Raw genomic sequence first — 144,179 nt, forward strand, 5'->3', positions numbered from 1 at the left:
TTACATAAATGGTTAACCTTTTTATAAATCTATCGTCTTTAATAGAAAAAAAGGCAGGGATTTTTGTTTTGTTTTGGTGTACGTGTTGACGAAATATAGAACTTTTTTAATTAACACATCGCCCACACATTAAAATTAATGAAAACTTTCGCTGTTTCCTGTTGACGCTTATAATTCAGAAGTTTTCTTTCTTCTTTTTGATAACAGGTCATCCTCGTTAATTAAAGCAATAACCCAATAAATCCCCACAGTCTTACGATGGATCATAGAATTATTAACTGGGTAGTAGGGTTTGATGTTTTCGGTTAAAGTCATTTCAAAGGCCTTAAGGTCTTAATATCTAACTTATGTTTTAATTCCTTCATCAATTATTCATTTGATAGGCGTGACATTGTCCAATATCATATAATGATTAACTTCGAGAAATAATTGTATAATATTCTCGAATATAGTGCTACAATACTAAAAGCGATACAGTTAGAGTTGACGTTACATTTTTATGCACATTCAACGTCGCAGAGGTCGCAAACACAAGCCTGGAAAATTGTTACTCAAAATAAACATGTAAGATACAAAAGCTGATTTGGAGTTTAGATGCACGGTAGTGAGGGACGTTAGTGAGCGTATGTATGTATGATGGGTAAAAACGGGGTGAACGTCTTTGAGAGAGCAACTAACGGTCATCTACACTTCAGGGATCGTGTATTAGTTTGATTCGAGTTATCAACACATTCGATATCTACATTCGAATGTACACTTTACTTGTACGCTTCATATTGGTGTAAACGTCTTTTTTAATTGATAATTGTCTTGTGTATTGTCGATCAGTTTTGTTCTAGTATGCCTTTATTGTATGTCAATTAAATCAAGTTGAAGTAGATTGTTTCCTGTGTAAATATGTAATGATTATTTCTAATTTTTTCTAGATTGGGAAATTCGAGAGTCCGTCGGCAGTTAACAACTTAAAAGTGTTACAACCATAACAAGTGGTCCCAAGGTGACCTGAATTGTAAACTGGAAATTGGATACAACTTTGTGGTCGAAGAATGTCAGAATAGCTTCTAATGGCATTGACGGATATACTGTTTTCAATTAAGATACAATTTTAATAAGCAGTAAAACAAAACTAATTGTGCTCCTTTCGGAATAGTTGATATATTCGGAAAACACAGCGATTAACCATTCATATACTTTCAATGAGTATCACTGGATGTAACTCATGTAGAGAACCCAACATACAGTCATAGAACTTTCAGTGAAACGAGACATTTACAATTGTTACAGTATACAATAGAAATGAAACCCTGAACAAAACAATCGTTGGCAATCTTATCATATCTCTTTAAAATATTATATGAGTTTAAAAGAAAATGGCTGATAATTCTACACTGTCTATGAAAGATTATACAAATTATCTTGCATCTGTCAATATCTGGAAATATTTGTCACCATGCCTAATTATTGTTGGAACATTTGCAAATATTCTGTCTATCATTGTTCTACTACGGAAGTCCATGCGGAACTCTACAACTATGTTCTATCTAACTATTCTTGCGTTCGGAGACCTTTCTGTGTTATACACTGGACTTTTACGACAATGGCTCCGTCATGCTTTTGACATTGATTTGAGATCTTATTCGAATTTCGGATGTAAATTGCATGTATTTCTTGTATATTTTACTTTAGATTTTAGCACGTGGATATTGGTTGCTGTGACAATTGATCGATGTATATCGGTTTGTCTGCCATTCAAAAGCAGAGACTATTGTACCATGAAGCATGCTAAAATAGCTGTTATATCAATTTGCGTTCTATTATGTGCTTTAAACGGCCATTTATTTGGAACAGTTGCTTTAGATGGAAACCAGGGATGCTATGGGATATCAAGTTTTATTCTCTCAGTTTGGCCATGGATTGACTTGTGTGCTTTTTGTATTGGCCCATTTGCAGTTATGATGGTATGTAATATTTTTATTATTCGCCAAATTGTGATGTCAAACAAACGTATTGAAAGCCATAAAGATCCTGGAGGTAGGAACCTAAAAATAGAGCTGCCAATCCCTTCTACTTCTAGTGCATATCGAAATGGGCATGCTCCCAAGACACATGGACGTCACAGTAAAAATAAACGGCGTTTAAGGAAAATTTCTCACGTGACAATCATGCTTTTAACTGTAAATATTGTGTATTTTACATGTACTTTGCCGATAGCTATTTATTTGATTGGATACAAATTTTGGGTTCCAGGAGCAACCGCTGAAAGACGTGCAGCTTTAGACCTTGTTTGGGCGATTTCGAATTTCTTACAATACACAAACAATACCATTCATTTCTTTATGTATTGTTTGACAAGTCCAAAGTTCAGGAAAGAATTATTTAGCTTATTTGATATGAAGCACACGCATGTGGAGTTCGAACATTCAGCAGCTTATAAACAGGACACAGCAAATGTTACAAAGTTCTGATGATAGAGAAGGACAAAATTGAGTAATATTACAATTCATGTGATGTAAAATGTTTTGACAGGAACAAACATAATACCTCATTCATTGTTGTTTCTTTTGTGATATTAATAAATCTTTTAAATAATAAATAATAACAAAGCACAATTATGAGTATATTCTGTGTTAATTACCGGGTTCATCGGTATGCGTTTTAAGAGTTTTAAACAATAACAAAATGCGTTATTTACCATTCTCACAGGCACTGAACGCAACAATTATTATCTTTTCATGTTATATAAAATAAGCAGATGTGCTATCATTGCATATGAGACAACTTATTAATTAGGTACTACCAGAGAATTTAAATATACTATTTATTACGGTCTTCAACAATGAAGAAAGCCCTTACCGCATAGTTAGATATATATAGGCCGCAAATGACAAATGAAAAGCAATTCAAACAGAAAAACTTACGACCTGAAATGTATAAAAACAAGCAAAAACAACGAATAACAAGTATGATTCGGAACTAAACACATTTATTCTAAAAGCAGTTGTTGGCATGACACGGGTTATGTTCTTCTCATATATGTTATAATGGAATGATACTAAACCCCTAATGGGAAGGATTGTGCCTGATGTTCATATGATGAAATCATAATCTTTCAGTCAGTTTAATTAAAGTCTGGAGCTGGCATGTCAGTTAACTGCTAGTAGTCTGTTGTTATTTATGTATTTTTGTCATTTTGTTTATTTCCTTTGGTTACATCTTCTGACATTAGACTCGGACTTCTCTTGAACTGAATTTTAATGTGCGTATTGTTATGCGTTTACTTTTCTACATTGGTTTGAGGTATAGGGGAAGGGTTGAGATCTCACAAACATGTTTAACCCCGCCGCATTTTTGCGCCTGTCCCAAGTCAGGAGCCTCTGGCCTTTGTTAGTCTTGTATTATTTTAATTTTAGTTTCTTGTGTACAATTTGGAAATTAGTATGGCGTTCATTATCACTGAACTAGTATATATTTGTTTAGGGGCCTGCTGAAGGACGCCTCCTGGTGCGGGAATTTCTCGCTACATTTAAGACCTGTTGGTGACCTTCTGCTGTTGTTTTTTTATTTGGTCGGGTTGTTGTCTCTTTGACACATTCCCCATTTCCATTCTCAATTTATGATGTACAGCTAAAGACGACTAATGAATTACAGGCTCCTGACACTATACAGAATGTAGCGGGTTAAAAATATTTACTGATTCCAAGCGCCGTATTCCTAATCTGGGACAGTGGTGTACCAGTTCCAACTTAAAAAAACACCTATATTAAATCCACTTCCTTGGAACTTAAGTGTATAGTTGTCTCATTGGCAATCATGTCACATTTTATTATTTATAACAATTAGTTAAAAAAAGCTCACCTCATCAGATCAATACAAAGCACAAATTAACACAACTAACAGTGCAAAAATAAAGCTGCGCGATTGGTGCCCAGATGAGTCGTATATAACCGGTCGAGAAGAAATTATTTCTGAAATGTACATACATGTTGCCAAAGAGATTATGAACAGCTTTTATCGTCTCATCACACCTCCAGTAAATATTTAATCAACTTTATTTACTTTTCTCTTTAAAAAAAGAAGGCTTTAAATAGCGTTAGTATCATGATTTTTTATTAGTAATTATTAGCTTAGAGTTGTCTCATTGGCACTCGTACACTATCTATTACATATATATTAACCCCGCCACATTCTTCGTATGCCTGTCCAAAGTAAGCAGGAGCCATAGATTTATTGTTTGTTGTTATGTCTTGTTTGTTATATTTGTTTTTAATATTTGTTTTTATAAAAATATAATGTCTTTAGTATTTTAATTTTAAATTGTTTCATATTTGTCATGTCGGCACCTTTTATAGCCGACCATTGGGTATTGGTTTTTCTAATTGTCGAAGACCGTACTGTTGTTTAAAATTGCTAACATCCAATTTACTGAAACTGTGTTTGATAGTTGTCTCATTGGCAAGCATATCACATCTCCTTTTTATATCTAATTTATGAGTTGCAACATATAAAGCAATCAAACGACCATATAATCAATTAGGACATTTTGTGGTTAAAACGGTTATGTGGAAGTGTTGTGCAAACAATTGTTGTGCAAATAGTTTTAAATAAAATCTTAACCGAATTAAAAGATCCATCAAAAGCACGTGATTTAAATAAAGCATCACAAGACTGTTCTTCACTTCAAAAAAGGTTAACTTCACTTTTTTCATATGTGTTACCACAAAGTTGATGATAAGATCTTTGATACGAATTAAGGAACAAAAGCAGAGAAAGATTATTTAAAAAAAACAGTTACCAGAGGCCGATATGAAACGAAAGTTTCTTGGTTTTTGTGTAGTTTATGTAACCAAAACAATATAGGGACATTCGAATGTACACCTGAGTTCTGTTCTATGCATTTTAGGACTCTTTGAGGGGTCCGTATGTGGTCTATTGAAAGCCAGAACTTCTCTGTTCCTATCAAACCTATAACCCTCTATTCTAACAGCAGTTTATATTCTGCTCCTTCGTCCTGTTTAATCCACGAGAGACCTTACCTGTGGGATCATGTGGTCTATTGAAAGCCAGCACTACTGTTCCTATCCAACCTATCACCCTCTATTCTAGCAGCAGTTTATATTCTGCTCCTTCGTCCTGTTTAATCCACGAGAGACCTTACCTGTGGGATCATGTGGTCTATTGATAGCCAGCACTACTGTTCCTATCAAACCTATCACCCTCTATTCTAACAGCAGTTTATATTCTGCTCCTTCGTCCTGTTTAATCCACGAGAGACCTTACCTGTGGGATCATGTGACCTATTGAAAGCCAGCACTACTGTTCCTATCAAACCTATTACCCTCTATTCTAGCAGCAGTTTATATTCTGCTCCTTCGTCCTGTTTAATCCACGAGAGACCTTACCTGTGGGATCATGTGGTCTATTGATAGCCAGCACTACTGTTCCTATCAAACCTATCACCCTCTATTCTAGCAGCAGTTTATATTCTGCTCCTTCGTCCTGTTTAATCCACGAGAGACCTTACCTGTGGGATCATGTGGTCTATTGAAAGCCAGCACTACTGTTCCTATCAAACCTATCACCCTCTATTCTAGCAGCAGTTTATATTCTGCTCCTTCGTCCTGTTTAATCCACGAGAGACCTTACCTGTGGGATCATGTGGTCTATTGAAAGCCAGCACTACTGTTCCTATCAAACCTATCACCCTCTATTCTAGCAGCAGTTTATATTCTGCTCCTTCGTCCTGTTTAATCCACGAGAGACCTTACCTGTGGGATCATGTGGTCTATTGAAAGCCAGCACTACTGTTCCTATCAAACCTATCACCCTCTATTCTAGCAGCAGTCTATATCCTGCTCCTTCGTCCTGTTTAATCCTCAAGAGACCTTACCTGTGGGATCATGTGGTCTATTGAAAGCCAGCACTACTGTTCCTATCAAACCTATCACCCTCTATTCTAGCAGCAGTCTATATCCTGCTCCTTCGTCCTGTTTAATCCTCAAGAGACCTTACCTGTGGGATCATGTGGTCTATTGAAAGCCAGCACTACTGTTCCTATCAAACCTATCACCCTCTATTCTAACAGCAGTCTATATCCTGCTCCTTCGTCCTGTTTAATCCTCAAGAGACCTTACCTGTGGGATCATGTGGTCTATTGAAAGCCAGCACTACTGTTCCTATCAAACCTATCACCCTCTATTCTAACAGCAGTTTATATTCTGCTCCTTCGTCCTGTTTAATCCACGAGAGACCTTACCTGTGGGATCATGTGGTCTATTGAAAGCCAGCACTACTGTTCCTATCAAACCTATTACCCTCTATTCTAGCAACAGTTTATATTCTGCTCCTTCGTCCTGTTTAATCCACGTGAGACCTTACCTGTGGGATCATGTGGTCTATTGAAAGCCAGCACTACTGTTCCTATCAAACCTATCACCCTCTATTCTAGCAGCAGTCTATATTCTGCTCCTTCGTCCTGTTTAATCCACGAGAGACCTTACCTGTGGGATCATGTGGTATATTGAAAGCCAGCACTACTGTTCCTATCAAACCTATCACCCTCTATTCTAGCAGCAGTCTATATCCTGCTCCTTCGTCTTGTTTAATCCACGAGAGACCTTACCTGTGGGATCATGTGGTCTATTGATAGCCAGCACTACTGTTCCTATCAAACCCAGTACCCTCTATTCTAGCAGCAGTTTATATTCTGCTCCTTCGTCCTGTTTAATCCACGAGACCTTACCTGTGGGATCATGTGGTCTATTGAAAGCCAGCACTTCTGTTCCTATCAAACCTATCACCCTCTATTCTAACAGCAGTTTATATTCTGCTCCTTCGTCCTGTTTAATCCACGTGAGACCTTACCTGTGGGATCATGTGGTCTATTGATAGCCAGCACTACTGTTCCTATCAAACCTATCACCCTCTATTCTAGCAGCAGTTTATATTCTGCTCCTTCGTCCTGTTTAATCCACGAGAGACCTTACCTGTGGGATCATGTGGTCTATTGAAAGCCAGAACTTCTCTGTTCCTATCAAACCTATCACCCTCTATTCTAACAGCAGTTTATATTCTGCTCCTTCGTCCTGTTTAATCCACGAGAGACCTTACCTGTGGGATCATGTGGTCTATTGAAAGCCAGCACTACTGTTCCTATCAAACCTATCACCCTCTATTCTAACAGCAGTTTATATTCTGCTCCTTCGTCCTGTTTAATCCACGAGAGACCTTACCTGTGGGATCATGTGGTCTATTGAAAGCCAGCACTACTGTTCCTATCAAACCTATCACCCTATATTCTAACAGCAGTTTATATTCTGCTCCTTCGTCCTGTTTAATCCACGAGAGACCTTACCTGTGGGATCATGTGGTCTATTGAAAGCCAGACCTTCTCTGTTCCTATCAAACCTATAACCCTCTATTCTAGCAGCAGTTTATATTCTGCTCCTTCGTCCTGTTTAATCCACGAGAGACCTTACCTGTGGGATCATGTGGTCTATTGAAAGCCAGCACTACTGTTCCTATCAAACCTATCACCCTCTATTCTAGCAGCAGTTTATATTCTGCTCCTTCGTCCTGTTTAATCCACGAGAGACCTTACCTGTGGGATCATGTGGTCTATTGAAAGCCATCACTACTGTTCCTATCAAACCTACCACCCTCTATTCTAACAGCAGTTTATATTCTGCTCCTTCGTCCTGTTTAATCCACGAGAGACCTTACCTGTGGGATCATGTGGTCTATTGATAGCCAGCACTACTGTTCCTATCAAACCTATCACCCTCTATTCTAACAGCAGTTTATATTCTGCTCCTTCGTCCTGTTTAATCCACGTGAGACCTTACCTGTGGGATCATGTGGTCTATTGATAGCCAGCACTACTGTTCCTATCAAACCTATCACCCTCTATTCTAGCAGCAGTTTATATTCTGCTCCTTCGTCCTGTTTAATCCACGTGAGACCTTACCTGTGGGATCATGTGGTCTATTGATAGCCAGCACTACTGTTCCTATCAAACCTATTACCCTCTATTCTAGCAGCAGTCTATATTCTGCTCCTTCGTCCTGTTTAATCCACGAGAGACCTTACCTGTGGGATCATGTGGTCTATTGAAAGCCAGCACTACTGTTCCTATCAAACCTATCACCCTCTATTCTAACAGCAGTTTATATTCTGCTCCTTCGTCCTGTTTAATCCACGAGAGACCTTACCTGTGGGATCATGTGGTCTATTGAAAGCCAGCACTACTGTTCCTATCAAACCTATCACCCTCTATTCTAGCAGCAGTTTATATTCTGCTCCTTCGTCCTGTTTAATCCACGAGAGACCTTACCTGTGGGATCATGTGGTCTATTGAAAGCCATCACTACTGTTCCTATCAAACCTATCACCCTCTATTCTAGCAGCAGTTTATATTCTGCTCCTTCGTCCTGTTTAATCCACGAGAGACCTACCTGTGGGATCATGTGGTCTATTGATTGCCAGCACTTCTGTTCCTATCAAACCTATCACCCTCTATTCTAGCAGCAGTTTATATTCTGCTCCTTCGTCCTGTTTAATCCACGAGAGACCTTACCTGTGGGATCATGTGGTCTATTGAAAGCCAGACCTTCTCTGTTCCTATCAAACCTATTACCCTCTATTCTAGCAGCAGTCTATATTCTGCTCCTTCGTCATGTTTAATCCACGAGAGACCTTACCTGTGGGATCATGTGGTCTATTGATAGCCAGCACTTCTCTGTTCCTATCAAACCTATCACCCTCTATTCTAGCAGCAGTTTATATTCTGCTCCTTCGTCCTGTTTAATCCACGAGAGACCTTACCTGTGGGATCATGTGGTATATTGATAGCCAGCACTTCTCTGTTCCTATCAAACCTATCACCCTCTATTCTAGCAGCAGTTTATATTCTGCTCCTTCGTCCTGTTTAATCCACGAGAGACCTTACCTGTGGGATCATGTGACCTATTGAAAGCCAGCACTACTGTTCCTATCAAACCTATCACCCTCTATTCTAGCAGCAGTTTATATTCTGCTCCTTCGTCCTGTTTAATCCACGAGAGACCTTACCTGTGGGATCATGTGACCTATTGAAAAGCCAGCACTACTGTTCCTATCAAACCTATCACCCTCTATTCTAACAGCAGTTTATATTCTGCTCCTTCGTCCTGTTTAATCCACGAGAGACCTTACCTGTGGGATCATGTGGTCTATTGATAGCCAGCACTTCTCTGTTCCTATCAAACCTATTACCCTCTATTCTAACAGCAGTTTATATTCTGCTCCTTCGTCCTGTTTAATCCACGAGAGACCTTACCTGTGGGATCATGTGGTCTATTGATAGCCAGCACTACTGTTCCTATCAAACCTATCACCCTCTATTCTAGCAGCAGTTTATATCCTGCTCCTTCGTCCTGTTTAATCCACGAGAGACCTTACCTGTGGGATCATGTGGTATATTGAAAGCCAGCACTACTGTTCCTATCAAACCTATTACCCTCTATTCTAGCAGCAGTCTATATTCTGCTCCTTCGTCCTGTTTAATCCACGAGAGACCTTACCTGTGGGATCATGTGGTCTATTGATAGCCAGCACTTCTCTGTTCCTATCAAACCTATCACCCTCTATTCTAGCAGCAGTTTATATTCTGCTCCTTCGTCCTGTTTAATCCACGAGAGACCTACCTGTGGGATCATGTGGTCTATTGATAGCCAGCACTTCTCTGTTCCTATCAAACCTATCACCCTCTATTCTAACAGCTGTTTATATTCTGCTCCTTCGTCCTGTTTAATCCACGAGAGACCTTACCTGTGGGATCATGTGGTCTATTGAAAGCCGGCACTACTGTTCCTATCAAACCTATCACCCTCTATTCTAACAGCAGTTTATATTCTGCTCCTTCGTCCTGTTTAATCCACGAGAGACCTTACCTGTGGGATCATGTGGTCTATTGAAAGCCAGACCTTCTCTGTTCCTATCAAACCTATAACCCTCTATTCTAGCAGCAGTTTATATTCTGCTCCTTCGTCCTGTTTAATCCACGAGAGACCTTACCTGTGGGATCATGTGGTCTACTGATAGCCAGCACTACTGTTCCTATCAAACCTATCACCCTCTATTCTAACAGCAGTCTATATCCTGCTCCTTCGTCTTGTTTAATCCACGAGAGACCTTACCTGTGGGATCATGTGGTCTATTGAAAGCCAGCACTACTGTTCCTATCAAACCTATCACCCTCTATTCTAACAGCAGTTTATATTCTGCTCCTTCGTCCTGTTTAATCCACGAGAGACCTTACCTGTGGGATCATGTGGTCTATTGATAGCCAGCACTTCTCTGTTCCTATCAAACCTATCACCCTCTATTCTAGCAGCAGTTTATATTCTGCTCCTTCGTCTTGTTTAATCCACGAGAGACCTTACCTGTGGGATCATGTGGTCTATTGAAAGCCAGCACTACTGTTCCTATCAAACCTATTACCCTCTATTCTAGCAGCAGTTTATATTCTGCTCCTTCGTCCTGTTTAATCCACGAGAGACCTTACCTGTGGGATCATGTGGTCTATTGATAGCCAGCACTTCTGTTCCTATCAAACCTATCACCCTCTATTCTAGCAGCAGTTTATATTCTGCTCCTTCGTCCTGTTTAATCCACGAGAGACCTTACCTGTGGGATCATGTGGTCTATTGAAAGCCAGCACTACTGTTCCTATCAAACCTATCACCCTCTATTCTAACAGCAGTTTATATTCTGCTCCTTCGTCCTGTTTAATCCACGAGAGACCTTACCTGTGGGATCATGTGGTCTATTGAAAGCCAGCACTACTGTTCCTATCAAACCTATCACCCTCTATTCTAACAGCAGTTTATATTCTGCTCCTTCGTCCTGTTTAAGCCACGAGAGACCTTACCTGTGGGATCATGTGGTCTATTGAAAGCCAGCACTACTGTTCCTATCAAACCTATCACCCTCTATTCTAACAGCAGTTTATATTCTGCTCCTTCGTCCTGTTTAATCCACGAGAGACCTTACCTGTGGGATCATGTGGTCTATTGAAAGCCAGCACTACTGTTCCTATCAAACCTATCACCCTCTATTCTAACAGCAGTTTATATTCTGCTCCTTCGTCCTGTTTAAGCCACGAGAGACCTTACCTGTGGGATCATGTGGTCTATTGAAAGCCAGCACTACTGTTCCTATCAAACCTATCACCCTCTATTCTAGCAGCAGTTTATATCCTGCTCCTTCGTCCTGTTTAATCCACGAGAGACCTTACCTGTGGGATCATGTGGTATATTGAAAGCCAGCACTACTGTTCCTATCAAACCTATTACCCTCTATTCTAGCAGCAGTCTATATTCTGCTCCTTCGTCCTGTTTAATCCACGAGAGACCTTACCTGTGGGATCATGTGGTCTATTGATAGCCAGCACTTCTCTGTTCCTATCAAACCTATCACCCTCTATTCTAGCAGCAGTTTATATTCTGCTCCTTCGTCCTGTTGAATCCACGAGAGACCTACCTGTGGGATCATGTGGTCTATTGATAGCCAGCACTTCTCTGTTCCTATCAAACCTATTACCCTCTATTCTAACAGCAGCCTATATTCTGCTCCTTCGTCCTGTTTAATCCACGAGAGACCTTACCTGTGGGATCATGTGGTCTATTGAAAGCCAGCACTACTGTTCCTATCAAACCTATCACCCTCTATTCTAACAGCAGTTTATATTCTGCTCCTTCGTCCTGTTTAATCCACGAGAGACCTTACCTGTGGGATCATGTGGTCTATTGAAAGCCAGCACTACTGTTCCTATCAAACCTATCACCCTCTATTCTAACAGCAGTTTATATTCTGCTCCTTCGTCCTGTTTAATCCACGAGAGACCTTACCTGTGGGATCATGTGGTCTATTGATAGCCAGCACTACTGTTCCTATCAAACCTATTACCCTCTATTCTAACAGCAGTTTATATTCTGCTCCTTCGTCCTGTTTAATCCACGAGAGACCTTACCTGTGGGATCATGTGGTCTATTGATTGCCAGCACTTCTGTTCCTATCAAACCTATCACCCTCTATTCTAGCAGCAGTTTATATTCTGCTCCTTCGTCCTGTTTAATCCACGAGAGACCTTACCTGTGGGATCATGTGGTCTATTGATAGCCAGCACTACTGTTCCTATCAAACCTATTACCCTCTATTCTAACAGCAGTTTATATTCTGCTCCTTCGTCCTGTTTAATCCACGAGAGACCTTACCTGTGGGATCATGTGGTCTATTGAAAGCCAGCACTACTGTTCCTATCAAACCTATCACCCTCTATTCTAGCAGCAGTTTATATTCTGCTCCTTCGTCCTGTTTAATCCACGAGAGACCTTACCTGGTGGATCATGTGGTCTATTGAAAGCCAGACCTTCTCTGTTCCTATCAAACCTATTACCCTCTATTCTAGCAGCAGTCTATATTCTGCTCCTTCGTCATGTTTAATCCACGAGAGACCTTACCTGTGGGATCATGTGGTCTATTGATTGCCAGCACTTCTGTTCCTATCAAACCTATCACCCTCTATTCTAGCAGCAGTTTATATTCTGCTCCTTCGTCCTGTTTAATCCACGAGAGACCTTACCTGTGGGATCATGTGGTCTATTGATTGCCAGCACTTCTCTGTTCCTATCAAACCTATCACCCTCTATTCTAGCAGCAGTTTATATTCTGCTCCTTCGTCCTGTTTAATCCACGAGAGACCTTACCTGTGGGATCATGTGACCTATTGAAAGCCAGCACTACTGTTCCTATCAAACCTATCACCCTCTATTCTAACAGCAGTTTATATTCTGCTCCTTCGTCCTGTTTAATCCACGAGAGACCTTACCTGTGGGATCATGTGACCTATTGAAAAGCCAGCACTACTGTTCCTATCAAACCTATCACCCTCTATTCTAGCAGCAGTTTATATCCTGCTCCTTCGTCCTGTTTAATCCACGAGAGACCTTACCTGTGGGATCATGTGGTCTATTGAAAGCCAGCACTTCTCTGTTCCTATCAAACCTATTACCCTCTATTCTAGCAACAGTTTATATTCTACTCCTTCGTCCTGTTTAATCCACGAGAGACCTTACCTGTGGGATCATGTGACCTATTGATAGCCAGCACTTCTCTGTTCCTATCAAACCTATCACCCTCTATTCTAGCAGCAGTTTATATTCTGCTCCTTCGTCCTGTTTAATCCACGAGAGACCTTACCTGTGGGATCATGTGGTATATTGAAAGCCAGCACTTCTCTGTTCCTATCAAACCTATCACCCTCTATTCTAGCAGCAGTTTATATTCTGCTCCTTCGTCCTGTTTAATCCACGAGAGACCTTACCTGTGGGATCATGTGGTCTATTGATAGCCAGCACTTCTGTTCCTATCAAACCTATCACCCTCTATTCTAGCAGCAGTCTATATTCTGCTCCTTCGTCCTGTTTAATCCACGACAGACCTTACCTGTGGGATCATGTGACCTATTGAAAAGCCAGCACTACTGTTCCTATCAAACCTATCACCCTCTATTCTAACAGCAGTTTATATTCTGCTCCTTCGTCCTGTTTAATCCACGAGAGACCTTACCTGTGGGATCATGTGACCTATTGAAAGCCAGCACTACTGTTCCTATCAAACCTATCACCCTCTATTCTAGCAGCAGTTTATATTCTGCTCCTTCGTCCTGTTTAATCCACGAGAGACATTACCTGTGGGATCATGTGACCTATTGAAAGCCAGCACTACTGTTCCTATCAAACCTATCACCCTCTATTCTAGCAGCAGTTTATATTCTGCTCCTTCGTCCTGTTTAATCCACGAGAGACCTTACCTGTGGGATCATGTGGTCTATTGATAGCCAGCACTTCTCTGTTCCTATCAAACCTATCACCCTCTATTCTAGCAGCAGTTTATATTCTGCTCCTTCGTCCTGTTTAATCCACGAGAGACCTTACCTGTGGGATCATGTGGTCTATTGAAAGCCAGCACTTCTCTGTTCCTATCAAACCTATTACCCTCTATTCTAGCAGCAGTTTATATTCTACTCCTTCGTCCTGTTTAATCCACGAGAGACCTTACCTGTGGGATCATGTGGTATATTGAAAGCCAGCACTTCTCTGTTCCTATCAAACCTATCACCCTCTATTCTAGCAGCAGTCTATATTCTGCTCCTTCGTCCTGTTTAATCCACGAGAGACCTTACCTGTGGGATCATGTGGTCTATTGATAGCCAGCACTTCTGTTCCTATCAAACCTATCACCCTCTATTCTAGCAGCAGTCTATATTCTGCTCCTTCGTCCTGTTTAATCCACGAGAGACCTTACCTGTGGGATCATGTGGTCTATTGAAAGCCGGCACTACTGTTCCTATCAAACCTATCACCCTCTATTCTAACAGCAGTTTATATTCTGCTCCTTCGTCCTGTTTAATCCACGAGAGACCTTACCTGTGGGATCATGTGACCTATTGAAAGCCAGCACTACTGTTCCTATCAAACCTATCACCCTCTATTCTAGCAGCAGTTTATATTCTGCTCCTTCGTCCTGTTTAATCCACGTGAGACCTTACCTGTGGGATCATGTGGTCTATTGATAGCCAGCACTTCTGTTCCTATCAAACCTATCACCCTCTATTCTAGCAGCAGTTTATATTCTGCTCCTTCGTCCTGTTTAATCCACGAGAGACCTTACCTGTGGGATCATGTGGTCTATTGAAAGCCAGCACTTCTCTGTTCCTATCAAACCTATCACCCTCTATTCTAGCAGCAGTTTATATTCTGCTCCTTCGTCCTGTTTAATCCACGAGAGACCTTACCTGTGGGATCATGTGGTCTATTGAAAGCCAGCACTTCTCTGTTCCTATCAAACCTATCACCCTCTATTCTAGCAGCAGTTTATATTCTGCTCCTTCGTCCTGTTTAATCCACGAGAGACCTTACCTGTGGGATCATGTGGTCTATTGATAGCCAGCACTTCTCTGTTCCTATCAAACCTATCACCCTCTATTCTAGCAGCAGTCTATATTCTGCTCCTTCGTCCTGTTTAATCCACGAGAGACCTTACCTGTGGGATCATGTGGTCTATTGAAAGCCAGCACTTCTCTGTTCCTATCAAACCTATCACCCTCTATTCTAGCAGCAGTCTATATCCTGCTCCTTCGTCCTGTTTAATCCACGAGAGACCTTACCTGTGGGATCATGTGGTCTACTGATAGCCAGCACTTCTCTGTTCCTATCAAACCTATTACCCTCTATTCTAACAGCAGTTTATATCCTGCTCCTTCGTCCTGTTTAATCCACGAGAGACCTTACCTGTGGGATCATGTGGTCTATTGATAGCCAGCACTTCTGTTCCTATCAAACCTATTACCCTCTAGTCTAGCAGCAGTTTATATCCTGCTCCTTCGTCCTGTTTAATCCACGAGAGACCTTACCTGTGGGATCATGTGGTCTACTGATAGCCAGCACTTCTCTGTTCCTATCAAACCTATTACCCTCTATTCTAGCAGCAGTCTATATCCTGCTCCTTCGTCCTGTTTAATCCACGAGAGACCTTACCTGTGGGATCATGTGGTCTATTGATAGCCAGAACTTCTCTGTTCCTATCAAACCTATTACCCTCTAGTCTAGCAGCAGTTTATATTCTACTCCTTCGTCCTGTTTAATCCACGAGAGACCTTACCTGTGGGATCATGTGGTCTACTGATAGCCAGCACTTCTCTGTTCCTATCAAACCTATTACCCTCTATTCTAGCAGCAGTTTATATTCTACTCCTTCGTCCTGTTTAATCCACGAGAGACCTTACCTGTGGGATCATGTGGTCTACTGATAGCCAGCACTTCTCTGTTCCTATCAAACCTATTACCCTCTATTCTAGCAGCAGTTTATATCCTGCTCCTTCGTCCTGTTTAATCCACGAGAGACCTTACCTGTGGGATCATGTGGTCTATTGAAAGCCAGCACTACTGTTCCTATCAAACCTATTACCCTCTATTCTAGCAACAGTTTATATTCTACTCCTTCGTCCTGTTTAATCCACGAGAGACCTTACCTGTGGGATCATGTGGTCTACTGATAGCCAGCACTTCTGTTCCTATCAAACCTATCACCCTCTAGTCTAGCAGCAGTTTATATTCTGCTCCTTCGTCCTGTTTAATCCACGAGAGACCTTACCTGTGGGATCATGTGGTCTACTGATAGCCAGCACTTCTCTGTTCCTATCAAACCTATTACCCTCTATTCTAGCAACAGTTTATATTCTACTCCTTCGTCCTGTTTAATCCACGAGAGACCTTACCTGTGGGATCATGTGGTCTATTGATAGCCAGCACTTCTCTGTTCCTATCAAACCTATTACCCTCTATTCTAGCAACAGTTTATATCCTGCTCCTTCGTCCTGTTTAATCCACGAGAGACCTTACCTGTGGGATCATGTGGTCTACTGATAGCCAGCACTTCTCTGTTCCTATCAAACATATTACCTTCTATTCTAGCAGCAGTCTATATTCTGCTCCTTCGTCCTGTGTAATCCACGAGAGACCTTACCTGTGGGATCATGTGGTCTATTGATAGCCAGCACTTCTGTTCCTATCAAACATATTACCCTCTATTCTAGCAGCAGTCTATATTCTGCTCCTTCGTCCTGTGTAATCCACGAGAGACCTTACCTGTGGGATCATGTGGTCTATTGAAAGCCAGCACTTCTGTTCCTATCAAACCTATTACCCTCTATTCTAGCAGCAGTCTATATTCTGCTCCGTCGTCCTGTTTAATCCACGAGAGACCTTACCTGTGGGATCATGTGGTCTATTGATAGCCAGCACTTCTCTGTTCCTATCAAACCTATTACCCTCTAGTCTAGCAGCAGTTTATATTCTGCTCATTCGTCCTGTTTAATCCACGAGAGACCTTACCTGTGGGATCATGTGGTCTACTGATAGCCAGCACTTCTCTGTTCCTATCAAACCTATTACCCTCTATTCTAGCAGCAGTCTATATCCTGCTCCTTCGTCCTGTTTAATCCACGAGAGACCTTACCTGTGGGATCATGTGGTCTATTGATAGCCAGCACTTCTCTGTTCCTATCAAACCTATTACCCTCTATTCTAACAGCAGTCTATATCCTGCTCCTTCGTCCTGTTTAATCCACGAGAGACCTTACCTGTGGGATCATGTGGTCTATTGATAGCCAGCACTTCTCTGTTCCTATCAAACCTATTACCCTCTATTCTAACAGCAGTTTATATTCTGCTCCTTCGTCTTGTTTAATCCACGAGAGACCTCAAACCACGAGAGACCTTACCTGTGGGATCATGTGGTCTACTGATAGCCAGCACTTCTCTGCATGTTCCTATCAAACCTATCACCCTCTATTCTAACAGCTGTTTATATTCTGCTCATTCGTCCTGTTTAATCCACGAGAGACCTTACCTGTGGGATCATGTGGTCTATTGAAAGCCATCACTACTGTTCCTATCAAACCTATTACCCTCTATTCTAGCAGCAGTTTATATTCTGCTCCTTCGTCTTGTTTAATCCACGAGAGACCTTACCTGTGGGATCATGTGGTCTATTGATAGCCAGCACTACTGTTCCTATCAAACCTATCACCCTCTATTCTAGCAGCAGTTTATATTCTGCTCCTTCGTCCTGTTTAATCCACGAGAGACCTTACCTGTGGGATCATGTGGTCTATTGATAGCCAGCACTTCTCTGTTCCTATCAAACCTATTACCCTCTATTCTAGCAGCAGTTTATATTCTGCTCATTCGTCTTGTTTAATCCACAAGAGACCTTACCTGTGGGATCTATTATTAATTTGCTGTTATATATAAAATTAATATTACAATATATATTAAATTTATATTAAGATTCATTTGTTACATCTGGTGATCAATTTAAATTTGGAAATCGCAAATAGCAGGCATCAGGGTTCAAGAACTTGCATTGTTCGACCTGTTACTGAGTGAAATGCGCTTTGATAAAATATACTTTTTCTCTCTTTTGGTCTTTTGGAAAATGTTGTTAGTGCTGTATTTAAACCCCTTTATCAAGAAATTTGTATTACATGCAAATGTATAAAAGTTGCGGTTTTTATCCAACGGCAATTATATGTTCGAGCGTACAAGTGTAAAATAAAAACAGCGTTCAAACCTATGATTGCCGTTGGATTATAGGGAAAACGGTACTACTTATTCTGCCATAGACGACAATATTAACATTTTCTAAATTTACCACTTTTTATAATGAAAACCTGGATAAAACAGTTATGTGTGGTTTAAGTACTTTATTATTCTATTTTAAAAATTGAAGCCAAACAGTATCATGACCAATTTCAAACGGAGCTGGTTTATGTTATCCATGCCCACCGTCATTTTACACCAAATTTATGAAATTTTGGAACCCTTTTCGAATAATTCTCTAGAAAATATTTCAAAAGGTTTTAAATTTTTTCTTGTAAATTTACACACTGCAGTTATTCATAGATACATAAAAAATATATTGTACCCTTACTTCCAATCACAACGCTCTTAAGTTGACTTCTTACGCCCTGTGTCCATAAATTATAGGTATATTGATCCAATATCCACCCGTTTATAGTATGGATCACATTTCCGACCTTACATTGATTACGTGCTAGGTTTTAGTGTAACTGTCTAATTAATTTCTATTGGCATACATTGATTTATTTCAAGTGTTTCTTGACGATTTCCCCAATGTTCCTGTTTCTTTTGAATGCTATTGTAGGTTTTTTATCAAAGATATTTTTGAACTGTGGGTTGTCTTGAATTAAATGCCAATGTTTTCTTATATAAATAATGGTTTGTAAAGGAGTCCTCGGTAAGGACCGATTTTGGCCTCAAATTTCAGTTTCATCTGACGAAAGATTTTGACCACTTTTTAAACACTTAAGTGTCTATTTCATATGATTCAATTAATTTATGTGAAAGATTTTAACTTATTTAGTCATTAAAACGATCCGATTCAAGCTCAAATATGAAAAATCTACCAAATATGCGAAAAAATGTCACTTTTCAGATGGTTTTTGTCAAAAACGAAAGTGGCCGCATCCGTGTTCATCCTCAATCTTTATATATGTTATGTATTATCATCAAATACAACTTCCATTTCAATATTTTGGATGAACACGAATGCGGCCACTTTCGTTTTACACGGAAACCGTCTAAAATTTAACTAAAATGCTGGAATTGTGAAGATTTCAGTAATTTAGCATGACTTATTGGTGCTAGTTCCCAATATATGTGCATTGTATTGTCAAAAACAGCCCATATTTATGTAGCAGAACCATTCTACTATTTAATAAATTACTAAAAGTTTACATTTTAACAATTTTGTAAAACTGCTATATTTTGGGGCCGAAAAGGGGTCTTACTGGACCTACTCCTTTTCCGCATTAGCGTGGTATTGTGTTATGAAAGATATATTATAGTTATCTGTGTTTTTGTTCATGCTTGTTTCTTTGTTTGTTAATTTGTTTAATCTTTCTGTATGGGAAATATTTCTTAATATTTTATTTACAAAGGCGATTTTGTAACCTCTTTGTATTAATTTTTCTGTAAATAAGTTTATTCTTTCATTAAAATTGGCAGGATCAGAGGTATTACTAAGAATTCTTATTCCTTCACCTTTAATAAAGGATTTAAAACAGCTTTTAGCGTGGTTAGAATTTTGGTGTAGATATTGGAATTTTTCAGTTGGTTTTGTGAAACATTTAATATCTAAGATATTTTCTTTTTGAAATCTCTGTCCTTTATACGTTTCTAAGTCTAGAAATTTCAAACTTTGTCTGTCAATTTCATAAGTAAATTGCAGTAGGTTGTGGTTTGTGTTTGCTATTTCGAAAAGAAGTTTAACTTCTTCCGTAGTACCTTGAAATAAAATATATCCATCATCTTTCATACGTTTATGAAATAATATTTTGTTTTTGTGTGGAAAGATATTTATAATTTTATTTATATGTTGGTATATAGCTATATCTGAGATTTGAGGACTTGCTACATGGCCTTGGCTAGCTCCTATAATTTGCCTATAACATTTTTTGTAAATCTGGGTAAGTTCACTTGAATGAATTTAGCTCTATCTGGTGTACCAGAATTTTTTCATATAGTACCGGTTGTAAATTGAGAACATATAAACTTTTTAAACATACTTATAACACTGAGCAATATTTGCTACAAAAAATGCCACAGCGCCATCGTAGTGCTTTTTCAAAGTTTAGATGTGGTGTAGCACCATTAAAAATTGAAACTGGTCGATATGAAAGAAAAAATCTAGACGAAAGAGTCTGTTTTAACTGCAATATTTTAGAGGATGAAACACATGTACTTTTAAATTGTCCCTTGTATGAAGATCTAAGACATGCTCTTTTTATTGATATATTGTGTCATAATGATATGTTTTTAAACTTGTCTGATGAAGAAAAATTTATATATATGTTTAAAAATACCAATATTTGTAATATTGTTGCCAAAACCTGCAATAACATTTTAATAAGGAGAAACAGTATTTTATATCATTAACTACTGTATTTGTAGTATTTTATAAAATGAATAATTATTAGTTGTATTTTAATAGTCTCTAATAATTCTTTTAAGAATGGGCTTTGGCACATACATGTATTTATTTGTTTTAACTATGTTTACTGTATGATTAATTTTATAATTGTATCTTGTTTTAATCATGTTGTATGTGGTGAGACTTTAATAAACTATTGAATCTGAATCTGAATCTATCATCTCTTTAACTATACAGAAAATTTCAACGAAATCTTAATTAACACATCATGGGCTTCAAAAGGGTGTTTCAGATTGTCTCTATGGTATTCCATTCTCTCATAAATCTCTAATTAGTGTAAACATCCTAACCACATAAAGGAAGATAACGTTTAATTAGGTGTAAAATTTGTTCTATACATTCTATCTAAAATCTGAGACAACCTTTTGTAGATAATGGCCATAGGAACAACATATAATAAAATCAACCCTCTAGGGATACCTATGCAGAAGCTAATTTCATTTGAAAGTGGAAATTTGGTGAAAAATATTTTAGACACAGTTAACATTATAATTGGTTACATAATTGTTGCATCATACTAACATTGTACTGATTTGAAAGAGTAATCTGTTAGCTATCCAAAACTACCACTTTTATAAATTTTCAAGCATTATTAAGAAAGTTACGGCATTTTAAAACTTGGTCGTTGGAGTTATAAAATCTTTGTATTGTGCTACCTTAAGGAGAATTATTTGTAGTAAATAGTCAAAGCTGGGTTTTATTATGTTATATTCTAGGTTTTCATAATTGGTAAACCTGTCATGGAATATAAGTTTCTTTATAATTAATTTAGACCACTTTCGAGTTCATTCGTCACCGGAAAAAACTCGTCAATTATACGCGCCTTTATCACCGTCATTTGTGCGTTTAGGGGCGTCGTCACTTCCATTCCAATGTTGAGCGAGTGGTTGGAAAACTATAATTCTATATTGTACGAATTATTCGGCAAATTGAATTCTCAAAATTGACAACCAGCACTGCTGTCATTAGGGAATTGTCATTAAGTACCTACAGAACAACCATTATTTCTAGTTTATCCTACACAGTGACGATCACTAAGACGCTTGATGAACGTAAATAGTGCAGGGATACAGGCGAGCCCCTCGATCTGGTAAATGACGTCATAAAGGCGTGTATAATTGACGAGTTTTTTCCGGTGACGGATGAACTCGAAAGTGGTCTATAAGAAAAATTCTGAAAACTCTTTTCTCTCTAGAAATATTATAGACATGGTTCCTTGTGTAGTAAATGGTTTATAAAATACGTAACAAAGTTTCCAGAGGAAAATATATAAATGATATTCATAAACACACACCTTTCATGCCTTTTCGATATATATATAATTCTCATATCAAATAATTGGCAGTCACAATCTTCACTGAAAAATACATGCGTAAAAAAAACGCCCGATTATCTAGTTTTTTTTAAATCAAAAGTACACAGTAGCTGAATTTGAGAGAGTGAATTGGTAAAATATCCTATCCAATCGACACCGACAATGACTTTATCACCTTACTACTTTACCTTTGTAAACATCACACACGTGGATCATGGCTAATTTCATTGTCAGACTGGCAAAATCAGGCGATTGCGAACAGATTGCAGACCTTATAAAGGTAAGATAAATAAAATGCTAGAAAGCACTTATCAGCTCTTCATTATTACTAAACTTTCCTATGCCAAGGTTTGCTTTATTTCCACCTCTTGTGTAATTTAGTTACTTCCCTTTTTAAATTATTATCCAATAAAATTGAAAGTTTATTTGCCGCGGAATTTTAATTTTTGTTTTAATATAGTTATGAACCGTATGAACTGTAAAAAGGGGAGCATAATACAAATGCATGTAGTTCTAATTTACTAGTATTTATTCAACAATAAAAACATTTTAAGGAAGATTTACATTCTGTATGGGATTGTGCAATATCAGTATACAATTGGTCTACTTCTTTGCCTTAATCTGCAAATTTTGATACATGGACTTGCAATTTATGTGTATTAAGATGTTTATTTTTATAAAATGAAAACAAGTAATTTATTTATTACCTTTCAAAATTGTATCTCAAAGATTTCTTTCACAAAAGTTATTTTTTATGATAAGTCATGATGGAAATAAAGACATGAATGCTATTGGTTTGCAGGAACTTGCTGTATACGAAAAAATGGAGGAACAAGTGAAGATCACTGCAGATGGTGTGTAATTGTATTTTAACTATTTTATACCTGTTCGGGGAAAATGTCCCAACATTTGGTGTTACTTAGGTGCACTTAGAAATTTATTTTCTCAGCATATTCGTTCTTGACAAGAAAGTAATTTCTTCTGGTGAATATCTGGTTACACGGTTTACTACACAATCATGCTCCTGTTGCTGTGTTTATATATAAAAAAAATCAGTTGGCATTACACCACAATTTATTTGATATTAAGCAACACTGAGATGTAAGGATAACTGAAGCCAATATCTCGTAAGACAAAAATATACACGGATAGCCTGTGAATACTGTTCTGTTCTCGCTGCTGATGAATAATTGATTCTGATATAACCATCTACGATGTAGGCAGTGCTCCCGGGCTTATCTTGATTTATAATTCACTTTTGATCAATTGTTAATTCATGCATATTTTTTTCTCCAATTTTTAACGACAAAAATATGCATTCTTCTCTTCAAGCTAATTTTGCTTAAACGATTTTATAAGAGTCTGTTCAGACAAATTTTGTTATCCCCTCTTCCATACATTTATCTTTGTCTTCATATACCTTTCTTTCTGTGGAAAAAAAATAGTCAGTGTCGTTCAAGGTTGAACAGTTATAGTAGAACGGAATATTTTTATTAATGATTTATTATCCTTCATTTTAATTTTCTGTTGCTATCTTTCTTCAATGCATCTACATTCAAGATCCAAACTTAACCATCCCTATCAAATCATTACATGGGTAGGCTTTATATTTATATTTGTAAATAATTTACACTGAGCGTAGTCGGTCTGATCTTTTCGGCATTTAACTTGGAGGTCTTGGAGGTTGGGGTGACGGTTGTCTTCATCTTATGTTTTATTTCTAATTTTATGGTTTTTTTTCCAACAATCGGTTCTGCACTCCCTGCATCTACTTGTTTGGTATTTTTTATTAGGCCCATTTAAAACCTTCGGGTACGTGTACTAGTCCCTTTTTATTTATTTTTATTTTACACAAGGTATTTAGAAGTTTATTGTTGTGAAAAATTGGTGCGACGCCGGCGTTAATTTTTAATATTTTTTTTACTGTTATTAATGAATTAATATTTCAGCAAGCGATGTCTAGATTTTATGAGATAAAGCATTTTATTTAATTTTATCCAGGAAATGATAATTTTATCCTAATATCACTGTGGTTTTCTGAGAATTATGGATCTTGCAGTGTCATTTTCTTTAGAGTTACCTTACATGTAATATACAAAATTATAGTAAATGAATAAAAAAAAATACACTTTATTGACATCAATACAGTTTTATTGACATCAATACAGTTTTATTGACATCAATACAGTTTTATTGACATCAATACAGTTTTATTGACATCAATACAGTTTTATTGACATCAATACAGTTTTATTGACATCAATACAGTTTTATTGACATCAATACAGTTTTATTGACATTAATACAGTTTTATTGACATTAATACAGTTTTATTGACATTAATACAGTTTTATTGTAGTTTTGCGAACTGATGGATTTGGTGAAGAAAAGTTTTATCATTGTTTTGTAGCTGAACTCAAAGGTAAGTCAATGGACATTTTGACAATTAAAGATATTACTGGTTTGATACCTAAACATTTTTTTTTTAATTAGGATTGAAATAAATTGCATACAAAATTTCGACGCAGATGTAGTCCTTTTTTAAATATTTGAAATCCATAACGCATTAAAATCTAAAGAGCTTTATATAACCCAAAATATACAATACGTGTAGCAAAGACTGACAAAGAGTCATGATAGCTTAAGCATGAGAAAGATGTAATTACATCCACTCACAGGCACTTGTCTCAGAAAAAAACATATCCTATATACCTTAATATAACACGTTATATTAAGGTATATAGGATTTTTTTTCTGAGACAAGTGCCTGTGCATCCACTCTAACATATGTGACACTTCAGTAAAAACCCTTCAAACATACATGTATGTGCTAATTCAGATCAACCACTACAAATAATTATGTGATATTTCAGATAAACCACCTCAAACAATTATGTGAAATTTCAGATAAACCACTACTAGTCGGGTATGCTTTGTATTATTACTCCTACTCTACGTGGGAGGGTAGGAGTATTTACATGGAAGATTTGTATGTAAAACCAGAACTGAGAGGGAAAGGAATCGGAACACAACTTTGGAAATCGGTTACAAAGGTAATCCTGTGATTCTCAAAATGAGCGGAACAATATCCTAAATGAAATAGGATTTGAAAATTATTTAAGATATATAGTGTAAGAATATTATATACTGACAGTTCTTCGCCATGTTTCCAGATTTTTTGAATACAACAGAGTTTAAACTTTGAAAATGAAAAAAAAACACATTTATATAGTGAAATATTGTTTTATAAATTATATCCTTTATTCACAGGAATATATCGTATGATGGGTAAACGTCACACGAAAAGCATCTTTTAAGCAACACAAAGTAAAAAGAAACACCATTAAACGACACCAATAACAACAATATACAATATGTTTAGTTCATATTAGCCTCAAGAACAATTAATACAATTAAACAGAGACTCAAAAATCTAACCAGTCTTTGTTCATCTTACCTCACACTAAGTTATCTAACCAGCTTTTGTCTATTTTATCTCAGAAACTCAATGATATGACTGATATATAACCAGAATTCGTCCATCTTATCACAGAATTTTAAAGATTTAACCAGCATTTGTCCGCCTTGTTTCGGAATTACAATGATCGTTTTTGATGCGTTTTGTTTTTTGATTTTGCCATGTGATTATGGACTCCCCAAATTGATTTTCCTCTGAGTTCAGTATTTTTGTGATTTTACTTCTAACCAGCCTTCGTTCATCTGATCTCAGATTCTAAGTGATGAAATAAAATGTACAACGCCGTAATACTTGAAACCGGTATAATATAGATGCAACTAATTATCATATAGAAAATGCTAGCGGTCTCTGTAAACAAGCTCAATGGGCTCATAATAACGTCTAATATCATGCATTCAGCATTTACACATATAGCAAATTGTGTTTTACGCATTTAATACAAAATAAGCGTTAACACGTTAAGAAATTCTAGATATTTTTATAAATGTAGTTAAATCGAAAGAAACCATTCCTTTTTTTAAATTTCAGGTAGGAATCGAGAAGCAATGTTCAAGGCTTGATTTTATCGTGTTAAATTGGAATGTTAATTCGATAGAGTACTACAAACAGAAAGGTGCTTTTGATTTGACCGGAACAGAAAAATGGCATTTATTTCGTATGAAAGAGAGTGAGATGAAAGCGTTTATAGCTCCATAACTCTAACATGTTTAAGTTACATTTGTAAATAAACATACTGACATCATTATAGCGGACATTATTTAAAGGGTATGCCCAGTCCCTGTTTTTCAAGAGATGTGGCGAAAAGACGTGACTGATTTGTACGTCAACCTTTAATTATGAATCTATTCTCGCATTTTGTGTTTCTTTGTTACATATGACGTGGCTCTGTACTTATACATCCCGTCATTGTGTGCTTGTGCCATGGTAAATGGCTGTTTACATACACATGTATTTGGTTGTTTTTATAGTGATTAAGATGATAACATAATGTTCACTGTTGTACCCCTATTTTAGACATTTTTTACATTTTATATCCGTTTGTTCTGTTCACACATCGTTGTAAAAATAATGGAATTTTATACGACTGTCGGCAAGTATTAGGTTAGGCTAGGTATACAACCAGGGTTAATCCACCATTTCTACTTATGAAAATGCCTGTTCAAAGTCGGGATTACTTAGTATGACCGTTGTTGTCCGTTCGTTTAATGTGTTTGAGCTTTAGATTTTTCATTTAATTAGAAACTTTCTGGTTTGGATTTTTCTAAAGTTCAACAATTTTGTAATTTTACTTTTTAGATGACCTATAAAACTTGATTAGGTTTTGTTTACGAATTAATGAAGATTTGGAGGGTACAGGATGGAAATAATAGGGGAAAATGGGCCTTCCAAAAAAATAGGTTTTTTTCAGTCTAAAATAATGCTATAATGAATTTGTCTGATTTGTTTATAAATAATTCATAATCTAACTGGAGCAGTTTCCACTATAATCTTTAATTATTTTTATCACGGTGTTTTGGTAGGTACACGGAAGTTAAATACTTAATTTAAAAATAAACTTCAGAATGTATTCTTCATTGTATTACCGATTGCACAATTGAATGAAATAAGACATGAGGAAGAATACAATATAAATCAACAGCCTGGGTAAAGAAAATGGAAGCTAATGAGTATACTGTTCGACCAGCAAACTATGAGGATTGTGAAGCTATTATGTCTCTTGTTATGGTAAGGTATAACATCATATCAAATAACGTGAACAGGTTTCTGAGCAATTTTATAAAAATTGTTATAGGGGATAATGCATTTGTAATAGGAGAATGAATGAAAGCACACAGGTCAGAAAGGGAAAAATGATCGCCATTTTGGTTGAACACGTTAATATTTTAGCAACGTTGAGATGACGTTGTATGATTACCAAAAAGATATCTATTCACAAGATTTCAAATTAGTATAAGTCCTTTTGCGGTCTTCAATAATTAAAATACCAATACCATATAGTCTGTTATGAGATAATAAAAGGCTCCGACATGGAAACATGCAATCAATAAATCAAACGTCCTAACTTATAACAATGTTATTTAAAAAAGAAAAAAATAGAACCGACACGTACCAACAACATGTTATGCTCACCTGATCCAAAACATTTGATGAAAGACTACAATGGTTGTCTATCAAATGTTAAAAACTTAAAAAACAAAAATGTTTAGATGGCCGTCGAAACCATAAATATTAAGTATTACCCTTGTCCGTCATTCCTTCATTATTCACCAAACAGAAATTCGTACCTATTTTCTTAAAGTCTTTACGTATTGAGCTGATTTTTAGTATGCTTGTCTACTATGATGTGTTACAGATCGAGTTTACTTTTGGTAACTTCCTCCGATATTTTCAGAAATTCAGGCTTTTGAATTTCGTCTTCCAAAATGGCATTTTTGGGGTGTTTTTTTTTGTTGCGACCGGGTTCGTTCGTGTCGTCCGGACACATGAAGTTTTCTCTAATCATATGGTTGTTTTCTGTTATAAATTTTTAGAAATAAAATCACTCGAGTTGCTATGAAGCAGTATTAAAATTGACAATGCTCACTCGTTTATTAGCTCACCTGGCCCGAAGGGCCAAGTGAGCTTATGCCATCACTTGGCGTCCGTCGTCGTCCGTCGTCTGTCGTCTGTCGTCGTAAACTATTTCAAGAATCTTCTCCTCTGAAACTACTGGGCCAAATACTTCCAAACTTTAACTGAATGTTCCTTAGGGTATCTAGTTTATAAATTGTATCCGAAGTTTTGATCTATCAACAAACATGGTCGCCATTGCTAAAAATAGAACATAGGGGTCAAATGCAGTTTTTGGCTTATAACTCAAAAACCAAAGCATTTAGAGCAAATCTGAAAGGGGTAAAATTGTTTATCAGGTCAAGATCTATCTGCCCTGAAATTTTCAGATAAATCAGACAACCCGTTGTTGGGTTGCTGCCCCTGAATTGGTAATTTTAAGGAAATTTTGCTGTTTTTGGTTATTATCTTGAATATTATTATAGATAGAGATAAACTGTAAACAGCAATAATGTTCAGCAAAGTAAGATCTACAAATAAGTCAACATGACCGAAATGGTCAGTTGACCCATTTAGGAGTAATTGCCCTTTATAGTCAATCTTTAACCATTTTTCGTAAATCTTAGTTATCTTTTACAAAAATCTTCTCCTCTGAAACTACTGGGCCAAATACTTCCAAACTTTAACTGAATGTCCCTTAGGGTATCTAGTTTATAAATTGTATCTGAAGTTTTGATCTATCAACAAACATGGTCGCCATTACTAAAAATAGAACATAGGGGTCAAATGCAGTTTTTGGCTTATAACTCAAAAACCAAAGCATTTAGAGCAAATCTGACATGGGGGTTATATTGTGAATCAGGTCAACATCTATCTGCCCTGAAATTTTCAGATGAATCAGACAACCCGTTGTTGGGTTGCTGCCCCTGAATTGGTAATTTTAAGGAAATTTTGCTGTTTTTGGTTATTATCTTGAATATTATTATAGATAGAGATAAACTGTAAACAGCAATAATGTTCAGCAAAGTAAGATCTACAAATAAGTCAACATGACCGAAATGGTCAGTTGACCCATTTAGGAGTTATTGCCCTTTATAGTCAATTTTTAACCATTTTTCGTAAATCTTAGTTATCTTTTACAAAAATCTTCTCCTCTGAAACTACTGGGCCAAATACTTCCAAACTTTAACTGAATGTTCCTTAGGGTATCTAGTTTATAAATTGTATCTGAAGTTTTGATCTATCAACAAACATGGTCGCCATTACTAAAAATAGAACATAGGGGTCAAATGCAGTTTTTGGCTTATAACTCAAAAACCAAAGCATTTAGAGCAAATCTGACATGGGGGTTATATTGTTAATCAGGTCAACATCTATCTGCCCTGAAATTGTCAGATGAATCAGACAACCCGTTGTTGGGTTGCTGCCCCTGAATTGATAATTTTAAGGAAATTTTGCTGTTTTTGGTTATTATCTTGAATATTATTATAGATAGAGATAAACTGTAAACAGCAATAATGTTCAGCAAAGTAAGATCTACAAATAAGTCAACATGACCGAAATTGTCAATTGACCCCTTAAGGAGTTATTGCCCTTTAAAGACTTTTTTCACAATTTGTTCATCATGTTGACTTACTTTGAAAAATCTTCTCCTTTGAAACTGCTTTATCAATTTCAGCCAAACTTAGGCTAAATGAGTTTCAGAGTATCTAGTATATATTTTATATTTTATTTCCTTGTATGTCAAGAAACATAGCTCCTATGGCTAAAATAGAACATAGGAGAATTTTTTTTTTTTTTTTTGCTTTTGAAGAAAATAGGACGATTCAATGAACATTTAGATAAATTGAAAAGCCAAAATAATCATTGATGAGAGATTTAACCAAAAGAATTAAGGTGAGCGATTCAGGCTCTTGAGAGCCTCTTGTATAATATGCAACCTTTTATAATAGTGGATAGCCAAACCTTCATTGATTCAAACAATGCTGCTATTATGTTGTATTGGGTTGCTGTCTCATTGACGTATTCCACGCCTCTCCTTTATTCATATTGAATACAAGCTTCTTCTTACTCCGTGCATTAACAACCTAGTATTATCTATCGGCGTGCTTTTCACATGTATCGAACTTTTTGTCGGGAAGGGAAATCAATAATAAACACATTTATTGTATCTTAAACAGGCAAATTGAATTTCATATTCTGTTTTTATATTGTAGGAGCTAGCCTCACATGTAAAGTGTGAACATGAAGTGAAAATCAAAGCCGACAGTAAGAATATTATTATATTTGAGTCCCGAAATAGATGATGGTAGTGGGTTTTATGAAGTTATAACTGCCGCAAGTACACGAGAAGTTTCTTTGGCAGGGTTTTAAATCTATCTGATAATTTTTTTTCTAGTGGCAAATCAGTAAAACTTACAAGTACAGTTATATGTAAAGTATGTTATCATAGAAATAAAAGAGACAGGATATCAATCCATGATATATAAAATCCGTACATGCACAGCAAGAAACTCAAAAAGCTGAAGGAAAGCGCTCTAATTGCTGTTCTTCGTCTCAAAGTTATATTGAGGCCTACAACACGATGCAAAATCAAAATTAATGACGGCCCCAAGCACCGATTTTAGCGAAATGCTTTGCAAACTGATTATTCCTAACTTATCACACCGAAGCATGTAAAATCAATAAAAACATGAAGAAAACCACGGAGCACATCGAGATACATGTCAGAAAATAACGTATGCATGGACCAAATAATTCAAGTAGACTTATTTGCATTATTAATCTTTGGTGGGTGACATAGAATAATGTTACTTTATTTCATACTACATATCACGACATACGGGGCGCCGAATGGGACTCTTGTGGTTTTGTACAAAATTCAATTCTGTCATAACAAAATCATCTTTGTCTTACAAAACTATGTGATACAGACTTGTTTTATGAGAACTTCAATTTTGTGATGAAAAAATTCATTTTTGAGGACAAAATTCATTTTTGTAGACAAACTTCGGTTTTGTCATGACAAAATTCATTTTTGTAGACAAAATTCATTTTTGTCTTGACTAAAGTCAATTTTTGTCTTGACTAAAGTCAATTTTGTCAAAAAGGTATGCAAATATAAACTTATTTGCATACACAATTGACTTTTGTTACATGTACCTAATATGGAAATTGACTTTTGTGAGACAAAATTGACTTTAGTGAGACAAAATTGACTTTTGCGAGACCAAATTCAATTTTGTGAGTTGTCAATTTTGTCTCACAGAAGTCGATTTTGTGAAGACAAAATTCAATTTTGTGACAAAGGGGTTTCTTTATAATGACGAGATAGAAAATCTGTAACTCTTGCATTTACCTTTAAAGTATACTTTTATATTTATAATTGTTATATTTATGATCAAACTCGTTTTTATTTGCAATGATCAGCACGAGAACATCTCTAGTGGAGCATGAGCTGTTTATTCCTTGTATTGGGAGCCCCGTTCCGCTCACCTCCTTGTTGAAGAGATTTCAGCTGTAAATTCAGTGCAGTTATCGTTAGACATAAAAACGAATGTTACGCCTTCTCGAGAGAAATTGTATTTATTAACACTTTCACTTATATTGATGCGGGTCAATCATTGAGAGCTTATTCTTCACCAATAAAAGTCTCGATACCATCAACTTGGGCAACATCCTTCATCATAAATCAGTTCAATCGAAATAATATAAAGTCTTTACCTATCATTTCTTAAACTGTCTACACTAGCCCAATTGCAACTTAAATTTTCAATAACAATTTTAAGTCTAAACATCTGATTGCACCTGTTGTAGTTTTTCATTCATATATAATCCGGCTGACCATGTTATAACTGGTGACCTAAACATTTCTCCGTGAAATGGGTTATTCAAAGGGCCAAACTATAGTGAGCTTAAATCCATCAATTGAAAACACGACTTCGAAATAATGATGGCTCCACTTGAGGATTATGCCAGGCAATGGATCTAACGCGCGAAAGAAAACGTATAGAGATACTCTTACGGAATGGATTAATGCTGTGATACATGTCGTTAATACAAATCAGAAATTAAAAAAAATCGAAATGGGGTTTTAAACCAATGCTACATCAATATTAAAAGACTGAAACGTTGCAAAACATCTGTCCTTCTTCCATAAAAAAATATGTTGTTATCCCCGCAGATAAAACTCAAAGCAACATCGTTTTGTGTTAATCACATTATTTGAACTGTTTGATAAATGAATTAAGTATTGTCAGTTCACTCGGCAACTTAACACAAACTCCCATGCCACCTACCCAGGAGGAATCCTGTATATATAATCATAGGTCTGTTCTATGATCCTTTGGAATTTTAACTAAGGATAAGAACGATCTTCCTTCTCTTCATTGGATACCTACATTACACGAGTGTCCTTCCAAACAGCGTAATATTGCTGTGTATTCTAAGAGCTCCAAGAAACCTCTTTCTGAATTATTACATCTATTTCATCATCAATCATAGCCAGGCCTCAATATATTGTGAAACTACATATTTTAGAGGTGACGTGAATTAGATGTGAATACAAAAAAGATCCAACGATCCTTAATACCGCAGTCCCAATAGGCCACTATCGCACTACCATCTGTAAAATAAACGAAAATTTTGATGATCGTGGTACGATCGTGTAGATCGCAGTAAGGTCGTATCACGGTCGTGATGAGGTCTTCAAGATCGTGATGAGCGTGGCCAACTTTGAACATGTTCAAAACAATCGTGGTGCGATCGTGGCGAAATCAGGTCGTAGTAGAAGCGCAGTGAGAGCGCACTAAGGTCGTAGTAATATCGCAAAGGTCGCTGTACCATCGTAGTGAGAGCGTAGCGAAAGCGTAATTCTATTCGGAGAGACTGCGCAACGATCACACAGACGCTTCACACGCTAACGCATCATGTAAATGTAACGGAATTTGATGAGACTGTTATTAAAGTGAGAGGGTTAGCGCTATAGAACCAGGTTTAATCCACCATTTTCTACATTTGAAAATGCCTGTACCAAGTCAGGAATATGACAGTTCTTGTCCATTCGTTTTTGATGCGTTTTGTTTTTTTGATTTTGCCATGTGATTATGGACTTTCCAAATTGATTTTCCTCTGAGTTCAGTATTTTTGTGATTTTACTTTTTTCCACCCCGACTATACCACGCTTGCACGTTGGTTTTCCCGTTTGAATGATTTACTCTTTATGCCCTTTATAGCTTGCTGTTTGGCGTGAGCCAAGGCTCCGTGTTGAAGGCCATACCTTGGCCTATAATGGTTTACGTTTATAAATTGTCACTTTGATGGAGAGTTGTCTCATTGGCACTCATACCACATCTTCTAATATCTATTGACACATCTTTGTCATATCTGCTATCATTCATTAAAATATCATCATTTGAGCTGTGTGGACCAGCAATAGGTTGTAATTAAAGTTGGATAAGTCGGTCCGACATCTCTACTTGATCAGGATCCGTTACTTCCAGAGCTCCCCCTGCCTCTACATCAACCCCTACCACTAAGATCGCAGTATGAACGTTGTATAATCGTCGTAAGAACGTGCTATAATCGCTATAAAAAAGCGGGGTAAGATCGTGTTGCAATCGGATAACTAATGGTAGGGTTGTAGTGAGAACGTGATGAGCGTAGACAGATCTTGATAAGCGTAGTGAGGTCGCAGAATAAGTGCGAGGGGAACGTGGTATAATCGTAGCGATATCGTTGTAGAAGCGTAACGAGGACGTAGTAGCATCGTGAAAGCAACGGAAACTTACATTCTCATGCCGTTGATACCGCGACCTCACCACGATCTGAATGTAATTGAGATCGCGGTGATCGTGGTCTAGTGGGACTGGGGCTTGGTACATACAATCTAAAGCTGGGGTCACACATTCACGATTTTTACTACCGTTCTTGACAGGACCGTTCCCGATTAAAATTTATTAAAAGTCTGATCAAGATCCTGTGAATCGTGGATGGAAATTCAAACTTTAATTAAAATTTGTAAAAAAAATAATTTCATCACGACAACAATCAGATAGTGTTCAGGAAGCACCGATATTCAACCGTTTCTAAGCGAATAAGTCCCGATAATCCCGTTCTGAATCCTCTTTTAATCGGATTTGTATTTTTCGCCAGGTAAAATTCGACCGAGTCTGTCACGACTGCGTCCCGACTCTACCGAATGTAATCCGACTGAGATCAGACAGTGACCAGACAGTGAACCGACGCTGACGGAAGTTATTTGTTCGAAAACTGTCGGCATATTCGGGATGATCAGGTACTGTCGGAACGTAATCCTATCACGGTCCGCTCTATCGCATTGCAAACGGCTTTGTCTGGTCTCAGTCGTATTGTATTATGTAGTTGTGGGGACTCTGACGTGGGTATCGTTGACGAATTTCGTATTAATAACGGGACTGTTTCGGAACGGTTTCGACAAAAAACGGTTCGCAATCGACAAGATCTGGATGCAATCTGGACTCAATCGGCAGAAAAACAGCTATGAAAAATTACTCCGGATCATTCCCGTTCCACAGGACACCGTCCAGAATACATCAGACATTGTTCGGAATTCGATCCGATACAGCAGAATCTGTCACGACATAGCCACGATTGTAATCCGACTAGACAAAATCGGCTGAGTTGCCCCGAATGTCAAGGAACGCACCTAACTGATCTCAAACGGGAGCAATAATCGGCAATGTGTGAACCCCGCATTAGCTCGTTCATCATGGCTCGCAACATTATTTAAACATTGGACTTTTCTACACTTTACATAAGAATTACTAATTCTAAACTAAAATACAAATTGAAAGAGTTAGTCATGCTTTGGTTAAAAGAATAAAGAATGACTTACATATATACATAAATATTTTCGTCTTTAATTGACAACATATATATTACGTTTGGAGGACGTGTTTTCAACAAACAATTAGTATACCCATGGAAACTTACTGTGCTCTTCTTCTTCTCGGTTTGTTTCTTTATACACATCAGGCTGACCTCAAGCAGGAACTTCTTTGTAAGAAAGACAAGAAGTATATATTATCGTCTTGATCTGCTTTTTAGATTAACCACTGGATACTATACATAAGTTCGTCAACAAACCAGGAAAGGGTGAGTGAACGTCTCTCACTTTATATTTCTTTTTTACAAAATATGAAAGGGAATTATTTTTATTTTTCGTAATAGTGTTCATTACTTAATTTGATTTGCTATATTTTTTTAAGCACTCCAAAGAGACGGGTTTGGTAAAAACAGTCTATTTCATTGTCTTGTTGCTGAAGTGAATAAAGGTATTTTTGATTTAAAACATTCAAATAAGTAGCAATTGCATTTAAAGTGTATGCTGAAGGACAACAAAACTATTTTAAGTAAGGATTACATAGATATATACACATAGAAATAAGAAGATGTGGTATAATTGCCAATGAGACAACCCTCCACATGGACCAAATGACATAAAAGTGAACAACAGAAGGTCACCGTACGAACTTCAACAATGAACCAAATGTATACATACAATGTACGTACCATTGTTTTTTATATACAATATGTAAAGCTCAAAATCAAATAGAAAAACATGAATAATTTTAACTGCCACTTCTTAAGATTAACAATCAACAATAAAATCTCAAAAAATCACAAAACAGTCAGACTTCTGGAAGCCACAAATGTCTTACGTCTAATTATTTGAATTTAGAGATTAGAATGCTTACAGTGATGCAATTTTTCATATCTTTCAGACATAGTTGGGTATTTGTTATATTATTACACTTATTCCCCTTGGGTTGGTAAAACAGTTTATATGGAGGACTTCTATGTAAAACCTGAACATAGAAATAAAGGAATAGGTACTAAGTTATTAAAGACTGCTGTCAAGGTAATACGCTTTGTCAACTATAACAATTTTACAATTATTTATCTGTGGCAAGTATTAAAAACATAATATTTACTTTGAGAAAGACGGACCTAAAGATAGGGCATTATAGTGGTCAACATGGTTCTTCTGAAATTTTTTTTTTTTATCAAAATTAAATGTTGTGTATGTGTATTTGGAAAAGGAGTTTACTATTTGTAATAACACCCTCACATTATCACTGGGCAAACAAAATCTCACCGGATACTTTTAAAAGTTGAAAGACTTATAACTATTAAAAATTCAACTGCTAATATTTCCTAGGTATATATAAATCTACATAATATGTCCTAATTATCTACAAATTATGATCAAATTGTGTTCTGTGGATTCAAAAGAGTTACAATGACAAATTGTTGCAATAGCTATACTCAAAAGTATAGTTCAAAAGGGCATAACTCCTATACAAAAAAATCTAAATTTCCTGCCGATATGCACATCTACAAAGTGTGTTATTTATTATCTACAAGTTATCTTAACAATTTAGTGTGTAATTTCAGAGAAGTTGAGAGGACAAACACATTACTGACGGACGGACGGACATAGGGGTCAAAACTTGTACCTTTTAATTAGGATATCTTAACTTAATGATAAACACAAGCTTTAACCTAAAACAAACTATGTATGGGTAAATGGAATTTGCAGGTCAAATACATCTTACTCAATAAAATCATGTATTTGAAATCATAGTGACATTAAAAGTAACCTTTTTGCATTAAAGTTATCAGATTACATCAGCTTGACATGTCTATTTGTTCATTTATTAGAATAACATTAATTTGAAAAACTTGAATAAAGGAAATTTTAGGGACGAAATTCCTGATAATTGCTTTTATCGCAATCCTCCATTATAACTGATGCAAAAAATAATAGAACAATAATTTCACCAACCACTGACAAAAGAAAATGATGTCGTTATGCACAGATATTTGATTCCAGGTATTACAGTTGTATATGTGTTTTTTTTAATTTTTATTTAAGGTATTTTTGGAAACTCACTGCAGTTGTATGGAATGGGCAGTACCATGCTGGAATAAAGTGGCTGTCGATTATTACAAACAAAAAGGAGCTATTAATCTGACTGAAACTGAACAACTACATATTTATAGACTTACAGAAGAAGCTATGCAGAATTTGTTGACTAAATAAGCAACAAAAAGGAATTACTTCAATATAGACAACAGGCTTATTCAACAAAATTTCCAAATGTCAACTGCAGTGTTTAAAATCACGCAGAAAGTAATTTGTTCCCCAAATTATGGTCTTTTTTATCATCAAGTGGTTTATATTTCATGCTATAGTTACCTACCGAATAAATTGGACATTATATTTGTAGGCAATTGCATATGAGGAATACTTGATTATTAAAACTATGTAGTAAAGTCAAATAAAAGACTCCGTCTTGTGTCAAAGTACATACACAAAATTAAAGAGTCCGTACATCTCGAAATCAGTAAAACCAATAATAAGTTGAAGAGAGATTTTAAGATCTCACCAGTCTCCGGCCATTGCCTATCTTATCTCAGAGACCCATATCTCACCAGCCTTCGTCCACTGCCTATCTTATCTCAGAGACCAAAAAACCTTACCAATATTCATCCACCTTATTTCGTTTCTCTTCAAAGGTTCAGTGAAAGGATAAAACTACTTTAAAAAAAATGAAAAAAATAAATAAATAAAGCTCAGACAAACACATTATAACATAGACACAACTAGACATAGAAAATACTCACATATTCTGTAAACATTCTCACTCTTCCAACTTGACGTTTAATATCATGCAAACATTTTTGTGTAAACATAACACGAATTATGAAGAATAACTATGGTATTATTATAAACTGACAAAACTTTCCTTTTTGTGAAAAAACTGAGGAATAGATTTGTCTAAGCTTTCAAAGTTTGGGTTCTCAATGCCCAATTTCAAATAGGAATAGAGATGTACAGTGTTTACGACTAGATTTTGTTGTGTTAATTCGATAGAGAACTACAAACAGATGGGTGTTTTTCGGTGACTTTCACTGACGGTTATGCTTCAGTGATTCCCTATATAACCAACCCAATTTTTGTTTCACAAAAGGGAGAAGGGCCGGGCTCCCTGTTCCCTGGTTTCGCCTCTGCTTTAAATTTAAAGGAGAAGGTCCGGTAAGGACCGATTTTGGTCTCAAATTTCAGGTTTATCTGACGAAAGATTTTTGACCACTTTTCAAACACTTAAGTGTCTATTTCTAACCGGATTTTTGTGACAAAAATGTCGGTTATTGATTTGGGGATGCTCGGCGGGTGGCCGGATGGGCAGTCGGGCGGGCGGGCGGCAATCAAATGTTGTCCGTGCATTAACTCATGAACTGTTCAACCAAAACTTTGAATATGTTGTTACTGACAACTAAATGAAGGTCAAGTTCAATAATGGCGATTTTGACTTTTACCGTTCAAGAGTTATGGTTCTTGAAAGATTGAAAAATGGCGTTTCCAGTCCTGTCCGTGCATTTACGCATTCACTGTTCTACCAAAGCTTCCCAAATTTTAATATGTTGTTACCGGTGACAAAATGGAGGTCAAGTTCAATAATGACGATTTTGACTTTTACCGTTCAGTAGTTATGGTTCTTGAAAGATCGTAAAATTGCGTTTCCAGTCGTGTCCGTGCATTTACGGCACGCATGAACTGTTCCACCAAAGCCTCCCAAATTTTAATATGTTGTTACTGATGACTAAATGGAGGTCAAGTTAAATAATGACGATTTTGACTTTTACCGTTCAGGAGTTATGGTTCTTGAAAGATTGAAAAATAGTGTTTCCAGTCGTGTCCGTGCATTTGCTCATGAACCATTCAACCAAAGCTTTTCAAATTTTAGTATGTTGTTACTGATGACAAAATAGAGGTCAAGATCAATAATGACGATTTTGACTTTTACCGTTCAGGAGTAATGGTTCTTGAAAGATCGTAAAATGGTGTTTCCATTCACGTTGTTGCATTTACTCACGAACCATTCAATCTAAGCTTTTCAAATTTTAATATGTTAATACTGATGACAAAATAGAGGTCAAATTTGATATTGACGATTTTCACTTTCACCAATCATCAGTAATGGTTCTTGTGATATTGCCAGGACACAAATAAATGTTAATAAATCCGGTTTGCTGTCGTTGTGACAGCCTCTTGTATTTGATTCTATTAGTTTATGTTAAAGATTTTAACTGAGTTTGTCATTAAAACGATCCGATTCCAGCTCAAATATAAAAAATCTACAAAATATGCCGAAAAATGTCACTTTTCAGATGGTTTTTGTCAAAAATGAAAATGGCCGCATCCGTGTTCATCCTCAACCTTTATATATGTTATGTATTATCATCAAATACAACTTACATTTAAATATTAAGGATGAACACGAATGCGGCCACTTTCGTTTTACATGAAAACCGTCTAAAATTTAACTAAAATGCTAGAATTGTGAAGATTTCAGTGATTTAGCTTGACTTAATGGTGCTAGTACCCGATATATGTGCACTGTAATGTCAAAAACAGCCCATATTTATGTAGCAGAAGCATTATACTGTCCAATAAATAACTAAAAGTTTACTGGTTAACAATTTTGTAAAACTGCTTTATTTTGGGGCCAAAAAGGGGTATTACCGGACCTACTCCTTTGACCGGAAGAGAAAATGACATCTATTTCGTAGGTGAATGGAGTGAAAGCATTTGTAGCTTGTTTTTAAAAGATATATAGATATAGCCGATATCATAAAAGAGGACATCTTTTAAGGACATACGTAACCCAGCCCATGTTTTACAAGAGATGAAGTTGTTAATAAAGAAATGATTTTAACAGGCACACAATGTTAATAGTGACGTAATGCTGCTGACTCATTCACCCCTATGTCGAATTCAGTTCATTCTGAGGAACATAATTGGCTATAACTGAAGGTCTAGATACATTTACTGTTGTCTTGACAACAGAGAATAATATACAAAAAAGAAAAGAAAAAAAAGTCATCAAACTATAGAGAATAGAGAATTTTGCGATTAAAAAATATAAAGAATATATAGAGAAAAAATATCAAAATATATAAAGAATAGAGATCAATAAAGAATATCGGCTACGAAATAACATAAGGAATAAAGAAAAGCGGGGTGTTAAAAAATTGCCCGAGTATAAAGAATTACAGATAATAATGAGTTCTTTAACTAGTCTAAGAGTTAGAATTAGTACATATCAACCTAATCATTTGTTTTAAATCATGCTACAATGCATTTAATTTTTTTGTTCGTTAAAAAAAATACATTGGAAAAATGTCTTTTAAAATCTTCAATTACTTTGGATCGTTATTTCTCTAACTCTATGGGAATTTATCCCTTTCCGAACCCATTGTATAAAAAAATTTAATCAACGTGTGGTTGCTGGTGATCTCAAAAGATCATTGGATGATTTTAAGGGTCATGACCTTTTTAGCTAACTGAATGAATCAAAATATGCTAACAGGTGTTAATGAAATTGACAACTTCGTGCAATGTAAAAGGCACTCGAAGGGGATTTTCGGTTAACAAAAAAATAAAATGTCTTTTTAATCATTAGAGAAACAGATTCTTACATAGTAACTCGTGGATTATCGGATTTATCCAATCTCGATAGTTAAATTATAAATTTTAAAGTCCTCGCCGAGGCGGCTCGGACTTTAAAATTGATAATTTAACTATCTCGATTGGATAAATCCGATAATCCACTGGTATCAATGTAAGAATCTATATTTATACATCTTATACGACAGTTTTATGACTAAGATTACTATAGCAATGTAATATCAGGTTCCGATAACTAGGTACGCGCGCGGAATTATAATACCTAACTTAAAATAAACTGAACGTGCGATTGTATGTATAATATATGTCATGTATATGTATTGAAAAGAAAGAAAATTATACTGTGAATCAACGAACTAGATAAAGATGGAAGAAAATAAGTATTCTGTTCGTTCAGCAAACTCCGAGGATTGTGAAGCTATAATGTCTTTAGTTATGGTAAGGGGATAGCAATAGATAAACCCACCATCTTCACTAGCGAATGATATAGTACACCAGAGACATATAAATACATGTACAACCATCTTGACAACCATGCTAACCGTTGCTTACATTAGAGGTTAAACGTTACATAATTTGACTCCGTCAAAAGACCAATAAAATGTATTAAATTTGATTTTAGGATAATATCAACTTATTTTAAAGGTATAATTCAAATTTCGTCCGATGTGCAAAATATGCGTTAATTTGGAGGGTCTTTTCTAAATGCGTTACGAAGTTATTGCCTATTCCAATTGGCTATTTTGTTTTTTGTTACAAAGATGTCTCAACGAAGTGTCGGTCATCCCCTTTTCCCTCTTTTTTTTGTTTTTTGTTTGCCTTAAATCATTTGTAAATCATTTCATTTATTCCACTAAGAATGCTTAGCTAACTCTTCCAAACTTTATGAATACCATATATTTCTAATAACTTATAAATGGTATTGGTATATACATGTCTCAAGGTACTTACATAACGGATGATCAGCTGCCTACACACTTAATATATTAGTAATATATATTAAGTAATTAACACTGTAACTATCTATCTGTTTTATGAGTGTTTATAAGTAGCATGCATTTTCCACTTTTGTTATATTTCAGTAACTATATTATTAGACACAGTTATACTTATGTAGGATTTTGGAAATCGTTTTGACACACTGAAAATTAAATGCTACCTAAAATTACTGGCAATGCCATGGCTAAAAGAGAAAAAAAATACCAAATAGAATACAGTACTCAAAACACAACATTGTAAACCAAAGACTGCGCATCATGAACCAAAACAAAACTGGGAGATACCTCAGTTGCTCCTGAAAAGTAAACAAAGCTTGCGTCACGTCTGGAACTCTTCGTGATGATCATGTTAGTACAAACACGGTAATAAGTTTATTTCGGTAGTTTATATTCGGGGAGGAACTCTTCGTGATGATCATGTTAGTACAAACACGGTAATAAGTCTATTTCGGTAGTTTATATTCGGGGAGGAACTCTTCGTGATGATCATGTTAGTACAAACACGGTAATAAGTCTATTTCGGTAGTTTATATTCGGGGAGGAACTCTTCGTGATGATCATGTTAGTGCAAACACGGTAATAAGTCTATTTCGGTAGTTTATATTCGGGGAGGAACTCTTCGTGATGATCATGTTAGTGTAAACACGGTAATAAGTCTATTTCGGTAGTTTATATTCGGGGAGGAACTCTTCGTGATGATCATGTTAGTACAAACACGGTAATAAGTCTATTTCGGTAGTTTATATTCGGGGAGGAACTCTTCGTGATGATCATGTTAGTACAAACATGGTAATAAGTCTATTTCGGTAGTTTATATTCGGGGAGGAACTCTTCGTGATGATCATTTTAGTACAAACACGGTAATAAGTCTATTTCGGTAGTTTATATATTCGGGGAGGAACTCTTCGTGATGATCATGTTAGTACAAACACGGTAATAAGTCTATTTCGGTAGTTTATATTCGGGGAGGAACTCTTCGTGATGATCATGTTAGTACAAACACGGTAATAAGTCTATTTCGGTAGGTAATATTCGGGGAAAGAGAGGTGAAAGATACAAAGGTGCATTCAAACTCCTTAGTAAAAAAATAAACTGGCAACGTCATTGCTAAAAAAGAAAAAGACAACAACTGCATAATGCATAATATAGATAACTGAAGATTGAACAGCACGAACCCCTCCAAGAACTTTCCTATCATTTTGTATTGAGAAAATAAATAATGGCGACAATATGTGTATGTTTACTAGCAGGCCACAGACCACAATTAATTCCTCTATTAGTTCTTTATAACTTTTTGTCTCATTAAAAAAATTGCACCGATTCTTTTTGTCCAATTTTTTGTGTGTGTCATATATAGTACTAGTCCAAAAATATATCCAAAATTCAGAAAGATTGCTTTCACCCAACATACAAATTTAGCCAATACACATCCATACCCCTATAGGCAAGTCAAGAGATGTTCCGAAAAGTGTAAATATAACCTTTTTGCACCTGGCCTAATCACTCTTTCCTTGTTAAAATCAGTTAAAATAAAACATCCAAAAGTTTATTTCAGCTCTCTTCTTTCATTTCCACCCCAGAAAAGCTAAGAAATGAATGAGAAAGGGAAAGAAAAAAGATAAAGAAAAAATACACTATAATTAAGGGGAACTATATTGTGGTCTTGGGCCAGCAGCAATTTGCAGGATAGAATTATCGCCCTTTAACCAAGGTCTAATGGTGAATAGCTCTGATGAAAAAATCATAAAAAGTGTATATTTATAGAAGAGTAAGTCTTTAAAACAATGTCTAACAATCAAACAATGACACCAGAACAGCAAATTGAGAACAACAAGCAAGATTTAGATAGTAAACAACCAGAAATTGACATATCTTCGTCCGGTGGTAGTGAAAACATTTCGGCGCCATCTTTCTCCAATGTTGTCAAATATCATAGTGCAAATTATCAGGCCTACAGTGATCCTAAACCAAAGCTTACAGGAGTCAAACCAATCTTCATTAAAGAATCCGACTTCTTTAGTAACAAATCTCCACCAAAAGAACTTTGGATAACACATGTTGAAATCTACAAAGCACTTGAACACAAGATTAAACCGCAATTTGTAAGAGGCATACAAAGAATAAAACAAATGTGGAGAATATATTTAGACAATGAAGAAGACAGAATGTTGCTGCTAACAGAAGGTATCACCCTAAGAAACAAGACGATACCCCTGCATTCTCAAAACCCTTACTATCAAAAGGATGAGTTATTAACAACAACAATAAGAGTAAAAAACATCCCACTATCAGCAGATGACGGTTAAATTGACAGAGAATTAAGACAAAAAAACATAGAAGTCATGAGTATAAACAGAGAAAGACTCAGAGTTGACAACTTGGTTACCCAATGCTGGACAGGTGACAGATTAGTGGTATGCAAAAAGTTTGACACACCACTGGCAAGGTTCCTTACAATAGGAAAATACACAGCAAGAGTATATCACTTTGGTCAACTGAAAGATACAGACATGTTCTTATGTAACAAATGCCAACTGAAAGGACATAATATACATAACTGTCCAAATGAATGGAAATGCAGATTATGCAATCAAAATGGCCATAAAATGCTTGAGTGCCCTATCTTTATAAAAAAGAAAAGTGGAAACCAACCTGAACCCCAAGAAGGAGAGCAGCAGGAAACAACAATAGATATTGATGAAGTAAATTCAAAGTATGAAGAAAGTCAACAAAATGAAACTCCCATAGAAAATGACAAAATAGAAGAAACTGATGAACAATCTGAATTAACAGAAGGAGATGATGATGATAGTCTGGCTCATTCTATGTCACTGAACAAAGAAATAACACCAGGAAATAACAAAAAAAAAGAAAAACAAGAAAAGCTGCTAACAAGTCTGCAAAAAAGGAAGAAAAAAAGTGTGACTCTTCTAAACACCAGGCATCAAAATCAGCAGATAATACTGAAGTGAATAAAAATTCTTCATCAACTCAACCTGACATTTCGAAATTTTTAACCCCAAACAATAAAACAAAAACAGCGAAGGAGAGAACCCCACCTACTCCAAATCAACCAGATGGGAAAAGACAATCCGTACATCTGTAAATTATAGAACATTTTATATATAACAAGAAAAAAAAAAACAAAAAAAAAACCCATGTATGTCTATTTGTCTTGTCTATTGTATTTATGTGTGTGTGTATTAAGTAATTATATGAAGATATTTGAATGGAAGAAAGATTCAAAAACAAATGTTACAAGAGTAAATATAAAAAAAAGAAAAGTGAAACTTTACAAACATTGTATTATAACATACATAATATTCATGTCAATGTTACTACTGACAGAAGTATCTTTGATAATACCAAAAACAAAAAATGATACATATAAAAACAATCTTATTAGAAAAGTTAAACTGTATGATTTCTATTTAAAACCTTTTAGGATTAGAACTTCTATCTATAGTAGAAGTACTCAAAAATATCAAATCAAAAGAAAAGATTTACCTACCATATTAACATCTCTTCTTAGAACATCTGAACACCGTAAATCATATAAGGTAACTGAAAATAGAAAAAAGGAAAATATTAAGAAAAAATTAAATAAACACTGTCAAAATGTTACGGAAAACAAAACATAAAAAAAAAGCAGTACTTTACTAGAATATCATAGATTTGACATAATTTACACATTACGAAATTGGAAAACTAGAAAGAGATTATCATTTTTTCACTGTCAAAACCATACATTTGTTCTAGTTTGTAATCAGCAAAACATGTATTATTTTGTAATTTCAGTTATTATAGTTTTGTATACATTGTGTTTTATATATTTCATATATATAGTAATTGTGTATGAGTATGTTTTATATGCTGTTTCAAAATTAACATCTAAATATCGGTCAAAACACAATATTGAAACAGACTATAACAATATTGTTATAATCCAATTACAAAAAAGAAAATTGGTTAACATAATTATTTTCACAGGTAACTCCCACGTTAAAAAAATACGATCAAAACTAGGAGAAATAAAGTTTACCTTAAAAATGCCAATAAAACGTGATGTACGTTCACTAAGTAAAGGTATTAAACAAATCGAACAACTTTTAATCAAAATATGCTAAATAACCTACACATTTGTACAGCAAATGTTAAAGGACTTCGAGATAAACAAAAGAGATTGAGATTTTATCAATGGATAAAAAATCAGAAATGTAAAATAACTTTTATTCAAGAAACTCATTTCAATACATCCCTAGAAAATGCTCTTACAATAGAATCAGATCATTCTTGTTACTATAGTCACGGAACGACTTCCAGCAGAGGAGTCGCAATATTAATTAATAACAAACTAGACTATAAATTAATAGACGAGCATAAAGATTTAGAAGGTCGAATAATTATGATAAATATTGAATTTGAAAATATAATATATTCTCTTATAAACATATATGCCCCAAATATAGAATCTGAACGAAATAGCTTCTATAAAAAATTAAATGACTTTTTAAACAAAAACGCAATAGGTACAATAATTTTAGGAGGAGACATGAACGATGCCCTTAAAAATGAAGATAGGAAAAGCTCAAATATTCGTAAAAAAGTAAGTAAACCAGTTAATAGCCTAAAAAATTTAATTAAATCAAATGATCTCATAGATATATGGAGATACGTTAACCCTCAAAAGATCCAATATACATGGAGACGTAAAAATCCAGTCCAGTCTAGTAGAATTGACATGTTCCTTGTTAAAAAAGACTTTGTGTTAAACGTAAAGTCATGTGATATTAGGCCTATTCTTATTAAAAGTACTGATCACCAAGCAGTATCAATACAATTACAATCTGTATCATCTGAAACAAGAGGCCCGGGATACTGGAAAATTAACAACGGTATTCTCGACGAGCAAGAATACGAAGACAAAATAAATCAAATTATACAAAAACAAAGTAATGAGATACGAAAAAATGAAATAGATCCTAGACTTCTGTGGGACTCCCTCAAGTTGGAAATAAAGGAATACAGTATTCAGTATAGTAAAAGTAAAGCTAAACTAAGAAAAAATGTAACGCGTAATTTAGAACTACAATTAAAAATATTATATGAAAAATCTAATAATGAAGATAATGATTTTATTAAAGAAAAAATATCCACTTTAGAGAAAGAGCTAGAAAATCAATATGAATACAAAGCAAAAGGAGCTCAAATAAGATCAAGACAAGAGTGGGTAGAAAAGGGAGAAAAAAATAATGCATATTTCCTAGGTCTTGAAAAATCTAAACAAACGAAAAAGACAATACTTAAACTAAAAAACGATAAGGGTGTAATAGTAACAGATCAAGATGAAATATTAAAGCTTGAAAGAGATTTTTATGCTAATCTATACGACACTAAACAAAAACCGGATATAGATGTTAAAAAATACATTTCTGAAACAAAGCGTAATTATAAACTGTCAGAAGAAGAAAGTAAGTCTTGTGATGGAAATGTAACTCTAGAAGAATTAACCATTGCAGTCAATAATCTAAAGATAAACAAAAGTCCTGGTATGGACGGAATAAGTATAAACTTTTATAAAAAGTTTTGGGAACTTCTCGGACCGATGCTTGTACAAATTTTTAATTTTAGCTTTGAAAATAAACATCTGCCATTTACGCAAAGACAAAGTTTACTGAATCTAATTTATAAAAAAAATGATCCTTTAGAACTTGCAAATTATAGACCAATATCATTATTAAATAGTGATTACAAAATACTTTCATACACTCTAGCTTTAAGAATAAAAAAAATCTTAAATTTAATCATTAATGCAGATCAAACCGGTTACATAAAGAACCGATTTATAGGTTTTAATTTACGCCAAATACAAGATGTTATAGATTACGCAGATAAGTTTAATATAGAAGGAGCAATTTTATTCATAGATTTTTCGAAAGCTTTCGACACATTAGAATGGAATTTTATGTATCATACTTTAGAATATTTTGGTTTTAATAAACCCTTCATAAACTGGATAAAAACCTTGTATACAAATATAGATAGTTCTATATTTAATAACGGTTGGATATCTGCCCCCTTTAGACCCCTAAGAGGTATCCGACAGGGATGCCCGTGCTCTTCTATACTTTTCGTAATGTCAGTAGAAATAATGGCTAACCAACTAAGGCAAAACAAAAATATAAGAGGCATAGAATTAAAAATTGATAGTAAAACACATTGCTTAAAAATCACGCAAGTGGCTGATGATACAACTCTTTTCCTAAAATCTAAAGAAGAAATCCGAACAGCATTAAATATAATCGAAATTTTTGGAACTTTTTCTGGATTACAACTAAACAAAAATAAAACGGAAGGAATTTGGATTGGTAAACTAAAGCATTGTAGAGATAAAGTAGATGAAATTAAATTCACGGACAAACCTGTAAAAGTGCTAGGTATATATTTCGGCATTAATAAAAAAGATTGTGAAAAATTAAATTGGGATACTAGATTTGAAAAGAGTCGAAACCTGATAACATCGTGGAAAAAAAGAAACTTAACCATTTTAGGCAAAATTCTAATAGTTAAAACTCTCATTATACCACAATTTACTTTTTTAGCAAATGTTACAGCTTTAAGTAACTCAAAAATAGTTGATATAGAAAGAGAAATTTTTGGTTTCATATGGAACAATAAGAAAGACAAAGTTAAAAGACATACTTTGGTAGCAGATTATAACCAGGGAGGGCTTAAAATGACCGACATAAAAAGCAATTTCTCCTCTCTTCAAATAAGATGGGTCTCTAGATTGCTACAGGCAAAACAAGAAAATTGGACATTGATACCAAAATTATTTTAAGGAAATTAGGTTCTAATTTCCTCATTTTTAGAATGAATTTAAACAACCAAACTTTAAAAAAACTAGATTACATAACTAAGGACATTCCAGAATTTTACTTAGAAATAATAAAAAGTTGGATTTTATTTCATGAAACGAACATCACAGAATTGAAAAACTTTGTCGAAATAAGAAAGCAAGTTATCTGGGGTAATAAATTTATAAAATTTCAAAACAAGCCGCTTATTATGCATAACTGGATACACAGTGATTTTATTTACATTAACGATATTATTGACGATAATGGAAAAATTGCCCAAGATAAAATATTTAGAAAACTGCGAAACACTAAAAATTGGATAGCAGAAATTTCAAAAGTAAAAAACTCAATTCCAACCTCATGGCTAAAAATTTTAGCTACAGAAGAATCCATCAAATCAAAAGTAAATTTTAACAGATTATTTATCAATATAAACAAAGAAAACATTAACATTGAAAATTTAAGCAACAAAAACGTGTATCAATTGCTCGTTCAAAAAAAAAATTCTCCAAACATTGGCATAAATAAATGGAAAAATGAATTAGAAATAAATTATGACTTTACCAAATATATGTTTAAGTTTATACACCAACATTTAAAACTTAATAAACTTAAAATGTTTAGATGGAAACTAATAACTTGCATTTTACCGAATAGAGAAAATCTCTATAAATGGAAAATCGTAACTAGTCCGTTTTGTCAACTTTGTCAACTCAAAGACACGTATCAACACTTTTTTATCGAATGTAAATTTCTAAAAGAATTTTGGGAAATCATTAATAAAATCTTATCTCAAATGAATTTTAACAAAAACATTAACTTAAAAGACATTGTAATAGGCTACAAAATAACAGATAATGAGTATATCGGATTCAATATAATTCTGACACTTATAGGATTTGCTATCTACAAATCATACTATGTATCCGATCAAAGAAATAAATCTACTAATGTATTCAATCTGTTTAAATTTGAACTGGACGAATACTTAAGATCCTACAATCTACAAGAATATACTACAGTCCAAGTGCTTCAAACTTTAATTTCTCCAAAATAAAACACTCTTAAAGAAGATATTTCTAAAACACTTTAACTAAATAAATAAAAATAAAGAAAAGACTCACCTAAATGTTTAAAATCCAAATAAAAAAGAAGTAAAGTAGCCTAATTCAACATAAATCCATTAAAAAGCATGCTCTCTCTCACCTTTAAACAAGGCAGGAAAATCGATGTCACACACTCTTTAATCATGTAATTTTTAAACGAGATAATTGACACCAAACTTTCAATTTCGGATAAGAGTATTAAATAGGCGTTATTTAATTTGATTACATGTATAGAAGGAAAATATATCATTTATTTCAGATCAGGGTACTGAATTGTATTACATTATTATTGAACATTGTATTTAATTTTAATATACTAATATAAAATTTAAGAAAAAAAATACGTTTCTATATGAAACCCTGTTCTTATAGATACTAACTATGTCAGGGTACCTTACAGTTAAAGCTGTAGCGGTAAGGTTATTGTTAACAGCTTTAGTGCAATAAATTTATATTCAAGTGTTAAAAAAAAAAAAAAAAGCAATTTGCAGGATAATGTCTATATCCGTGATGTTTTTCAGTGCGTGCACGGATATAGATAGACTATAAGAGATAGCACATTAGATCACAACATGTAAATAAATTGTATCTGTTAATTACGTCCCTATGATTATATAAAACCTATGAAACGTCGCACGATACTGGTGTCACCTAACGTTACACACTCAAAGACGTAAGACAAAATAAAAATATTGGAATGCATGTTGTTCAGATGGCTTTTTACAATAAATTTTAAAGGATTGATTTTTTTTCCTAAGAAGGAACTTTATTCTTAGATAAAAGATGTTAACCTTTAGTTTTATTAACAAATTAAAAATAAAAAAGTAAGTTGAATTAAAACCATTTAATTATATACATTTTAATTATACGGGCAATCGATTTCTGTTTTTATGGATAAACTTTGCACTGCAAATGCATTCATTTTTGCACTACAGAATGTCAAGGCAAAGGGACTGCGGCATATCTAGCATGGCAGTTCTGCACAACTTGAATATATGCAAGGGAATTAGCGGGAACGATTATTATAGCTGTTTTTTCTATTAATTTGTATTCTAGCGGATCCGACATTATTGTCCGGAAAACACTTCAGTTCCACGAGGAAATCTCCGAGTCTCCCCACCCGGCCTTCTTTGTGAATCGGTAGAGCTTCAAAATAAAAAGTTAATTTTAAAGTTTTCTTATTAAGCAACAAAATAAAATAGTCGTATTCCAAATCGTCTGTGAAAACTGCAATCATGACAATTAGACGGAACGTTGGAGGCATATTTGATTAAAAATAACGTCAAAATCGTATGTGGGGACATTGTATCGGACATTTTAGTTTTATCTGATATTTTGTATATTAGATTTAATTTATGGGAATTTAATACTAAAATAGAGATAAATGTTTGTACTTTTATCCATTATAAAAAAAAAATGTGTAGCGTATGGCACTGTATTAAATAAACATCATGAAAACACAGAAAACGCAACCCTACGTTTAATTTGGTTTGAAGGGGACAAAATGTCGGACATTGCTAATCAACTCGAATAAAAAGAATTTGTTTTAAAATTTCCTGATTATTGCATGAGGTGAAAGTGTGATCTTTGTACAAATTACTAGTATAAGAATTATTTACTTTCGACATGGGGATTGCTCTGGAATTCCCTTTTTAGGACAATTTTTGAAAAATTACGGCAACCTTTTTTGCATGGGACACATAATTTGTATCATCTTGATCCCTTTTTCTTATATTTCCGTCCTTTCGAGAGAGAAAAATCGACAGTACGTCATCGCCCACTTATAAATTGCTTGTTCTAGACAAACTTTTATATCGATTGGTAAAAAAGATTATATGTTTTTTACGGTATTCAGAATTTCACAAAACTAAAAGTGTAACGCGGGACAAGGAAATCATATTGCAAAATAAAGGTTTTATTGAGTTTTTATGAATGAAAATGGTCTGTTACATATACAAAATTGTGATATCATGAAAGAAGAGTTTAAAAGCTTTAAAATGATATACAACACTTCATAATATCATTGTTTATGTTTAAAAATTAACAAGATGAATGTGTCTTGTCCGCGATTTCACCAAAGTAACACCAGTAGCGTGCGACGTTTCTATAGATAAGAGACATATTGGTTGCCAAATTACTGTAATAGTAAAACAATGCATATGCTGCCACGTATTTATTTTCATTGGGAATGTTGGGTTGCTGTCTCATTGACGAATGACCTGCATCTTCTTGTATCCGTATTACTAGATAGTATATCTTTTAACCCGAAACGAATCTGATGTACAGTAGTTGTCTGTTTTTGTAGTTCATGCGTGTTTCTCGTTTCAGGTTTTTATATAGATTAGACCCTGGGTTTCCCGTTTGAATACTTTTACACTAGTAATGTTGAGACCCTTTATAGCTTGCTGTTCGGTGTGAGCCAAGGCTCCGTGTTGAAGGCCGTACCTTGATCGAAATGTCGTTTACTTTATGAATTGTTACTTGGATGGAGAGGTGTCTCATAGGCACTCATACGGCGTCTATCTATATCTATATAAACGAGCCTTTGGATGGAGAGGTGTCTCATAGGCACTCATACTGCATCTATCTATATCTATATAAAAGAGCCTTTAGATGGAGAGGTGTCTCATTGGCACTCATATCGCATCTATCTATATCTATATAAAAGAGCCTTTGGATGGAAAGGTGTCTCATTGGCACTCATACCGCATCTATCTATATCTATATAAAAGAGCCTTTGGATGGAGAGGTGTCTCATTGGCACTCATATCGCATCTATCTATATCTATATAAAAGAGCCTCACTTTAGTTTTATATATTGTAGGAACTAGCTGTCCATGTTAAGCGTGAAGATGAAGTGAAAATCAAAGCTGACAGTAAGTATGCTTTTATATTCAAGTTGTTAGCGTGTTGGTTGTGCATGTGGTTTTCTTACGTCTTTCTTACTGAAAAATATATGGAAATTCATTGTTTTATCAGTCAAAGATTCAATATCAGGCCAAAAGCTGAAGGCTCGAGGGATGGTATTTAATTAGGACTGATAATACATGATATGAAAAATGACAGTCATGTTATATTCTTATTATCATATGCTTCAACAATGGAGAAAAATAAGTCTAAAATATTGATCCTTTTAAGTGGTTCTCAAGTAGTTCAAAAAGTGAAGGTTTTGTAAAGTGTAGTATATCGGATTTGAAATTCTTTGTAAATTCGATATGTCCAAGTTTTGGTACGAGATTCTTTCTCTCAAACACGTGTATTGCTTCATTTGAATTGGTGTATTTTTTTTCAAGCTCTCCGAAGAGACGGGTTTGGTAAACACAGTTTATTTCATTGTCTGGTTGCTGAAGTGAATAAAGGTATGTACAGTGTTATGCAATTATTATGTATTTGTTTTTTTTTCTCTCTCCAAATGTGATTATGTAAAATATATGCTTACAAAGTATTTAGTTGAAATACATCGCAAAAAGGAATAAAAGTGATGTTTATATGAAATTGGGAATATCTAACAAAATACATAAACCTGTGGTGGGGGGGGGGGGGGGGGGAGTAAAATCACAAAAATACTGAACTCCCAGGAAAATTAAAAACGGAAAATCTCTAAACAAATTATAAAACAAATCAAACGAATGAACAACAACTGTCATATTACTGACTTGGTGCAGGCATTTTCAAATGTTGAAAATGGTGGATTGAACCTGGTTTTATAGCGCTAAACCTCTCACTTGTATGACAGTTACATCAAATTCCATTATATTGTTACCGATGCGTGAACAAAACAGACACAATTGACAGTATGAAAAATATTACTCGATTAGGACCAGAAATAACCTCGCAATATAAAAGAACAAGTTTTATATGAAAAACATAGCAAAAAAAAAATAAATGGAGAATAGTTAAATTGTAGTACACTACAATTATAAATCGTGATGCATTTCTCATTTCAGACATGGTTGGATATTTGTTATATTACTTTACGTATTCCCCTTGGGTCGGTAAAAAGGCGTTTATGGAGGACTTTTATGTGAAACCTGAACATAGAAATAAAGGAATAGGTACTGAGTTATTAAAGTCTGCTGCCAAGGTAATTCGACATGTCAACTTAGATATGTTTTTACAATATTCGTAGCTAGAATTCCAATTTCGCAACCTCAATCCCGACCTCTTTTCCTCTAATGAGACGGATAATTGAATCTTTTCTTACATCACAGAACAACACAACGGGTGTCCCATGTGCATGCAGGTTCTGTGTACTCTTTCTGAGATTACCCCTGGTTTTGGTTAAAAGGGATTCGTGTTGCTCTTGCTCATATTACCAATGGTGTACCTTGTCCTTTTAAATTTTCGGTAACAGTCTTGTCCATTCGGTCTTGACAAAAGTGTTTCAATAAAAAAAAATCACATTTAATCTCTGGGTTTTTTGAGCTAGACAATGTTCATGATGTTTTACGAATTTGATAGTGACGATCTCTGTAAAGCATGATCACATGCAGACTGACAACTAATGTAAGAAATCTCTCATTTGTAGATCCAAAGAACGGACTGGTTGAGGTAAAACAGCATACCTTCTCCTTTTGAGTGAGCAGATTATTTTGGATCCGCACTTCTTATAAGTCTTATAACCACAAAACACAATTCAAGTTTGATTTTTGGTTGTTTCACTTTTACCATTTCAGAGTAATGCCCCATTACAAATCGAAAATCGTTTCCGTTCTTTAACTTAAGTTTGCCATCACCAAATGTTATGAAACTTATATACAATGCTTATTACCACAAAACGCAGACAAAGACACACATTTGGGTAGTGTTACTTTTACAGGTCCGTAGTTACAGTGCCTTTATGATGTTATTTGCAAACAGGGTCGTCATTTGTGTCCCATGAACACATTCCCCATTTATTTTCATCAACGATGCAAATATTTTGTTATATTTTTATTTAAGGTATTTTTAGATACTCACTGTAATAGCATGGAATGGGCAGTAAGATGGTGGAACAAAGTGGCTGTCGATTTTTACAAACAAAAAGGAGCTATTAATCTGACTGAAACTGAACAATTTCATATTTTAAGACTTACAGAGGAATCTATGCAAAATTTATTGACTAAATGAACTGAAAAGATGGTTAACTCAAATAGAGACAACGAACATATATAAGAAGAGATTCAAATGTAAACTGAAAAGTTTGGCTAGCCTGTAAAAGGAAATAGTGTTTATTTGTCATCAAATTGTAAAGTCTGTTTATAGTTTATATTAATGGATGAGTTTGTATAATAAAGCAAAGTCAACTTTTTAGGTAAAACAGTACTTATAAATAATGACTCCAAATTTAAGATGAGAGATCACAATATCCTCACGTATTTCCAGTTGCATTTTTCACAGTGAAATAAAGTGAAAATAATTCTGAATTTACAGCAATAATTTGTGCAATAATTATTTTTAATTGTTATAAAGAGAAATTATCAAGATGGAATTTTGTATTTATTTGTTTGTTCTTTTTATGTCAAATAGTTTTTTTTAATTGTTTCGGTTCTAATACATCCTTTGCTTTCAAATATTCCCCTTTTCCTGATGAAGTTAAATGCAGATAGAATCACAGAGTTCTGATGTCTCCCCCATTTGCACATATAATATTTTTCTCTATCTACAATAATATTCAAGATAACAAAGAAATTGCTTCACTTAGTGCAGCTGTATACGACTGCAGAGATCCAATCCTGAACAGTTGGGACAAAAAAGGACATATTAGTACTTGAAACAGGTCTGAATTTGGATTGTAATTAAATATCTGACACAAAGTAGGTTTTAACACAAAATAACTGTAGTCAAAGAACTTAGAACTAGTTGTATGAATTCAAGTTATTTTCAATTCTGTGCATTAATACAATACATTATGCTGTTGCAAGTTGCACCCCCCCCTTTTTTTGCCAAAAAAACAAATATTTGAAGAAATTTTATTTTTACTTTCTGAAATCTGAAATGAGAAAAAATTGTTCTCTCCATGAATTTCTTATTCCCCCCCCCCCTCTCCCCCCTTTTCCCCAAAAAAATCTTTTCCTCAAAATATGCTCATGGAGCTTGCAACCCTAATTACCAATTTAAATACATTATTTTTAAATGTGATTGGATTACCTCCCTTACACTGCTTTAAAATTCTCTTAATTGTTCATTTACCGAAAAATCCGGACCATCCCTTTGTGATATGGAAACTTGTGGTATAATTTTATAGAGATTCATACACTGTCTGGAAACTACTAAAATGCTTATTTGGGCACCCTTACTCCTAATCTGTAAAGAGCATAACCCCAAAAATCAGTCCCAACCTTCCTTAAGTTTTACTCTTTAACTTGTGTATACATTACATAGATTTCTTTTACTTATTTATTGTACTGAAGTTATTGTCTTAGGACAATGCAATCGACAACAAAAGTTTTGTGGTCGTATAAAAACTGCAAAATTTCGTTAATATTACCAATTCAGGGGCAGCAACCCAACAATGGGTTAGTCGATTCATCTGAAAAATCTCAGGGCAGATAGATCTTAACCAGATGACCATTTTAACCCAAGTTGGATTTGCTCTAAATGCTTTAGTTTCAGAGATATAAGCCAATAAAATGCTTTGCTGAGCACAGTCTGATACGACTGCAGAGATATAACCCTGAACAGTTGGGGCAAATAAAACCTTCTTAAAACATTTCACAGAGATCCATTCACTTTAACAAAATTATTGTCTGGAAACCAATCAAGTCTTCGGATGACATCATACCATTTATACACGATCCCAAAAATGTTTTGGTGGTTGTATTTGAACTGTATTATACCCCATTTGTTCTATTTTTAGCCATTCCAACCATTTTGGTGCGGGGTTATCAAACACATTTTTAAACTAGATACCCTAGTGATGACTGGGTAGTTTCAGAGAAAATTTTTGACGACTGAGGACAAGTGATGAGATGGCCAGGTGAGCTAAAAATGATTTGTTAAAGCAGGTACAATTCACTATAATTTTGGGATAAATCTTACGAATTTTAAATTACAGGTGTTCTGTACTTATACACATTAAAAGAAGAAAAAGAAAATAATTCAAAGACATTCTATCAGGACAGAACTTGAGTTAACAAATAATGATTGTGTATGGTACATGATTATGCTATATGAATTCCATAAAATGAAAATTCAACCATTTGGTCTATCATCACTTAAGATACACTGGTCAAATTTTGCATTGCAAATGTTTAAATCATCAAATACACAACTTGAAATATGTTTTTTTGTTCTCTTCCTTGTCTCAATAACTTCCATCATATCATCAGTGACAGGTAGAAACGATCCTCTTTCATAGTCAGAGAGAACCTCAATAGTTTTAAGTAATAATGATACACCATGGGAATCATCGTCAGGCACAGATATATCTCCCAGGTGAGCATACTTTGCTGTTATAGGTGTAGAGTGACTCTGGTGATTAAATCCTAGTTCCTTTGTAACATTACTTCCACAAATCATCATCATTTGATGCATTGTAACTGGCCAATCTATCTTCCCAACATACACCTGTAACAACAAATATAATGTAAGCGTATATACAGTTGTATATTATGGCCAATCTATCTTCCCAACATACACCTGTAACAACAAATATAATGTAAGCGTATATACAGTTGTATATTATGGCCAATCTATCCTCCCAACATACACCTGAAACAACAAAACATACATGCATATATATACAATGTAAGTGTATAATGTAGGTGTTTATATATTATGGCCAATCTATCTTCCCAACATACACCTGTAACAACAAATATAATATAAGCGTATATACAGTTGTATATTATGGCCAATCTATCTTCCCAACATACACCTGAAACAACAAAACATACATGCATATATATACAATGTAAGTGTATAATGTAGGTGTTTATATATTATGGCCAATCTATCTTCCCAACATACACCTCAAACAACAAAACATATATACATGTATGCACAATGTAAGTGTATATATATATATATCGTGTCAAAGTAAAAAGCTAGATGAGCTTTGAAATACTGGCAATAAAAATAAGAATAACATCTCCTTAATAGGACTAATCCTTTAAATTTACACCAGGTATTCAGGAGTTTCCAAAGTAAAGCTTTCTCTCTTCTCCAAAATGGGAGGCAGCGTAAAATGTATGCATGTTAAAAACAAATCTCAATAACCTGATCAAAGACATGAAGTGATTATACTCATACTTTTACCAAAAGGCGATGAAAAAACAGACAACAATGTATATAGAATATACTATACTCAGATTGACATCCAATCTTTAGTCTAATTGGCTGCCCTTTCTCAAATCAACATTAAATCTGAAGTACCATTCAAATAATTCTCAAATCAAAGTCTTATATATTTTAACATCTAATTGATGTCCTATGTGACATGTATTACCAAAAAGATTTCCCAATGTTACCCTGCATTTTTTTTTATCATGATGAAATATTATTACCTCTCATATTGACTTTCACTTACCTGAAAAAATTCTCTAGGAGCTACCCTAATAATATAACAATGTGATGTTGATCTTCTTCCACTCAGTGTATTAAACATTGTTTCATGTATGCTATCTTCAAGGTCAGGTTTTGAACCCTGCAAAAAATGTTTTACAATCAAACAAAAAATCACAGATCAATATACGTGATATATATATATAGAAAGCGATCCGTTTTTTTTTGTGGTATATATAATTACGTCACTTTGTGTAGGAATGTTGATGCAATCTAGGAAAACTTACAGGTTACTATGTATAGTGATAGAATCCAGACAATGCTGTCTAGTCTAACATAGGTGTACTAAATTGTTAAAATGGCCTAATTCTGTGACCTATTTATGCATTGGTTCTTTATCAGTAAATATCATTCTCATATACTTATGTTATCCAGGGATTTGTTAGCCATCTTTTGTTTGTTTTTTTTATTTTCAGTAATTCTGTGTTTCCTGGTTGTGGTATAAAAGGGGACAATGTGCTGTATGGCTGTTCTAAGTTATTCTTGGTTTAAAAATATTACAGCAATGATTATAGTTGAGTTTCAGTATCTAATGATTATGAATCATAGGTTATATATCTTTACTTTTAATTGAGCAAAGAATTTTAGTCACCTGTGTATATAATGTTGATATTTTTTCAAACTTAAAATAGAGTTCTTTACTTTACTTGCAATTTTTTTTTTAGTTTAATCAATTGAACAAATAGAAGTTAATCATAAATCATAGCAGGGTACTCACCACTTCAATGATATTAAAATATATGCTGGAATCATCATGATTATAGCTAGGATCATCCAAACAAATGTCCACCAATGGTTTATACTTGACGTATCTGCATGGGGCAGTATATATCTCAAATGGTTTTATAGGTACTTTTTGCTGAGCAATAAAATGACCATCAAAATGTTTCATCAGCAAACAGTGTACAAGATTTCTACCAAGAGACCTGGTACAGTTGCGTCCATAGGATTTAAATCTGTTACGACACTGCTTTATCCTAAAAATAAATCAAAATCCTGAAATGAATGGAGAATAATGAACTTTATTTCGGGATCAGTACCTTCAGAATATTTTATGAATGGCTAGTATTTATTTTGAATTTATTGAACCATAAAATCAATTTTTGACTCTTCACATCATGCACATTGAATAATCCATGAAGCAGATTATGTAAAGTGTGAAGAGTAAAAAGATTAATTTATGGTTCAATAAATTAAAAATAAATTATTGTCATTCTTTATAAAATAAATTTCTATCAAAAATAAGACTCCAAGAATTTTTTATATTATTTATATTAACAATAACAACATACATACATTTTACATGTTGGCATATGAATACACAATTAGAGTGGGCGTGTCGCCATAAAAAATTACATTTAAAATAAAAGTAAAACTTTTAACCAATCAGAGGACAGCAAATACATCAAATTTATTTGATTTGGAACGGTTATAAGAGTTGCAGTACATAAAGAATAACAATACATTGTCTCGAAATATAAATTTTATTTGTACTTGGCTCCAAACAGGTCAGTCAGGGGGTACTACTTGTACAAGTAGTTTTTATTTACTTGAAGAAGTCAAAAAAATGTACACATAAATATTTTAAAACATTCTTATATTTACATTCTAAATAGTGTGTTAAAATTACATTGTTAGGCAATCTATAAGTAAATTACACAATGTATAATGTTTGAATAATCTCCCCTTAATTTTCTAAAAAACACTTGTATAATTAAATTTTTCTTACAATCCCACAAAATGTCTCAAGTTTTGCAATATAATATCATATGAAAATCATGCCTTAAATGATTAGCTCATATTTTTTTTTTATTAGAGTTCAATGTTTCTTCCCATCAATTCAATAAAGAAACTAATTAATAAATAAAAATGATTTGTAAAGACATCTGTAAAGGGCAGACAATTTGAAATTCTATTAGAGCAAAGAAATCCTAAGAAATCAAGAAAAGAAGATAGGATGACTTTTTTACTTATACAAGTAAAAAATTCTGAATGTTTAAGGGACATAACTAAGCCAATATTTTGTTTACCTATATATACATGTATATACAAGTAAATAAAATAAACTTGTATACATATCCTACAAATTAACTTATACATGTATGTGTATATGTATGTGTATATTTTTTATTATTTCTTTATTGGATAAAATTTACTTTTATAAGTAGAAATGCTTGACACTGCAGCCTTTCTTTCTACCTGTTTCTCATCCTTGCACAAAAATATTTTATCTTTCAAGACAATGTATTGTTATTTGAAAGTACATGTATATGACAAAGCCAGTTTATCCATATGTAAAACTGTGCTTTAATGGTAGTGTACTCGTCTGTTAGCATATTGGATTAATTATATGTAAATATTTACAGCAAGAGATTTTTTTCACTTCTATCATGTCTATATCTGAGTTCTTACCTGACAATTTTGATTTTCTTCGCTGCATTTATGCTTAGTTAACAGCTACATGTAATTTAGGGAGCAGGGAGGTGCTGTGTATTCCCTTTCACATTGTACAAGTACTTTTAATATTAACCAACTATGCAGAGGGGGTGTCATCCCAAATTTTCCAAAAAAAAAAATTTTTCTTTCTTGGATTCAAAAAATTAATCATTAATTCCAGAGTCCTAATAAACATGATAAATGTAAATCCTGAATTTTGGCAAATATAAAGATCTAACAATAAATTCTCTCAAAACAACACCATCCAATCCTTTATACATTTTAATGTCTCAAAAAAGGTTCTTCTAACTTCTTTACCCCCCTTTATAATGTACATGTATATATGAAGTACATGATAGAAAGAATATATGCAAGACTATGATGACTGCTATAATTCAAGTTGGTCTTGTTATTTAATCTACTTACTGTGTTGAGTTCCATGTTTCGGTGCAATCTCTTGTTCCAGTATGAGACACAATTTGTTCCCAAATTCCCTGGCCTAAAACCTCTTCACATGATTCCACTTGCTTTATATCACAAAATCTAAATGGCCACCTAGCAGCTGATATTTCTGAGGGTGAAACATTTGACCTGCAAGAAATATTATTAGTATTTACATGTTGGAAAGTACTTTTATATAATTGGATACCATATTTCAGTGAATTTAAAAGTGGTCATAATGAAAACATGCTAACAGACTTAATGTTTTGAGATCTAGAGTTCTTCAAAATTCCGGTGATTTTGTGCATGCCTTCCAAAAATGATTTGAATAAAGGAAAGATTTTATACTCATCACTACTATGAAATATATATTGTTGAATTTGAACCAAACACATTACCAAGTAAAATGAATGCAGAGCAAAATTAATTTCAGCATGTTCAATCTAGAACAGTGGCGGATCCATAACTTTTCCTAAGGGGGACCCCCTGACTGACCTAAGGGGGGCCCTCTCCAGTCATGCTTCAGTGATTCCCTATATAATCAACCAAATATTCCCGAGAAAGGGGGGCCTGGGCCTCCTCTGGATCTGCCTATGTAGAATATAGATCAAAGTCATCCTATCTGATGATCATGATGATGTATTTTTTAATGGAAACTGGCTAAATACATGGTAAATCATAGAATAGCAGTTAAATGTACACTATGTATAAAATGAACTCTTGAAATGATCAATTCTATTCTTTTCTGTCCTTGTTGGAAGACTAAAACAATTATGATTTTATTTGTGTCACATTGCAGATATTATGAAAGCAGCTAATGCATGATACATGTATCACCAGCAGGGGGGAATCCAGGGACACCACTGTACATTACTAGAAAACATACAAGATTAGAGCATCCACTATTCATTTTATACAAGTGCTTCCCATACAAAGATAAAATTGAGAATGGAAATGGGGAATGTGTCAAAGAGACAACAACCCGACCATAGAAAAAACAACAGCAGAATGGCAGAAGGTCTTCAACAGGTCTTCAATTTACTTTAGCCAAAAATTCCCTCACCCAGAGGCGTCCTTCAGCTGGCCCCTAAACAAATCTATACTAGTTCAGTGATATTGAAGGCCATACTAATTTCCAAATTGTACACAAGAAACTAAAATTAAAATAATACATGACTAACAAAGGCCAGAGGCTCCTGACTTGGGACAGGCGCAAAAATGCAGCAGGGTTAAACATGTTCATGATGTTTATGAAATCTCAACCCTCCCCCTATACCTCTAGCCAATGTAGAAAAGTAAACGCATAACAATACGCACATTTAAAATTCAGTTCAAGAGAAGTCTGAGTCTGATGTCAGAAGATGAAACCAAAGAAAATAAACAATATGACAATAATACATAAATAACAACAGACTACTAGAAGTTAACTGACAGTTTACTGTTATACTGTTATACTAGCAGTTTACTGTTATACAACTGCCCCAGGTTAGGGGGAGGGTTTCAATCCCACTAACATCTTCAACCCTGCCACATTATATATGTATGTGCCTATCCCAAGTCAGGAGCCTGTAAATTCAGCGATTGTCGTTTGTTTATGTGCTACATATTTGTTTTGTTCATTTTTTTACATAAATAAGGCTGTTAGTTTTTCTCGTTTGAATTGTTTTACATTGTCTTATCTGGGCCTTTTATAGCTGACTATACGGCATGGGCTTTGCTCATTGTTGAAGGCTGTACGGTGACCTGTAGGTGTTAATGTCTGTGTCATTTTGGTCTTTTGTGGACAGTTGTCTCATTGGCAATCATACAACATCTTCTTTTTTATATATGCCAGCTCCAGCTGACTTCAATTAAACTGATTGAAAGATTATGATTTCATCAGATGAATTTCAGGCACAATCCTTCCCGTTAGGGGTTTAGTATCATACCATCATAACATATATGAGAAGAACATAAACTGTGTCATGCCATCAACTGGTTTTTGAATAAATTTGTTTAGTTCTGATCTGCAAAGACCCTGATGCAAGTGAATCAATATTAAAGCCAAAATACATGAAATACATTGTATGTCGTCTTAAACATGTTAATTGACCTGACAACATAATCTATACTCTGTTTAAAGTTTGGTTAGCTTTTGAAGTGAATGCCTACATTTTTGTGCTTCAAACGAATATTACCATTAAGGCCTAAAATAAAATATTGTTTGTTTCCCCAATCCCCACCGACCCTGCAAAAAGGGCTAAGTACTCATAAAATTTTATTGTCTGACAAAACTAAGTCGAAAATTACTTTTTTCATTTCAGATTTTCAGGCTTGCAGAGTTGTCCAATACTATGATACTATTCAGGCTTTTTGGAAAAAATAAAATTATTTCCCTACCTACCTACCCACACCTTGCTTGGCAGGGTCGGGATTGGGGAAACAAACAATATATTAATTTAGGCCTAATAGATTGGATGATAAACACCTGAATGTTAATTCTTTATTTAGTATTGTTTAATCAAGGACATACATGTACATGTGTATAACCAGGCGCGTAGCTCCCTATACGCTAACACGCAGTTGCATGCACATTGATTCGGCATGCCAAAAAAAAATAATTATGGCAAAACAAAAATTTATAAATTGAATGTTAAAGGAAACACCTACATGTATGTTGTCACTTTTTAATTGATGAAATATCATTAAATAACGGCATTTGGTTTAAAAGTCAAAGTTTTATTGGAGATGATGGCAAAATCGTAACAGTAACTTGTATCTTTTACAAGATTTGAAATTGTAATACTCAGTCTAAGACATGTAGTTTTGGAGCACATTTTACAGTGTAGGGTTCATCAGTTTGGAATGAGATGTACCAATCAGCATTAGATTTATCAGAACCCTACGATATCATTGAAAAATATGCCGAGGAGATGTGGTCGGCAGACTACCGGAGCCAATCACCCTGCAAACACGCCAAAACAGTATTGGAAAGTCTCATTATTTTTTGGGTTCATAGACCATATGATATGAGAACCATTGTAACTGGTGAGTGGAGTCGCGTCTAGTATTATCAGAAAATCGCTTCTTTGTGCTGTTTCTGCTTCATTGTGTTGTAGGAAATATAACAGACGAACAAATCTCAACATTGTCATGATTGTCTGAGAAAAACGAAACTGACTTGGCATGTAATTTTGACAAATTTAATTGGGAGATCGCTCGATGCCGAACATGTACCATGGAGATCTATCAGTTTACTACAAAATGTACGTATGTTAAAAAAAATGTACGATCAACAATGAACAACAACATGCAAGAACTAGAATTACTGCATATTCAACGGGATTTCGTTGTGAATATATATTGTACAAAATAATAGAGACGATTGTTTCTGCCTAGATCTGAAGAGCAGATTTTTTACGATTTTGAGTAAATTCTGTATCACAAATGTGTTGTTTAAGTATTACTAGTACTCTATTCAGAAGATTTATAAATAGTTTTACAATCATAATTTTTTTATAAGTCCTGACTATATATAGCGCCTCTTTTAAGTTAACCGTCCTATGACGGAAACAAAAAAAAATAACATTTTTCTGCATTAAAGGGTCCCAAAATTTGTTGCTGGCACGTCGACTTTTTCTAGCTACGCCACTGATGACTGTTAGTTAAACTCCTTGGTTTTATTCAATTTTTATCATGTTTATTAGAATTTATCTAGTCCAAATAATTTGATGTCTTTGAAGTCTATTTTAAATCGATGTACAAAAGAAGGCATCGATGAAAAAAAATAACAAGATCATGAATAGATGTCATCAGTGGCTTATCAAGAATTTTTCATAAGTCATGTAAGTGGGGACCCACTGTTTGCCTAAGAAGAGGGCTGATCCGGTCATGCTTTAATGATTCCCTATATAATTTACAATTTTTTTAACTATTGACTTTAAACAGGTGCAGATTTTACTTTTTCTATAGGTGTCGATTTGAACGAGCATTGATTTTAATTGAACTGTTTGTCTGTTTTAGTGTTTCTAAAAAGTGATCCAACATGCTTTTTGATTTTCTGTAAAAGCACAATATAGTAGGTGATCGAACCAACGACCTCCGATATTCGAGATACGTGAATGTTGAAAATCTAGTTATAGTTAAATCGGTATTTCATAATGGACCAAAAGAGAAACATGGAGAAGGCAAGTACCAATTTTTTTCTTTCACTCCAGCTGCCATTGGGGACAAGGTAAAATCCGCACCGTTTCCGAAGGTGAACTGAAATGATTCCGTAATCTTATACTTTTTTGAATAATCGAGCATGCCGATGAGAGCGGACGTGAACATTTTTGCAGAGACAATCCTTCAACATCATTGAAATTGTTTTGTCAAATTGATTTCATGGATAAATAGTATTATCCTTACATCGTATATTTTATGATTTGGATTACATTTTTTTGTTGAGAAAGGTTTCTGCAGATATTTTCATGTTTGTTTGAGACATGTAGTCAGAAGGGATCCATTAGTACTGTAGTTTCCATGTGGGAAACTATCAGACCAATCTATTTGATGTCTGAGGGTTTTAGCTGTTCCCCTAATGGATCGGTAGTTTCTTTTCGAGGTCCTTTATATAGGATTTTCGACTTTGCTCTACCAGGAATACAGCTGGGCATTTAGCGGTATCGGTTTGGATTCCAAGTATGTCCTCTCCGGTTTCCCGTTAGTTGTCTAGGTATTTGTGCGGCATCCGGGGTGACCTTATCCTCTATTTTGTATATAATGTTTTTTATATTATGCATATTTTAAATTTTGAGGATGTGCGAGTCAGGTGAGTGGGTGTGTTCGTATGCTTTATTACATTGTACTTATTGTTTTGGGGAAGGTTAACTTTCTGGTAGTAAGACCCGTCACGGCCAGGCTGTGAGACTGGATTGGCAAATGCTCACATTAAATCTGTACCGATACGGTGTGTTAAATGTCTTCCTTTTTACACCATAACCCATGGTGGTGCTCCTACTAAAGGAGGAAGATACAGAACATACAACTGATCAATGAATATATGATAGCGATTTATATTATAAATAGGGAATAAATTCCACAACGGCTTGGCAAGTTGTTCGATACATAAATATCACCTATGATTATGTACTGTTCTGAAATTGGGGTGTTAACTCATCATTAAGGGACTCTGAACCCTTTGAAAATTTACGCATTAAATTTATCAAAGAAGCACTTGGTGTTCATTGCAAGGCTTCAAATGATCACGGCTTGTCGTGCTGAGCTTGATAGAATACCACTCAAAAATAAAATTGTTTTTTCAAGTATAATTTTTTTTAGAGCATATACTTTCATCAGAAAATATACTTGTAAATCAAATTTTCTGTGCAGTGACAAGATTTTCAAACCCCTGGATCCTAAAAACTCAGTGCATTTTACAAAAATTAGGATATTCATATCTTGTTGAAAAAAGTTGTCTAACAAAGCATCACTTGGGACAAGTAAAACAGAGAATTTATGATTATTGCTTTCAAAATCAAAATGCAAACATACAGGAGTCTTCTGCCTTCAGTTTCTTTCGTCAAGTCTAAACTTTGCTTAGGGTGTACAGGCGCTTGGGTACATGATACAATTTTTATTTATTTATTTTTTTTATTATTAAAATATTCAATTTTCTATATTTATAATGCATATCCAATACTTCTGTGCATGTCTCACCTAGTTTCGAGTGATGTTTCTTAGTATGGATAGTAAAATTTGGTATTTTCACTAAATCGTTTAAATCACTCGGAACTAGGTGAGACATGCACAGAAGTGATGGATATCGCGGCATTATAAATATCGAAAATTGAATATTTTAATAATAATAATAAAAAAAAAATTGTATCATATACTCGAGCGCCTGTGGTGTCTACTACATGCCAGAATCTTTATTTATACCAAAATATGTGGACGTAGGCCAAACAAATATTTAATCGACCCTAGCTGCAATTTGGATAGCCAGACGCAAATATTGACCATACCAACCCCGGATATTTTCACCCTATGGACCACTTGAATTTGGATAGCCAGACGCCAATTTTGACCCTACCTAGGCTACCCCCGGATCTTTTCACCCTAGGGATCAAACTGAGCATATCATTGGTCTATTCAAGGTGTCATTCTCACCGTGAAGGCCTTGGGTAACTTTAAGATGTGTTTTCCAACATAAGTAGGTGCCTCAATAAGCGTAAAACACAACAAACCATGAAAAAGCCTAGCATATTACCATTGTAAAAACCAGATCAATCGTATTATACGTCTCTATTGGAATATATACAATAACTTTTTTTTACACAAGTTAAAGTTTATATCGATTCATTGCCTTTAAATATTGAATTAAAAAATAAATAACAATAAAATCATATGAAATATTTCCTTGAAATACTTATAGAAACATATAAATATTTGAATGTTTTTTAAGCAAAAAATATTTTTTTAAAGAAATTTTCATTATATTCATATTTTCCTAAAGTTTATAATGAAACATACTTCTTCTGATTTGACACGAGAAAGAAAAAACTTTTGTATATCACAAAATTTAAACTCTGGTAATACATTTATGCACAGGATGTTAAATGTCACATGTTTGCTTTTGGTTTGCACGTCTACCTGACAATATAGTATGATGAAACATTATAACCTAATAGATTTCACCTGTTCGGTCAAGGAATGAAATTTTAAGGGTATAGAATATTTATCTATTATAATTAGGCATTGTTTTATTTTCTCTCTTAGAATAAACACATTTTTTTGTTCTAAAAGGAATGTATAAATATATTTCTAAAGAAAGATAAAATATACAGGAAACAGGAAAAACACCTTTGAAAAAAGAAAAGTAAAGTTTTTATTATAGATATTGTAAACTATTTTCTGGTAACAGTATCTCCTGGATGAATATTTGTAAAAATAAATGTTCCCGTGTCACACTAAAAAAAATTTTGTTTATTTAGAAATTTTGAATTCAATGATATCGAAATATAACTAAAAGAAAATAACAGAAACATCAGAGATTTTTTATGAAAAATTAAATATAACCTTGGAAAGTCTTACTGTAGAAATCATCGATTTAATGCAACATTTCCATATAATTACATTAGATGTTAGTTTCATTATAATACGTTATTCTGATTGGCTAACTGCACATCACATGTTATTCCGTAAACAATTGCATTAGACAATAAAAATTATCATGCATGATGACACGAGGTCCCACATTAAAGTGCACAGGTGAATTAAATAAAACTGGATAAAAATCGTGTTTTCATGATCCTAGCTACAAAATGTAATTATAAGTATTGAATGCTTCTTTTTGTAACTTTATAGGGTTGTAAAAGCGTTGACCGTGCGTACATTTTTAGAATGAAGCGCTTCCGCGCTTCATACAAAATGTATTTCGGTCAGCGCTTTTACACCCCAATAAATTTACAAAAAGAAGCATTCAATTCTTAAATGATACATCAGCCGCCATTTTGAAAAATCCCGGAAAATTCCCTTTTAAATCGATGTTTGACCGGAGTTACCTTGAAATTAAACTGTTTTAAGTAGTATTCTTCGCAAGCTTTATGTTTGAATATACTTAATCGATTTGCAAAGTTTGATTTTTATTTACAGAATTTCTTTATTTGTTGTACAAGTAGACATGGGTATCGGTAATTTAGCATTGAGTTAACGGAGAAAAAGTGCATGTTTTACAATTCAGATATGTTTGAATATTAAGGATTGATTTGCAAAAGTAGGAAAAGAGGATCAGGTTTATGAGAAAATTAAACTTTTATAAAGCATATATGCATTTTATATGGGGAAATATAATACAAAATGGCGGCTTTTATACGTCACAAAAGTCACGTGATGTCTAACTTAGTTGGATATAGTCGGAAAACCAACATAAAGGCAACTACCCATTAAAGTGAAAATCTTCCCCCAGCACCGCCCAGGCATGCCATTGTAATATATGATAGCTCAAACTAATGCTTAGGGTGTGTTCTACATGCCTGAATCTTTATTTATACCAAAATATGTGGACGTATGACAAAAAATATTTAATCGACCCCTACCCCAAATTTGGATAGCCAGACACCAATTTTGACCATACCAACCCCGGATTTTTCACCCTAGGGACCGAACTGAGCATATCAATAATCTATACAAGGTGGCATTTTCACCGTAAAGGCCTTGGCTAACTTTAAGATGTGTTTTCCATTATAAATAGGTGCCTCAATAAGCGGAAAACAAGATAAACCATAAAAAAGTCAAGAAAACCAACATAAAGGCAACTACCCATCAAAGTGAAAATCTTCCCCAAGCACCGCCCAGGCATGCCATTGTAATATATGATAGCTCAAACTAATGCTTAGGGTGTCTACTACATGCCTGAATCTCCATTTATACCAAGATATGTGGACATAGGCCACAACAGTATTTAATCCCCTACCCCTAATTTGGATAGCCAGACACCAATATTGATCATACATACCCCGGATCTTTTTACCATAGGGACCAAACTGAGCATATCATTGGTCTATACAAGGTGTCATTTTAACCGTAAAGGCCTTGGCTAACTTTAAGATGTGTTTTCTATACTCGATTTGTCAAAGACACTTATGTACGATTTCCATTATAACTACATGAAGGAAAAATATGGATCTAGAGCAACACTCTTGTTTTCGGATACCGACTAAACAGCATCAAAACTGATGATATATATATCAAGGTATGATGGAGGACAAACACTTGTTTGATACGTCAGAGTATAACCTGAACATCGGCTTTATAGCACTTTAAATAATACAAAACACGATCATTATAAACAAGGTTTATTCAACAAAGAAGTCCACATGGCTACCATGACACATATCCGTTCATACGACCACACGTTATATAATATATCCATCACAAAATTTGGCTTATCGCCTTATGATGACAAAAGATAATTACTAGATGATGGGATACAAAGTTTAGCCTATGGACATTTGAGAATATCATTATGATGTATTTCAATATTTTAATCACTATTACTCTGTCATTCGAAGGAAGTTGACGTGTTTTAAGAGCTCTCAAAGATGTCGAATACTTGTTCAGATTGTGCTACAGAATTTTCGAGAAAAGATGCTATGTTGCAACACCAAAGAAACATACACAGAATTAGTTAACCATATCCGCAGAGCAATAGTGCATATCCACCACCGCCACCGCCGCCGCAGAAAGTGATACTTCATTATCCATTCCCTATGATGTTGGCTGGACCTACTGGTTCAGGTAAAACATTTTGGAAGAACACATTATAGTAGGCGATTACAGATATCTGGCATAGTCTAGCATACATGTAATCTACGTGCGGACATCATTTAGCGAACCAGTGACATGCGAAATACCTTAACCAAAATTAACTAGAGAATTTCCAAAGCAATTCTGTTTCGCCTGAGGGAGCTGAAGAGCCTGAGTTTATTTCCTTATCATCCTTCTCCCTCCTTGCAATTTTGATGTTCCATAGTTTCCCATGTTGTGTGGCAGTTATCGTGTATTGGTGTTTGTGCTGTGTATTATTTGTAAGTAGTTTTTTTCACCTGTACACGGAAGACAAATGCCAATGATAAACTTTGGTAGCGCGATTAAGGAGAGCCTGGTTACGGAAAAAGATAAATGAATCATAGTGTAGTCTGATCGAAAGTTTGTAAGTAAACATTTACACAAAGTAGCTTAAACATTCAAGACTGTACAATTCGAAATACAATGAGTTAATAAAGTAACAGTAATAACATGCACAACATCTTGCCTGCAGGCTCAACAATACCTTTGCACTATCTCAAATCTTCAACGTACACCTCTCTCGATTACAAAAACAGCTATTTCTCCCTTCTATACAATGCTATACTAGTCACACTTTATTTGCCATATAAGCCCCATAACAATTTTGATTAAATTCTCCTAACAAAGAAATATTCAACAGGACCCCAGATAAGAGGTTAACAAGAGCACGAAACACATGAATAATTGAAGCAACGGGGTTCCAGATTAGCATGATTAATTTAAATACACTCTTTCCAAATGATATAACAACTAGTTGTAACGAATGATTTTAAAACTGTTGATGAGAATAAGTAATCTAATACAATCATAATGAAACTAACTGACGAAACTTATAAAAACGCTTTACTATGATGTGTCATAGTTCTAACATTTCATCTAGTCGCGGCGAGAAAAAAAAACCAAATACATAATAATTGCATAACACTGTGCATACCTTTATTCACTTCAGCAACCAGACAATGAAATAAACTGTGTTTACCAAACCCGTCTCTTCGGAGAGCTTGAAAAAAAATTACACCAATTCAAATGAAGCAATACCTATGGTCGAGAGAAAGAATCTCGTACCAACATTTGGACATATCGAATTTTCAAAGAATTTCATATCGGATATACTACATTTTACAAAACTTTTCACTTTTTGAACTACTTGAGAACCACTTAAAAGGATCAATATTTTAAACTTATTTTTCTCCATTGTCGAAGCATATGATAATAAGAATATAACACGACTGTCATTTTTCATATCATGTATTATCAGTCCTAGTTAAATACCAGCCCTCGAGCCTTCAGCTCATGGGCTGATATTGAACCTCTGACTGATAAAACAATGAATTTCCATGTATTTTGCAGTAAGGAAGACGTAAAATAAAAAACACATGCACAACCAACACGCTAACAACTTGAATATAAAAGCATGCTTACTGTCGGCGTTGATTTTCACTTCATCTTCACGCTTAACATGGACAGCTAGTTCCTACAATATATAAAACTAAAGTGTGGCTATTTTATATAGGATCATATAGATATAGATAATATAGGTGCAGTATGAGTGCCAAGGAGACACCTCTCCATCCAACGGCTCTTTTATATAGATATAGATAGATGTAGTATGAGTGCCAAGGAGACACCTCTCCATATATAGATATAGATAGGTGTAGTATGAGTGCCAATGAGACACCTCTCCATATATAGATATAGATAGATGTAGTATGAGTGCCAATGAGACACCTCTCCATATATAGATATATATAGATGCGGTATGAGTGCCAATGAGACACCTCTCCATCCAAAGGCTCTTTTATATAGATATAGATAGGTGCAGTATGAGTGCCTATGAGACAACTCTCCATCCACAGGCTCTTTTATATAGATATAGATAGGTGCAGTATGAGTGCCAATGAGACACCTCTCCATCCAAGTAACAATTTATAAAGTAAACCACATTTCGATCAAGGTACGGCCTTCAACACGGAGATTTAGCTCACACCGAAAAGCAAGCTATAAAGGGTCTCAACATTACTAGTATAAAAGCATTCAAACGGGAACCCAACGGTCAAATCTATATAAAACCAGAAACGAGAAAAACAGACAAATTTATGACTTAGTACAAGTGCAAACATTTGCAGCGGGATTAAACGTTCTCTAATAACCTGTTTACGTCACAATAATTGTTTTAATTTTGCCTTTAGCAAAAATTCAATACTACATGTTAAATGTACTATGATAAACAGGGTTGCTGTTTCAGGTTAAAAGATACTATCTAGTTATGCGAATACAAGGAGATGCGGATCATTCGTCAATGAGACAGTAACCCAATGAAAATAAATGCGTGGCAGCATTGTAAAGACGCCGTGATTAAAAAGATCTTGTCGTATACTAGATGCATACTTTTCCAAATTTACCTATTATTACGTATTTAGATATATTGATTACAAGTTATATATGACCATTGCGATGTCAACGTTAATGCATTAAGCAAAATAAAACGAATTGTTAACCTAACATTCTGTTTAATTATCATTAATTGAGTTGGCATTTTTAAAACTTTAGTTCTATATAATTTGTTTATAAACTTTAGTTTTATATAATTTTCCTATCAACATTACATAAAAAAATAATTAAAAAAAAATAGTTAAATTTTTCCAGCCTTTGATCTCCTTCTTCCTCCCTCGTACATTTCATTGAGTAATTTTACGACAATAACATATTTTCAATCACTCGATTTATATGTATCGTGTGTGTTTGTATTTTTTATTTTTCAAAATCAAGCTTTCATTGGGGTACAACTTAAACCTAGCTGTTTCGTATTAAGTATTAATAACTAATATAACGTGTAGATTTTCGATCGTCTTTAATATATATAGCAGCAAAAAATCCTGGGATGGAAAGGTCAATACCAAATTTAAACTCATACAGACAATGTATATTGTCAACATATTTCAGATCAAAATACATTCAGACATACAAATAAGATAATTTTTAAAACGCTGTGAAAATGATCGTAAATTTGTTTAAGCGTTCAGTGCAAAAATTAGGTCTAATTCCAGAACAATATCCGATAATTAACAAATTAAGGCGGTTTAATCATCGTTTCGGCACATGCCATTGGTTATTTAACTAAGAAGTTAATATGTTAAAATAGATAACTGCTTTTTATATGGAACAAGTTGTTCAGTTATACTATATACGATTTATATTTAAAAAAAGACTATCCATATGATCTTTCCTTTTGACATCAGTCATCTGTATATATAACAGTTTTGCGTTTTAAGTTTCTATACTCCCTAACCTTCTATGAATAGTTCGCTCGATCACAAAATAATAACTCTCATATTTAAAGCTAATTCTCTCTTCTATATTATACCATTTTATTTGCCCAAGTAGCTCGACTGCTTAGAATTGTCCTTTTTTTGAAAATCATGACTGCTAGGAATTTTCCTATTTTTAAAAGTATGATTTCGAAAAGTTACTCGGAAAAGCCCATTCTTTGTAAAAAAAAAATGTACACACTGAATGTATGTTTGCTTAATCAAAGCAAAGGAAACATTGCCAACTTTTCAAATCGAAACCTGATAAGTTTTAAACAAATAAAGGTTATTTGCACATAAATAAAAAAAACCAATTAAAGGAATTTAATAGTTGGCACTGTTCTAAATCAGAACTGATAATTAAGTTCAAATATAATAATATAATAATAATATATCCTTTATCATTCAACAAATTTGGTACAGGACAGCAAACATGGATTTCGTATTATTTATAATTGGTATATCTTCGTTGATAATAAATGTGAAAGGTAGGTTAAATTGAACAAAATGATAATTTCATATGAAATGTATTTCCATCCTTTTCTCATGAACTTAAAACCTTTCTGTATTCCTATTTGTTTGCTGTTGAATTTACTCTTACTTTCCAAGTATGGATGAAAGGACGACAATTTTGAAAAATGAAAGAAAATTATCAATAAATTTCAAAGGTAGTTCGTGCAACCTTTACCGCCACAAAATTAGTTTAACAAATACATCGGCTTTCTAAAATTTCAGCGGTGTATGCATATTTTCTATAAAGTTTGAACAAAGCTGTGACGGCGTGCTCAAAATTAAATACAGTTGTAAAATGTGCTTTTAAAAATTGTCTATACAACCATGTTGAAAATATGTTTTACATAGGAAGTTTTTGTTATGATAAAAGGATGAATGCTCTCCATTACATTCACATTATTAATAAGGTTATCAACATTGAAACTATAAACTATGAAACGAACATAGAGAACACAACAAAATTGTGTGCAACTTTTTTATATCAAATGTACATGGAGCATGAACTACATTTTCTAACCTAAAGTTCAGCATATCTTTCTGTATTTTAGTGTAATAACTTTTGTTGGATTCAAACTATCACGTCATACATATTCACCGCAAAACTAAATTCAAAAAAGGCAATGATGGATTAGTTCGGAATGCAGTTTTTTTATGTGTATGAAGTGGTAATTTGGTAGGAAAAATATGTAATTGCAAGTGGATATGCCAAATGTGCTAAATAAAGGCAACAGTAGTATACCGCTGTTCAAAACTCATAAATCCATGGACAAAAAACAAAATCGGGGCAACAAACCAAAACCGAGGGAAACGCATTAAATATAAGAGGAGAACAACGACACAACACCGAAACGCAACAGCACACAGAAACGGACCAAGCAACAGACAATACACCACGAGAATAACAAATATAACATCAAAACCAAATACATGAATATGGGATAGACAAGTACCGTGCCACGTCTTATCTCAAAAATAAGAGAAAACAGAAACGACTCAACGTTAACATGCAACACACACACAGAAACGAACAATATTATAACAATGGCCATCTTCCTGACTTGGTACAGGACACTTTTAAAGGGGAATAAAAGTGGTGGGTTGAACCTGGTTTTAAGGCATGCCAAACCTCGCACTTTAATGGCACAGTTAAATATAACATTGAAATGAAAACAAAATATTACAGGACTACAATACAAATAAAAAGCAGAACATATTAGACAAAGAAAAGCATGATTAATAGATAACAAAAAGCATCAGGTTTAAAATTCAATACGCCAAAAACGCGTCTAGTCCACACGAGACTCACCAGTGACGAAAAAAATACAAAATTGTACAGCACTGAAGATCAAAAGTTGAAAAGGTTTTGCCAAATACGGCATTGTTTGTATGCCCAGGATAAGAACATTCATATTATTTAAAACAATTCACACTATTGCAAACAGTAAATTTTAACAAATGAATATGAAAGAGATATACATAATGAAACTGAAGTAAAAACTAATTACAGAAAACTAAACCCGAATACATAACGCCTAGATCGAAAGTGAAAAAAGTACAAAGTTGTACAGCACTGAAGATCAAAAGTTGAAAAGGTTTTGCTAAATACGGCATTGTATTATGCCCGGGATAAGAACACTATTATATAGAACGATTCATGCTATTGCAAACAGTAAATTTTAACAAATGAATGTGAAAGATATATTCATAATGAAACTAAAGTATTAACTTATTACAGAAAACTAAACCCGAATACATGATGCCAAGTTCAATACAGCATAGACACACCAGAATCAGTCCAGGCGTTAACGCAATTAAAAAAAATGACGTCACATACGATGGCGAAAAGGCAAACGTTATGCTACATTTGAATTAAAAAAAATTAGAAACAGCATGACGTCACACATGAATCCTGGTACTTTTGATAACTATGAAAAACTATAATTTAAAAGTGAGCTAGAATTAGGATTGTTTTAAGATTATATTAAAACTAAATACTGATAATTCATTAAAACAAAATGCATATTGCAATACTTATTAATAGCAATTAACTGTAATATATATATGTCCAGTTTGTTATGAATCCAACTTCAAACGTAATTAATCGTACAAAATTAAATATAATTAATAAAGGCGGTGATTAATTTTTCTATCCGTAACACCTAAATATAATAAAAAGACGTCAACACATTTGACAAAATGAGAAGATGAGAATTACAAATATAACATTAAACATATAAACTAAATACATGAATTTGGGATAAACAAGTACAAAAACACGTCTTATAGTAATACGAATTCACATACAGCAAAACAGTCACAATCGGGAATAAGTCACGTTTTTTGTAATTAAAAGATAAGACGACATAATGACAAACCACAATCTACCATGTGGTAAAAATGTCCTTAGCTAGTTTGGTTAAAGAGACATCATATGGATCAGAGGTTTAACAAAATCTGAAAAATCTGAATGATTTGATTGTCCAAGCTCACTGGTATTATAGAGATAATCGTAACTGCAATTACGATTATCTCAATATGGCGACGGTAGATATAGGTAAAATCGTTACAGTCATTTTGCTCAAATGTAGCATGTTTTTGTCACTAGTTACTCAGCTGCAAGGTTGTTCTATACCATTTCATCATATTTGAATCGTAACGTTGCACTGGAATTGTCTAAGCGCTTTGAAAATTGCCGTTGAAAAAATCGAGATGATAATCGTAACTTGGAAAAATAGATAATCGTAATTATGATATTAAAAAATGAGAAGATAATCGTAACTGGATAGTGTTTTATTGATATTGACACTTAAAACGTATATCTGATAGCATATGATGAAATTATGGTGATGAATTAATCACGTTTCAACATCTTATGACATATCATTTTGTGCATATATAATTATTAATGGTTCTAACAGCTACATACTATATTATATCATAAAATTGGAAGGGTGAACAAGCTTCAAGAAATTTGGATATGGGAAAACACGAACTATGTTAACACACAGATTACTCCCAAGAACAAGGAATGTCACAAAATATTGGAATGAGCGAAGAGGCAATTTTAAAGGAAGTTATGATATTTGGCAATACTTGTCAGGGAAACGCATGTGTCATCCTACATCAGATTTGCGATTAATAAAATTGAGAATGGAAATGGGGAATGTATCAAAGAGACAACAACCCGATCATAGAAAAAATAACAGCAGAATGTCACCAACAGGTCTCAAATTTCGCAGGAAATTCCCACACCCGGAGGCGTCCTTCAGCTGGCCATGAGACTGTTGAAGAACATTGCTTTATTCTGAATAAAAACATAGTAAATATAGTAAATATTGTTTTAAATCATTTAATGCAGGTGGCTATATATGTGCTATTTCAATTTTCCCCCCGGGAAGAGACTGCTGGTTCAATTCTAGCCCATACCCTTTATCCATAATGCAGTAGAAAAGACGTTTAGTATTCGCCAGAGACAGTTTGACGAGAAATTAAAAACAACAGTTTTGCACTTTTGGGATATGGGATATTGCTAATCACCCTCCATGTTCTCCCAAAAAAAAACTACCTTAAAAGCGCACATAACATTGAAACTTTGAAAACAATTAGAAAATCTACTTACCACAATACCTGAATCGACAGCTGCTTCATTGTCAATTTCTTGAACAGGTACATGTATATATTAAAAGGTTATGCGTATTGTTGTCTGTAATAAGGGCATTTAAAATAAAAAGACGTAAAAAAATGAAAAATCAACTTGTCGAAATTTTTATTTCTAGAGTTATTTTGAATACCTCTATTGTAGACCTGTTTGTAAATAAAAAGTGCAATCTAAATACTCTTTGAAATGATATCATTTTCATTATGTATGAACTGTTTCGTAGGGGACATTTGTCCACTACAAAACTGCTTTTAAACGCACATCTTATTGCATTTTAATGTCTCCTATAGACATTCCAGTTTGTTTTACTGTATAAAATAAAAAGATCTCATTTTTCTGAACGTGAGAACAATTTTTATCGATAAATATAAGACAGTACTTCACATATGAACGTACAACTTATGTTACGTAGTGGACATTTTGATGAGTGCCGTAGTGGACAAAACCGTTTCGATCGTAGTGGACAAAAAGTTTCGTAGTTGACATCAACCCTATTCTATGTTGATAACATTCTGAAAAAAACATGAAACTAAGCCTTGTTATTTGTTTTGCACGAATAGAATTGAAAAAAATAAAATCTCCAATACTTGTTTCGTAGGTGACCGTTTTGTAGTGGACATATTTACAAGTTTTTTTCCTCCACGATCTCTAAATTGCAATAGTAACAAGAAAGATTATATTCATCAAAACACGTACTAAGCTGTATGATTTTGTTTTATAATTTTAAAACCAGATACTGAAGGAGATTTGAACCGTTTTGAAGTGGACATTAACAAAAATCGGTATCACTCTGGTCCATTTGATGTGCTCTTTTTTGTCAACAATTAAACTGCCGTTATTAAAACACCAATTCTTTTGTAAGACCCTTATGTTTATATCTCTTGCAAATATTGAGCATGAATGTTGAATAGGGCGTCTAGGGAAATGCCATTTGGTTATTTTGAATCATTCAGGAATCAATGGCTTATTAGTCCCTCTAAAAATAGTATGTTTCTTTGCTTAAAAAGTGTTAAATCTAATTCCATGTACTGACTGCACAAAAAATTACTTGTAAAGATCAAACACATTTTTTTTAAATGGCTGGGACAAGAAGTCACGGTTTTGTAGAAAAACGCCAATAAATCGAGAGATATATAAGTAAATGTCTTAGATATTAACCGGTAAGTTTCTTCATTTATTTTTATTTTCCGTTAATGTCATCAATTAACTGTACATATGCATTTTAATACACACAATACCATTGAAATGCTGAAAGTTACATTTAATATTTTTCAGTTACTTTTATCCGATAAAGAAATTACGATTATCAAACAAGAAAAATTCCATAGAGTTACGATTATCATCCCGATTTTTTCAACGGCAATTTTCAAAGCGCTTAGACAATTCCAGTGCACCGTTACGATTCAACTATGATGTAATGGTATAGAAAAACCTTGCAGCTGAGTAACTAGTGACAAAAACATGCTACATTTGAGAAAAATGACTGTAAAGATTTTACCTATATTTGCCGTCGCCATATTGGGATAATCGTAATTGCAGTTACGATTATCTCTTCAATACCAGTGAAGCTGAACACCTAATTTGTTTAAATGTTTTCATGTTAAAATTTAAAGAAATGACATTGTGGAAGCTATATTTTGAAAAGTGTTCACGACGTATTTATTATTCAAACGCTCATTTGTACTATTAAACTGAGCTTAGCAAATATTTATATAATTTTTTAAATCGTCCCTTGCATTTAATAAAATAAAATCCGATTGTGTGTACTAATACAAATGATGCTCAGATGTAGTTCCCTTGTAATTGATTGGTTGTTTTTCTTGACTGACGGTAATGCCTCAAGGGATTCATGTGTATACACTAAGTTACTATATAATAACATTATACTAGTTGCAGTTAAAAAAAAGTGAAAATTGGTACAACTTCTCTTAGGTTATGGTGCTTTAATCACTTACTTTGCACAATATTGAGTTGTACTGAAACTCAAATGATCATACATGTTGTACTTGAAGAAATAGAAGAAAAAAAAAATATTTTCTAATGACACTTTTTCTGCCCTTCATGTCGTTCTTCTCTTTTGTGATCCATTGCGCAAATGTACGGCAGTCACACTATAAATGTATACATATTGTATATGTCTGTACTTTTACTTTTTAAAAATTACACTTTCTTTTGAGTACAACTTAAACCTAGCTGTTTCGTATCCAGAATTGATAATGTGTAGATGCAATGTTTGATCGTCATTTCTTTATATAGTATCAGAAAACTTCGGGTTGGGTAGGTCAAAACCAATATAAAAATCATACATACAATTTGTATTGTTGAAAAAATATTTCAGTTTCAATTCCATTAAACATTAAGAAAAAGTTTTGTTTTTCAAAGTATTTAGAGCAAACAATATCCCAAAACGTTTGTTTAAGTGTTTAGAGCAAACATTTGGTCGAATTTCCGAACAATATCTCAAAACACCAAATAGTAACCGGTACAATCATCGTTTCAGCAAATGATATTGGTGTTTCAACATAGAAACGGATAGTTTTCATTTGAAACAAGCCTATTAATTATATGGAAAACTGACATGGGGGATTCAATCCGGACGTTACTCTGTTGATTCGGATAGTTTTTCATTCGGAACAAGTCAATTAATTATATTGACAACTGACATGGGGATTCAATCCGGAAGTTTATCTGTTGATATGGATATGTTTTCATTTGGAACAAGTCGTTCAACTATACCTTATACGATTAACGTGAAAGAAACACCAATATGGATAAGAGCTTTCTTTTTAAATAAGTGTTCAGTATACTAGTTAATAACAGTTTTGCGTTTGTTGTTGGCATAGCTAACCTTTAAAAGAAGAATAGTTCTATATAGAATGTTCTAAACGTTATAATGTACATATTGTAAACAATAAATGTACCAGAGTCTATAAGCAAGTATAGAAACATGTCATTTAACGAACTATTGCCTTTTACAATCTAGATTTATTGATGACCTGTTTACGGAAATGCGTGAAATAGTTGTCTCAATTATCGCTTGAAATTGATTAAAAATTATTTAATAGATATATTACACATTATTGCTATACTTCAGCAAAAAAGAAGTTCTTGAACAAGAAATTACAACGTTACTTTTATACTACTGGCATTCCTGACTTAATATATGCATCTCTGAAATAATAATTTTTCATGAAACATTTAAATAATCTACTAGGCACATTTTTTTTTTTGTAATCCGATAAACGTTTTATTTACTCGTATTTGTAGTAGCTTCAAAATTAACTTTTGTCACGTCTCTGACGGCTATTCCAATATTGTGCATCTTGTGCACCGTAATCTTTAGCATTTCATTTATTCATGAAATACATGTGTTTTACAGACCAATCTGTATAAAAAGCGATAGTGTACAACGAAATGGAAGGATACAATTTAGCAGTGGGAATGTTGCGGAAATTAAAATAACACATACACTTTAAAAACTTTTTCTTGTGAGTTGACTGATATAAATATACAGATTGTGAAAGTGTTCAGTGCCAAAATTAGGTAGAATATTCCACCATTTCCCGATGATCAACACATTAAGGCGGATCAATCAACGTTCCGGCAAATGCCATTGGTTCCTAAACCAGGAAGTTACTATGTTAATTTTGATAGTTGATTTGCATATGGAAAAAGTCGTTCAGTTGTACTATTTTAAAAGAAACAACACTATAAATAAGATCTTTCTTTTTTAAATCAGTGATCTGTATATATAACATTTTTCGCCTTTAGTTTGTTTAGCTCACATTTAGAATAAAAATAAACGATATTGAATGTTCTTAAACAATAACTGTCTACATATCTTTACGCAAGGATGGTAAAACTCATTTAACGAACCATTGTCCTTTACAAACTACATTTATTGCTGACCTGTTTTCGAAAATGCATGAAATAATTGTTACAATTATGACTTGAAATTGAAAAAAACATTCATTAAATAATAAAATGTGTTGCTATACTCTATTGATAAAGACTCTTCCAAAAGGAAAGTGGTTGAACCATAAATTGCAACGCATAACTAATAATACAGACATTTCAGAGAAAATACCTGTAGCTTTGAGACAAAGTTAATAATATACAATGAAGGTATATGTAATGAAGAAGTTTAAGATTAATCTTCTTCTCCTGAAACATATCTGAACAATTTATAATTTGTTTTTTGTATGCTCATAAACGTTTTGTGAACTCGTATTTTTCATTAGCTTCAAAATAAAAAAAAAGTATCTGTTAGTTTCGCATATCTCTGAAAGCTCTTCCAATAAAGTACATCGTGTGCACTGGAATCTTAAGCCTGCTTGAAGACTAAAACGGACTGAAACGGATATCTACGTTCTTGTTAGGCTTATTAAGGTTTACTACGTTTTTTTTTATACGTGGTCAAATTTTTCACACGATAAAAAATTGTCAATGAAATGCAAGTACTACTACGTGTAACTACGGCTACAATTCGAAACTCTACGGATTAATTCGAATTGCCATGAAGGATGACGGGTCGTATCTGTAGCTAATTAGTCTGTCATCAAATCCGTGAATGTGTGACCTAGGCATTAAATAAATTCATTTTTTTAGAATTTAGGCGGTGAATGCATATTTTCTAAATTGTTGACAGCGCTTTTGTTTCAATACATTTATAAGCTGTAAATATTAATCTTTTTACATCTCTTGGTCGAAATGTGCCTGTATATTAGTCTCCAGATGTATCACCAGCTAAGTTGTCAAATCGATGCTTATAGATAATGGCATGTCTTTGTATATACAAAGAAATAATTCAGAAAATAAGGACTTTTTCTTCTAAGGCATTGTTGACTAAGTTCCTATTGGTCATATTGCTGATCAGTTATTCTATTAATCTATAATATCATTTTTCATTAGAGATTACCATTTGTATTAATTATACATTGTATATAGAGCATTTTTAAGTTTAGGGATATGATGCTAAAAACATTTTAGTGTGACAGAAAAAAAATTCACGATTTCGTTTTTATTAGGAATATAGATAGTTTAATTTCCTATTGCAACCAGCTTAGTTGATAATGTGACTTACGTTGTAATAACATACTAGTAATAGATAAACAGCAAACTTAAAGGTACAAGTGGATGACGAAACGTTGTGCATATTGACAGAAAGGCAGCAGAGATATTTTCTTATGCCTTTTCTTATAAGTTGATATAAAAAAATATCTATATTATTAAACGAGAAGACCTCATTTTGTGTGTCGCTTCTCTTCTTTCCACAATAAGTTAATAATCATGTCTCTGTGTCATATAGGTACCATGCATTGTTGCATTTGTCATCCATTCTGATGATTATTCAGATTGAGTTATTTTGGGAGTAAGATGAAAAAAGGCGTCCAGATATTGTTTCCGTCATAGAAGAAGACACTTGGAATATACGTATGTTCCAGAAGCTTCAGACCACAATTAATTCCCTTTGTTCGTGGTCTTGGCATAGAGCTCCCAATTATCATATGGGTCATGCTTCCTAAGTATTCTGTCTACTGTTTTCTTTGAAATGTTTTCTATTTAAAGGTGTCATATCAGTTGCATATATATTGAAATAAAAAAAAACATGTGAAAAAAATATTGTTGAAAGCGGGAGTAGTGATTTGACCAAAATGAAAGTATGGTAGAAATTAGCCTTAGTCATTTGTACAAGATTCAAATCCTACCATTGACATGTTTATACGGGTCTCAAATATATTTCCTCCCCATTTTTGTCCTGAATATCATAAATAATAATATAATGCAATAATTGTTCACTATATTATATTCTATTAGAATAACAATGCTTTATTAGCAGTTACCTTTATTTCATGTTGAAGCGGTGCAAATGTTTTAATTTGATTTGACTTTTTTTTTTAAATGCATTGTAGCAAATGGTAAGAATAGTTGTGTTCTGAGTTTTGAACACGAAACAATGGAATTTAACAGAAAGGAAAACAAATAAAGGACTTTTGAAAAGGGCATAACATTGAGATTAATAGAAAATAGAAAAGGGGGAGGACCGATATAAATTGTATCTATGACTTTAAATACCTTTCCTGAAATTCTCCAGTATTTTTTTTTTAACTTTCCTCCTACAACAGTTACAGTTTACATACTTTAACCGACACTCTAAATGCACGCGATTTTGCGGGTGTGTTCTAGTAAGATTGCTATGTACACATATTTTGAGTAAGATACATAATGATTTAAATCGTTGCTGGCATTTAATTAAATAAATCTGCAAGGGTTTTATTTTTGTTCACAAAGTTTCTATATCGTAAATTAAATATATTGCAGTTAAAGAAAACAGAAAAATGATATAAATTTTCTGAGATTATGGTGCTTTGATCTCTTGCTTTTCAGAATCTTGAGTTGTACTGAAACGCGATTGATCATCCGTTTTGTACTGTAAAAAATAAGATAAATAAAAATATTATTAATGCTACTTTTCAAATCTTAAACTTCTTCTATCTTGTTATCCATTGAGCAGTTACATAAATGCAATAACTCGATACAATTATAAATATCATGGGTGTTTGTATTTTTATTTTTTCAAAATTACGCTTTCTTTTGAATACAACTTGAACCTGTTTCGTTTCCAGACTTGAGAACGTATACAAGACATTTTCGATAGTCAGGACTATATAAAGCAACCGATGGTTTGGGATGGAATGGTCAATAATACATTAATTTCATACAAACAATTAGTATTGTGAAAACATAGTTTAGTTTAAGATTTGATTAAAGCATTAAAATAATAGAAGACTTTTTTCTATCACTGTGAACGTTTTTTTCGAATGAGTTTTCATTATTGTCAAAAAATTGTGTTTTATGTGTTCAGTGCAACAATTGGGTCGCTTTGTCGAACAATACCCGATATTTAAAAAAAAATGTGTGGTTCAATCATCGTTCCGGCAAATGCCATTGTTTTTTCAACCAGGAAGTTACAATTTTTAAATTTAAAGCTGACTTACATATGGCACATATCGTTCAATTATACTTCATACGATTTACGAAACCACACTGTCAATAAGATCTTTCTTTTTGAAACCAGTGACCTGTATATATAACAGTTTTAGTTTGTATAGCTCACCTTTAGAATAAATATAAACCACATTAAATGTTCTTATTGTTCCAACGTATATTCTTAACAATAACTGTCTACATATCTTTACGCAAGGATGGTAAAACGTCATATAACGAACCATTGTCCTTTACACACTAGATAAATTGCTGACCTGTTTTCGAAAATGAATGAAATAATTGTTACAATTATCGCTTGAAATTGATCAAAAGCATTCACTAGATATATAAAACGTTGTTTATTCTTTATCGATAAAGACACTTTTGACATAAAGTGGTAGGTTGAACCTGAAATTACCACGTTAAACTTATATCTCTGAGACAAAGTTAATAATATACTAGTAATGAAGATGTGAAAATTAATATATGTTTTTCTCATGACCATTTGTTTTTGTATGCTCATTAACGTTTTGTGAACTCGTATTTGCATAAGATTCCAAAATCGATGATTATCTGGTGGTCTCGTATATCTCTGAATTACATTATAATAGTGTGCATCGTGTACATGCGCACTGAAATCTTTAGCATGATCTATTCATTAAATACATGTGTTTTACAGACCAATCCGTATAAAATCGATGGTATAAAACGGAACGGACGGAAAAGAATGGGGTAGTGGGTATGTTGAAAAACAATCAGCATTATTTTTCACACAAACACAAAAATATATGGGGAGAGTTGGGTAGAATAATAAATAAATAAACTTAAGTTTACCAGCTTTGAGATATGTGAAAATTTCATCTTTTCAATTGTCATCATCTATTTCTCAGGAGCAACATAACTTCATTCCCATAGTTGACGTTTTCATATATCAATTTAAATATTGGGCTCGTGTATGTTTACACCATTCCTACTCCTGACAAAATTTGCTTTCCTTTCGTAGATGTGATCAGAGGCAGGTCGTTGGTAAATGCGTATGGTCTTCAAATCTACTGCAGTACATGATTGTTTACTCTCCTCTTTAAAAATCAAAACATGGTTTTGGATAAAGTATATAAACTTTCACAGTGTCTCTTAAACAGGGAATCGTATTTTAAGATAAAAACTATTCTGTGGTTAAAACTTTAACCAAGGTCCGAAACTGGGATTCATTTAACGAAGGATTTAACAAAGGGTGCCACCTGACCACGTTTAAGTTTCACCAACGATTGACCTCAATAAAACAACGACTAGCAGATACTGATAATTTAATCATAAACCAATCTAACGAATGGTTAAAAGCTCTAATACAAATACATTTTTTCAATGTGTTGAGTTAATCTTATAATGTACGAAATGTCAAATACATTATTGATAGCACAGTCCGTTATATATTAAGAAAATATACTGCCAAAGACAGTTTAATTTCAATTAATTCCACAATGAAAAATATTCCAATGCATAACAAGCAATTAGACGGCTTCACATTCAATGTTATGAAAGTAACTCACTTTGTGGTTAGCCTCAAATTGCGTCCAAGATGACGTCTGTACGAAATGTTCATAGGTTTTACTGTGTTTTACAGGTCAGTCGTGTTACTATGACTACCATCATTGTACAGGATATGATTGGTGCTGCCCTGATAGTTACGTCTGTACTGGGTCATCAACCTGTTTATCTATTCGGTGAGTACTGTAATTACTGAAGTTTTTTTTAGAAAGTATTTTAATCGATTGAAAGGGCATTAGCTGTCAACTACATAATCAGTGACTTCACACAAATTATCATATTTAATCTATAACATAACATGCTTCATAAACATGTTTAACCCCGCCGCAATTTTGCGCCTGTCCCAAGTCAGGAGCCCCTGGCCTTTGTTATATTATTGTTCGTTTCGGTGTGTGTTGCATTAATGTTGTGTCGTTTGTTTTCTCTTATTTTTTAGATATTAAGATAAGACGTGGCAAGGTACTTGTTTATTCCAAATTCATGTATTTGGTTTAGATGTTATATGTGTTATTCCCGTGGGATTTTGACTGGTGCTTGGTCCGTTTCTGTGTGTATTGCGTTTCGGGGTTGTTTCATTGTTCTCCTCTTATATTTAATGCGTTTCCCTCGGTCTTAGTTTGTTACCCCGATTTTGTTTTTTTGTCCATGGATTTATGAGTTTTGAACAGCCGTATACTACTGTTGCCTTTATTTAGTCTTGTGTGATATTTAATTTTAGTTTCTTGTGTATATTTCGGAGTTTATTATGACGTTCATTATCATTTTTCATGAACTAGTATACATTTGTTATAAGGGGCCAGCCGAAGGACCCCTACAGGTGCAAGAGTTTTTCCGCCTCTTTGAAGACCCATTCGTGGCCTTCGGCTGTTGTCTGCTCTATGTTTTCGGGTTGTTGTCGCTCTGACACATTCCCAATTTCCTTTCTCAATTTATCCACTCTCATAAATAAGAAAAATTCCAAATACCCAATTTTTTTTTTGTAAACAATAACAAATGCATGGGCTCGCAATAATGTTTGTATGACTCGCTCCAAAGAATGTGTTTAATTACATGTTTAGTATTCCAATATTTGCACCAGTGTGTATATTTGCCTTACGTGGAATATATTCTGTTTTCAGAGCAATAGTCGGAATATGTATTGGAGGTTTATTTGGTCTGGCTATTTTCATGGCCTGCATATATTACAGCTGCAAAAGTAAGTTTATATTAGGTATTAAAGCATCATTGAAAGTTTAAATACTCGTTTTGACACCACTGGGTCGATGCCACTGCTGGTGGACGTTTCGTCCCCGAGGGTATCACCAGCCCAGTAGTCAGCACTTCGGTGTTGACATGAATATCAATTATATGGTCATTTTTTGTAAATTTTCTGTTTACTAAACTTTGAATTTTTTGAAAACTAAGGATTTTCTTACCCCAGGAGTAGATTACCTTAGCCGTATTTGGCACAACTTTTTGGAATTTTGGATCCTCAATGCTCTTCAACTTTGTATTTATTTGACTTTTTAACTATTTTGATCTGAGCGTCACTGATGAGTCTTATGTAGACGAAACGCGCGTCTGGCGTATAAAATTATAATCCTGGTAATTTTGATAACTATTTACACCACTGGGTCGATGCCACTGCTGGTGGACGTTTCGTCCCCGAGGGTATCACCAGCCCAGTAGTCATCACTTCGGTGTTGACATGAATATCAATTATATGGTCATTTTTTGTAAATTTTCTGTTTACTAAACTTTGAATTTTCGAAAACTAAGGATTTTCTTACCCCAGGAGTTGATTACCTTAGCCGTATTTGGCACAACTTTTTGGAATTTTGGATCCTCAATGCTCTTCAACTTTGTATTTATTTGACTTTTTAACTATTTTGATCTGAGCGTCACTGATGAGTCTTATGTAGACGAAACGCGCGTCTGGCGTATAAAATTATAATCCTGGTAATTTTGATAACTATTTACACCACTGGGTCGATGCCACTGCTGGTGGACGTTTCGTCCCCAAGGGTATCACCAGCCCAGTAGTCAGCACTTCGGTGTTGACATGAATATCAATTATATGGTCATTTTTTGTAAATTTTCTGTTTACTAAACTTTGAATTTTTCGAAAACTAAGGATTTTCTTACCCCAGGAGTAGATTACCTTAGCCGTATTTGGCACAACTTTTTGGAATTTTTGATCCTCAATGCTCTTCAACTTTGTATTTATTTGACTTTTTAACTATTTTGATCTGAGCGTCACTGATGAGTCTTATGTAGACGAAACGCGCGTCTGGCGTATAAAATTATAATCCTGGTAATTTTGATAACTATTTGATCTACTTAGAGAAAGACAATATATAATGTTTGATAAAGAAATCAGAATAGATGGCACAAATTAGTGATTATCAAAGTAACTTCGCATGTGTTTACGTGAAACTAAACACATTCATTCATTTGCAATCAAACTTGTGATTCATTTTGAGAGTAACGCCGACTAAGCGCTAAAACTGGTAGTGCATATATCGTGGACATATTTACTATCATATGAGGAATAACCTTGAGTTTAAGGGTAGCACATAAATAAGTTCTGTTTTTAACAATGTTAGATGATTGTCACAATGTTGTAAGTATAAATAATAAAAATATGGGTTGAGTGCCAGTGTAACAACTCTCCATTTAGGTACCATTGTATAACAAGCTAACAAATATAGGTTAAAAAATGGCTTCAACACGGAGCCTACGCTATAATACAAACAGTAAGGTATAAAGGACCCTTATACAAAACATTTATATCACCATGTTTACGTTACTGTGATTTAAGGATTAAATGTTTGCTAGATATTCGGAATCCTCTAGTTTTATCCATGCAATTAAACAATTTCCACTGTCAACCTATACTTTTCTTTTCATAATTTTATTACATATAGTTTAACAAGTCACATTTGAACATCCTATACAATTATTGTATTTTTTTTTATAATTTATGAAAGAAAAGTTATGTCAATGTCAAATATATGAAGCGCCTAGAGGAACATTTTCCCGCTAAATTTTCAATGGTTTATATTAATAAAAAAATAACACAAGGAGTTAAGTTTTTTTTAATTTTCCAATTCCTTTATTAACATACTATCATTTTAAAATAGTCTTTTAAGGTTCATCATAACAAATGGACAAATATGGCCGTATTTTCACCTCAAAAACTACTCTGTATACAGACTTACCTGAATTTGGAAGGTTTTAATGTCTAGCATCCACTAGATATATAAAAGTCCATTTTGTGTTTAAGAAAGATAAAATCTTTCTTGGTTTTTGATGGGCATTTTTTTTCCTTTCTGCAGAAGGTGCAAAAATAAACAAACACCTGAATAACTTTGATACTGTCCACTCACAGCTGACTAAGATAAACTCTTTAGCTCACCTATAGTTGTGAACTACTGTCCATGTCAATTAAGGACAATGAAAACAATACAAATCGGTTTTTTTACCTGAGGGATCATCTCATAGTTGGTCCACAACTAAGTCAATTTTCACACCTTTTGCATGAAGGAAAAAAAATACCCATCAAAATCCAAAAGAGATTTTATCTTTCTGAAACACAAAATGCATTTAACTTTATTATAGGCATTAAAACTTTTCCAACTTTACAGGTAAGTCTAATGCAAATACAGCCAATTTTGTCCGTTTGTTATGATGAACCTTAAAAGTTTGTACTATTCTTGTCAGTTTGTTATGTTATTCTTGTTGATCTGACTAGCAATGCACTTTTTTCATATCCTACATATCTAACAATATGTCCTTGCCTTGTGTTGTACTGTTCTAGATTATAGATGGATTGATCATTTCACATCCTGTTCAATCCCTAACATTAGGAAGTTAACAGTGTAATAGTCAGTGGTAGTCGTTGGTTGCTGTCTGTCGTGTTTTGTTTTTGTGTATAGATTTTAACTGAGATGTTACTTGAAGTATACATCATGCTCTTGCGTCTTGTTTCAAATCTCGTTATTTCTGGGACTTTGATAGCTTCATCATATACCTTATGTTTTTTGTAAATACACTGTAGTTGTTCATACCACACTCATATACTATGAGCGCTTATTCAACTTGAACTTGAATTATCTAAAGAACATATAACACATACAACCTTAATGTGAAAGGATGTTAAAGCCCAAATCAAAGATCTGATATAAACTTGCAAAATTGTTTAACTCCTTTAAACTATATACAATTAATGAACAAAATATGTTTTCACACAGAGTTGGAACTGTTTTGACACATCCAGACGTAAGCACCACAGTAGTTGGACAACACCAGTATGGGGAGCAAGCTTATGGACAACCGCCTGCATACGATCAAACGCAGTACAGTCAACCAAGCGGGTTTGCGCAGCCAGCCTCTGATCCAGTTTATCCACATACTACAGAATAACTGTTGTGCTAAAGCTAGTGTTTCAGAAACTATACGTTTATTATATTTATCAATATTTTATTGTGTGAACTTTCGTTATTGATTTATATACGTTCTCATTTTTCAGTTAGGGGAATTTAAGAATGAAAACCTAATGTAGGCTTTTCAATCATAATTAGTTAGAATAGTAGATTTATTACGAAAAGGGTAAAAATTCCACGCATGATATACACACAAACACCAATGCATGGACATTGTGTGTGTAAATCATGCGCAAATCGAACATAATATAAAGCATACGTAAATCAAATAATCTTTACTTTAAGTATTTTACATTCTCTTGTTTTCAATTTTATTATCAAATTGTTGAATCGTTTACCATATTTTTTCGTAAATTATAAAATTATATTTGTTATTTTTTGTTTACTGGAAAACCCACTTAAATGAATGGCAGTGACTTATAGTTACATGTATTAAATTATAATCCTAGTACCTTTGATAGCTAATTATTACCACTGGTATTCACTCTTTGCTATAGAAAAGGTTGTTTCAATAAAATTGGAAAAAAAGGAATGTGTCAAAGACAACAGCCGACGGCCCCCAGTCTTCAATGCAGCGAGAAACCTTTGCAACTGGACGTCAAACTGTGACATATCGGGAAAAGATGCATTTTTCGACTGATTTTTATCATTCAAACTGATTTAATTTTAAAACGAGTTCATGGACCCCTATTTTTCAAAACGGCATTTTGTTTCAATTTGCAGGGAGATTATGTGACTCAAATTTTATTAAACTGTAAATAAAGGATTTTTTTTAAATTTGATAAACATGCAGTAAAAAATGACGTTTTTTCCTCATTTCATGAACATTTGATAAATATGAGTTATTTCTAAATAAAAAATTGCATATTTTTTAGGATATTTATAAAATACAGAAATTACCGATTATTTAACCCAAAAAGATTTGGGTTTATCTTTTATAACAAAAAAGTTATGTCTATCTTTCGAAAAAGAAATTACGGCCACAAATCTGAATTTTGAGCAAATATACAAAATTTCGACCTCTTTTTACTCAAAAAGTAGCACATGAAGGTATATTTTTTATTACATATTTGATTTAATCAGGTAAAAAATAGCCTATATGCAAATTTTCATGAACTTGTAAATACAGGATCAAAACTGTATCGTATGCCCTTAACGTGTGTCGTAAAGATGTCAACTATTTAGACGTTCATAAATATAGCATCGGAAAACACAGTTTTAAGGCGATGTATGTGTTACCTATATGGTTAGCCCTGTGTAATCCTAGGTACGATGTATGTGTTACTTATGTGGTTAGCTCTGTACAACCATAGGTAATACGTTTGAGGATATTCTTTGTAAAATTGTCACAAATAAATACATATATTCATATCAACAACAAACAAAAATTCAAGGACAAGTGGATGTTTATAAAAAGAAATATAATAAATCAGTTCTTTTAACGTTATATCCGTCTTTCTGTGGATTTTGTTTCGTAGCAACTGAATATCAGAAACTACAGAGTTTATTGTCAGCTTGTACTTAGCCATATGCTGATTGGCTTCTTTAGTGTGGTATATTATATCATACTTGATTTAAACATCTTCTTCTTGTTTGTTACATTAATCTAGTTTGTAATGTTGGTCGTGTACATGACAATAATTTTCATATTTCTCAGAGCATCTAAAATCAAATACTAATAGCTTTCATTGGGGGTACAACTTGAACCTAACTGTTTCGTATCCAGTATTAATAATTAATATAACGTGTAGATGAAATTTTCGATTGTTTTTACTATATATAGCAGCAAAAATTACTGGGATGAAAAGGTCATATACATATTTCAGATCAAAACTCCATACAAATAAGATAATTTTTAAAACGCTGTGAAAATGTTTTTTTATGAGATAATTGGTGTTATCATAAAATTTGTTTAAGCGTTCAGTGCAAACATTAGGTCTAATTCCAGAACAATACCCGATAATTAACAAATTAAGATGGTTCAATAATCGTTTCGGCAAATGTCATTGGTTTTTCAACTAAGAAGTTAATATGTTAATATTGATAACTGCTTTTTATAGGGAACAAGTTGTTTAGTTATGCTGTATACGATTTAATTTTTTTTTAAAAAGGCTAGCCATGTGATCTTTCTTTTTGACATCAGTCATCTGTATATATAACAGTTTTGCGTTTTTAGTTTCTATAATCCTTAATCTGCTATGAATAGTTTGCTCGGTCACAAAATAATAACTCCCATATGTAAAGCTTATTCTTTCTTCTATATTATACCATTGTATTTGCTCAAGTACCCCGACTGCTTAGAATTGTCCTTTTTGAAAAGCATGATTGCTAGGAATTTTCCTATTTTTAAAAGTATGATTTCGGAAAGTAACTCGGAAAAGCCTATTCTTTATAAAAACAAATGTACACACTGAATGTATGTTTGTTTAACCAAAGCAAAGGAAACATTGCCAACAACTTTTCAAATCGAAACCTGATAAGTTTTTAACTAATAAAGGTTATTTGCATATAAATAAAAAAAAAAAAGGAAGTAGATAGTTGGCATTGTTCTTAATCAGAACAGATAATTAAGTTGAAATATAATAGTATAATTATAATATATCCTTTATCATTCAACAAAGTTTGGTACAGGACAGCAAACATGGACTTCGTATTATTTATGATTGGTATATCTTCTTTGATAATAAATGTGAAAGGTAGGTTAAATTGTACAAAATGGTAATTTCACAAAATTAGTTCAACAAATACATTCGTCTTTCTAAAATTTCAGCGGTGTATGCATATTGTCTATACATTTTGAACAACACTTTGCCACAATTGTAAAATGCACTTTTAAAAATTGTTATATACAACCATGTTGAAAATATGTTTTACATAGAAAGGTTTTTTTTTATGATAAAAGGACGAATGCTCTCCATTATACTCAGATTATTGATAAGGTTATCATCATTGAATCTATAAAGTATGAAACGAACATTAGAGAAAACAACAAAAATGTGTGCAACTTTTTATATTAAATGTACATGTTGCATAAACTACATTTTTGTAACCTAAAGTTTATATACGTTCAGCATATCTTTCTGTATTTTTGTGTAATAACTTTTTTTTGGATTTAAACTATCACGTCATACGAAATTCACCGCAAAAAAAATCAAAAACGCCCGAGATAAATTAGTTCGGAATGCAGTTCGTTATGTGTATGAAGTAGCAATCTGGTAGGAAAAAAATATGTAAATGGATATTTCAAATGTGCTAAACCAGAGGTTAAACAAAATCTGAAAAATGTGAATGATTTGATTGTCCAAGCTGAACAACTAATTTGTGTAAATGTTTTTGTGTTACAATTTAAAGAAATGACATTTTGGAAGCTATATTTTGAAAAGGGTTCACGACGTTGTTATAATAAGTTACCATAAAGTTATATTAGTTGCAATTATAGGCAAAGATTACCTTACCTGTATTTGGCACAATTTTTGGGAATGTTTTGTCCTCAATGCTCTACAACTTTGTACTTGGCCTTTTAAACATTTTTTTGGTTCAAGCGTCACTGATGAGTCTTTTTTTTAGACGAAACGTGCGTCTGGCGTAATGTAACATTTTGATCCTGGTATCTATGATGAGTTTATTTAAAGAAAAGTGAAAAATGTTGTAACTTCTCTTATGTTATGGTGCTTTAATTTATTACTTTTCACAATATTGAGTTGTAATGAAAATCGATTGATCTTGATCATACATGTTATATATTTACTAATGACATTTTTTCAGCCGTTAAAGTTGTTTCTTTTCTCTTGTGATCAATTGGGCAAATGTATTTCTACTTTTTTTAAATTACGCTTTCTTTTGAGTACAACTTAAACCTAACGTGAGGGTACCCAAATTGCACCTATTTTGACAGTTTTTGAACCTACGTTTATTAATATGCTTCAGACAAAAGTTTTCATTATGTGTTTATTTTGTAGATGTATCATTTTTTACTATATGGTTCACCAATTTAATTTTGAATTCATGTGGAATCATAGAAAAATTGGTCTGAAGTGACCTCCAAACCATAAATGATTCTGTAATGAGGAGTACCCAAATTGCATTCATGCTTAAATTCGCATCGTCAAAAGTGAAATAACAGAGCGTTTGTTTAATTTCTTCAAATATTTAGAACAACTTGATATTAGTCAATGCTTACTCTTCATTTTTTAAGAAAAGGATACTTGTAACATATTGCTAAATTTAAAAAAAAGATGACGTTTTGATGACGTCGCATAGCGACGTTTCCGTACATTTTGCTTTTTCAGTAAACACTTCATCTATTGATAAATACTGTGAACGTTTTGTGAATATCTAAATATTTTTACCTATGTTGAAAGACGCGCATCAAATAATAAAAATACAAATTGTTTAGTCTCTTTGAAATCTTGTAAGGTTTCCGCTGCTATTTTTGCTAAATAGGTGCAATTTGGGTACCGTAACGTTAGCTGTTTCGTATTCAAAATTGATAACGTATCGATGAAATGTTCGATCGTCATTTCTTTGTATAGTATCAGAAAACGTCGGATTGGAAAGGTCAATAACAATATAAAAATCATACAGACAATTGGTATTGTTGAAAAATATTTCAATTTAAATTCCATTAAACATTAAAATAAAAGGTTTTTTTTAAACAATCTGCAATCTGTTCTTATAGGTTGATTGATATTATCATAACATTTGGTTAAGTGTTTAGAGCAAGCATTTGGTTGAATATCCTAACAATATCCAAAAACACCAAACAGTAGGTGGTACAATCATCGTTGAAGCAAAATGATATTTGTGTTTCAACATGGAAGTTATTATATTGATATAGATAGTTTTTCATTTTGAACAAGTCGATTAAATATATTGCCAAATGATTTTGGGTACATGTATTTCAATCCGGACATTACTCAATCCGGAAGTTACTATGTTGAAATGGATTGGTTTTCATATGGAAAAATTCGTTCAACTATACCTTATACGATTAACGCCAAAGAGACAACAATATGAATAATAGCTTTCTTTTTAAATCAGTGATCTTTATATATAACAGTTTTGCGTTTTTAGTTGGCATAGTTCACCTTTAAATAGTTCTATATAGAATGGTCTTAACGTTATAACGTACAAATTCTAATGTAAATATAACGGAATTTGATGAGACTGTCATTAAAGTGAGAGGGTTAGCGCTATAGAACCAGGTTTAATCCACCATTTTCTACATTTGAAAATGCCTGTACAAAGTCAGGAATATGACAGTTCTTGTCTGTTCATTTTTGGTGCGTTTTGTTATTTGATTTTGCCACGTGAGTATGGACTTTCCGAATTGATTTTCCTCTAAGTTTAGTATTTTTGTGATTTTACTTTTTATTCTAAATAATAAATGTATAAGAGTCTATAAGCAAGTATAGAATCATATCATCTAAGGAACAATTTGCCTTTTACAATCTAAATATATTGATGACCTGTTTACGGAAATGCCTGAAATAGTTGTCTCAATTATCGCTTGAAATTGATTAAAAATCGTTCAATAGATATATAAAAACTTGTTGCTATACCATAGCGATAAAGAAGTTCTTAAACAAGAAATTACAATGTTACACTTATACTACAGACATTCCAGACTTAATACATGTATCTCTGAAATAATAATATAATGAAGAAGTGTAAGATGAATATTCTTCGCATGAAATATTTAATTAATCTTCCAGACCCATTTTTTTGGTATTCCCATAAACGTTTTTATTTACTCGTATTTGCAGTAGCTTCAAAATCAACTTTTACCATGTCTCTGAAGGCTTTTCCAATAGTGTGCATCCCGTGAACTTGAATCTTTAACATGTTGATTTATTCGTGAAACATATGTGTTTTACAGACCAATCCGTATAAAAGACGATGGTATACAACGAAAAAGAAGGATACAATTTAGCAATGGGAATGTTGCAAAATTCCAAGAACACATACATTTAAATAAGAGAACATTTGTTTCAAACACTTTAAAACGTTTTCTTGTGAGTTGATTGACATAAACATAACGATCGTGAAAGTTTTCATTGCCCAAATTAGGAAGAATATCCAAACAATACCCGATAATTTTAACACATTAAGGCGGTTTAATCATCGTTCCGGCAAATGCCATTGGTTCCTAAACCAGGAAGTTACGATGTTAATTTTGATAGTTGATTTGCACATGGCAAAAGTCGTTCGATTGTACTTTTTAAAACGAAACACCACTATCAATAAGATCTTTCTTTTTTAAATCAGTGATCTGTATATATAACAGTTTTGCGCTTTTTGTTTGTAAAGCTCACCTTTAGAATAAATATAAACCGCATTAAATGTTCTTATTGTTCCAACGTATATTTTTAGCAATAACTGTCTACATATCTTTACGCAAGGATGGTAAAACTCATATAACGAACCATTGTCCTTTACAAACTACATTTATTGCTGACCTGTGTTTCGAAAATGAATGAAATAATTGTTACAATTATCGCTTGAAATTGGTCAAAAGCATTCCCTAGATATATAAAACGTTGTTTATTCTTTATCGATAAAGACACTTTTGAAATAAAGGGGTAGGTTGAACCTGAAATTACCACGTTAAACTTATATCTCTGAGACAAAGTTAATAATATAATGAAGATGTGAAAGATTAATATATGTCCTTCTTATGCCCATTTGTTTTTGTATGCTCATAAACGTTTTAGGAACTCGTATTTGCATTAGATTCCAAATCGATGATTATCTAGTGGTCTCGTACATCTCTGAATTATATTCCAATAGTGTGCATCGTGTACATGCGCACTGAAATGTTTAGCATGATCTATTCGTTGAATACATGTGTTTTACAGACCAATCCATATAAAAGCGATGGTATAAAACGAAGTAGACGGATAAGAATGGTGGAGTGGGTATGTTGAAAAATAATAAGCATAATTTTCCATTCAAACACAGAAATAAATTGGGAGAGTTGAGTAGAATAATAAATAAATAAACTTAAATTTACCAGCTTTGACAGATGTGAAGAATTCATCTTTTCAATTGTCATCATCTATTTCTCAGGGGCAACATAACTTAATTCATATAGTTGACGTTTGCATATATCAATTTAAATGTTGGGCTCGTGTATTTTTACACCATTTGTACTCCTGACTAAATTTGCTTTTAGAAATAGTCTCCTTTCGTAGATGGGATCAGAGGCAGGTCGTTTGTAAATACATGTGGTCTTCAAATCTACTACAGTACATGATTGTTTACTCTCCTCTTTCAAAATCAAAAAATGGTTTTGGATAAAGTATATAAACGTTCACAGTGTCTTCTAAACAATGTAGTAATAAACAGGGAATCGTAATTTTAGATAAAAACTATTCCGTGGTTAAAACGTTCACCAAGGTCCGAAGCTGGGATTCATTTAACCAAGGATTAAACAAAGGGTGCCACCTGACCACGTTTAAAAGAGGGACGAAAGATACCAAAGGGACAGTCAAACTCGTAAATCCAAAACAAACTGACAACGCCATGGCTAAAAATGAAAAAGACAAACAGAAAAACAATAGTACACATGACACAACATAGAAAACTAAAGAATAAACAACACGAACCCCACCAAAAAATAGGGATGATCTCAGGTGCTCCGGAAGGGTAAGCAGATCCTGCTCCACATGCGGCACCCGTCGTGTTGCTTATGTGATAACAAATCCGGTAAATAGTCTAATTCGGTAGGTCAAATTCATGAAAGGGAAGGGGATTGTAGTTACGACGTAAGGAACATATCCGATATCATTTGTGAAACGGTTATTCCATAATGGTCAACCAACTCGTGATGGCGTCCGTAAAATTTACGAAGGGATGATTTCAACTTCACCATTTGGAACTCTTGGTTTAATAGCTTCCTTGTGAGCAGTAACCCTCTATCAAGAAAATCATGATAGGAAATGCAAGCACGGGAATATCGTATCAATTGGGAGATATATACCCCGTATGCAGGTGCTGCTGGAATGTTGCTACTTAGAAATGGAAAGTTTACAATTGGAAAGCTGAAATCATCTCTTTTGTCGTAAAGTTTTGTCTTCAACCGACCCGATTGGTTTAAGTTTCACCAACGATTGACCTCAATAAAACAACGACTAGCAGATACTGATGATTTAATCATAAACCAATCTAACGAATGGTTAAAAGCTGTAAAACAAATTTTTCAATGTGTTGAATTAATCTTATAATGTACGAAATGTCAAATACATTATGCATAGCACAGTCCGTTGTATTCCAATGTATAATAAGCAATTAGAAGTCTTCACATTCAATGTTATAAAAGTAACTCACTTCGTGGTAAGCCTGAAATTGCATTCAAGATGACGTATGTACGAAATGTTCATAGGTTTTACTGTATTTTATAGGTCAGTCGTGTTACTATGACTACCATCATTGTACAGGATATGATTGGTGCTGCCCTGATAGTTACGTCTGTACTGGGTCGTCAACCTGTTTATCTATTCGGTGAGTACTGTAATTACGGAAGTTTTTTCGAAAGTATTTTAATCGATTGAAAGGGCATTAACTGTCAACTACATAATCAGTGATTTCACACAAATTATCATATTTAATCTATAACATAAAATGCCTCATAAACATGTTTAACCCACCCGCAATTTTGCGCCTGTCCCAAGTCAGGAGCCTTTGTTTGTCTTGTGTGAGTTTTAATTTTAGTTTCTTGTGTATAATTCGGAGTTTATTATGACGTCCATTTTCACTGTACATCTACTAGTATAAATATGTTTTAAGGGGCCAGCCAAAGGACCCTTACAGGTGCGGGAGTTTCTCGCCTCATTGAAGACCAATTCGTGGCCTTCGGCTGTTGTCTGTACTATGGTCGGGTTGTTGTTGCTCTGACACATTCCCCATTTCCTTTCTCAATTGATTTACTCTCTATTACTAAGAAAAGTTCCAAATTACCAAACCTTTTTGTTTGTTAACAATAACCAATGCATGGGCTCGCAATAACTTTTTTATGACTCGTTCTAAAAAATGTGTTTTACTACATGTAGAGTATTCCAATATTTGCTCCAGTGTGTATATTTGCCTTACTTGGAATATATTCTGTTTTCAGAGCAATAGTCGGAATATGTATTGGAGGTTTATTTGGTCTAGCTATTTTCATCGCCTGCATATACTACAGCTGCAAAAGTAAGTTTATATTAAGTATTTTAGCAACATTTGGAAAAAGTTTAAATAATCGTTTTGATTTACTAAGAGAAAGACAACATATAATGTTTGATAATGAAATCAGAATAGATGGCACACAACGGCGATTATCAAAGTAACTTCGCATGTGTGTACGTGAAACTAAACACATTCATTCATATGAAATTAAACTGGTGTTTCATTTTTAGAGTAACGCCGAATGAGCGCTAAAATTGGAAGTGCATAGAAATTAGCTATCGTGAAAATGTATACATTCATATGAGGAATTACCTTGAGTTTAAGGGTAGCACATAAATAAGTTCTGTTATTAACAATGTTAGATAATTGTCACAATGTTGTAAGTATAAATAATAAAAATGTGGGTTGAGTGTCAGTGTAAAAACTCTCCATTGTATAACAAATTAACAAACATAAGTAAAAAAAATGGCTTCAACACTGAGTCTATGCTTCAATACGAACAGCACGGTATAAAGGGTCCCTTATACAAAACATTTATATCACCATGTTTACGTTAATATGATTTAAGGATTGAATGTTTGCCAGATATTCGGACTCCTCTAGTTATATCCATACGATTAAACAATTTACCCTGTATACCTTTACTTTTCTTTACATAATTTTATTACATATAGTTTAAAAAATCACATCTGATCATCCTACAAAGTTATTGTATTTTCTTTATAATTTATGAAAGAAAAGTTATTTCAATGTCAAATATATGAAACGTCTAGAGGGATATTTTCCCGCCTAATTTTCAATGGCTTATATTAGTTTTTTTTCAGATTTTCCAATTCCTTTATTAACATGCTATCATTTTAAAATAGTCTTTAAAAAGCTTGTGCTATTCTTGGCAGTTTGTTAGGTTATTCCTGTTGATCTGACTAGCAATGCTCTTTTGTCATATCCTACATATCATAACAATGTGTCCATGCCTTGTGTTTTACTGTTCTAGATTATAGATGGATTGAGCATTACACATCCTGTTCAATCCCTAACATTAGCAAGTTAACAGTGTAATAGTCAGTGGTAGTCGTTGGTTGCTGTATGTCGTGTTTTGTTTTTGTGTATAGATTTAAACTGAGATGTTACTTGAAGTATAAATCATGGTCTTGTTTTCTGTCTTCTGACTTATTTCAAATCTCGTCATTTCTGGGACTTTGATAGCTTCATCATATACCTTATTTTTTTTGTCAATACATTGTAGTTGTTCATACCACACTCATATACTTATATAACTTGAACTTGAATTATCTAAAGAACATATAACACATACAACCTTAATATATGATATAAACTTGCAAAATTGTTTAACTGCTTTTAAACGATATAAAATTAATGAACAAAATATTTGTTTACACAGAGGAGAAGGGTAGAGTTGGAACTGTTTTGACACATCCAGACGTAAACACTCACAGTAGTTGGACAACACCAGTATGGGGAGCAAGCTTATGGACAACCGCCTGCATACGATCAAACGCAGTACAGTCATTCAAGCGGGTTTGTGCAGCCAGCCTCTGATCCAGTTTATCCACCTACTAAAGAATAACTGTTGTGCTAAAGCTACTGTTTCAGAAACTATACGTTAATTATATTTATCAATATTTTACTGTGTGAACTTTCGTTATTGATTTATATACGTTCTCATTTTTCAGGGGAATTTAAGTAGGAAAACCTAATGTAGGCCTTTCAATCATAATTACCTAGAATAGTAGATTTATTACGAAAAAGGTAAAAATTCCACGCATGATATACACACAAAGACCAATGCATGGAAATTTTGTGTGTAAATCATGCACAAATCGAACATAATATAAAGCATACGTAAATCAAATAATCTTTACTTTAAGTATTTTACATTTTCTTGTTTTCAATTTTATTATCAAATTGTTGAATCGTTTACCATATTTTTTCGTAAATTATAAAATTATATTTGTTAGTTTTCGTATACTGGAAAACGCACTTAAATTAATGGCTGTGACTTATAGTTACATGTATTACTACCACTGGTTTTCACTCTATGCTATAGAAAAGGTTGTTTCAATAAAATTGAAAATAAGGACTGTGTCAAAGACAACAGCCAACGGCCCCCAGTCTTCAATGCAGCGAGAAAATTTTGCAACCGGAGGCGTGCTTCACCTGGCCCCTAAATAATATGTATATACATACGAGTTCAGTGGTAATGGACATCATACTAAACTCCGAAATATACACAAGAAACTAATCTTCAAATTCAAGACTTAGAAAGGACATAGGCTCCTGACTTGAGAGAGGCACAAAAATGCGTCGGGAATACAAATATCTACTATGTAATCATTACCTGTTATCTTACTCTCAATAAAATGTGAGTTATGCGTAACATCAATGGATTGTACCAATGGTCAAGTCAAAGATGACCCTAACCCAATTGTTTGACTCCATAGGTATGCATTTACTAAATTGTGAGCCATTGATAATCCTACGTTAACGTGTGTCGTAAAGATGTCAACTATTTAGACGTTTATAAATATATCATCGGAAAACACAGTTTTAAGGTGATGTATGTGTTACCAATGTGGTTAGCCCTGTGCAACCCTAGGTACGATATATGTGTTACTTATGTGGTTAGCCCTGTACAACCCTAGGAAATTCGTTTGAGGATATTCTTTGTAAATAAATACATATATTCGTATCAACAACAAACAAAAATTAAAGGATAAGACAAAGTTTTTAAAAAGAAATATATAATAAATCATTTCTTTTAACGTTATATCCGTCTATCTGTAGATATTGTTTCGCAGCAACTGAATATCAGAAACTTTATTGTCAGCTTGTACTGCCTAATGTTGATTGGCTTCTTAGTGTGGTATATTATATTATAATTGATTTAAATAGCTTCGTCTTCTTTGTTGTATCCATCTAATTTGAAATGTTGGTTGTGTAAATGACAATAATTTTCCTTTCATATTTCTCAGAGCATCAAAAAGCAAAGCACCCTTATATTTGGAAAGAACCTCAGCCTTTTTAGATCTATAATATTGGATCGCATTTTAAAAAGATTTAAGGATACGTATGCAAAACACCTTTTGATTGATATGTATATAACTTTAGACGTATTTGGCTTTTTGGAATTTTTGATCCTCAACACCTCTTCATTTCTGTACTTGTTTTGCTATATAAATATTTTGATATGAATGTCACTGATGAGTCTTATGAAGACGAAACGCGCGTCTGGCGTACTAAATTATAATCCTGGTACCTTTGATAACTAATTGCATCAATATTGACTTGGCAGTACTCGCCAAACATAGATACCAGGCTTCAGATTGTGAACAACAGATACGCCACAGAGATACAAGGCTTCAGATTGTGAACGACAGAGACGTGATTCGGGCATAAAAGTCTCATAAGTGATGCACGACTCAAAATAGGTCAAACAACTAAAATGAAGAACGAAACCGAAGAGTATGGAGGACTCATACTGAATTGTTTTTGTTATAAAGCATTGCTATGGTAACTTTTTCCTGGGGAAGCACAGCCATGTTCAATCAATGTACAAATCGAATTTGGATCATTGTTCAATAAAGTCATTTTGAAGTGTATTTATTTCTCCTTCCGTTTGTCTGTGAACTTGGTTATTGTCAGTATATATGAGATTGGGTTTTACTCTTTATTCATAAACTTGAAAAGTTAATATTTTTGAATGTTCCTCTGAACTATACTTAACATATACAATCATTGGATCATTTGCGAGATTTAAACCATTTCGTTACCACAAATTAATTGAAACCTTAGTAAAGTCTTTCATTGATACAGTGTTGAATTGAAAAGTTTTGCTGTACTTGTAGATTTATTGCCAAAATAAGAATATCACATTTGTTTTCATAGACATTCTCATGTTCTGAAATGAAACCACTTCTTATTAAATATTAACGTTAAAATAGAAATCAAAGTATATCAAATTTAAAGAGCTAGAGACTATAAAACAGATCGAGAAAAAAAACCACAAATCATATCGTCTTTGTTTGCAAATGTAAAGATGAAAAGCGCTTCGATCGCACGAAATTTATAAGTTATGTATAGCACTATAAGAGCAACATTTCACGCCAACTTCAAAGTGACATCAAATGTGTATAATGCTTGACCTTTCGTCTCTCTTTTTCGCTACTTTTCGCAGTCGTATGTGTTCTATTTCTATTTTCTTCTTTGACAACATACCGAAATCAATTATTATGTAAAGTTTTATCATTCCACATAGGTATGTGACTTTTGACATCAGGCGACAGAAAACCTGCAGGTCACCTGTTACTGCTCTTAGGTGATATTGAAATCTAAAATACTTTTATTCAATCCATCGCATTTCAGCATTACCACCACCCCTTTTTTGACGAGATCAAATACACCCTTCAGAGTAACTTCTATTTCATTGAAATATACCTATGTTCTGGGTACATGTATGCATTTTTTTTGTATTTATTTGATAAATGACTGTAATATTTTTACTGTCTATGGAGAAATAACATAAAAGTTGTGATGCACAATGAATGACGTGCGTAAAACGTTGATGACGTCACTGTCACATGACTAAATTATGTCTATGGGCTAATAACAAAATAACGTCAGCCATTCAGAAGACGCGTTACATCCAAAATAAAATTATTGAATCATAGGGTAAACAATTTCTTATTTTTATTAGTTTACTGATGATCTTCACAATAATAGCACGATCGACAGTTATACTGACCATATATTTGCTGGTTTAACAAATTACCGGGGCAAAATGAAAACGAAATTAAAAATGATGCTTTCAAAGCCACGTCAACCTGATATCAAAGTATTATTTTTGTTTCACAGAAATACATTTGTCTTCCTGATAGTGCAAGTCGGTGGCGTATCTAAAGTGATGCAATATGACTCTTCATACAACATCATGTTATTTGAAAATATCTGTCAGTAAACAATTTTTTTACTTCTTCAATTAAGTTTTGTGTTAATGTACATACGATGTCATCGTATTGGAGTTAACAACCATTGAAATAGGTAACACGTACTTTAGAGAGTAAGATCAAGCTTAATGTCTGAGAGTAAGGATTAACAAAATGCATGATTTAACTTCATATCAAAGATTATTTGAAAGTATGTTACGACAGCAATTCGGATCTGATTGTTTTAGGTATCTTAAAGGCTCTTAAACGACAAAACCATTAATCAACAGTCATTTTCAATCTTTCAGTCAAGTTTCAGACTGTTAAATCAGGCCTGTTCATACCATTTGCTTGCTGTCAAATATAATATGTTTCCGTCTATGTTCTGACTGATCATTGGTTGTTTTTACTTGTACACATCCACAGTGTTATTTTACAAACTTACCAGATGATGCTGGTGTGTATGGACAATATAACAACAACTGAAAAAATCAAAATGATCTGTTCAGACTTAAATGATGTCATTAGAGTTTATTGTGAACAACTATGTCATCAAATTATTAAAACAATTAAAACTGTATGCCAATGAGTAGATTTTTACTTTGTGCACAGTGGAAATAGGTTGAAATTTGGAATAAAATTTCTACCAAAATTACTCCCACATTTATTTTAAACTTGTAATGATATCATTTAGCTTGAGTTAATTATGTGTCAACTGTTTAAAAACCACAGTTATTTTTTCCTATTCGTGTCTGTATAACTTTCCTTATAGCGTACTTTACGAATTACCTTAAACGCGTTTGCTTTTCAAATTAGGAAACATGTGTAATAGGTAACTATGCATTTTACACTTTTCAATTCACCAGGCAAAAAATAACGTTCATTTTATTCTATATTACGATATAATTATTATATGTTTCATTTATGTTTAGATTACAACACAATTATCTGGTTAGTGATGAGACTGGTATTGTGTCTTTTGCTGAGTTTCCTAGGGTGTGCATTGGGCAAAAAGTAAGTTACAACTGAGATTAGGTTATTCCGAAACTTAGGGAAATAACTGACAGATACACACAATAGTTCAATTAATTAATATGAATGATTTGAATAATGTTTTCTTGCTTTTAATAAAAAAAAACATATATATGAATGACAATGACAATTATATTATAAACACAATGAGTAGATTTTGAAATGACGTTGTTAAGGGCAGAACATTTGATCTGTCACTAGCAATTAATATATTTAACTATGTTTAATAGTAGAACATGTTAAACTTTGTTCTTTCAATATGCCACTCATGGAGCCTTTTTTTAAATAGTATCTTGTCTTTCTAATAAAGGCAACAGAAGTATACATCTGCTCAAAAGTCATTAATCAATTAAGAAAAATAATAAATCCGGGTCAAAAATCAAACCCAAGAGAAATACATGCTAGCATGCATGGAAACTGACTACTATATAGCAACTGCCATATTTTTGACTTGCTACAGAATATTATAGAAAATTAAAACAAACAAACAAACGACGCCAAAGTTGATGAATATTTTTTTGGCAATCATACAAAAAATTTCCTCATTTCAATAAGGTGTTTCGACACACCAGACTAACAATAACAAATCAGAAACATAATCAGAATTTGATTTGATATATATAACGATATTTTTGTTATTTACTTTTAAAATTACAACTCTTAAAAATGTTTCTAGTGTTTTGATTCATATAATTTTCATTTCAGTTCATATATTGCAACAATAACACGTCAAATACGATCTTATACCACGGCTGTTATCTATATAGCACCACTAAGGTACAGTAAGGAGCGGGCTAATGTAGTGGTGACACTTATGGACAGAGACAAAACAACATTAGCTATTAAAAGGAAAACATTTAATTCACTACGTGAGTATCATTTAGAAAAAAAACGTAAACATGTCATCTTTAAAAAGTTAGTTGACCGAATTAGACAAATAAAAATAGAAACACGGAAGTTTATGTAATGTCAGTACATACAAACAAATGATTAAAATGTATCACCAGCCCAGTAGTCAGCACTTCGGTTTTGACATGAGTATCAATTACTTAGTATATGGTAATTTTTATAAATTTACTGTTTGCAAAAGTATGAATAATTCTAAATACTAATGATTTTATAATCTATGAAATAGATCAACTAAGCCGTATTTGGCACAACTTTTTGGAATTTTTGGGTGATAAAAGCTCTTCAACTTTGCACTTGTTTGACTGTCTTAATTTTTTGATCTGAACGTACTGCTGAGTTTTATGTAGACGAAACGCGCGTATAGCATGTATAGTGTGTTAAATTATAAGCCTGATATCTTTGATAACTATTAACATGTAAACCTATGTGAGCTAGAGGCTTGTTCTGTTTGTTCGAATCAGTTTGGATTAGCCTTCATCAGGAACACTCAATTCAAAACATGTGATAAGCTAGGGAATTTTAGTTTGATAGAACCGTGTTCGGCAGTTCAGAGACACGAAAAAAAGTCATAAATGGTTTCAGGATGAATCTACATATGTTCACTATATTCTTTCTAGTAGTTCATTGAAAGACTGTTGATGTACTTCCCTCGATGTTAGTTTGTTATCTAGATTTGTTTTCTTTTAATCGATTTACATCTTGTGAACAGTGGTATACTTATTTTGCATTTATTTAGCAAATACATAAATTAGGAACAGATGATGGCAACAGAAGTATATCAGGGTTTAAAAGTCAGAAATCAATTAAGACAACAAATATGGCCTACAAACTAACACACCGGGAAAACATCAAACATAATAGGAAAACAAAGGAACAAAAGTAGTGCAAATGCCAAAGGATAAGAATTCGAACGCGCCCATGCCATAATTACGGTAGGCAGAGCTCCTCGAAAAAAATCAGATTTTGACATTTAATGAAGTGATTCTTAATAGTTTTTGAACGTATCTTCAACAGAATATACAATATTCCTTTCGTAGCTAAGTTTAAGTGGCGATTTAATGTACATTGATGTGAATAATTGAGATATTCAAAGTCTAGAAGTCGTCTCAATTTTTCAAAATGGCGGATGGAAATGTAGATCCAAAAAGTTCGACCAAGTCTTATGCTGAAGCAGTTTCTCCTAAAGACAAAACGTCAAATGATCAGTCAGTAAGTGAAGTTAAACCAATCTTCATCTTGGAACAAGACTTATTTGGTTCTAATAAGCCCTCACAAGACCAGTACCTCACTCATCTCGAGCTATACAGATCTGTTGAACATCTTGTAGACCCCAGTCATTTGAAAGCTTTACAAAGGGTTAGGGGATTATGGAGATTATATTTTGACAATCAGGAAGACCGGGATAAAACACTCACAAATGGTCTTGTTATTCGTAAAAAGCTAATACAAACATATGCTAGAAATCCCAAAACTGCTGAAAATGAAGATCCTAACAATGTTCGAGTAAGAATAAAAAATATACCTTGCTCAGCAGATGACGGTCAAATTCAAAGAGCCCTTGAATTTAATCACTGTGTAGTACATACATTATTTCGTGAAAGGCTACGAGTCGATGGACGCGTAACAAATTGTCAGACTGGCGATCGCATTGCAATATGTGACCCAATACCAAATCCTTTGCCAAAAACTTTATTCATAGGTAAATACAAAGCAGTGGTACTCCATCGAGGTCAAGTTGACACCCGTACAAACATTAAATGCAATAAATGTCTACAAGAGGGACATAAATCTTATGAATGCCCAAACGATTGGGTGTGTCGCACATGTGGTGGCAGCGGTCATAAAGCAAGCTATTGCACTACTTGCCCAGATGATTGGGTATGTCAGACATGCGGGAAGTCCGGTCATACAGCAAAATACTGTAATGCAGACTCCGATTCTTCTAGTGAAGATAGCCAATCTGAATCTGAATCAGATTCAGACATTCCCACACATCCAGAAAGCTGTCAAAAGGATGCGTCACAAACAACCCAAGCAGCTGAAGCAGAACAAAAAACGCCTAGCTTTACTTTTAACAAACAGGCAAGCAACAATCTTGAAGATCATTCAAACCTAAGTGAAAAAAAGGAAAAACGACATGTCAAAAAGGCTAAACGAGCAAAAAATAAAAAGGACAAACAAAATTCCAATAAAGATCAGCCGAGCATGGAACGCTTCCTAGCAGAAGCCTTTAGAACTCCATCAAATAAAACCAATGAAGAGAAAAAAACACGTACTAAACAAACAGCAAGTACTCCTACTGATAAGCTTCACAAGAGACAAGAACCTGTGAAAAAAACAAAATCCTAAGCTCATCTTAATTATAACTATCAACTACAAATCTTCATGTGTTTTAAATTGTATATATTGTATATATTTCTTTGTTTACTTTGTATTATAAACATAGACTGTGTTTATCAAGTGAACAAAATTGTAATTTGTGAATGTGATGTCTATATTGTAGATAGCATACATTCAAAAGAGAAATATCAGAATAGTTGTTTATTTAAAAATGTAGTAAATACAGCATATATGAAATTATTTGTAAATGAAAAATGTATAGACTATGAATATAAAGGTGGTAAATCTGCTTGGATAAAAAATATTGTTCCATGCACATCTAAAACGAAATGCAGTATTCATAGGCACACTTTAATCCTTTGTCATAATATATTCTTGGAATCAAGTAAAAAACAGCCAGTCTTGAAGTATAAAAGTACAGTTTCGGTAAACGACATTCATCCGATGTTCTTTTCTTCAGGATATGAACATATTTCTACACAGTTATTTTTTATAAACATTAAAGAAACAGCCAAAAATATCCAACTGTTCTTGAACTTAGATATCACACACTTCTTCGTTGTGCACATATTTCCAAAATTAAGCACTTCTAGTAAAGTCATTTGGCTAACAACATTCTGTGACACGATTAATTCCATATCTGTAAAAAAATATAAAAGTTGTAAATACAAAAGAACCACCCGCGCTATCAAAATTACAGTAAATGACAATGCTAATGTTTACAAAATACAAGACGTTTTCAGAAAGTCAGTAATGAAACTAAAAATAGAAATTAATTTTACCTGTGCTATTTATAGGTCTAAAAATAACTACGTGTTTATCTGGGTCACGATACATAGAACAGGTTTATACATTTTGCTAGATTTAAATAAATCGTTTAAGAGATCAACAATTAAACTTCTTTAATACTATAATGAAAACAAAAAACTTCCACATTTGCTCACTTAATTGTCAAGGTTTAGCGAGAAAGGAAAAGCGCTTTAGATTATTCTCTTGGTTTCAACAGCAGAAATGCGACATTTTAATGGCACAAGAAACTCACTTGTCAAAAGATTTGATAAAGCAAATTAACAATGAATTCAATGGCAAACATCTTCACAGCCTAGGCACAACAAATTCAAGGGGAGTTTCTTACTTTATTAATAAATCACTAGACTTTAAATTAATTAATGAATTTTGTGATAAAGAAGGGAGAATTATTATAATTAATATAGAAATTCAAGATAAGATTTTTACCTTAGTAAACTTGTATGCACCTAATGAAGTTCATGCAAGAAACCAATTTTATAAAAAAGTAAGTAAATTAATTGAAGAGCACACTCTTGGTGCTCTAATAGTAGGGGGAGATATGAATGATTTACTCTCAGCTTTAGATACAAAGAAAAATAAATTACATAAAAAGTTAAAAAAACCAGTCAATGGTTTAAAACAATTAATTAAAACACATAAATTGATAGACATTTGGAGACAATTAAATAAAGATAAAAAACAATTCACATGGAAAAGAAAAAATTCTACAAATGAAGCTAGTAGAATAGACTTCTTTATAATATGCACACAAGCACGCCTAAGTACTGTATCTGCTGATATCAGGCCTGCACAAATTTCATTCACAGACCACATGGCTATTTCGCTTAAATTAGACATTTATGCAAATAATCGGGGTAAAGGATATTTTAAAATGAATAACAGTATATTGACTGATACTCAGTACAATAAACTAATAAATAAGTTAATTGAAAAGTATGAGCAAAATTTTAATCTTACAAATGTCCTAAATCAGTGGGACCTGCTAAAAACCGACATAAGAGAGTCTACTATCCAATACTGTAAATCAAAAGCCAGAGAAAGGAAAAATATAATTTTAATAATGGAAAACAAACTAAATCTTTTAAATGAAAGATTAGACAAATTACCTGATAGGAAAAATAATGAACTTTTTAATCAAATAAAAAATTTAGAAAAAGATTTAGAAGAGATATACTCTTTTAAAGCCAAAGGAGCCCAAGTTAGATCAAGAATAAAATGGGTAGAGGAAGGGGAAAAAAATACTAAGTACTTTTTATCTCTAGAAAAAAATAGACAGGCTAAAAAATCTATTAATAAATTAATGACCCAAACCGGTGAGGTTACTGTTGATCAAAGTGAAATTTTAGATGTAAGTAAAGAGTATTATAAATCTCTGTACAAAAGTACATGTCCCGAAACTGAAATTTTAAAGACATACATAGAAAATACCCCCATTGATCATTCTTTAACTCCTTGTGAAAGCAAACAAGTGGATGGTAAATTAACTTTAGAAGAGCTAACATCTTCTATTTATAATATGAAACTAAATAAGACTCCAGGCAAAGATGGCTTAACAGTTGAGTTTTATCGACAATTTTGGCCAAATTTAAAACATATTGTATTGAATGTTTCTAACACATGTTATGATAATGAAACTTTATCTGAGACCCAAAAGATTGGGATAATATCATTGATTTTCAAAAAAATGACCCTTTGTCCTTAGATAATTACCGTCCAATTACTTTATTGAATACTGATGTAAAACTTATTACATATACTTTAGCACAAAGACTAAAAAAAATCTTACCCCTAATTATACATAGAGATCAAAATGGTTATGTTAAAAATCGATATATAGGATTTAACGTACGCCAAATTCAAGATATTATAGATTATGCTGAAAACTTTAATATTGATGGAGCTATACTATTTATTGACTTTTCTAAAGCGTTCGATTCACTCGAATGGGACTTTATGCTGGAATCATTAAAAAAATTTGGATTTAATAAGTCTTTTCAAAAGTGGGTCAAAACACTTTACCATGATATAAAAGGATGTATTTTAAATAACGGGTGGATTTCTGAAACCTTCGGGATTCAACGGGGAATTCGACAAGGATGCCCTTTAAGCGCCTTATTGTTTGTTTTATCAGTTGAAATACTGGCTTGTAGGATAAGGGATAATAATGATCTGAAAGGGATACTAATAAAAATTGATAAAAATACTCACAGCCTAAAAATCTCACAGCTAGCAGATGATACAACTCTCTTTCTAAGATCTAAAAATGAAATAAAAAATGCACTTAATTTAATAGAAACTTTTGGATCTTTTTCAGGGCTTAAACTTAATAGAAATAAAACAGAAGGTATATGGTTAGGTAAACTAAAACACTGCAAAGACAAATTTGAAAGTATCAATTGGAAAGATAAGGTGAAAAGTCTTGGCATTTATTTTGGCCTGAACAAAAAAGAATGTGAAACACTAAATATAGAAAGACAGTTTGAAAAATCTGAAAGGATACTAAATGATTGGAAGAAAAGAAAATTGAGTATGATAGGAAAAATAACTATAATTAAAACACTAGTTATTCCCAATATAACATACGTTGCTTCATTGATAAATCTAAGCAGTGAAATTATTAGTCAATTTAAAAAAATCTTATTTAATTTTTTATGGGAAGGTGGTAGCGAGAAAGTTAAACGCTCAGTGTTAAGAAAAGATTATATTGAAGGGGGACTAAAAATGACAGATATTGACGCATACATTGAGGCTATTAAAATAAATTGGGTTAAAAGATTAACTGATGAAACTTGTGCTAACTGGAAAATCATACCTTCTTTTTATTTTAGAGAGTTTGGGGAAAATAATTTAATATTTAAAATGAATCTTAATACTCATAAGTCACTAGAAAACCTTAAAAACTTACCTACATTTTACTTTGAAATTTTGAAATGTTGGATTAAAAATGGAGGAGGAAAGACAAAAGTACCTGATAATTATAGAGATATAAGAAAGCAAGTTATTTGGGGAAACCAATATATAAAAACAGGTGGTAAAAGTTTATATTATAGTCATTGGGTAAAAGAAAACATAATTTTTGTAAATGATGTAATTGATGATAAAGGAGAAATTTCTCATAAAATATTAGATAAACTTAAAAAGAAACAAAATTGGATCGCCGAAATATGTTCCCTTCGGAAAGCTTTACCCAAAAGTTGGATCCAAAAACTAAAGAGCAATATATCAAAACATACTAAAATCAACATAACACAAGACATTAAAATGTTAAGTAATGGATTGTATTACGATCTAGACAAAATTAAGTTTAAAGAAATTTATAATATTATTATCAGGTCAAATAAAGAGCTTCCAGTAGGTTTTTGCTCATGGAAAAACCAACTATCAGGTGAAAATGTTATATATTTCATTAAGAAAAATTTATCTTTCACCTTTCTTTTTTTAAAAGATAATAGATTAAAAATGTTTAGATGGAAATTACTGCATAACATTTTAGCTATTAACCATAATCTGTATCGCTGGAAAGTAGTTAATAGTGAAAACTGTGAACTATGTTCTAAATCTGATAGCTATAATCATTTTTTCTTTGAATGCACATGGGTAAAAAATTATTGGACATTACTACACAAAATATTTATGTATCTTAATATTGGGCAACATGTTTTTTGTCTACAAAATCTTGTAGTAGGGTACAAAATTGAAGATGTGGATTATCATGTACTTAATCATATTATAACAATTGTTTGCTTTGTGATTTATAAATGTTTTTATTTATCAGAAAAGAGAACCAAATATGTAAATATGATGTCAGTCCTAAAAAGCGAAATTGATATACAAATTTTATATCATCCGGAAAATTCCTTTTTGAGAAAATTTCAAAGAAAAATTTTAGAAAATTGATTCTCTGGCTGTCATATTTACAGTTGATTGACCTACATTTTTGAGAATCACAAAAATGTCATTGAAATAAAAAGAAGACAAATTTCTAACGAAATTGCTTTTTAATTTTTTGTTTGATTATCATATATAGTATATCATTCAATGTTTAGCGTACTTGAAAAATAAGACACTATCTAAAAACTACCATAATTCAATTATACTGACCTCTTAATCCGATCGAAACCATGCTCTTTCACTTTCGATTAATCCAAAACTAAAAGCTAAACAAAAGACGGTCAAAGTTCCGTTTTGCTTTTTTCATTGTAAAGTAAAGTACATGTTGTAGACAGCTATTACTCTGTTAATTGTAACTAACACGCAATACTACAAGTATGTAAAATTATAAAAAGTTTACCAATAAAATCCCCTGGTTTTATTGGTAATTAACCATACAGGGCAGAACCTTAATGCCATTGTTGTAACATTAAGGAGATTTGTTAACAACTATTATAGTAAAATAAAGTATCTGAAGTTGTAAAAAAAAAAAAAAAAAAGCAAATGCCAACACAATTAAAAACGTACAACTGCCACAGGACATTCTAAATAAAATATAATATAAAAAAGAAGATGTGGTATGATTGCCAATGAGACAACTATCCACAAAACACCGAAATGATACAGACATTAACAACTGTGTATTTCATTGTTGTTGGCGTTGCTTGCTAAGAAATTTTGTTTTAAAAATAACTACAGATTTTGAATTTCCGGCAAAGGAGTAAATCAATTTTCTATATATAATTCATTGACAGCTTTTTTATCTAGACCTAAAATAACGATTTTTGCGAAATTGATTGATTCAACATACTTTTATCAGCGTAAAGCATATAGTAATTTTATTCAAAAAGTATAATAAAAAAGCAACATATAAATAAAGGCAACAGTAGTTTACCACTTTTCAAAACTCATAAATCGATAGAAAAAACAAATTCGGGTTATTAACTAAAACTGAGGGAAACGCATTAAACATAAGAGGAGAACATCGACACAACATTAAACTGTAAAACACACAGAACAGAATTAAGAATTAGATAAAATTCGAGGAGAATAACAAATATAACAACAGAACTAAATACATGAATTTGGGATAGAAAAGTACCGTTACACGTCTTATAGTAATGTGAATTCACAATCAAATATTAGGGGAAACAAACGACACAACAGAAACACAACGTTAAAATGTAACACACACATAAACGAACTAGAATATAACAATGGCCATATTCCTGACTTGGTACAGGACATTTGTTAAAAGAAAAAGTGGTGGGTTGAACCTAGTTTCGTGGTATGCCAAACCTCCCGCATTAATGGAAATGTTAAGTATAATATTACAGGACAATAATACAAAAAAATACGAAACATATTGTACAAAGAAACACACGAATAATATCTAACAAAAGGCACCAGGTTTAAAATTCATTACGCCAGAAGTGCGTTTCGTCCACACAAGACTAACTAGTGACGCCCAGATACAACAGTTTCAAATCCAAAACAAGTACAACATTATTAACTAATTACAGTAAAAAACCGGATACATTACATAAACTAACATAATCCAATACAAACAAAAAAAATATGTTCGAAAATAACTAATATAAAATAATTCAAACTAAAAAAACTAACGGCATGGTTTGTGTACAAAGTAATAAATGTAACTACTGAATTGCGGTCTATGACATGCACTAAAATTGTTGTGATGGAAATCATGTTTGCAGGCTCTCTAATTCTCCAACAGATGTTTTACATCACAACACAAAGAGAAAAGTCTTTTAAGATAAACTTAACTTTTGAAATCGATACAAAAGCACAAGAAATGACAAATCAATTTTATTGTATGTTAAATGAGTAATATTCCAATATCCATTATAATATTATACAATTATTGTTGAGTTTTTTTATCTTATATTCCGATATTGTGATGAATAATATACCAATTAACGAATCTTGATCGAACACATTTGTTGCTTCTTTTAAAACTTTCTGGTATTGGTGCAGTAGTTCTCGATAAGGTTATTGAAATACAATCGGTAAAAAAAAATAATTTGGAGGTAAGCACGTGTATAATAAATTACATCATCTTAGGGCGGTGTCTTTTTGACACATTTACCAAGTGCTCTCATTACTTTATTAAAACTTTGCCAAATTGTTTGGTTTATTATATTTTGTCTTTCAAAATTGTTTAATACAAAACATATTATTCCTTCCACCTACGTGCACTACTTCATCCATAACGACTTTGCATTTAACACTTAAGCTGTGCGAGTTCCGAATTACACACGAAATGTGTAATGTTAAGGTCATGACGTAAGGAAAACGTGTCGACGAATATGAATGAACCAATACAATAGATTAAAATCAGTCCATTTTTAGTTGACATTGATTACATCAAGTAATATGTATCAAAAGAAATATAGCGAATATGTTCAATTACACATAAAGGTTAATAATCTTTATTGATAAAACTGAGAAAGAAAATGGGGAATGTGTCACAGAGACAATAACCCGAACATTGAAGAACAGACAACAGCAGAAAGTCACAAATGCAGCGAAAAATTCCAGCACCCGGAGGCGTCTCTCAGCTGGCCCATAAAAATATATATACTAGTTCAGTGATAATGAACGCCATACAAAACTCCAAATTGTACACAAGAAACTAAAATTAAAAATAATACAAAATAACAAAGACCAGAGGCTCCTGACTTGGGACAGGCGCACAAATGTGGTATAAAGGGTAGAAAAATCAAAACTTTGAACAGATTTAAAATCACCAATACAACTAAACACATTCATTTAAACATATTTCATGCTGTAAGTGATAGACGTTATGAAATCCATTAAAAAAAGATATCAGTACACATTATTGATAGTCTCACTAAACATTGATGCATACATTTTCAGTATATACCATGTGCGAATTAATTTTTTTCATAAATAGCAGTTGTAAAAGTGAAAGTGAGTCAATTTTTGATATCGCCATATCTGATATATTATACACTAAGAGATGAGACCAAACAAGAGATGCTCTGATATAGTTTGATATTAACTTTATTTCTATAGTCTCTTTAGTGTTCTGCGTACTCCAAACTGTTATATCATTGTCGTTTTTTCTTGGCAAAGCTTTATTAGTATCAATCGACTTATGATATTGATTCTACGCTAAGAAATTGCGCTTATTATTTCGAATTCTTTACTATGAGAACAATGGCCAAATATTTAATATTAGGTGGACGTCAGACAGAAGACATTAAAAGCCGTTTGATGCTGCTTTGAGACTTCCCGGGGTCATATATCATAACATTCGGAAAAAAAATACCATTGGTACAAATTCATTAGAAATATAACTGTTATTTTCAACAATTAATGTGAAACTTACCACACATTGTACTTGTCTGCGGTATGTTCCGCCTTATGGGTATACGATGCGTATCAAGTACAGATAATTTTGGATGAAATTTACTTTGGTATATGTGGTCTGGATAAATTGCAATAACAATATTCTTTTAAATATAAACTACAATTTGGCAGCGAGTTTCGTTAGAAAATTTAGCTTTTTGTGTTTCTCTCCCTTTGTGCACACGTGTATATCTAGAGACAAAATAATTTCTACTGAAAAAAAACATTATATATTCATATAACTAACACAAGTCTTAGATGCATTTAGTCAAAATGCATGATTTTTTTTATTAGTTGTTAACCTCTAGTAATCTCAGATCAGAACTTATGTGTTTTGTTTGTGTTTATGATATGCAAGGACTCGGCCACTTCCACTATGTCTTATATTTATTTTTTTTGTATCCATCTAGTGATCTTAGCCTTTGTCAATTGATTTTAATATTTCATTCTTATGTTGTAAAGTTACACTGTTACTGCCACAGGTAAGATACTGTGGTTGGGATCCTGATAACATGTTTAACCCCACCACATTCTTAATGTATATGGCTGTCCAAAATAATCAACCCGTAATTCATTGGTTATCGTTAATTGATGTTTTACATATTTGTTTTCCTCCATAAATTGGGCCGTTAGTTTTCCCGTTTGAATTGATCTGCATTTGCCATTTCGGAATATTTTATAGCTGACTATGCGGTACGGGTTTTGATCAAGTTGCAGGACGTACGATGACCTATACTTGCGACTCTTTGGATATTGTGGAATCTTGTCTCATTGGTAATCATATCACATCTTCTTTTTATATATTTGTAAACCGTACTAATAAAAAGGTATGACAAAAAACAGTGCGTACAAAACGTTGACATCAATCTTCATTCAAACAGACAAAGCAATTTATAAACCTGGAGACTTAGGTGCATCTCTAAATTTAGGAAATGATAATCATTTTTTTTCGAATTATTTGTTATATTTCTGATCAACATGTAACTGACCCCAAATAGGTATTGGTTGCTCTGCATAATATATGCTGGATAAACATAAGATACTAGTTTTAAAATGTATTTATTAAAGTTGAGCATACACGTGTTTTCTATTATGTAAACAATCACACGTGATTGTGTGTCCGCATAGTGGTCATCTATTGGTGTTTATATTGGATAAACAGGTATGTGTTTTAAATATATGATATTTCGGATTGGTCAATATTTGTCGCATTGCGTAAATATATTGAGTATGATATTTTTTATGTAAATAGCACGGGATTTTTAAAGCGCGAATAGTTGTCTTGTTTAAGTAATTTAAAATATATGGTCATTCGAAGCTCGTATACCGTTCAGTAAGGCAGCTTAGTTTAGGTAAAGACCCCCCCCCCCCCTCCCTCCCGGATTAAGATGCTTGTATATTTGAAATGTTTTCACGCATAGATAAAAAGATATTTATACTATCAGTAGGACATTGTTTGTTTGATTATTAAGATTTATATGTATATATGATTTCTGATTTTGTTTTTCTATTTTGTAGGCTGTCGTGTACTACACAGCGGTGTGACCGATATCATGACATCGGGACTCAATATTTTGATTTAATAAAATTTAACAGTAAGCTGCACATGCTGGCGAGCAATTCCTATGTAACAAGTGTTTGTTTTTATTTTATAAATACTTTATATGCGTTTGAGGTGACGAATTAGAATATAATTACATTTAGGTTTGAACAGCTCGTTTTGGGACGATATCTAATACCAAAAGGGTTTTCCGTTTTCCTATTGGTTCTAAGTATGATATCCATATGTCATTTAATTGATACACTAACTGAGAATAATCAAAAAGTATAACTACTGTGGGATACATGCAAATTGGATCTCATTAAGAATCAAAATGAAGGGAGGGGTAGTGCAGATTTTTTGTTTAAAATATTAGAAGTTCAAGGTATTCAAATGTTGAAAATATCCCACGCAATCATATCCTTTGACCTCTACAAAACATCGATGAAAGATATGATTGTTTTACAACACTGCATAGTTAATAACTATCAATAATTTAATTTTAGATGTAACGCGTCTTCTGATAGGCTGACGTTATTGTGTTATAAGCCATATACACAGTTTAGTCATGTGACGTCATCAACGTTTTTTCATAGTTTTCTACGGTTTAAATTGGAACTTAGAAGTCTATTCGAAATAAAATAAAAAATGTGGTGCGCAATGTTAAATAACCCACTACGCGCGTTTTTCAGTGTGCACCAAATCTTTATATTATTTTTTTCATAGACAGAAAAAATGTTACAGTCATTCCTTAAATAACACGTTTTCAGTCGTTAATGGGAAGTTGATTTTTTATATATTCACAGAAAGGCAACCTTTAATACCGAACAATTTTTTTGTTGTGGTATGTTCTGTGTTTAGGCTGATTTAAGAAAAAGGACCTCGGTAAATTTTATCTCCTTTCAAAACAGCTTGACAATAAGAAAATAAATAAAAAAATTAAACTTTACTTGACGTCTTTAGTTTCAAACTGTTCAAGTTGTGTACTGTAAATTCAGAAATTAATTCGAGGTTTTTATTATAGCGAAAAATGCGACAGAGTTGTAAACGCAATAATTTAAACTCGCATTTGAAATATTTTATATGAATTAAACAGGATTTTTCTCAAAATCGTAAAAATTAAAATCGCATTTAAGTCTAAACTGTCAAAATCGCAATAATAAATGCATGCAATAATTTCTGAATTTACAGTAATTTAGATTAAGACTGTGTTTTATTGATACATGTACTTCGTAAGTTTTGCAAAATGTATCAGTTATTTGTTTTAATAAAAGAACAAAAGCATTATGTCCCTTCTGTTCGTATGCTTGTTTTTTTTCTTGTCAGTATTTTATAATTGATAATTCATCTCTTGAAGACGTCATGTATGCTCTTTGCATACTACTTTCACTTGCAGTGTTCACGGTTAAAACTGCAATTTTGCCATCATTCAACTGTTCGTTAATATCTTAGTATAAATCTAACACAATATTGTTGGTTTTCTTTTGCAGTTCAGTTTAGAGTGTTTGGGACTGACTCCAGTTTGAAAGTCCAAACTGATCCAATAAACACCTTCATACAGGTAAAACGTATTATTTCCCGGGGTCTGTATGAGGTAGATGTTAAGAATATGTCACTAGGGATTGTGCTCAAATTTGATTGTGTGTGTCTTTGGTACTGTTTAATGTTGAAGAAGAAAATATGAAAAAGAATAACGTCTTATGACAAATATATCTTTAATGAAACAAAGAAAAAAAAATGTTATCTATTGTTGAAGACTGTATTGCGCTCTGTGTGTCTTGAAATTAAAGATTTCGTTGGATAATTGTATTTTTTACATATTATCATGTTTAATGAAAAACAAATACTGAAACGTAATCAAATGTTGCCCTCTATGTAACTAAGTTTTCGTTGGATAATATTTATTACATATTATCAACGTCTCGTTTCATTTATTATAAAATACTCGATAGCCATCCTTTGTGTGTTTGTTTAATAGTTTACCTTATTTTATGATCCCAAAAATAACAGAGTAAAGCAGTATCTTAAGGTAAAGCCTGTATTGGGTGTTTTTGTAGGATAATTTCAACTTTCAACTTTAACAAATCTGTGAACATGGACTATCAAAACATAACAAAAGGTATCAGTCATTTAATTTGTTTGATTTCAAGTTTATAGTTACTACAGGGACAGTATGTATTGGTTTCAACACAGTTTTGATTTATAGGAAAACACAATATGGTTAGAAAATACAATTAATGTCACATTAAAAAACACAATTCCATTTTAATATTCTTGTCATGCATATATGGTTATCAAATATTTAAACTTTAACTGTCTAATATTTTTAAGAATAATCTCCTCTTTAAATATTGGACAGCTGAAGGTAGCATAATGCTTTCTCAGAGGTAAATGAACAAGTCGCCTTCCAAAACAATTATTCTGTCACTTCCATGGTTTCCTAAGAAACAAAACACTCTTAAATTGATTTAAAACTCCCAATACTTATATCACAGCCATTTTTCCTCCTTTATCATTAATTCAATTCGTTGACAATGCTCGTTGTAAGGTTTGTTTTGGTTGATTTTTATTTTGTTTTTTTCGAAAGATTTATTCTCAGTCGTCTATGATTATCAAAAGTGCTCTCTTAATCGTCATGTTTTTCCTTACATCATTTCCAGCTACAACTAAAATTTAAAAAAAATGCTTCTACCTGATGATAGATAAAGGTAACAGTAGTATACCGCAGTTCGATACTCATAAATCGATTGAGAGAGAAAAACAAAACTGGGTTACAAACTAAAACTGAGCGAAACACATCAAATATAAGAGGAGAACGACGACACAACAGAAACACAACACTAAAATGTAACACACACAGAAACGAATACAACACATCACTGGTCATTTTCCGAACTTGGTACAGAACATTTTAAGAAAAAAACTTCGCTTGTAAAGGACAATAAATATGGAAATCAGAATAAAAGAAGATGTTACCGCATGTTATCTGCTAAACAAAACAACGTGTGTCTGATTCGCAAAAAATCAACAAACAAAACTATCTTTTGTTAACATTAACAAAACACCTACAAGAGATATCAAAACATATGTAAACGAAAAAAGATCAAACACGACCTTGTAGGTAAAAAAACATTTGTGACAATAATAACAATAATGATGCCGTAATGCTTGTTGAATTTTGATATGTTCTAGGTACACGTTTGAAAAACCAGTCGAAGGGGATACAGAATTAATAATAAGCGGATTGTCTAGACATTTTGTGAAGAACTTTAAGGTATAATATCATATATTCAAAAAAAAATTCATTCTAATCTGATGTACTCAAACTGTATATGAAGACCGGTAGGAAAATACACAATATCTAGTATTACCACACCTTTTGTGCTCTGTGACTGACAAGATCATATGATTTAAATTGCATTGTACGATCAATCGAAAATGTGTATGTTATCGTGTACTTTCTCCAGTCAAAATCAAGTTTTTATCTCCCATAGTAATTTTCCCTTCATAAATGAACATACAAAGTATTCTTTCTCAACTAAGTACAAGATACCAAAGGGACATTCAAATTGAAAAAAGGGGGAAATAAACTAACCACGTGATGGCAAAAGATCAAAAGACAAACACCAGTACACAAATCACAACACAAGAAAATCAAAACACAGAAAAGTAAAACATGAGCAACATGAACCTCATCATAAAACTGATTGTGATTTCAGATGGATCGCTTTGTGTTGCTCGTGCAAGTAGAGACCAGTGCACCGTTCGTATAACATATTCTAATAACGGGCTCGTCTAGATATTCCACATGATATAGTCAGTATTTAAAACGAAACTACCTATTATTCTATATTTATTGTGTATATTATAGATAAAAGGAAAGGCAAGAATACGCATATTAATGAGCGAGGTGGCATCGACAGATTATAATGGACGATCCATACGAATTTCAGCTAAAGTTACTGAATCTACCACTGGTGAATCGGCTGCAGATACTGGCTATGTTCGAATATATGACACACCAGAAAAGCTTACTTTCTCTTCAAGTATGCCTTCTGTATTTAAACCCAATCTGGATTATTCCATAATCGTAGCTACTTTAGACTGGTGACCTATCAAGGTTATCAAATTAAAATAAACTTCAATATTCGTTTTTTACCCAATAGCTATAGAAAATGAAAACAACAGTTGTTAAAGCTTTTCTTGACTGACTTTCATCACAAACGCTCAAAGGCGAATACTTGAAATCCAAAAATGTATAAAACCGAAACGATAGAAGAACAATAAGACTTAAACGATGTAAATCGAATTCAAGTCAACATTGAAGTTGTAACACTAGGTTTATAATACTTTCAAAATGTATGCACAATTTTAGAAAGGTGTGTTGAATATCATGTCAATACTTAAGTTCTGACTACTGCACTGTTAAACCCTCGGAGAATAGTAGTCCTGTAGCATCGATATCGACCTACATGAAGTGCTGTAAAAATATGAACGTTATATTTCAAGTAACTATTTACTGGGCCAGTACTTTTCATTGCATACGATAGAAACTAGTCATTAAAAAAAAACCAATTAATATTATCGTACAACACAATTGTATGAAAAAGAAAATCAACGCAATGCCCATAACCACATAAACTAAAATTAAACTCAGGTTGTCAATATGGGTAAGCAGTAATTGTTATATTTATTGTACAAAACTTACAAGAACATGTAAGAGGTATATTACAAAGACGTAGTTATTAAAAATGCAAAACTATTTATTTTCTGTCAATCAGTTGTTCGTGTTAATAATACACTGTATGTACTTTAAAATTACAGTCCGTTAATATCATTGATGCGACTGTTTCCTGTGAAATTGATTTATGTAGTCAATTGTCATGTTAATAATACACTGTATGTACTTTAATATTATTACAGTCCGTTAATATCATTGATGCGACTGTTTCCTGTGAAATTGATTTATGTAGTCAATTGTCATGTTAATAGTACACTGTATGTACTTTAAAATTACAGTCCGTTAATATCATTGATGCGACTGTTTCCTGTGAAATTGATTTATGTAGTCAATTGTCATGTTAATAATACACTGTATGTAATTTAATATTACAGTACGTTAATATCATTGATGCGACTGTTTCCTGTGAAATTGATTTATGTAGTCAATTGTCATGTTAATAATACACAGTATGTACTTTAATATTACAGTACGTTAATATCATTGATGCGACTGTTTCTTGTGAAATTGATTTATGTAGTCAATTGTCATGTTAATAATACACTGTATGTACTTTAAAATTACAGTCCGTTTATATCATTGATGCGACTGTTTCCTGTGAAATTAATTTATGTAGTCAATTGTCATGTTAATAATACACTGTATGTACTTTAAAATTACAGTCCGTTAATATCATTGATGTGACTGTTTCCTGTGAAATTGATTTATGTAGTCAATTGTCATGTTAATAATACACTGTATGTACTTTAATATTACAGTACGTTAATATCATTGATGCGACTGTTTCCTGTGAAATTGATTTATGTAGTCAATTGTCATGTTAATAATACACTGTATGTACTTTAATATTACAGTACGTTAATATCATTGATGCGACTGTTTCCTGTGAAATTGATTTATGTAGTCAATTGTCATGTTAATAATACACTGTATGTACTTTAATATTACAGTACGTTAATATCATTGATGCGACTGTTTCCTGTGAAATTGATTTATGTAGTCAATTGTCATGTTAATAATACACTGTATGTACTTTAATATTACAGTACGTTAATATCATTGATGCGACTGTTTCCTGTGAAATTGATTTATGTAGTCAATTGTCATGTTAATAATACACTGTATGTACTTTAATATTACAGTACGTTAATATAATTGATGCGACTGTTTCCTGTGAAATTGATTTATGTAGTCAATTGTCATGTTAATAATACACTGTATGTACTTTTAATATTACAGTACGTTAATATCATTGATGCGACTGTTTCCTGTGAAATTGATTTATGTAGTCAATTGTCATGTTAATAATACACTGTATGTACTTTAATATTACAGTACGTTAATATCATTGATGCGACTGTTTCCTGTGAAATTGATTTATGTAGTCAATTGTCATGTTAATAATACACTGTATGTACTTTAATATTACAGTACGTTAATATCATTGATGCGACTGTTTCCTGTGAAATTGATTTATGTAGTCAATTGTCATGTTAATAATACACTGTATGTACTTTAATATTACAGTACGTTAATATCATTGATGCGACTGTTTCCTGTGAAATTGATTTATGTAGTCAATTGTCATGTTAATAATACACTGTATGTACTTTAATATTACAGTACGTTAATATCATTGATGCGACTGTTTCCTGTGAAATTGATTTATGTAGTCAATTGTCATGTTAATAATACACTGTATGTACTTTAATATTACAGTACGTTAATATCATTGATGCGACTGTTTCCTGTGAAATTGATTGATGTAGTCAATTGTCATGTTAATAATACACTGCATGTACTTTAATATTACAGTACGTTAATATCATTGATGCGACTGTTTCCTGTGAAATTGATTTATGTAGTCAATTGTCATGTTAATAATACACTGTATGTACTTTAATATTACAGTACGTTAATATCATTGATGCGACTGTTTCCTGTGAAATTGATTTATGTAGTCAATTGTCATGTTAATAATACACTGTATGTACTTTAATATTACAGAACGTTAATATCATTGATGCGACTGTTTCCTGTGAAATTGATTTATGTAGTCAATTTTCATGTTAATAATACACTGTATGTACTTTAATATTACAGTACGTTAATATCATTGATGCGACTGTTTCCTGTGAAATTGATTTATGTAGTCAATTGTCATGTTAATAATACACTGTATGTACTTTAATATTACAGTACGTTAATATCATTGATGCGACTGTTTCCTGTGAAATTGATTTATGTAGTCAATTGTCATGTTAATAATACACTGTATGTACTTTAATATTACAGTACGTTAATATCATTGATGCGACTGTTTCCTGTGAAATTGATTTATGTAGTCAATTGTCATGTTAATAATACACTGTATGTACTTTGATATTACAGTACGTTAATATCATTGATGCGACTGTTTCCTGTGAAATTGATTTATGTAGTCAATTGTCATGTTAATAATACACTGTATGTACTTTGATATTACAGTACGTTAATATCATTGATGCGACTGTTTCCTGTGAAATTGATTTATGTAGTCAATTGTCATGTTAATAATACACTGTATGTACTTTAATATTATAGTACGTTAATATCATTGATGCGACTGTTTCCTGTGAAATTGATTTATGTAGTCAATTGTCATGTTAATAATACACTGTATGTACTTTAATATTACAGTACGTATTAATTGATGCGACTGTTTCCTGTGAAATCGATTTAGGTAGTCAATTGTCATGTTAATAATACACTGTATGTACTTTAATATTACAGTACGTTAATATCATTGATGCGACTGTTTCCTGTGAAATTGATTGATGTAGTCAATTGTCATGTTAATAATACACTGTATGTACTTTAATATTACAGTACGTTAATATCATTGATGCGACTGTTTCCTGTGAAATTGATTGATGTAGTCAATTGTCATGTTAATAATACACTGTATGTACTATAGAATTACAGTCCGTTAATATCATTGATGCGACTGTTTCCTGTGAAATTGATTTATGTAGTCAATTGTCATGTTAATAATACACTGTATGTACTTTAATATTACAGTCCGTTAATATCATTGATGCGACTGTTTCCTGTGAAATTGATTGATGTAGTCAATTGTCATGTTAATAATACACTGTATGTACTTTAAAATTACAGTCCGTTAATATCATTGATGCGACTGTTTCCTGTGAAATTGATTTATGTAGTCAATTGTCATGTTAATAATACACTGTATGTACTTTAAAATTACAGTCCGTTAATATCATTGATGCGACTGTTTCCTGTGAAATTGATTGATGTAGTCAATTGTTGGTAGTAATTAATTCTATATCTACATTTTGATTTTGATCGTACAAATTTCATTCTTTGAGTTTTCAAATGAATTAGGAGTAAAAAAATACTTTTAGAAAAACGCGAACAATTTCTATCAAATAGATATATATTTTGTTTACATTATTATACGATTGTATGGTTTTCAAACCCCAATTTCATTTACGGGTAACACAACATGATGACAATCCGCCGTTAGGTAAGGTGACCATCACAGTTACGTATGCTGTTCCCATTAAAACGGACAATCAAAAAAGTATGCCTCCATCATCTGGTAGAGTTGGACAAGTTATGGCATTTCAACCAAGGCGTTCTATTGAATATGACAAAAAAAAGTGTTGTGGACAAAGACTGTGCAGATACCTCAATCAGGAATAATTTTGACATTCGTTAGCTTTCCTAGAGAAGCAAAAGCTAGTCTAATAGAGGTATAGTAATACAAAATAGTGATTTTGTACGTATATTGTTGAATACTATATACAATATGAGGTCCAATAGATTGCAATTTCAATTAAACTTACCAAACTGTCGTGAACATTGCCTGTCCCAAGTTAGGAGCCTGTAATACAGTAGTTGTCGTGTGTTGATGTGTTGCAAATTTGTGTGTCGTTTGTTTTTTGTTCATAAAGGCCGTTTGTTTTTCTCGTCTGAATTGTTTTAAATTGGTTATTGCAGGCTTTTCATAGACTATGCGGTATGGACTTTGCTCAATGTTGAAGGCTGTACTGTTACCTATAGTACTAATGTCTTTGTCATTTGTTCTCTTGTGGAGAGTTATTTCATTCACATATAATTGTTACACGATGATGACTGCTGTACACATATTTTGACTATTTGTTTTATTATGTTTAGTTCACGCATCACTGTAAATATAACGGAATTAACGGAAACTGTCAACAAAGTGAGAGGTTTAACGCTATAAAACAAGGTTAAATCCACCATTTTCTACATTTGGAAATGCCTTTACAAAGTCAGGAATATGACATTTCTTGTCCATTCGTTTTTTATGTAATTTGTCATTTGATTTTGCCATGTGATTAGGGACTTTCCTATTTGATGTTCCTCTGAGATCAGTTTTTTTGTGATTTTACTTTTTACAATCATACCTCATCTTCTTAATTTTTTTTTTACATATTTCTCTTATTAAATGGCCAAACTTACAAATGACAAGAATATCAGGAATATCAACTATGTGAAAATCAAAAGGACCTGAGATGTTGTCATTTTGATCAGCACCGCTGTTTCTATAAGTTATTCATACAAACAAATATTTGATTCATCGTTTTCACGTCATGCTGGCCGACAAATTGTACCTTATTATTGAAAAAAGTATAGTTATAATGATTTATGTACTTATCGAATAATTATTTCGGTTACTGCATCGTACAATCCTTTACTATTTAGCTAATCGGCAATCACTTCCATCGTCATGCCTAATGTATCGTTTACAATGTCACAATTCTGATTTTACTGACAAGGAAAGGCCACGCTAAGCCATCGAAAGCATTTAATTCAGTTAAAGTGGCCGAGTGGTCTAGAGATCTGGACACAGTGCAGTCGATACTGTCACGATATCCCAATTGCATTGATTAAATCCCTGCGAGAAAAGAACAAACATTTGGTACCGCTGATATTCATAGCCATTATGATAAAAAAAAAAGTGTTTTGAGGCGTGAAACTGGCATAGAATTGTCAGTTGTTTACTATAGAAGGTTTCTTGAACTGAAAGAGAAGTTCAAGATATACAACCGCAAAACCTGAATGTGTCTGTTATAAAATAAATTCAGATAAAAATAAAGGTTTTGATTCCCGATAGTTTTTGTGTAAATGCATTTAAATTTCTTTCTTCCATTCTTTCATCACACTGTCATTTGTAATCGTAAAAAAAAATCGATACTCATAAATCGATTGAGAGAGAAAAACAAATCTGGGTTACAAACTAAAACTGAGCGAAACACATCAAATATAAGAGGAGAACGACGACACAACAGAAACACAACACTAAAATGTAACACACACAGAAACGAATACAATACATCACTGGTCATTTTCCGAACTTGGTACAGAACATTTTAAGAAAAAAACTTCGCTTGTAAAGGACAATAAATATGGAAAGCAGAATAAAAGAAGATGTTACCGCATGTTATCTGCTAAACAAAACAACGTGTGTCTGATTCGCAAAAAATCAACAAACAAAACTATCTTTTGTTAACATTAACAAAACACCTACAAGAGACATCAAAACATATGTAAACGAAAAAAGATCAAACAAGACCTTTTAGGGAAAAAAACATTTGTGACAATAATAACAATAATGATGCCGTAATGCTTGTTGAATTTTGATATGTTCTAGGTACACGTTTGAAAAACCAGTCGAAGGGGATACATAATTAATAATAAGCGGATTGTCTAGACATAAGGTGAAGAACTTTAAGGTATAATATCATATATTCAAAAAAAAAATACATTCTAATCTGATGTACTCAAACTGTATATGAAGACCGGTAGGAAAATACACAATATCTAGTATTACCACACCTTTTGTGCTTTGTGACTGACAAGATCATATGATTTAAATTGCATTGTACGATCAATCGAAAATGTGTATGTTATCATGTACTTTCTCCAGTCAAAATCAAGTTTTTATCTCCCATAGTAATTTTCCCTTCATAAATGAACATACAAAGTATTCTTTCTCAACTAAGTACAAGATACCAAAGGGACATTCAAATTGAAAAAAGGGGGAAATAAACTAACCACGTGATGGCAAAAGATCAAAAGACAAACACCAGTACACAAATCACAACACAAGAAAATCAAAACACAGAAAAGTAAAACATGAGCAACATGAACCTCATCATAAAACTGATTGTGATTTCAGATGGATCGCTTTGTGTTGCTCGTGCAAGTAGAGACCAGTGCACCGTTCGTATAACATATTCTAATAACGGGCTCGTCTAGATATTCCACATGATATAGTCAGTATTTAAAACGAAACTACCTATTATTCTATATTTATTGTGTATATTATAGATAAAAGGAAAGGCAAGAATACGCATATTAATGAGCGAGGTGGCATCGACAGATTATAATGGACGATCCATACGAATTTCAGCTAAAGTTACTGAATCTACCACTGGTGAATCGGCTGCAGATACTGGCTATGTTCGAATATATATGACACACCAGAAAAGCTTACTTTCTCTTCAAGTATGCCTTCTGTATTTAAACCCAAACTGGATTATTCCATAATCGTAGCTACTTTAGACTGGTGACCTATCAAGGTTATCAAATTAAAATAAACTGCAATATTCGTTTTTTACCCAATAGCTATAGAAATTGAAAAGAACAGTTTTTAAAGCTTTTCTTGACTGACTTTCATCACAAACGCTCAAAGGCGAATACTTGAAATCCAAAAATGTATAAAACCGAAACGATAGAAGAACAATAAGACTTAAACGATGTAAATCGAATTCAAGTCAACATTGAAGTTGAAACACTAGGTTTATAATAATTTCAAAATGTATGCACAATTTTAGAAAGGTGTGTTGAATATCATGTCAATACTTAAGTTCTGACTACTGCACTGTTAAACCCTTGGAGAATAGTAGTCCTGTAGCATCGATATCGACCTACATGTAGTGCTGTAAAAATATGAACGTTATATTTCATGTAACTGTTTACTGGGCCAGTACTTTTCATTGCATACGATAGAAACTAGTCATTAAAAAAACCCAATTAATATTATCGTACAACACAATTGTATGAAAAAGAAAATCAACGCAATGCCCATAACCACATAAACTAAAATTAAACTCAGGTTGTCAATATGGGTAAGCAGTAATTGTTATATTTATTGTACAAAACTTACAAGAACATGTAAGAGGTATATTACATAGACGTAGTTATTAAAAATGCAAAACTATTTATTTTCTGTCAATCAGTTGTTCGTGTTAATAATACACTGTATGTACTTTAAAATTACAGTCCGTTAATATCATTGATGCGACTGTTTCCTGTGAAATTGATTTATGTAGTCAATTGTCATGTTAATAATACACTGTATGTACTTTAATATTATTACAGTCCGTTAATATTATTGATGCGACTGTTTCCTGTGAAATTGATTTATGTAGTCAATTGTCATGTTAATAATACACTGTATGTACTTTAATATTACAGTCCGTTAATATCATTGATGCGACTGTTTCCTGTGAAATTGATTTATGTAGTCAATTGTCATGTTAATAATACACTGTATGTACTTTAATATTACAGTCCGTTAATATTATTGATGCGACTGATTCCTGTGAAATTGATTTATGTAGTCAATTGTCATGTTAATAATACACTGTATGTACTTTAATATTACAGTCCGTTAATATCATTGATGCGACTGATTCCTGTGAAATTGATTTATGTAGTCAATTGTCATGTTAATAATACACTGTATGTACTTTAAAATTACAGTCCGTTAATATCATTGATGCGACTGTTTCCTGTGAAATTGATTTATGTAGTCAATTGTCATGTTAATAATACACTGTATGTACTTTAATATTACAGTCCGTTAATATCATTGATCCGACTGTTTCCTGTGAAATTGATTTATGTAGTCAATTGTCATGTTAATTATACACTGTATGTACTTTAATATTACAGTCCGTTAATATTATTGATGCGACTGATTCCTGTGAAATTGATTTATGTAGTCAATTGTCATGTTAATAATACACTGTATGTACTTTAATATTATTACAGTCCGTTAATATTATTGATGCGACTGTTTCCTGTGAAATTGATTTATGTAGTCAATTGTCATGTTAATAATACATTGTATGTACTTTAATATTACAGTCCGTTAATATCATTGATGCGACTGTTTCCTGTGAAATTGATTTATGTAGTCAATTGGCATGTTAATTATACACTGTATGTACTTTAATATTACAGTCCGTTAATATTATTGATGCGACTGATTCCTGTGAAATTGATTTATGTAGTCAATTGTCATGTTAATAATACACTGTATGTACTTTAAAATTACAGTCCGTTAATATCATTGATGCGACTGTTTCCTGTGAAATTGATTTATGTAGTCAATTGTCATGTTAATAATACACTGTATGTACTTTAAAATTACAGTCCGTTAATATCATTGATGCGACGGTTTCCTGTGCAATTGATTTATGTAGTCAATTGTCATGTTAATAATACACTGTATGTACTTTAATATTACAGTCCGTTAATATCATTGATGCGACTGTTTCCTGTGAAATTGATTTATGTAGTCAATTGTCATGTTAATAATACACTGTATGTACTTTAATATTACAGTACGTTAATATCATTGATGCGACTGTTTCCTGTGAAATTGATTTATGTAGTAAATTGTCATGTTAATAATACACTGTATGTACTTTAATATTACAGTACGTTAATATCATTGATGCGACTGTTTCCTGTGAAATTGATTTATGTAGTCAATTGTCATGTTAATAATACACTGTATGTACTTTACTATTACAGTACGTTAATATCATTGATGCGACTGTTTCCTGTGAAATTGATTTATGTAGTCAATTGTCATGTTAATAATACACTGTATGTACTTTAATATTACAGTACGTTGATAACATTGATGCGACTGTTTCCTGTGAAATTGATTTATGTAGTCAATTGTCCTGTTAATAATACACTGTATGTACTTTAATATTACAGTACGTTAATATCATTGATGCGACTGTTTCCTGTGAAATTGATTTATGTAGTCAATTGTCATGTTAATAATACACTGTATGTACTTTAATATTACAGTACGTTAATATTATTGATGCGACTGTTTCCTGTGAAATTGATTTATGTAGTCAATTGTCATGTTAATAATACACTGTATGTACTTCAAAATTACAGTCCGTTAATATCATTGATGCGACTGTTTCCTGTGAAATTGATTTATGTAGTCAATTGTCATGTTAATAATACACTGTATGTACTTTAAAATTACAGTCCGTTAATATCATTGATGCGACTGTTTCCTGTGAAATTGATTGTCATGTTAATAATACACTGTATGTACTTTAATATTATTACAGTCCGTTAATATTATTGATGCGACTGTTTCCTGTGAAATTGATTTATGTAGTCAATTGTCATGTTAATAATACACTGTATGTACTTTAATATTACAGTCCGTTAATATCATTGATGCGACTGTTTCCTGTGAAATTGATTTATGTAGTCAATTGTCATGTTAATAATACACTGTATGTACTTTAATATTACAGTCCGTTAATATCATTGATGCGACTGTTTCCTGTGAAATTGATTTATGTAGTCAATTGTCATGTTAATAATACACTGTATGTACTTTAATATTACAGTACGTTAATATCATTGATGCGACTGTTTCCTGTGAAATTGATTTATGTAGTAAATTGTCATGTTAATAATACACTGTATGTACTTTAATATTACAGTACGTTAATATCATTGATGCGACTGTTTCCTGTGAAATTGATTTATGTAGTCAATTGTCATGTTAATAATACACTGTATGTACTTTACTATTACAGTACGTTAATATCATTGATGCGACTGTTTCCTGTGAAATTGATTTATGTAGTCAATTGTCATGTTAATAATACACTGTATGTACTTTAATATTACAGTACGTTGATAACATTGATGCGACTGTTTCCTGTGAAATTGATTTATGTAGTCAATTGTCATGTTAATAATACACTGTATGTACTTTAATATTACAGTACGTTAATATCATTGATGCGACTGTTTCCTGTGAAATTGATTTATGTAGTCAATTGTCATGTTAATAATACACTGTATGTACTTTAATATTACAGTACGTTAATATTATTGATGCGACTGTTTCCTGTGAAATTGATTTATGTAGTCAATTGTCATGTTAATAATACACTGTATGTACTTCAAAATTACAGTCCGTTAATATCATTGATGCGACTGTTTCCTGTGAAATTGATTTATGTAGTCAATTGTCATGTTAATAATACACTGTATGTACTTTAATATTACAGTACGTTAATATCATTGATGCGACTGTTTCCTGTGATATTGATTTATGTAGTCAATTGTCATGTTAATAATACACTGTATGTACTTTAAAATTACAGTCCGTTAATATCATTGATGCGACTGTTTCCTGTGAAATTGATTTATGTAGTCAATTGTTGTTAGTAATTAATTCTATATCTACATTTTGATTTTGATCGTACAAATTTCATTCTTTGAGTTTCTCAAATGAATTAGGAGTAAAAAAATACTTTTAGAAAAACGCGAACAATTTCTATCAAATAGATATATATTTTGTTATTATACGATTGTATGGTTTTCCAACCCCAATTTCAGTTACGGGTAACACAACATGATGACAATCCGCCGTTAGGTAAGGTGACCATCACAGTTACGTATGCTGTTCCCATTAAAACGGACAATCAAAAAAGTATGCCTCCATCATCTGGTAGAGTTGGACAAGTTATGGCATTTCAAAAAGGCGTTCTATTGAATATGACAAAAAAGTGTTGTGGACAAAGACTGTGCAGATACCTCAATCAGGAATAATTTTGACATCCGTTAGCTTTCCTAGAGAAGCAAAAGCTAGTCTAATAGAGGTATAGTAATAAAAAATAGTGATTTTGTACGTATATTGTTGAATACTATATACAATATGAGGTCCAATAGATTGCAATTTCAATTAAACTTACCAAACTGTCGTGAACATTGTCTGTCCCAAGTAATACAGTAGTTGTCGTGTGTTGATGTGTTGCATATTTGTGTGTCGTTTGTTTTTTGTTCATAAAGGCCGTTTGTTTTTCTCGTCTGAATTGTTTTAAATTGGTTATTGCAGGCTTTTCATAGACTATGCGGTATGGACTTTGCTCAATGTTGAAGGCTGTATTGTTACCTATAGTACTAATGTCTTTGTCATTTGGTCTCTTGTGGAGAGTTATTTCATTAACATATAATTGTTACACGATGATGACTGCTGTACACATATTTTGACTATTTGTTTTATTATGTTTAGTTCACGCATCACTGTAAATATAACGGAATTAACGGAAACTGTCAACAAAGTGAGAGGTTTAACGCTATAAAACAAGGTTAAATCCACCAGTTTCTACATTTGGAAATGCCTTTACAAAGTCAGGAATATGACATTTCTTGTCCATTCGTTTTTTATGTAATTTGTCAATTGATTTTGCCATGTGATTAGGGACTTTCGTATTTGATGTTCCTCTGAGATCAGTTTTTTTGTGATTTTACTTTTTACAATCATACCTCATCTTCTTTTTTTTTTTTTTTTTTTACATATTCCTCTTAATAAATGGCCAAACTTACAAATGACAAGAATATCAGGAATATCAACTATGTGAAAATCAAAAGGACCTGGGATGATGTCATTTTGATCAGCACCGCTGTTTCTATAAGTTATTCATACAAACAAATATTTGATTCAACGTTTTCACGTCATGCTGGCCGACAAATTGTACCTTATTATTGAAAAAAGTATAGTTATAATGATATATGTACTTATCGAATAATTATTTCTGTTACTGCATCGTACAATCCTTTACTATTTAGCTAATCGGCAATCACTTCCATCGTCATGCCTAATGTATCGTTTACAATGTCACAATTCTGATTTTACTGACAAGGAAAGGCCACGCTAAGCCATCGAAAGCATTTAATTCAGTTAAAGTGGCCGAGTGGTCTAGAGATCTGGACACAGTGCAGTCGATACTGTCACGATATCCCAATTGCATTGATTCAATCCCGTCGAGAAAAGAACAAACATTTGGTACCGCTGATATTCATAGCCATTATGATAAAAAAAAAAGTGTTTTGAGGCGTGAAACTGGCATAGAATTGTCACTTGTTTACTATGGAAGGTTTCTTGAACTGAAAGAGAAGTTCAAGATATTCAACCGAAAAACCTGAATGTGTCTGTTATAAAATAAATTCAGATAAAAATAAAGGTTTTGATTCCCGATAGTTTTTGTGTAAATGCATTTAAATTTCTTTCTTCCATTCTTTCATCACACTGTCATTTGTAATCGTAAAAAGTGGCAGTTACATTTGTTTTTGTTTGACTAAATCTCTTACACAACATGCTTTTTATCGAAAATCTAGTGCTTACCAACATGTATCAAGGGCAGAATCACCCAGCAGAAACTATATACAGGTATCGGCAAGGGATAGCAAAACTGCGAAGGTGTGTATTGACTTTTTGTTATATTCTTTCCTAGTAAACATTGAAAAATAACACATTGAACACGATTTAATGATATTCTACGTTAAATACAATTTAAATCAACATATTTTTTCAATGAAATGATGGAATAACATGACCGGAAGGATTGTGCCTGATATTCATATGATGAAATCATAATCTTTCAATCAGATTAAATGAAGTCTGGAGCTGGCATGTCAGTTAACTGCTAGTAGTCTGTTGTTATTTATGTATTATTGTCATTTTGTTTATTTTCTATGGTTACATCTTCTGACATCAGACTCGGACTTCTCTGGAACTGACTTTTAATGTGCGTATTGTTATGCGTTTACTTTTCTACATTGGCTAGAGGTATAAGGGGAGGGTTGAGATCTCACAAACATGTTTAACACCGCCGCATTTTTGCGCCTTTCCCAAGTCAGGAGCCTCTGGTCTTTGTTAGCCTTGTATTATTTTAATTTTAGTTTCTTGTGTACAAGTTGGAAATTAGTATGGCGTTCATCATCACTGAACTAGTATATATTTGTTTAGGGGCCAGCTGAAGGACGCCGCCGGGTGCAGGAATTTCTCGCTACATTGAAGACCTGTTGGTGACCATCTGCTGTTGGTTTTTTTCTACGGTCGGGTTGTTGTCTCTTTGACACATTCCCCATTTCCATTTTCAATTTTATTTCTAAATTCAATTTTTACGGTCTACACGGCCGACACTCGGCTAACCGAGAGATAGGTCGGTTAATCTTTAATGAGTATGCGGCTATATCGGCGGTGGATCTGTTAATCGGGTTGGTTATACGTCTGTTAAGAGTAAAACTCACAAATTTAATGTTGAACTCTATTTTAAAAATATACAGATTTTTTGGCATATATTTTCAACCACTAAAAATATGCATAGCCTGCGCAATTTTAATTAAAACGAAAAGGCGTCGCGCAAGTATGTGGTTTTTGAGCTTGTACGCATAGCAATATTTTAGATAAAAGGCCAAAAAACATTTTTAGATATGATTTAAAGGACACAAAGTAGTACTTTGGTTTTAAAAAATCAATTGTCATTGATAAATATTTCATAATTGTTATATAAGTTGAGTTATACCACATTTTAATGAATATTAAGGGAATACAGTCTGTTAATGGGTTGGACAATTTAAATCGTGTCAGTTAAGAGTTTTTTAGCCACGACAATAGTCTTACTACCATGAGTTTTTATTTTCACATTGAAAAAAATTAGATGTACTTGTGACGAAAAAATTACAATACGGTGCAACAGTATCCTTATAGAAAGAGCACTTTTATTTAAAAAAAAAAATTCTCTGCATTTCATTTAAAGGATGTGTCACTTCAATATAGCGTTATATTAGTGAAGGATATTAGCAAGCACAATTGTGCAAATTGTGATACAAGCATGAAAATTACAACAAAGCATCATTATTATAAACTTTTTTAGAAATAACTGCTGGCCATTAAAAAAAAAGATTTTCAAGATGGCAACGGCGATTTTCTTAATTGGCTGTTTTCTTCAGTTTGAAAATATTTATTTCACTGGAAAACTTTTCTTTGACCTTCAATGGTAAAAAATAACCTTCAGGTTTGGCGGCTACCTCCCTTACATCATATATTTAGTAAAAATGAATATTTGACATTTCCAGTATTTGCGCATGCGCGAAAATATCACAAAATTCTTTCAAAATCATTTGAACTATTTACTATATACCTCGTGTTTTTGGATTTCTAATGATTTTATGAATTGGTTTAATAACAATTTTCAAGGTTATGATACACATGTGTTTAACAGTTTTGCGCATGTGCAAACTATTTAAAGACATCAAGAGCGATGCCTACGCACTACCAAGCAATTATCAGGTATTCGACGAGTCTTATGTAGACGTAACGCGCGTCTGGCGTACTTAATCATAATCCTGGTACCTTTGATAACTATTAACACTACTGGATCGATGCCACTGCTGGTGGACGTTTCGTCCCCGAGGGTATCACCAGCCCAGTAGTCAACACTTCGGTGTTGACATAAATATCAATAATGTGGTCCTTTTATAAATTTTCTATTTACAAAACTTTGAATTTTTCCAAAATTAAAAGATTTTCTTATCCCAGGCATGGATTACCTTAGCCGTATTTGGCACAACTTTTTGGAATTTCGGATCCTCAATGCTCTTCAACTTTGTACTTGTGTGGTTTTATAAATATTTTGATTTGAGCGTCACTGACGAGCCTTATGTAGACGAAACGCGCGTCTGGCGTACTAAATTATAATCCTGGTTACTTTAATTACTATTGTACAGAAAAGATAAGTTTATCCTCATGTTTGGTGGATTGCACATTGAAATGACTTGATATAAAACTGTGGTTGATATATTGCGTGATAGGGAAGGGACATGTTGTCTTACTAAAGCCAATATTGCAACACCAATAATGGCAGATTCTTTTTATGTGTGTTCAAATGTATGGATGGTGTCAGTATACTGGAGGATGAATTTGAAAGAATTTTGCGGTTTCGGTCATTCTATAACAGATGAACGATCTAATGAAGACTCTACAAAAACACTAAAATATGTCTTTAAACAGATTTGAAGGCTTTGAAAAGTGATGAACAAGTTTAGAAATTCATTTCTAGAAGAGTCGTCAGATTACTAAAAAAAAATCCATTTAGGAAATTGTTGAACAGGTAAGATATGAAATAAACTCCAGGATATTGGTCCAAACAATAAGACAATCTTTTGAAGCAAATACAAAATGAAGGAGAACCTGCTTTTTATAATCAAACTTCCTATTTTGGCCTCAAAATGAAACTGGAAACGTCTTTGTCAAAAACATAGCTAGTGAACCTTATAAGTGATTTGGAAACTTTTCTAGACTTTTGCTACTCCATCTTTATCGCAGGATGTTTCTTGGAATAGTGATATTAAATCGCTGAAAATGGGAAATATATGTACCAAGACAGAAACAGGACAGTTGTGTTCCTTTCGTTTTGTGTTTGTGTTTGTGTTTCTGATTTTGATATTGTCATTTGATGAGGGACTTTGCTTTATGAAATTTTCTCAGAGTTAAGTATTTTTGTGATTTTACTTTTTGATAAGGAGTAAACATTTTCCTTGGAGTTTTGTTTTCTTGTTATTTTACTTCTGATCAAAACAACAAGGAATCGTTGAGGACCGGAAACTTTGAAAAATTCAGTAAAACAAATGAACAAATGTTCACTACGGCGAAATCAACAGCACGTGAATGAATGGCTTAGATGTTCAGAGACACAGTGAAATATAATATAAATAAAAGCAACAGTAATATACCGCTGGTGTATAATTCATATAAGTGTCTTGTATATTTCATATTCATGATTTGAGGCATGTTGTTGATCACAGGTTTTATCAAAAGATAGGTCATTTAATATGACAATGGTTTACTGTAAACAAAGGGGTCATCCAAGACACTGAATGAACTTTACATAGCAGAATAAAAACGTAAAAGTGACAAAACAAAATAACAATCGAAATATACATAAAAAATATAGGAAACTGCAAAAACATGCATGTAGAATGTATTGCAAATACAATTTATAGAGTATTGCCAAAATATTTATGCATTTATCAATGGGTTTTCAGTCGGTTCCTTGATAATTTAAGATTTTCACCATGCAATTTGCATAGGAAATGAATAAGATTTAAAACTTCGGTGAAACAAATGTACTAAGTTTCGTATCTGTAAAAATTTGCTTTAGGAACACCTGTCATCTGTCGCGGTGTGGGTATATCTTCATTGAAATAATCAAGAGTAGTGGTGTAGTTGTTAGTGCATCGGACTACTAACACAAAGTTTCCTGGTTCGATTCCCTTTCCGGGATGAAAATTTCAGGGACTGAATTTTCGACTTTCCATTGACACAATTCCCGAGTATGATCTTGAGTAAACGATGATAGTCCGTCGGAAGGGGACGATAAATGGAAATAACAAAACAAATCTTTTTCGTTGATATGGAATTAAAGTATTTTTACATGTTTTTCTAGCATACGGCTCTATATAAGTAAGTTTTCGTAGAAAATAGGCAATTATTTGAATTTTTATTACTTTTATTATTAGAGGCCACAGATATCCGACAGAGTTTTTTATCGAGTTTGTGAAAGGGTGTCCACAATTAGGTGGGGGTTTTTCAGGGCGCATGTAATATCTTTCACTAATGTTCCGTGTAAACTGAGTTCCACGATGAAAAACTTTTTTTTAAAATAAGACCAGTAAATAAATCTCAAATCGTAGCATATTGACATCTTTTCATTTCGGTTGATCATGTGAATTTTTTTTCTAAGAAAACCTATAACTTTTCACGGAGAGCAATATTTTATTTTAAATATGAGAGGGGAGTTCTCAGACGAAACATGTACAATGCACCCATGCCTCATGTATTTTGTGTTATATAAAAAAAAATCAACGGTAGTAGCATGCTACATTTGGTTTCAAAACAAAACTAAAAATTGGAATTCGTATTTTTCAATCATACCTTCAATATTGATATCAATAATGCATCATAAATCAAAGAAGATCTCTACAAAATCAATAATGAGAACATAGTTTTTGGAACTTGTAGTGATTTCAGTACTACTATTTAACAATGCAGATCCAGACAAGCATATAAGGCACTTTCTTAAATACCTTCATTTAGAGGATTCCTGTCAAGGTTGGTCAAAGTTAACATAAATAAAAGATTGTCATTGAAGAATATGGATATTGAGACAGTAAAAACAGTTTGATATAAGATTTAAACTATCATTACAATTTCATTTTTCGTCATTCCAACAAAGGAATGAAATAAAAAAGGAAATAATTACTATATAAGTTGTTATAATTGTGCCAAAAAACACTGAAATTATAAGGCGTTGAACTAGAACATTTGGGAAGGAATGATTATACAGACAAAGGCAGGCAGAAGGGGAATAATGAACGAACAAATATTACACGTAAGACAAAAAAAATAATATTCATAAACTTATTTTGAAGTACGAGTATGAGATAACAGATCTTAGTTACGTGAGAATTCTATAAAATAAAATATAGTAGTTCTAATCTGTTGTTAAATGAATCTTAACATGACAATCCTTTTACTAAAAATAAAATACCAAAAACCTAATTACATACAGAAATTCAACACGGAAAGTTCCTTTAATATTAAGTGGTAAAAATTGGAAATGCTCAATCTTTTAAATGAAATGACAGTCGTATAAAATTCCATTATAATTGAAAACAATGTGTGAAAAAAATTTTCTGGAGACCTAAACATAGTCAATATCTACAAGTTGAGACAAATTTTGTCCAAGAGTCCGAAATACAGAGAGCCCCAGCCAATCAATTGGAAGCAGAACTTCAAACTACTAATGGATTTTGTTGGAGGTTATGCAAAATAATAGGCAAAAAGAGAAAAGGTTGAGGTTGACACTCTTTCGGTGTGGGTAAAATCAGTGAGGTCATTGATTTAGATCAGAGTGAGTAAGCTTAAAAGTTTAATGAGCACCATATCTTCTTCCATCTTTAAAGACCTTCATGTCATAGAGGAGTGTTCTTGTCCACCTGACAAATATGTTGTCGTTCCAGCTGACAAAGCCTCAGATAATATTGTATTTGTTTGCAAGAAACACTTCATTGACTGCCTGATTCAGGAACTGGGGATAAAAAACACACTTGGAAATCCTATACATACACTAAGTACGATTACGAAGCAGGAGATCCTGGAAAAACACAAATCGGTTCTAATCTCCTTTGGTGTTAATCCAAATGATGAAGACCAGATTCTTCCATACTTATATTGGATTCCTAAGCTTCACAAGAATCCTTATAAGGAAAGGTATATTGCAGGTTTTCCAAAAAATATTACAGAACTGCATTTTCAAGAAGTGGTGTTAATCACAGGTGGATACTGAAAAATGCAAAAGAGTCCTTAGTGAATTTATAATCTCAATCATTAAAACATTGTACCAACATTAGAACCTTTGATTTTTCTACTCTTTATACCACTGTTCCACATACTAAACTTAAAGCTCGACTGAAAGAACTCGTCAGCTTAAGGGTCAAGGTAAACATATACCAACGAGGATATTACTGATATGGTGGATGTTTTAACGAACAACGCAGTTGTTTAATTAATAGGTTTGGTCTTCCAACAGACTATCGGAATCCCAATGGGTACCAATTGTGCTCCTCTACTTGCAGATTTGTTTTTATATTCCTATGAAGCAGAATTTATCAAAGAGCTTGTACAGAAAGGAGAAAAGAAATTACCCTAGTCTTTTAATTTCAGCTTTCGGTACATTGATGATGTTTTGTCTCTAAATAATAATAGATTCAGTGATCACTTACATTTAATATATCCAAGTGAACTTGAAATTAAAGATGCTACCAACACAGATAAACCTGCTTCATATTTAGACCTTTTCTCGAAATGACTTCTCATAGGTTGCATACCAGAATTTATGACAAACGCAATGATTTTATTTTTCCTATAGTCAACTTTTCTCGCTTGAATTGTTTTACATTGTCTTGTCGGGGCCTTTTACAGCTGACTATATGCGGTATGGGCTTTCCTCATTGTTGAAGGCCGTACGGTGACCTATAATTGTTAATGTTTGTGTCATTTTGGTCTTTTGTGGATAGTTGTCTCATTGGCAATCATACCACATCTTTTTTTCAATATTTTCATTTCTGTGTAGCAACATCCCAGCGGCACCAGCATATGGCGTATATGTGTCTCAATTGATACGTTACTCTAGAGCTAGCCCAAAGTATGTTGAACGAGTAATACTGCTTTCTCAATAGTTGCTAAAACAGGGCTATGAATCAATTTAGTTAAGGTCATCACTCGAGACATTTTACGGTCGCCATCATGAGCTGATTGTCCATTATTATCCGAACTGAATAAAGAAATAACTCCACGGGTGCCGTATACGGTGCAGGACATGCTTACACTTCCAGAGCACCTGATTTCACTCACGATCTTTAGTGGAGTTCGTGTTGTTTCTTAATTAATAGATATAACTGTTTTTAATGTAAATATCTTTTATTTTTGTTTACTCCTTGGTTTTGATTGTTATTGTCCTATCAACAAAGAAAAACAAAGCACAATAACAAAAACAAAAACCGAGATAACAACACTTTTACCATAGAAAACTCAAACAATGACGAGAGTTTAAGGTACCTAGCCACGTTAAATGGATGAGAAAAAAGGATTATCACAAAAATACCGAACTCCGAGGGAAAATGCAAAGTTCCTAAATAAATTACAAAATTAAAAGCTCAAACACATCAAACGAATGGATAACAACTGTCATATTCCTGACTTGGCAACGGAAATTAAACCTTGTTTTAGAGCTAACTAAACATCTCACTTGTGTTTTAGAGGAAGAGACCAGTAGTCATCCCTTCGGTGTTGACATGAATATCAATTATGTGGTAATTTTTATAAATTTCCTGTTTACAAATTTTGAATTTTTCGAAAAACTAAGGATTTTCTTATCCCAGGCATAGATTACCTTAGCCGTATTTGGCACAACTTTTTGGAATTTTGGATCCTCAATGCTCTTCAACTTTGTATTTGTTTGGTTTATAACTATTTTGATATGAGCGTCACTGATGAGTCGTATGTAGACGAAACGCGCGTCTGGTGTACTAAATTATAATCCTGGTACCTTTTATAACTATTTACACCACTGGGTCGATGCCTCTGCTGGTGAACGTTTCGTCCCCGAGGGTATCACCAGCCCAGTAGTCAGCACTTCGGTGTTGACATGAATATCAATTATGTGGTCATTTTTATAAATTTCCTGTTTACAAAACTTTGAATTTTTCGAAAAACTAAGGATTTTCTTATCCCAGGCATAGATTACCTTAGCCGTATTTGGCACAACTTTTTGGAATTTTGGATCCTCAATGCTCTTCAACTTTGTATTTGTTTGGTTTATAACTATTTTGATATGAGCGTCACTGATGAGTCTTATGTAGACGAAACGCGCGTCTGGCGTACTAAATTATAATCCTGGTACCTTTGATAACTATTTACACCACTGGGTCGATGCCTCTGCTGGTGAACGTTTCGTCCCCGAGGGTATCACCAGCCCAGTAGTCAGCACTTCGGTGTTGACATGAATATCAATTATGTGGTCATTTTTATAAATTTCCTGTTA

The 144,179-nt window shown here is 33.0% G+C and overlaps 5 protein-coding genes and 2 long non-coding RNA genes across 9 annotated transcripts in view; 5 read left to right on the top strand and 2 right to left on the bottom strand.

The window, feature by feature from the left end:
• Positions 1–2,558, top strand: part of LOC134709827 (cysteinyl leukotriene receptor 1-like) — a 4,113-nt gene extending 1,555 nt beyond the window's left edge. The window contains exon 2 of the mRNA XM_063569962.1: positions 927–2,558. Coding sequence (XP_063426032.1) covers positions 1,371–2,465 — 1,095 coding nt within the window. The 5' untranslated portion in view covers positions 927–1,370 and the 3' untranslated portion in view covers positions 2,466–2,558. The remainder of the gene's footprint in view (positions 1–926) is intronic.
• A 19,518-nt stretch (positions 2,559–22,076) lies between these two features.
• LOC134709828 (thialysine N-epsilon-acetyltransferase-like) lies at positions 22,077–26,129 on the top strand. The gene is made up of 5 exons (XM_063569963.1): positions 22,077–22,208; positions 22,731–22,782; positions 24,288–24,350; positions 24,836–24,981; positions 25,935–26,129. Exons 1-5 carry the CDS (start codon positions 22,143–22,145, stop codon positions 26,100–26,102), a joined length of 495 nt encoding a protein of 164 aa, XP_063426033.1. The 5' UTR covers positions 22,077–22,142; the 3' UTR covers positions 26,103–26,129.
• An 815-nt stretch (positions 26,130–26,944) lies between these two features.
• LOC134712755 (thialysine N-epsilon-acetyltransferase-like) lies at positions 26,945–54,778 on the top strand. 3 transcript variants are annotated; one of them, XM_063574605.1, is made up of 5 exons: positions 26,945–27,131; positions 52,262–52,313; positions 52,731–52,796; positions 53,385–53,521; positions 54,379–54,778. In XM_063574605.1, the coding sequence occupies exons 1-5, from the start codon at positions 27,060–27,062 to the stop codon at positions 54,544–54,546; spliced, it is 495 nt and encodes a 164-aa protein (XP_063430675.1). In that variant the 5' UTR covers positions 26,945–27,059; the 3' UTR covers positions 54,547–54,778. The 3 variants fall into 3 exon arrangements, with proteins under 3 accessions (XP_063430675.1, XP_063430673.1, XP_063430674.1); XM_063574603.1 differs by lacking the exons at positions 52,262–52,313; positions 52,731–52,796; positions 53,385–53,521; positions 54,379–54,778 and adding exons at positions 30,173–30,224; positions 35,204–35,269; positions 35,720–35,856; positions 36,874–37,310 and having other exon boundaries at positions 26,955–27,131; XM_063574604.1 differs by lacking the exon at positions 26,945–27,131 and adding an exon at positions 40,741–40,911 and having other exon boundaries at positions 54,379–54,776.
• Positions 54,779–55,479: 701 nt separating this feature from the next.
• Positions 55,480–65,108, bottom strand: LOC134712756 (uncharacterized). The gene is made up of 5 exons (XM_063574606.1): positions 65,033–65,108; positions 60,844–61,008; positions 58,700–58,958; positions 57,947–58,063; positions 55,480–56,985 (listed from the first exon to the last, which is right to left on the bottom strand). The coding sequence occupies exons 1-5, from the start codon at positions 65,059–65,061 to the stop codon at positions 56,611–56,613; spliced, it is 945 nt and encodes a 314-aa protein (XP_063430676.1). The 5' UTR covers positions 65,062–65,108; the 3' UTR covers positions 55,480–56,610.
• Positions 65,109–73,885: 8,777 nt separating this feature from the next.
• LOC134712758 (uncharacterized) lies at positions 73,886–87,363 on the top strand. The gene is made up of 3 exons (XR_010106317.1): positions 73,886–73,963; positions 86,258–86,357; positions 87,300–87,363. It is a non-coding gene; the product is annotated as an uncharacterized LOC134712758 (long non-coding RNA).
• Positions 87,364–93,148: 5,785 nt separating this feature from the next.
• LOC134709829 (uncharacterized) lies at positions 93,149–101,775 on the top strand. The gene is made up of 4 exons (XM_063569964.1): positions 93,149–93,301; positions 99,008–99,107; positions 99,718–99,794; positions 101,173–101,775. The coding sequence occupies exons 1-4, from the start codon at positions 93,247–93,249 to the stop codon at positions 101,328–101,330; spliced, it is 390 nt and encodes a 129-aa protein (XP_063426034.1). The 5' UTR covers positions 93,149–93,246; the 3' UTR covers positions 101,331–101,775.
• A 7,405-nt stretch (positions 101,776–109,180) lies between these two features.
• LOC134712759 (uncharacterized) lies at positions 109,181–113,993 on the bottom strand. Its single transcript, XR_010106318.1, has 3 exons — positions 113,906–113,993; positions 112,013–112,061; positions 109,181–109,634 (listed from the first exon to the last, which is right to left on the bottom strand). It is a non-coding gene; the product is annotated as an uncharacterized LOC134712759 (long non-coding RNA).
• Positions 113,994–144,179: the final 30,186 nt, after the last annotated feature.

Source organism: Mytilus trossulus, chromosome 3 (assembly GCF_036588685.1).
Source record: "Mytilus trossulus isolate FHL-02 chromosome 3, PNRI_Mtr1.1.1.hap1, whole genome shotgun sequence".
NCBI classification, from domain to species: domain Eukaryota; kingdom Metazoa; phylum Mollusca; class Bivalvia; order Mytilida; family Mytilidae; genus Mytilus; species Mytilus trossulus.

Coding starts and splice junctions, on each gene's coding strand:
- LOC134712756 (XM_063574606.1), bottom strand. CDS start 65,061: ATGGCAGCTGGAGTGAAAGAAAAAAATTG. Junction 58,959..60,843: donor GAAACATGGAACTCAACACA/GTAAGTAGATTA, acceptor ATTTATTTTTAG/GATAAAGCAGTGTCGTAACA. Junction 58,064..58,699: donor ATTTTAATATCATTGAAGTG/GTGAGTACCCTG, acceptor CATTTTTTGCAG/GGTTCAAAACCTGACCTTGA.
- LOC134712755 (XM_063574605.1), top strand. CDS start 27,060: ATGGAAGCTAATGAGTATACTGTTCGACCAGCAAACTATGAGGATTGT. Junction 27,132..52,261: donor CTATTATGTCTCTTGTTATG/GTAAGGTATAAC, acceptor TATATATTGTAG/GAACTAGCTGTCCATGTTAA. Junction 53,522..54,378: donor TATTAAAGTCTGCTGCCAAG/GTAATTCGACAT, acceptor TTTTTATTTAAG/GTATTTTTAGATACTCACTG.
- LOC134709829 (XM_063569964.1), top strand. CDS start 93,247: ATGGACTTCGTATTATTTATGATTGGTATATCTTCTTTGATAATAAAT. Junction 99,108..99,717: donor TCAACCTGTTTATCTATTCG/GTGAGTACTGTA, acceptor TTCTGTTTTCAG/AGCAATAGTCGGAATATGTA. Junction 99,795..101,172: donor CATATACTACAGCTGCAAAA/GTAAGTTTATAT, acceptor TTGTTTACACAG/AGGAGAAGGGTAGAGTTGGA.
- LOC134709828 (XM_063569963.1), top strand. CDS start 22,143: ATGGCTAATTTCATTGTCAGACTGGCAAAATCAGGCGATTGCGAACAG. Junction 22,783..24,287: donor AGTGAAGATCACTGCAGATG/GTGTGTAATTGT, acceptor GTTTTATTGTAG/TTTTGCGAACTGATGGATTT. Junction 24,982..25,934: donor TTTGGAAATCGGTTACAAAG/GTAATCCTGTGA, acceptor TTTAAATTTCAG/GTAGGAATCGAGAAGCAATG.